Source organism: Lepisosteus platostomus, chromosome 13, assembly GCF_059453375.1.
Source record: "Lepisosteus platostomus isolate fLepPlt1 chromosome 13, fLepPlt1.hap1, whole genome shotgun sequence".
In the NCBI taxonomy this organism is placed as follows: domain Eukaryota; kingdom Metazoa; phylum Chordata; class Actinopteri; order Semionotiformes; family Lepisosteidae; genus Lepisosteus; species Lepisosteus platostomus.
In genome coordinates, this window is record NC_142623.1 from 25,123,225 (window position 1) to 25,267,403 (window position 144,179).

Here is a 144,179-nt window from a genome sequence, read left to right on the forward strand (position 1 = left end):
TACAATATTTTTTGCTGCTATGCAGGTTATGCAGGCTATGCATATTATTTAGGAAATAATTAACTTACAATTTTCACAAGCAATAAAAAGCACGATTTATTTTTAACCTTCTTGATGTGAGCATCAAATTCACAGAGACCTGCAAAGCTACATTTTAAAAAAGCTATAGTAAAAGTACAGTTGATGAGTAATAAAGCCAGTACAGTACCAATCAAAGCACTGTCATGTCAAGAAACAAAGACACATCTGTATTGTGTACAGCAGGGGTTTCAAGCTCAGATCAAGGAGGACTGCAATGACCTGGCATGTCATGTGACCTGCCAATAATATTCTAATATATAATATTAGAAGGGGAGTGGGGGTGATATGGTGGCACAGTGTATTTCAGTTCTGCCTCGCAGCTTTGTGGCCCAGAGTAGCCCTGGGGTGCTAACTGAGTTGATAATTCTTTGAATTTTTCAAACTCATGTATACAACTCATGTATAGAGGAGGCATGCCGATCGTGACAATGTCATACTTAAATAGTAAAAGGGGCTATAGACTGCCCTGTATAATACCACACTTTACTTAGTTACTTAGTTTACAATTACTTTCCATGATATTATGCAATAATCTTACCTTTTTAAAAAATCTTGCTTAAATCCTTTTTTAACAAAACAGCAAACATAAATTCATTTGAGAGTGTATTATTGGACTTTTCTAAATCCAGATTTAGAAAGGTATATTCCTATATTAGTTCCTCATCCACTTGTTTTTTCACTGCAATTGAGCTGAAAGTTGGATGAAGCGAGATTGTAGTGTACTGTATTTAATATCCATCTGCCTGCTTAATCCAAAAGCTAGTTGCAATGGACCCTGTGTGTTTGTGTCTTTCTGTTAAATTGCAAGAACTAAAAAATAATTTAGCAAGAACACAGCTACTCCAAACAAAATACTGTGTCTGGACCACATTCCCCAGAAGCCTTTGGGGAATGAGTTGTTGATGCCCTGCAACAGGGTAGCCTGCTGTTGTGTATAAAAATGTTAATTACTCCAAGGCCTTTCTTAATTACTCCTGTACCCTTCCTGTATGTTTATGTTAGTATAAATGAAACAAGTGTGAAAGGTATGTACCTCCCTTTTTACTCCAAATCACGGCAGTATTCCATAGTTGTTGGATTATGGTGTAATGTTTGACAAGATGGACACCAGTACCTTTTCTGTTTGTGAATTTGTAGGCATCCACATCGGCAGTGCTAAATGGCTGCTGACATTAAAGGGAAAGATTTCTAGTAGGTCACCAATAATTAACCAATATATGTGTATATTCTTTTTTCTAAATGTACTCAAAGCTTAATGTGAATTTGTAAAAGCTGTAGTTTCCCTGGACTTGTTTGCCATGCTCACGCCCCCAGAGCACCAGTTCACTGTCGCAAGTAATACAGCCAGTAGAGTACCAATCAAAGCACTGTCATGTCAAGTGTAGCGGTGAGGCTTATTAATAAGGCAGAATTAAGTGTTTCTGAGCTTTCCCAAATTAGGCCTAATTTCTCTGTTCATCTCTGTGGTGCAGCCACAGAGAAAGAATTCATGCAAGCTGATTTAAGATGTTTTCTTGTGATAAGAAACCAGCTCCCAAAGGGGGATGCACTTAGCTAAGCCTGGCTATCATGATCAATGGTCATCCATTGGCGCCTATCTGTCTAGGGAGTGCGAGTTGGACATCTGGATTGCATTCCTAAGTGTCAGGAGTAAGTGACTCATATCTCACCTTGATCAACCAATCAGGGACTGGTAGGGCCGAGTAACCCACGTGGGACTCTGATGCCCATGGAACTTTCAGCCAATCAATGAGCTGAAGTTCCTCCAGGTAAAAACAGGCAACACAGAGATTCAACAAGATTCAGAAGGGATTCTGGAGAGGATTCTGTGGACTGTTCTAAAGGGAATTCAAAGGAGAATTCCAGGGCAGGACGGCCCAGGAGCAGAAGGCTCCCAAGGGCAGGACATCCTCGCAGCGCGCCTCCTGACCATCCTGAGACTCAGCCCGGACAACCACGGAACGGCCAGTGTGTCCGAGTGCCAGAACTTTCCTTTGTTCTAAGAGTCTAGAGTGGAGGTTGCCAGAGAGTAACCAGCAGCAGGCCTCGTGAACAGGTCGGAACTGTGGACAGCTGAATCACTATTCAGAACTAGCTCTTCATCAGGAACGAACCGGTCCTCTTCCTGACTTGCTGGGACCCACAGTCATCTTTTCTCCTGTGCACAAACTTTGCTAGTTAAAGCCAACAGTGAACATCAGCAGCGCACCGTCGCAAGCCGCACAGCACAGCCTGGCACCGAGCCAGAGAGCGCGGATTGGACAGCAACAGCCTGCAACTGTTTCTTTGTGCCCGCAGGAGATCTGAATCCCCAAAGATTGGATGAGTATTCAACTTCAATGCATTACAGCTCAAGAATTCAATTGTTATCCCAACCAGTTGATATCAATTTAATTCCTAAGAGTTATGTACTTGTTTCGAGTATCTAATGTAGAAGTTATAACCAAGTTCATTTATGAAACGGTCTTAATGAATGATATACTGAACGTATGTCCTCTTGATATATGTAACACTTCGTAACTGATTGAATATATATCTTTTGTATTCTGATAACCCTCTCGATAAGATCTGTTAGTTTAAGGCATATTCTATGTATTAATAAATGTATCCTCGTGTATTAGTACCTGTGTGTGTGCGTTGTTTGAGTTATGTCGCATGGTTGGATTCTAAAGCCATCAAAAGAATCAACTTTGTGATTTACTGCTACAATTAATAATTGTCTCAGTAAATGCCCAAACCCTACAGAACTGGTGCCTTCAGAGAGCCAGTTTTCTTACATATTTGGCGTCCCTGAACGGCTATGAATCACTACACAAGAAACAAAGACACATTTGTATTGTGTCAGTTTGTCAACCTGCCCTGATCCTTGTCGTCTCCTCCCCGTTGTCCTTTTCCACTCCCTTCCGCATTATACCATCTGCATAGGGTCCTGAACTAAGCTTCATGGGAGCCTGGATTGGCTCCAGTTAAATGATCTTTGTGAATTTTGTTTTAAAGCTGGTAAGCAGCTCAGCTGCCTGGCAGGATAGATAGGACTGAAGTTCAGCTACTGTAGCAGTGCAAAGAAGAGCTAGGTTTGTTTTTTCTTTGTGGTGGCTTTTTTCCCTCCTCTGTATAAATAAAGAGCACTGTTTTAAATCTACCTTAAAGCTATGTCTTGTCACTGTGCTAGGAAGAATCATATGCCTACTTTTTTTGTTGCCTATTTTTTTTACAACTTTGATCAATTCCTGCACATGTAGAGCCTCAAAATACAACTAAATATTCTACAAGATTCACAGAGTGAGGAATTAGAAAAAGAGTTGACTCACATAGGTATTCCAGTAAAACACTGGTATCATAAATACAGTACACCAGTATAAAAGCAAAGTAGTTTAAGTAGGTAACTGCATCAGCATGCGTAGGCTGCAAAGGACCCAGTAAAGGTTTAATCCATGCTGAAATGAGAAGAAAAGAAGCACTACGTTTCAGATATGGAGCTTCTTCGGCTCTGTGTTTCCTTTCTTCTCTTTTTAGCATGGAAGAAATCTTTACTTGATCCGAAAAGTGAAGTAGCTGACAAGAAGGAAAGTAGTTTGTGTTGAGACACACTGTATATTGTATTTAAGGAGCAGTTGATAATTTCTTCATTTTTCTATATTAGAACAAGCACTAGCTAAATAGTAGCATGTTTTTTAGTAAGAAAAAAAAACTGCTGACTCAGTAAACAAATAAAATTTTAAATTTTTCAGTATGAGAAAATGCAGTCCCAAAAGAACAATAGCAACATTATTTTACCTGAAGAGAACACCCAGCTCAGATTTACAATGTGATTCAAAGACAGAACGTTCTCAGCCCCTAAGAGGGATCTAACCTTGTAACCAATGTCATGGATCCACAAGCCATGAAGTGAAAATTTAGTAATCTTTTAGAAATCAGTTTAGCTAATCTGCAAACCAGGAAGTCACTGTTGCAGTTAAGGCTGAGGGTTAGAACTGCAGTGTGGCACTATAGAGAAGTCTTTCATACAGATGAAACAGCTACAAAATTAACCTAGATCTGTGTAAGATTAAAGTAATAATTTTAAAACAAATATATTGAAAAGTAACAGAAGTAGTTGGGAAGTATAAATATGTTTAATGGACGTGTTTAAACAGCGGATACATTTTTTCTTGGTTCTTTGTGGTCATAGCTATATATTTAAGATTGTAACAGTTTAAATACTTTCAGTTTTCAGTCTGAAACTCTCCACCAACATTGTAATGAAAAAATACACTATAAAAGTACATTTTAATTATCATTTCTTATTATTTTCTTACACTTTTACCAGAACTAATTGAATTCTGACATCACACAATAAACTTACAATACTCAGAAATTTAGAGTCCAGTGGAAAAAAAACATTGTTGGACATTAATTAATGGTCAGTTTATATTAGGAAAAAATGTAGTAAAGCAGGTTTTCATCCCTTTGCTCAATCAATGTTTTCTCTCTTCATTTTTGTTTTTGTATGTCTTCAGAATTAGATGATTCAAACGTCTTGGAAAAAAGAAAACAAATGGGTACATTCACTTTTTTAGTCTTAGTCTTTTTAGCCTTTAAAAGTCACAATGTGCATTCAGAGTTATTGCAAAATGTGAATGGCTGTTCAAAGTGTTTAAATGCTATTTTTGCTAAATCACATCAAGTCACACATGTGCGATAGAAATGATGGTTTTGAATTAATACACTCTTCACTTCTCTTATTTACTAGAGCACTTTTCTTCCTTATGTGTTTTTAACACAGTTTGACAGCCTGCCAAACTCCATTCAAAAATTACAGTCAGGATTCCACGGGTCAGTTTTTTAGTGAGAAAACACGAAGCATGTAACTTTGGAATTAAGAGTTAAACTAAAAGATACAGAAGAAAACCTGTATCCTACTGTAAACCTACTATATGTAGAAAAGTATATTCTTATTTTTTACTAACAAAAATATATTTGGCTGTGTATAACACAATATTAATTGCACTATTACAATAAATACCAGGCTAGGATGGTAAACAGTTCTCCGTTTGCAACATTCATCAAAAACGTTTAGTTTTATTAACTATGTTTTACTTTTAAATATACCTTTATAACTATGTACCATTACAAGATTAAATAATAAACACATTTTCACTCACAGGTAAAGGTTTGCTAGCAATGGATGGAAGAAGATTGAAATGTACAGTAGGCAGCCGATTACTGACAATGTGCTCACCAGTAACAATACTTACAGTTACTTAGGGTTCCTATGGTTCAAGTGCAAGTACTGTGGCACCATACAGTTAATGCTGCAAATCTACAGTTAACTCACTGAGGGGATTCAAATGACAAAAATCCTAAAACTGTAAACAGAACAACTGATTTGAAACATTTGAATTTAAACTTAGAAGATTCTACTTTGATCTGAGGAAGAATCATATTTTTTATGACTTTTTAGTCCTCTAAATAACAATTTAGAAGCAACTGTAAGACAAAATTAACAACTAAACAATACCTACTGTAGCTGCATAATACAAACCTAATGGGCTACAGAAAATGAATTTATTTTGCCTTTTAGTGATGGGAACTCTCACACAATCTGAAACCACACAGGTTTGTATCAGGATGCTGATGAAGATAGTGTAATAGTTTATATTGAGATACTCAATAATCAACCTTACAATGAGAAGGGTGATTCATACAGTATGTAGTTCATATTACTCATATGTTCTCCTTGAAAATTTGCAGAACTGCTAAATTCGTCACCAAAAACCTTGACACTAAAAATAAATTAAACTATTTTAAAAGTATGCAAAATGCTTGTGCTATAGCAGTTGGTGGTACAATTTGCTGTATAATGATATTAATGTGCTCTTTGTATCTCAGTAATATAGTTTTGTGTCTTTTTTCTTCAGATCCTTCATATTCATGTTTCTAATTTTGTGTTAATCAGACGTAATTTACAAAAACTGATCTCTGGTTTTGCAGCAGGATTTGTCTAAACTTAAACCAGTTAATTTTAACACCCATCACGTTGTGTAGTGAGCAAAACACTGAAAACAGGTTGTGTGCATAAGTGCGATAAAAGTGTGGAGTGCATATTTTGGAATACAATTTTTACCATAGAAACATTTTGTGTGTACATTGAGGGCTCTGCAGACAGCAATGCTTTTTTTTTTGCGCCGACACATGGGAACCATTTCTTATATTCCTCTCTCACCTGTAAAAACAAACATAGATATTAGAAGACAGCTATTTTCCATTGTATTTTAGTGAGGGTCACATCGGGCTTAAACAAACACCTTTAAAGATATGTTCCCAAAACAGGAGATAGGACATTGTTAGGAAAAGTTTTTAGAAAATGTTGATGTTAGGTAATAATAATAATAATTGCTTACACTTATATAGCACTTTTCTGGACACTCCACTCAAAGCGCTTTACAGGTAATGGGGTCTCCCCTCCACCACCAATGTGCAGCACCACCTGGTTGATGCGACGGCAGCCATAGTGCGCCAGAACACTCACCACACATCAGCTATCAGTGGGGAGGAGAGCAGAGTAATGAAGCCAATTCATAGATGGGGATTATTAGGAGGCCATGATTGGTAAGGGCCAATGGGAAATTTGGTGCAACACCCCTACTCTTTTCAATAAACACCCTGGGATTTTTAATGACAACAGAGAGTCAAGATCTTGGTTTTACGTCTCATCCAAAGTACGGCACCTGTTTACAGTATAATGTCCCCATCACTATACTGGGGCATTAGGACCCACGTGGACCACAGGGTGAGCGCTCCCTGCTGGCCCCACTAACACCTCTTCCAGCAGCAACCTTAGTTTTTCCCAGGAGGTCTCCCATCCAGGTACTGACCAGGCTCACACCTGCTTAGCTTCAGTGGGTTGCCAGTTGTGAGTTGCAGGGTGATATGGCTGCTTATATATCACCCTGCAATTAAATAAGGAAATATTTAAATATTAAAAACTACAATTTACAAAAGTCCAGTCAGTCATATTTCATCTGACCCCCCTGAATGAGGGCAGTGATGATACCAATTACAATCTTCATACTGTATATCTTTTTAACAGCTGATACAAAATTTAAGAACACGTGAAATCAATTAGTTTTGATTAACACATTGGCTGGAGTAAACATTAGCAGACTCAGGGGACTCAAAGGACCAGGGCTGAGAACCAATGGCTCTGTGCTTTTTTGGCTACTGGCAATTTTTTATTGTAAGTGGGAGTATTCAGTTGGGTTAGTGTTTTGGAGGAAGGACTCAAACTTATATACTATTTTGTGAAATATATACCTTGCTCTCCAGTATTTATTTTTTTAATTGGTGACTCATTACTAGATGTATCTGTGCAGGGGTGGATATGGTTAGCTGGCATTAGTGTTAACAGGAAGTGGTGTCAGCTTCCTTACAAGCTTTCTCAAATATTAGTGAGTCTTTTCTTTCCTTGATGTTGTGTATATGGAGCTTTCCATTACACTGGTCCATGGGGCCATGGAGTTTGATCATTTCCTAGCATGAGGAGCTGACGCCATAGAAGATTTATAGATCGTTAAATACCTCTGTCTGAAAGTGTTTTTTGGATACTCTGTAGTTTGGGTTTCCCATCTGTGAAGGGATGTATAAGGAAGGTCAATAGGAGAAATAGTTGGTGAAGTCTGTAATGCTATAATTCTTGCTCTTGTGTCTTGTTGCTTCTCTTCTTCTTTCATATTCTTAATTAAAGATCTTATCCTTTCCGTCACTTTTGTAAGATGCTCCTCACCCAGCTGTGCTTCACCTTGGGGGCCAGCAGCCACACATCCATTCCACCCTGACTACTGTGGAAACAGTTAATGCAAAGCACCTGGTCGTATTTAGAACTGTCACTGCAGTGGGTGCTCTGAGGGTATTTTAACCCTGCGTTGCCTCTCCTCGGCAATCTGGCATTGACGATTCTTCATACCACTCCTGATCTACCGTTCAGCATCTGAGCATAGCCCTTCTTGTTCCTTGTTTTCAGTTTACTTGGGCTAGGTTAGGGTGCTCTACATGCAGCTGTGCTGTCAAAAGGATTCCAGTAGCTGAGAGGGGACTCAAGGATGGGTCTGAAACTAGGACTGATCTCAGCGGATATCTCTGTTGGCCTGGTCCAGATGGAACCTGAGAGATCTGGGAGATGGAGCCAGTTCTTCCCTGGAGGACTAACAGTGTAAGCCTAGTGTATTCTGAGGGGCATATATCTTGATTCAACCTGTTTCCTGATGTCCACCGGTCAGACCTTTCTGATTCAGAGTTTCTTGTTCAGAGTGGAAGGTTGGACCTCTCTGCCCTGTGATGCCTTCTGGACAGGTGGTTCATTTCCATCCTGCAACTGCTTTCCCTGCACTTCCCCCTCCTGTGATCCAGTCTTCCAGTCCACCTGTCTGCATCCTGGGCAACAACATTGGGCTGTCCTCCATTCAATTAGGGCCTCCCTTCCCCTGGGAACCTGGCTACAGAAATCTACTCCGAAGTATTGAGAGCAACACCCCAGCAGCTCTTTCTCCCAGACACCAGTCAGCACACTTCAGTGGATAGTTTCACCCCAGGCCGGTGCTGTGTTGTACCAGCCTCTTCTTTCCACCTAAGGTGTAGTTAGCCGGCCACTCTCCCTGAGCTGTCAGACTCAAGCTCCTGGGTATGTAACATTTACAGCACTGTTTTCACCCTCATAAGTATTCCAGCCATCTTGTCTCCATTCATTCACCATTGCTTGTACATGTACCTAATTAACTCAACACTGTACTTCAACATAACAATTTCTGTAATACCAGTGTCTGGGGGGAGGCATGACATTAAAGACACTCAGTAAATCCAGTAAGACACATACTCAGTTTATATTTGTCCGATGCCAATTTTAAAACACATTAAAAGAACAAATGTAACACATTTCTGTGTTAAACATACAAAAAAATGACTACACAAGATTTATTAGATCCACTAAAAGTAGCATCTTTGCATATTTTCCCCATAACTCCCATACTACCACACACCGTTCTATCTCTCAGTCCTGTGTGTACTGTTACAGCGAGACAATCAGTGAAGTAGTGATTGACAGTTATGACCATTTATGTGCTTTTGTTTTGGTTAATACCCTTTCAAAACAGTACAGCATCAAAACACAAGGCCCCAGAAAGTGGTAATGTTTAGAAGAAAAGTTGTGGGGGAAAACTTAATGTATCAGTGCACTCTATATTATTCCCTCCCCTCTCCAAACACATAACAAAATGCCTGCCCCTTGGATGTGTACCTAATACCCAATTATGCTGTAGTAAATATCCTCTGTCTTTTCACTGTCTTACCTATCCTTATAATCATGTTGTATTTGAAACCTAGAAGGTCAAAGAGAAAGAACTGTTACCTCTCTGTTAAGCAGACAGTGAACAATGAAGATGAAAGTACCCTGCTGTGAATTCAGCACAATAAACAGGTATGTTAGCAGAGTGGAACTTTGGAAGAAGCCCAGGATCCATCCACACCCCAGTACAACACACTGGGCAACAGATTTGAAAAGTATTATCCTGGAAGAGAAGTACAAAACATCAACGTCTGAGAAAAGTTGTTCCTTCCCCATCTTCACATTAATTTACATCTAAAAACTCTGTTACCTTTCTAAGTAAATGTAATATGGTATAGTACCAAAGTATACTAATTACTATTGTTGCAAATATGAATAGTTCAGGAAGCAACCTCATGGATATGCAAAATGTGCAAATAAATATGCAAAAAAACATATTTTTTTTTTATTCTGCAGCACAACTTGAGTAATAATCAGGCTCAATCTTAGACAACACAAAAGAGTATTAAAAGCAAATACTACAACTACAAAAGGGACAACAGTTACACTAAAGATAGGTATATACAGTACATTAAGTCATTTCTTATAGTCCTACTTACTATAGAAATAGAGAATCTAGAATTATGCCTATGTAATCTCAATACACATAAACCAACTTTAGAGTTGAAAAATGCATCACAAAAAGAGAATGTTTGGCCTAAAGATTCCACAATACAGGAAACCAGAATTTTTTAACATAAGTAACAAAGCTCAATTATGATAATGAAAAAAACTCCAGAACTTTTTAAGTTTAGTTTTCCAGAATCTGATTATAACAGTATTTAGAAAAAAGATCTGTTTCACAGCTCAAATTTGAAGAAGAGCAATATGTTGAATTCTATTCCTGTGTTTATCTATGGGTCCATTCTAGTGTTTACTTCCTTTAATTACCTCCAATGGAATGTCTCTCACTGCCGAAAGTCTATTCTTTAATATGCTAATCTACTACAATACACGATAAGGAGATGTAATTTTGCAAAACTTAATCTTGCCATTTTTAAGAAACTGGTGTGTTTCTTTCAGTTGCTCCATTATAAAATTTTTGGGGCTTGGGGTTTAGTGGAGTAGTCCTGACTTTATCACATCAAAATTAAGATTACCTAGACCCCTAACATTACTGACCTTCTTGCAATATAATATATCCCATATACAGTAGATTTCTATATTTTCATCAGTACATTAAAATAGAAATAAGATAAATATACTGTAGATAGAGTCAGATAGATAAACATAATCAAATGCCACAATCCCTTTCAATGATAAATTTAGTCATGAATCAACTAACGTAGAACAGTGTAGTTTTGTTTTTAATTAAATGACATTTATCATTAAAATCTTATGTTTGATAATATTGAATCTATAATATAGATTGCCTATGTTTAGCATGGATGTAACACCAAGTAGCATTGGGATCAACTTTGTCACACTAACATAATGGGCATTCCAGCCAGGGAAGGTGTACAGTATATGTAATTCAGGGAGTCCTAAATGAGGGAGATTATGACGAATATGGACATAAAAATACTGTTTACAAATTGGAACTTCGCACTATTGAAGCTTACCTTATCTGATTTATATGCTTCTTGTATTAAATTAAATTCAGATTCTATTAAATTTAAAGGGGGAATAACTGGATTTTTCAAAATATCAAAAACAATAATAAAGTAATTCTAACCACGGTATAGAGCACTGATTTCCACTCCCATTCCTGGATGATCAGTGCCTTCTGGTTGACTTAAATTGAATCAGTTATTCATCAGTCTGTGTTTTCACTGTTTCTAACCATTTACTTATTGAGGATTATAGATTTCATATTAAACAGGCTAGGCTGTATCCTGATTGTGGTATCCACTTCTGGTAGCCCTCCAGGACCAGAAGTGGATACCACTGGTATAATGAAGCACTTGAGCAACTCCTGACATTGCTGTAAAATGAAATAAGGGTGCCCAATGGTCTTTTTCCGGGGGATTAGGGATCAAAGCCTAAGAGGAAGAATTAAGAGCAACAATACGTTTTCTGTATGGTTTTGGGAAGTGGGATAAAACTAGTATACACTATGCAGTATGATAATAATACTACCTAAATATACAGTATAGAAACCTAGTTTCAAATGTCATTGAAATATGTCTTTCTTATCCTGATTATTAAAATGATGCTTATTATAACAGTCATTTTGGTTTCAGTATTATATTTGCATGCAAAAGTACATTAATGTATTATTAATATTGTATTATTACTGTATAAGATGCTTTATGCATATATAAGACATTTGCAATCTACAAATTAAAGATTTTCCCACTACTTTTACCTGGTGTCATTCACTTTGGAGATATCACTCTTCATATGAACCAGAGTCAATCTGAGATTCCAGACAATCACAGAAAACAGAAACAAGTTAAGCTGTAAAAAAAACCCACATTAAACAGACAATTAAACTCCATAAAAGTCATAGCTCAAAGAGATGCTTGGTTCTGATAATGAAATATTAGATCATAATGTTTTGCTTTAACTTGATGAACCATTAATGTACCTCTATCAGATTCACCATTAATTGATAATGGCATATAAAATGTTTATTATTTTATTAGCGATATTTCAGTTCTGTGAAAGCAATACAGAAAAGTGTGGTAAACTGTGTATTATATTTTTACTCATCAAGATAAAGACCACTACTGTACATACTGCGAGAATGCAGTACAGTGGGCCTAGAAATGTCCATCTGAAGCCTTTCTCACTTTTCAACCAGCATCTGAAACATAAACGCAGCAGATTTTCTTATGAATATAGAACAGAGTCACACATGAACTGTGAAAATCAATATGTTTACACACTATGAATTAGCTAATGAATTATGTTTGATTAAGGAAGTGCGTCAGTGTGCGTTAGGTCAAAGGAACAAGGAAAAGTTAATTCCATGCTGACAAATAGAAGAAAGAAATAACATTTTGCTGTTGATTCTTCTTCTGGTATGACAGAGAAAATAAAGAGAGAATAAAGTCATCAAGGACAAAGGACAGAGTAATTGAGAATGAGCAGAAAGATGAGAAATAGTGTCCACACAAAGGAATATGGGGGGAGGTATGAAAAGCTGAAATCTGTAAATGAATGAAGAGCATTTAAAAAAAAGGCAATTAGTCTGGCCAAATGGATTATACTAATTAATATTTGTCATCAATAGGGGTCTGTTGTTAAACTAATTAAACTAATACTAATTATGTGAATGATCAGCATTTGGAGCAATAATTTGGAGAATAGTTTTGCAACCAATTAAGAAAGATTTATTAAAATAAGTATTTTAAAGACCATTTGAGACCAAATTTTGAATACTCTTCAGTTCTCAAGAACTACATGTCTCACGATAAAACAGATTTCTCACTAAAAGTGACTTCAGAAAGTATTCCCCCATGGATTTTTTTCATAATTTAAGTTGGAAACCCAAATAGAATTACATTTATATGGGATTTTTAATAATGACATACACAGATTACTCTGTAGTGTCAAACTGTAATGAAAGCAATGAAAGGTTTGGACATTTATTACAACTACATGAAAATATTTTTTTTTATTCACCCTTATCTATGACACCCAAAATGCAACTCAGGTGCATCCACTTTCTTTGTGAGATCACTCTAAAGTTTGAATCTACTTGTGTCCACTTTGAATGCATTCTTGGTCAGTTCAATTGGTTGGCACAATATCAGAAGAATATACAGATGCAGTCACTCAGAACCACTCAGTATGATAGTACTCATTGCTGCATTAGAGATGCTACAGCACAGTGCGGTTTACTTTGCTGCAAAGACAATCGATAGGTAGTACTTGTGTTGCATTAGAAGACAGTGATATGACTGCTTCATTTAATCTGTTTCTCTACTCTGCTTCTTCGAATCCACTTACAGATGCAGCCATTCAAAATGGGTGAGGTATTTCGCGGCATACCGCGACACGCCCACCGGGGTATCACGCGGTTCACATGTGTCACGTGACTAACTATCCGGCGTCGCCTTGTAAAACCGCCAGGGGGAGCTTAACCTCTCATGTACAGCATTTGAGCCTTTAATTTTGAACTGTGTATTACAGCATGTTAATCATCAGTCATTAAAATGTTGGTATATTTTATGAAAGCAAGATTGCTCAGTTGGACAAAAGTACACAACCTACCTTTATCAGAAATATTTATGCATCAAAGCCTTTACTGAAGATATTACTAATAGTATTAATAATGGATGACTTTGGACAAGCTGTATACTCAAAGTATAATTTCTTTAGCACATTTGTACAAGCACTTGGAATCTGTCCAAGCCATACTTTGTCAGGCATTTTGTTTTACTTCAACGGGCATAAAAACTTCCTTGCTTTTAACAGGGCGTTTCATAATTTCTAACTACGAAACTGACTTTAAAATGCGACACCTATCATGAAAAGAAAAAAATACACACCAGTATTCCATTTCTCCCTAAACATTGTAAGCTTCGAAGTCTTTAACTAACGTGATACCGGAGTCAACAAGCATACTTTTAGAATTTGATTAATAGGGAATATAATATGGAATCGCGTATCTCAAGAATTTAATAACGGTATGATTATATCCGTGTACTGCGGCAGGGCTGTGTAGGGCTGTTTCGCCTGCCTGTTTATGCAAGCTGTCTTGTAGCCTACTGGTCTAGGTGCGTGACTACCAACCGGCAGGTTGTGTGTTCGAATCCAGCTGGTGCTGGACCTTTCAGTTTTATTTATTTATTTTTTAATCGCGTAACATAAACATATTACCGTATGCAAACTGTACTGTATACAATATGTATATGTATATTTAATGTCTTAACTGTGCCCGTTTAAGTATTGAATATTCATATCTAATTTTACCACTGAAGGGAAATCTTAACATAAACATACAGTATATGGCTGGTCTCGGTACTTTAAAGAAAAAAATACACACCAGTATTCCATTTCTCCCTAAACATTGTAAGCTTCGAATTAAACCACTAAATAAAGACATAAATATAGAAATCTTAAGATTTGTTTTATTTAATGTTGGTAGCAGGATGAACTGTCAGAGTGTATATTTTGTTGCAAAGTTGCTACAAGATGTTAACAGTGAAAAAGGTATTTAGAAATGAGTTATTTCAAGATGAAAAAGAAAACATACACGAAACATGGTTTCATTATGACCAGAATCGGTCTTGAGATATTTTTAACTTGATTTACAGTATTTGAGAGGTATGTCTTAACACCGATACTACAGTGCTTAAGTACTGCTCACGTATATGTTTCTAGGTTAATATTATGCATTTCATACGGTCAAATTACTTTTGAGCAACTAATAAGAAGCGCGAAACGGTATGCGTTTTAGTTTCGTTTTGTGCTGGAACCCGTGGATTGATTAGAGATATCAAGTACATACAAGTCATTTTTTAAATGTTGTAGTTCGTCTTGAAAAAATGTTACAAGTACATAATAATAATAATAATAATAATAATTGCTTACACTTATATAGCGCTTTTTCTGGACACTCCACTCAAAGCGCTTTACAGGTAATGGGGACTCCCCTCCGCCACCACCAATGTGCAGCATCCACCTGGATGATGCGACGGCAGCCATAGTGCGCCAGAACGCTCACCACACATCAGCTATCAGTGGGGAGGAGAGCAGAGTAATGAAGCCAATTCACAGAGGGGGATTGTTAGGAGGCCATGATTGATAACAGCCGATGGGGAAATTTGGCCAGGATGCCAAATTTCCAAGATGCCAAGATGATGCCAAACATCATCTATCAACAATACCACAGGTTCTGTTTCCATATTGCGGATCAAATCCAGTGGCGCTGTGTGTTACTTTACTGAGTCCCATGTCACATGGTCTGTGATTGAAACCTGTAAAACCGGTTTAATTCGTCACAGCCAGCACTCTTCAGGTGTGAGGGTCTTCTGCTCAGAACGAAACGCTAAAATGTTTGTGTATATTCTAATGGTAGTGGGGGCAGGGTGTGTGGGAACAGGTTTGGTTGAAATTGCATTGGAGATCTATGTTCTTCACACCTGAAACATTTTCTCTGAAAGCATTTTCTTCGCAGTTTAACCGATCTTGTTACAGCATGTTACAGTTTACTATTATTAACCATATTAATTTTAAGTGCTTAATGTAAAATCTTGTAAAAATATATTTTCATTGTTCAAATATACATTAAGTCTGACTATCATATAATAAGTTAAATACAAAACTAAAGAAAAAATAGGGTTAAATATAATTCAAAATATTTTGCTAACAATGTTAACTGTTTATGAATAATAAAATGTATTAACTAAGGAGTAGGATGGCACAGTTGTTAGTATGTTTTTTGTTTTGTTTCTTTTTCATAAATACAACAGTAGTACCTGATGTCTCAGTGGCTTTCAAAATTAAATTATGCATGCAAACCTGTGAACTAGAAAGATAACTAAGATTTTAATACTAATTAAATGACCGCGGGCACTTTCCACCCCCTCTACATTCTCAGAGTAGAACAGACTAACCTTCTAATGAAAGACGGTCCACCCCCCACGGACAGGAAAAGTGCCCACAGGCACTTAAACTTAATATGGTAAGTAACAGTAAACAGTAACATGGTCAGAAGGAGCACGTACAAACGTTTTCAAAATAACCACATGTAAGACTCTGATGCTTAAAATGTTTAGGGAGAAAGTGGAATACTGGTGTGTATTTTTTCTTTAAACTACCAATACCAGCCATATACAGTCTGTAACGTAGGGATTTCTATATGTCTTTATTTAGTGGTTACATTAGTGACAAAGGCTAAACTTTTAGCTTCAGTAACGTGTACATATCTCCCCTTTTTATAAAACGACTTGGTTGAAAACTGTTCCAGAGCCACTGTTGTTTCATCAGTGAAAAGTACATCATGAAATGCCTCTCCCTGTTCAATCCACTGGAAAAAAGAAAAGGAGCATAAAGCTTCTGATGGTCATAAACGATATTCATTTAGGAGCAGCATCAGAGGTATGTTTTTAACTGCACTGCATTGGAGAGAATACCATAGTGTGTTTTTTTTTTTACTCCCTGGCGGAAACTGGCTTCCAGAAGAATCAGTATGGCTCAGAGATTAAATAAAACTTCACAGACATTAACGAAGAGCATAACGCGTGTACTGTATACACTGCAAGTACAACCCCCCTCTCTGCAGGAGTGCTGGCTGTGACGAATTGAACCGGTTTCACGGGTATTTTCAAAGTAGGAGGCGAGATTTCCAGCGAAAGACACCCCCCCCCCCCTCAAAAACGCAGTAAATACAGTACTTACTAGTTAAAGGCTAGGCTCCCGACTACGGCGAAAGGAACCCTTCTTTCATTAGAAGACAATGAACATATTTTAGCCCTGAATGAATTAATAGCAAACATGGTTTACATAAAATACATTTTTCCAAGAAAGTTTAGCGTTTGTCACTAATGAAACCACTAAATAAAGACATAAATATAAAAATCTTAAGATTTTTAAAATACATGACTTTGCTAAAATTTATTTGAAAATAAAAACAATTACAACCGCCAGGGGAGAGAGAGAACAGGGGAGGGATGTTGGTTTTGCATACGGGGCGGGGCTATGGAAATTAGGTATGTTTGGGAATGTGTAGTTACATGTTCTGGCTGTTTGTGAATTATCGTTGTTGAGTATGGAGTGTTGAGGTATTGATTTTGTGTAATGCTTTATGTTGAAAATTGAGGTGGATTTTGTTTATGATAAACAGGATAAACTGGGATGGGAGGAAGGTTAGGTTTTGCATAAGGGGCGGGATTATGATAATTGGAGGACTTTGCGAGAGTAAAATGGTTTGATTATTTGATTTTGTATTGTGGTTGTTATCTATGTTTTTGGTTGGTATTATGTTTATATGGTTGTTTTTGTTGGTTGGTTGTTATTATTGTTATTAATAATACGATCTATAGTTGAAATCTGAGCCTAAATAAAAAGAAAAAGCAAGTGATTAGGTTTATGAGCAATCTAATTACTTATTCGTTTAAAAAGCTATATAAAATAAAGTTTATTATTAATTTGCTGGACAGAGCGGTGAACATTATTATGCATAAGACAAAGATAACGATCCTGATCAGTTTAGAAATCTGTGTACGCTGTAAGGTTTTTATTTCTTAAACTTTTAAAATACACGTTTTGAATAGAAAGAAATCCTCTTCCTGGTACAGTATGTATAGCAAACCAGCACGTCTTTTTTCTCCAATCAGAGGGGTGTCAGATGGTGTCAGCCAATCACCATTCTGCGTTGGGTAGCAACGGGTGACTGTTCTCAGGCGGAAGATGTAAACAGCTTAATGTTCGTGTTAAATAATTTTTTTAAATTAAAATTCATTCTATACAGCAATCGCATATTTGGGTACCGTTTCATAAAACTTTCATGCTTAAAATGTTTAGGGAGAAATGGAAGACTGGTGTGTATTTTTTCTTTAAACTACCAAGACCAGCCATACACAGTACAGTTTACATACATACAGTAATGTTTATGTTCCTAAATTAATATCGTTTATGACCTTCAGATGCGTTATGCTCCTCTTCTTTTTATGCTCAGCTACTAAAATTTCCCTTTAGTGGTAAAATCCATAAAAATATTCAAAACTAAGCGGATTAAAATCTGCACAGTAAAGACATTAAATGATTAAATCTTTGCACTACCAACCAATGCACCACGAGTGCCCCTGTCGGTCATTTTGGCCAGCCAATCACTTGCCCTGCGGTACCCTCCGGTGCCCCGCGGTGGCTTGTGGGTAGGTTACTGTACCGCGGGTTTTTACCGCGCAGTTTGAATGGCTGCATCTGTAATATGAAATTATGTAACTTAAGGGAAACTATGGTAGCTGAAAATAAAAATAAGAGAAGCATAACATTTCTGAATATAAATATATTATACATATTATATATAGATGGTGATGGAAGCTACAAATCAAACAATAAAGCACACAACAGTATTTCTACATCAAAGTCTTTAACTCGGTCATTTACTGTGGTAATTTTGAAAATGTTTTTGTTCATTCTATATCTATATATAAAATTTATAAACTTTATAAAATGCTAGAATGTTCTAGCCTTTTCTATGAATACTTGCTGTCGTTATTGTAAACATATTTTGTAGTACTTGTTTAAATCCACATAACCACTTCGAATCCTTCCAATCTGGTTTCCAAGATCTTCATAGCACAGAAACTGCCTTGGTTAATGTCACTAACGATCTTCTCATGGCTTCTGATTCTGGTTCTCTTTCTATCCTTATTCTTCTTGACCTCTTTTGACACTTTTAACCACATTAATTAATCACACTTTTAATTTATTTCCCAGTAGAATAGTTGGATCCATCATTAGAAAATGGAAAGGCTATAAAACAACCCAGACGTCTCCTAGAGAAGACCATCCTCCCAAACAGAGCAACTGGGCAAGAAAGATGTTGGAAAGAGAAGAAGGAGAAGATCCCATTGCCGAGAGAGAACTGGAGAACATGGAGAACTTATCTAGAGGACAACAGTCACTGTCGCACTACACAGGTTTAATCTCTGTGGTAGTGAGACAAAATGGAAGATACTCCTGAGAAAACACCACATTACAGTATGCTTAGGGTTTTCAAGAAGATATGAGACCATATGTAAAAAAGATTCTCTGATCATATAAACAAACACTGAAGCAAAACATCTTAGATTTGAGAGAAAATTCACATTCTAACAGAGCAATGACCCCATACAGCCAAAGTAATGCTACAGTGGTTTCAGAACAGGAAGGTGAATGTTTTTGAGTGGCCCAGTCAAAGAACAGACTTGAATCCCACTGAGAATCTATGGAAGGACACAAAGATTGTGGTTCACTGAGGCTCTCTAGTACTAGCATATGATTGGTCAGCACTTACTGTTTATCATCCCCGTAACCCTTAGGAAACAATCCTGCTGACACACCCACTACAACAGTAGGGATGCCGTAACCAATCAGTAGGAGGTAAGCAGAACGCAGTCCCTCTTTTTGGATTATCCTCACTTGTGCCAGGCTTCTCACCAGCAGGAAGAGCTGTATGGCCTCCAGTAACATCCACACAAAACTGGCCAGGAAGAGGAAGTGCAGGACCCCAGCTATGATTGAACAGGCAATCTAGAAATGGGAAAGGGGCGTCTGTTAATATAAAACATTTACACTTCTTTCTTGTCCCTCATTTGCCCCTCTTTGTTTAACAGACATTTTTCAGGATAAGTACAGTAGCTTATGCACTTTTGATGGAATTGAGTCAGCCAGGATCTATTTAGCTTTGTGTTCAACCAATATCTTCCCTGCTAAGCTCCTCTTTTTTTCTTACACTTGGCTATTGCTTTAGACAGAGACAGGTGGCTCTCTTGAACTTGGCATTGCTAGAGTTTACCTTTATTGCTCCTCTGCCTTTTCTACTGTATGTTCCTTGTTTGGATATCTTCTCATCATCTTCTCGTGTCCGTTGCTGTGCTTAGCATTGCCAGACTATACAATTCAAAGTTGGCAAGTACTGGAGTACCATTCCTATCACCTCAAACAAGTAGTCTTCCCCTTCAATCAGTCCAGGAACAGCAATTAGGTTGCTGCACACTTATGGTATCTTGTCTTTTTTGTAATTCTTCTGATGTCACCTCTTCTCGAAACTCCAGATCAACCACAGTCACTTCCTATTACACAATCTCCACTTGGTCCGCTTGCTCTCTCTCTTTCTATCAATTTCTGGTCAACCATCCAACCCACTGTACCTACAGCCCCAGCCTATCTGTGTTTTCTTTGTGTTTTCCCCTTCCCCAATCCTTTTTTCTTCTGCTTTTCTTGTTGAAACATTCCTGGTTGTAGGTGCTCACTCTGCTAGGTCTGGGCACATTGTTCACAGCTTTCTCCACCCACTGGCATCCAACTGGTACACCTGCGGCTCTGGTCATCCAGGCTTCCAGTACTCTGGTTTACTTGAGTGCTCCAGACTCCTGCTTGCCAACAGAGATTCCTGCCTGAGCCCCCTCAAGGTCAATGATGTTCTCTCCACTTCATGGATGTAAGTGTTCTACTACTATTATTAACATTATTTCTTCTTGCCTTTGGTTTCCTGTGATGCTGCTAGCCATAATGTTTACTCTCGTCTACAGAGGCAGGAGCTCAATGAAGAGGTTAGTTTTTTGTTTTGGTTTATGTATGTAGTTTTTCAAATTCATTACACTTTAAAAAAGACACTGTTTTTTTAACATTACAACTTTGTTTTGGTGTGTTTGTTAACCTGGACCAACCTATTTTAAAGATCTCATTTACCACGATTGTGCCAAAAGACCAAAATATTAAATCTGTGTAAAGTGTTTTTTTTCCTTCCACTTGAAATTTAAACTTAGAAACTGCAAGTGCTTATTGAGGTTCTGAACAAGGTACTAAAAGCAACGAGAAACTGAAACTGTTTTATGAGGTGCCGTTTAGGCCATTATTCAAACTTAACCTCTCATACCCACACAAAGTGCTCTCACATACACACAAAAAGCTCTCACGTTCACTAGTTTTACCTCTCACATACACACAAGAACACTCATCGCAGGTGTCATAGCCGATGACAATGAAGCTATTGCTTCTGGTGTGGCTGAGATGTTATTAATTAAAGCTACGGCTTGGCTTAGTGCTTGTTGTGGTTGAGGTTGATTTCTTTCCTCCATCTTGGAGCGAATGAGAAAGCTTGTTGATAAATTTTGTCAGCCAATCGCATTGTGCCATTTAGATGGACCGCCTACATTGGGCCATAATTCACCTCTCACATACACAGAAAATGCTCTCACACTCTTCATTTTTCCTCTCACGTACATACATAAAAAGCTTTCGGATTCGTTAGTTTTACATCTCACATACACATAAAATGCACTCACATTCACTAGTTTTGTCTCTCACGCTCACATTATGAAGGAGTGCTTTATGTGTATGTGTTATGTGTACGAGGTAAAACTAGTGCATGTAAGAACGTTTTGTGTGTATGTGCAAGGTAAAACTAGTGAATGTGAGAGCATTTTGTTTGCAATGTGCGAGGTAAAACGAGTGAATGTGAGAGCATTTTATGTGTATGCGAAAGATAAAATGGAGATTATGAGAGCATTTGAGAGGTCAAATGGAGAGTGTGAGAGTATTTTACATGAATGTAAGAGGTAAAATGGAGAGTGTGAGAGCATTTTATATGAATGTGAGATGTAAAATGGAGAGTGTGAGAGCATTTTATATGAATGTGAGATGTAAAATGGAGAGTGTGAGAGCATTTTGTGTGTATGTGAGAGCAATTTGTGTGTGTATGAGAGGTAAAGTTTGAATAATGGCCTAAACGGCACCTCATACTGTTTTGTAATGGTTGTAGCCAATCTACACCAGTACAGTATATCAAGCAGTTTGAAAATAATTTTCTCTACTCCTTTATAGGCTTCCTTTATAGGGAGTTGTTTTTGCCTTGTGCAGATAATTTTGAGGCATTGTTTCTATGAAGTAAATGACCATAGGAAAAAAAAAACTGCTACAGGGTGACAGACCAATGAGAAGTATTACTCATATCTGTAATCTAATTTATTTTTAATGTAAATAATGGGTGGCATTTTAGAGCAGTAGTCAGCTACTTGCAGTAGTTGCTGCCTTGCAGTGCTGGGGCTCTGGGCTCAATCATGTTCACATGGGTTTCATCTGGTAAATCTGGTTTCCTCCCACAGTCCAAAAACATAATGGTAGGTAAATTGGCTTCTGGAAAAATTTACCATAGGTGTGAGTGTGTGTCTGAGTGTCTGTTTCTTTGTGTGTGCCCTGCAATGGACTGTTGTCCCATCCAGGGTGTACCCTGACTTGCATATGTTGCTGCCAGGATAGGCTGAATTGGCAGAAGTGTTTCTGAAATAGATGTAAGGATTTAGATAATCAGGCACTTTGTTATTATGATCAGGGCCGTCTCAAGGGGTGGGCAGGGCCTGTGTCACCACCCGTGATCACCACTCGTGTCAGTTTCTTCTTCGCTCCTGGTTTTTACAACAAACCTTTCCAAAGACCCTGTAAATGCCACATTTGCATCCTCCCTCTTCTGCTTCCTTTTTCTTTTCTCACACTCACTGTAGTATTTTCTAAATTTGTCCCTATCTCTGCTTGTGCTCACCATTTTTCCACCAGCTAACTTTTTTTCCAAGCTAGTTTAATTATGTCTCAATACCTTTTAGCTTGCAACTGATGGCTTATGACGTAGTTAGCGCGGGACATGCCTCCAGTTCTTAATATAACCTGCTCTCCCACTAACTTTAGATTTCATCTTGAGTTAAGATAAGAGTTTTGAGAGTTGCTTTATTAAAATATTTAAACATGTATGTATTTATATTTTTATGTGTGTGAAGCGGGATTGGATATTGGGGTTGGGGGGGGAGCTGGCTGGTGTGGGGCCCTGGCAGCCGCCCCCTTCACCACCCCTTTGAGATGGCCCTGATTATGGTAATTGTAATTTTAAGTTTTTAGAACTTACAATAGTGTCGTTACTCCCAGGAAACCACCAAGAGATCAATATACAATTCCATTAGTACTTATGAGTTACATTGATCTCTTGTAAGATTAGAGAGTCCAACACTCTTCTCTTACCTTTATCTCTGTACGTGGTACCCCCACAAGAAAGAGCAGTTGAGCCAGGAAGAGGCAGACACAGAGGTTAAGGCGGGTGGTATTGTTGATTTTTGGATTCCAGCGGCAGAAAATGAAGGTCATGATTGCGAGGGCGAGAAAAACCAGGCCCAGTATTACTGCAACATTGTTAATGAAATCCAGAACAGGATTTTTCTGAAATGCAAACAAATTTTTCTGTAAGGTTTCTGAAATGTCTTTCAAGAAATGGAAGCTGTTTGGTTTTGGTCTTGGACATGGTTTTTATAATTAGTATTTGAGCAAATTTAATTGGAACTGGGTTTGAAACATTTAAAAGTAATCATTTGGGCAAATACAGGATACTCTGTTGTTCATTCTGTTTCATGAGTGGAGGCCACATTCATGACAATACATCATAGGCTCATACAGTATGGCTTAATTCTGTCACTTATTATCCTTCTGAACCACTTTATTCAATACAGGGTTGCAAGTGAGCTGCAGCCTATCCTGTCAAACAAAGGATACAAAGTTGGATACAACCTGGATGGGATGCTATTCCATTACAGGGGACATTCACACTAAATTTAGGGCCAGTTCCCCCAGAAGCCAATCTGGGTGGCCTAACCTACCAGTTAACCTAACCTACCAGTATGTCTTTGGACTGTGGGAGAAAACCAGAGCACCTGGAGAAAACCCACATGAACACAGAGAGATCATACAAACTCTATGCTGAGAGCTTCAAAGTCTGGAATTGAATCCAGGTGAGATGTGCATAAATGGTGTGTATTCCTATCATTTGCATCAATGTACACTGCTCTGGAAAGTAGTCTGCCACCAAACTTTTGTGAGCTATTGCAGGATTGGCCACTTTATGTAAAAAAACCCTAAAAATACATTTTATAGTTAAAATGTGTGAAGTATGCACAAAATATTTGTTGAACTACTGTATGTGTAAAACATTCAGTAGTAGCTTCCATTATCATGTTTTTTGACATTTTTGTTTTATTAATTTCATAGACATACAGACGAACAGAAACATCTTGAGTCTTATATGACATATGAGATATACAAAAAGCATTCTTACAGTTAAGAATTGAAGATGTAGGAAAGAAGGGTGAAGAGCATATTATTGTGTAAAGAATGCTTGTGGTGATTATGTCAATGTCTTTCCCAAGTTTAATATGCACGCATAAATTATAAAAAATCTACAATCTACTGGCAGATGTAGAGATATAGTTACAGAGTTCCAAATCTTTTGAAATTTTTGGGATTGGTTTTTATATGAGGCTGTAATCTTATTCAGTGAAATATACAGTAGTCTATTAAAAGATCTAAAATTGCAGTAACATTGTGTCTGTTTTTCCAGGTTAAACATGGATTTTTTAGGAATGGTTATGAAAACACGTATTGGTCTGGAATTTTTTATCTTGGAATCTAAAACTGAAAAATCACCCAATAAGCATAAAAATGGGTAAAGCAAAATACTGCAACTCGTGAAGAAAGACCTTTTTTCAATTACATCTTTCCAAAACTGCTGGAATGGAAGACAGATGCATGGAGATAATGGTCATAAGTATGTAATCTACTGTGTGTGCATGTGTCTGATGCAATGAAACAAATTTTAAACATTTTTTGTTGTGTGATATGTATTTTATGAATAATTATGTATTGAATGAATTGTCATGGAAAAATATTAATACAAATTTGATTCCAGAAATTTGTATCTGTGGAAATGGAAATATTTTTTTCCAAGTTTTTAATGCGGAGAGATATAATATCATTTGATGTATTAATTATTTTTTACAGTTTAGATAATATTTTAAAAGTGAGATTTTATTCATTTTTTAATAGTGGATGTGGTTGCAGAGGGTTACTAACAATACTCATATTGGTCTTGATTTCATTTCTCAGCTGCAGATATTGCACATCACATTTTTCTTCAATGTTAAAATTTGGATCAAATCTGTGAAACTAAGAAAAATATTACTTTCCAAAATGTGTTGTAGTTGTGAGATTCCTTTTTCCCCCGATATTTAAAAAATGTTATTCTTATTTATGTTTAAGTCTGGGTTGTGCCAAATTGGAGAATACTTACAAAGGAGTCACTTTAATATTATTGATTGCACTTATTTTCCACCAAGCCTTTAGGGTTGTAGAAATTACTGTGTTCTTGAAAAGAGTGTGATGTTTTATAGTTTTACCCAGGAAAGGTAAATCATGAATGTTGATTTGCTAGGAATTAGTTTTGGAAATTTGGTGCATTCAGTCCGCCAGATTTATATTCTTTTTGTTATATTTTCAATACATTGTGTTTTATTTTTCCAATAAAATTTAGAGATCATAGAATCTTATGTTGTGAACCATTTATTTGTAGGGGTGATAAGTATCATAGTGAATAGGTAATTTACTTTTGGTAAAATGCTTGTCTTGATAGCTGCTATTCATCCGGTAAAAGTAAAGTGGAATCTCCATCCGTCAATGTCCTATATTATTCAGAAGCATTATCAAAGATAAAGCGAAATAAGTCAAATAATTTAGCAGACATATTTATTGTTATGATTTGTGATTGGTATTTGAGATTACTGGATGTGATGGAAGCTGAGTCTAATTAACAGTGGCGTCTCCTCGGGCAGGTGGAACCGTGACAATGAATATTGCAAAATAGGGAAGGAGAGAGTGGCCATCCTTGTCTGGTGCTTCAATGCAAAGTGAAAGTTTGTGAAGTTGGGTCATTAGTGATAACTACTGCCATAGGCGATTTGTACAAGATCTTTAAATGATAAATGAATAACTGATTCTCTGAAACATAATTTGTCCGGTACTGTAAATAAGAAATCCCAATTAAGAATGTTTTTCTGCATCTCATGATACAATTATAAATCTTTTTTTGTTTCGCTGTGCAATATTTATTAAATTAAATAGATGGAACTTGTTAGAGGATCTTCATGCTTTGATAAAGCTTGTTTGGTCTGGCTGTGAATTCAGAGTTAACTGTAAAAAAATAAAAATGTTAAATTCTCTGGTATTTCCAGGTGAGGAGTATTATAAACTATTATTTGATGTTTCGTGCTTGAGTGTGGCATTTATAGCTGATATGCAAAGAAGTCTCTTCAGTGAACTAACTACTCATGCCCTCTGTAACGTTTTATGGAAGACCTGTTATATTTTGGAGTCATTTTGCTTCTGTGGTTTCTGGAACCCATTTAGAAGGTTCATGAAAGAGGAAATCATGAAATCCAACACATACCAGGATATACAGTATTGAACAGATACCTTTCCACCAACAAGCTCAAGCTGAAAATGGGAATTCCGGCATTACAATTCAAAGCATACAGTAAATCCAATTCAACAAAGGTTATCTGCACACAAAATGCATGGTCTTGACTTTTCATCTCCTCTTGAGTGCCAGCACTTCATAACTTATTACAAGAGGCATCTAGCTAGTTTAATTCATTCCAGTGCAAAATTAAAAGAAATTTTGATAAAGTGATCTTCATCATTTCCACTTATTATTTATGACAAATATGACTTTAAACGTGTGCCATAATATTTGCATTCTAAATGTTTAAGATTTTTAGATTTTTTTTATAAGGAGGAAACATTATACAATTTGAAAATCATTTATCTGACAATTTTGGTTTCTGTTTCATCATTATATAAATACGTTTGCAGGCACTGTTTAATCCCGAATTATTACTGATACAGTATATGTCTAAATTGGAATTGAGCTCTGAAGTTTCTTGTTATTAAAGGAGTTTCAGGATATTGCATTATGATTTCTATAGTATTCTTTACACACTGCAAATATTTTGAAAGGCTTGCTGACTGTACCTGAAAAAAAGTCTTATTAAATAACTAAAGTACTAAGAACTTACAATGCATCACAATATTGCTTGAAAGCAAGAACATAATAAAATACCTCACTATTGTTGCCCAGTTGCATTATCAGAGCAAAAGTAGAGAGATGGGTGCAGCTGCAGATTGTATAATTTTCATTTGAATATTTTGCCGTGCAGCCTTCCACAGACCAGAATTGCTTCTCTCCTGCATCTTTCCAATAAACACAGGTCATCACTCCATGTTCTGATGTTGGCTAACAAAGAACAGCAAAAAAGCTTTGTTTTACTGTATGCAAGAAGTCAGTTCAAGGCAGATACTCCATCATACTGTATATTGAATATGTGCAGTAAACAGTAATGACATTTCGCAAGATTGTTTTTTAAGAAAATCAAAAGCAAACCTTAAACTTGCATGCTTAATGGATATATAAAACATGTGCTTGTACCTTTGTGTGCTTCAGTGTAAAATTGACAGGCTCAGAGAGGTTTGTGTTAATTGTTTTAGCTAAGGTAGCTGATATAACATCCGAAAGCATCTCTGTCACATTTTCAGTCTTGAGGTAATCAGCACGCAAAAGATTTTCTATTCCAGTGTAGGATATGAAAACAACTGATGCAGAACCTGGTGTAATGACAAAATTACGTAATATTAAAACATCAGAACTACAACTAACAAAAATAACACCAGAAAGCAATTTAATCACCTTTCTGTGCTTACAGTGACAATAGCTAAGTCTTAAACTGAATCTTCAAACCATCTAGGAACTTTCTCTGTTATAGAATTTACTATATCAGCAACATTTAATGTTGTGGGAGAAATGTCTTGGGAAGTAATTGTAAATTCCAAAACAATTTAAAAACATTGTAAAGTTATTTCTTAATGCTTTTTCCTGCTTGCCTTAGATTTCTGTTCATTGATGTTGATGCTGACTCTTTAATTCTATCTGAAGGTTATGGAGTAGTGATGAGACTCCTAGCTTATCACTTACCTCTTGTTTCTAATATATATATATTCATTTTCAGTCTAATTTACAGCTGACCTGTTTAAATCTCACATATGGCCATCTTGGACTCTAAACCAAGGGAGAATGAGAAAATTGCAGAACTAGAAAAACTGTCATGAGTTCACTTGGCAGATTCAGTGAAGACAGCACTACACTCAACGAGATACAAGCCATTGCTGGGATGAAAACTGAGAATAGCTAGGTAGCAAAGTTACACTCAAGCCTGTGACAAATGCCAGCTGTGTTCTATGGTGAGAAATACTGATCACAGTCTGTAAATTATTCATTATTCCAAGACTCAAACTTGAAACTTATTGAACCACTATCCAGATCGAATCACTTTTGACATCACAACTTACCATTATTGTTCTTAGCAATGGCTGGAAGATTGACTTCCATTGTATTTTCTTTAACTGTGAGATGAGGAATTGTGCTTAGATTTAGCTTGGCTCCAAATGTATATATGCCAATCTCTGAAAGAAATATGAAAAAAAAAAATATATTTTGTATTTGTAAATGTGTGCATCTACAGGATGTCATAAACAATATGTGTAATAGAGCTCTTTAAGTTCCTCCCCTAAACCGATAAAGGCACGTGGGCAATTTAAAATGACTCAGGCATGCATAATGTAAGACAATTATTACAGACTAAGGCTCTAAGTATCTCAAAGTTTTGGTCTTACTCAAAATGACATAAGACAGATTGTAAACCTAGTTGTTTTTTTGCAGTTTAGTGTCTAAAATAATTTAAAATTACAATGTTAGTTCTTTTTGTTCTTGTAAATAACATATAGGCTGGGTCCCAACTATACGGGAAGTCTGTTCAAGACACTCACAGATCTTTGTATAAAACAGTATTTCCTGTTCACTGCCCTAAATTAATTTGCTATTAGTTTCCATTTGGGATCCTGTGTTTCATGTTTCTCAGATGAGTCCTGTGGGATGATCCTGTCTTAAACATTTAAATACATAGGTTAATCTACTCCTAGTCTTTGTTATAGAATGAAACAATGTAGAGTGAAACGTAATGAAATGCAATGCACTTAGTTCAGTTCAGTTTATTTGTCAAATGCACGTGCAATGAAACGTTTATTTGCATGTATGCAACAATACAAAGACATTCAAGGAATCACCAAAAACAAACAAAGAACAGCAGCAGCAACAACAACATTTTAAATAACATAAGTCATTTAAAATTTGTCTGTACCCGGAAATCACTTGATACAGCAAAACATTCTTGTTGAAGTCTTTGAACTCTCTCTGAGTCTATAAACTCCTTTCTATGGTAAGGTAGAATAGAACACAAAGTAGAACATAATATTCTTAAAGTGGACTTGCTAAAGCATTTGAAATCTTGATTTCAATTCTATACTTTTTGCTACATACCCAAGAAATCCGTTTGCTTTTTATTGCTGAGATCAATCAGTACACCTATCTGTTGTCAGTTTATTAATATGGCAGTCATCTCTCACTTGAAACCCAGATTAATTACACTGGTGCACTTTCTAATGTACAGTATTTGCAAAAAGACAAACAGCAGTGTCTCAATATCCTTAATTGTGGGAATGTGAGAAAAAACATGCCTGACCTTCCAATATTCTCTAGAGACACAGGCTTTTCCATGTTATGCTATGGAAATGAACATCACATTTGAAGTAAACTGTGGCAGAGGTACAATATATTATTTTGTTTTTTAAAAAAATATTTTACATAGCCTCAAATATGGACATGTCCCTAAACGCCCTGCAAAAGGTGAAATTGATTTTTCATACCTAAGGATTCCATTTTTACAGTTTTATTTGGTTCTGTAGTTTCCGGGTCAACCAAGGTAGATACAAGTACTTCTGAGGATTTCATATAAGAATTGAAAGCCTGGGACTTAAGTTTCTCATCTTGACTTGCCAGCATTTCAGTAGATCTCAAAGCTATGTCTAAATAATTCTTCACAGTCTACAGAAGAGAAATATTAGAGATAACTGGTTACCATTCTCAGTGTTGTTCAATACAAATATGCATACAGGTATTTATCATTTAAAGAAGTATTGTAACATTGCCAAAGCAGACTGAAAAATGATCTCATTCATACATGGCTTTGCTCAGATAGAAGAGAGAGAGATATCATTAATTTTGCTAACATAAGATGAGAACTTAACACTATGTACAAAATACAGTATGCCATATTGAAACAGGGGTGTATTATTTAAATTATGTTCTATATTTGTTGCAGTTTCAAATGCATGTTCAAGAATGCAAAACCTTTACTGACCCCTAATGGAAGAACTACATTTGGATCCTTTTTTATACGCTCCGTGAGAACCTCAAGGAGGCAAAAATCCTTTGGTTTAGTCTGTAAATAAAAAAACATACCCATGCTATTATATTTTGAAAAGGAAACATATACTGTATGAAACAACTGAATATATTAACTTCATAAAACATTGTTATAAAACTTGAAGAATTCAGTGGTCATCCTAATGTAAGTAGTGTTGTTAAAGCAGGTAGTGTCATTACCTGCTTTCACAAATATCATATTCAACTTTGTCCTCAAAAGGTAACATCAGAAGGTGTGATAATAACAATGATGATAATGGTAGTTTATTTGGCCCATCTTGCTTGGTTGCAAGTACCAACTCATCCTGCCTTTTATTGAAATATACTGTACAATGGAATACCCATGACTATGATTTTTTTCAGACATCTTTCACCATATGTGTAAAGAAATGCATGAAATAAGTATTTATTATTGTAAGAAAACCAACTTTTCCAGGTCCGACTGCCTCTTAAACATTTATAAATCATCTCATGTTCACAAATCACTTTTTGTTAATTAGAAAAATGGATATAGGTTTAGAAGTGGTATGCTGGTGCAGTGGAAAGCATTGCTGACTTTCAGCACTGTAGCCCTTAGTTTTAGAGCTGGGGTGCTTTCTGTGTGGAGAATGTATTTTCTCCCCATTTTTGCCAGGCCCAGTTTCCTCCCATAGTCCAAAGACATTCTGGTAGGTTAATTGGCTTCTGGAAAAAACTATCCCTGATGTGAGTGTGTGTGTGCCCTGTAATGGACCTGCATCCCATCCATGGTGTATCCTGCCTTGCACCCCTTGCTTTCTGGGGTAAGGCTCCAGTATTCTCCATGACCCTGTACTGGATAAAATGGTTAGAAAAAAAATCAATGGAACTGGACAGAAATTCAAGAAGATCTTGTTAGTGTGTGATTTTTTGGCTGTATTCAGCTACCATAGTTTCCTCTTTGTCTTTTAAATAGTTATTTTTTTCTTGTTCACTTGCCTTTAGGCAGCCTCCCATGTCTTTCTCTGCACCTGAAAAGAAAACAAAAAGCCGAAGAGGGTGTTCGTAACTACAGTGTATGTATTTATTATGATAGCATGAGGTTTTGGCAATTTTACAGAAATGTATTTACTTAGGCACCGTGTTTTTCCAAATTCCCATTCAAGTCCAGGTGAAGGAAGGTAGTCTTCTTTACACGAACAATCAAAGCCTCCATCTTTGTTGTAACACATTGTGTTTAAACCGCAGATTGAAGAGTTTTGAGCACATTCATCAATATCTAGGGGAAAGAAAGAACAAGAATTATGTACCATAAACTATAATAACTACATGATTAGTTTAGCATGTGAAAATATAATAAAGTATGTTTACTCATTTCAGCCATTTTGTGGAGATGAATATGGATTTGTTCAACATAAAGACCATGCTGTTTGTACTCTGTTATGAGAGTGTTGTTTGCTGCACATCAAAATACCCAATGACATTTTCAGACAAAACACGACTGTCACGGATGTCGGAAAGGACGAACTGTGGAATGGCAGGAGAGCGTAAAAGACCCTATGCGTAGCGGTGAGACTGGGGTTAGCCCGGGCTCAGCTGTTCAGGAAATGCCGTATAGAAACCTATGCTCTCAGGTAGCGGACGTGGGGTGACCTGGTGCTACTGTAGGTGGGTCTCAGGACATCCGAACGTCAATGCTGAGCCAAGGCAAATGAAAGACCCAGAAATATATACCCCCACGGAGAGAGAAACACCGGAAGGACAGCAAAGCACTGGAAACAACAGACAGGACAGAGTAGGAGCACCCTCTGGCTGCAGAGGGCGTGAGAACGACAAACACTACAAGGATGAGGCAGACAATGCTGAGTCTATCAGACAGGCCATAGAGAGGTACGAAAAACCAAAGCAGCATCCTTATTATTTCTATGTGAGTAAAAATCAAGCCACAGTACCAAGTTACACAATTACACAATGTGTTGCATAACATAAACGCTATTTACAGATGCAGATTATATAAAAGAGGCTTTTCTTCATTGTTGAGGTGTTTTAATGGTTTGCCCAACAAAGGCACATTCCTCTCTAGAAATAAGGACTTACCTGTGCCTTCTATATCAGTGGAGAGATGCATAAGTGAAATAGACAAACATGTTAGCAAACAACTGACATTTGCATTAGAAGATGTAAAAGTATTTAGTGATGTACTTGAGTGTGTGGATACAAATGACATACTACAATGACTGTGTTGCCTAAAACCCATACAGTATATGGCACAACTACAGGGTAAGATATAGCTTAGACATTTATTACTCATTTTGAGAAAAGAGGAATTGACATCAAGAAAATAATTTCTGTGACAACTGAAAATATTTACCTGCTTTACTGATTTCAAGAAAGCATTTGACTCAATTTGGCATGAAGGACTGTTTTATAAACTTCTCCAAAGTGGCATCACGGGTAAACTGTATGATGGAATTAAATCAATGTACTCAGAGAACAAATGTGCAGTGAAAAATGGAAAAAGGTCAGAATTCTTCATGGGGTGTGTTAGGGCTGCAGCCCAAAACTATTTAATATCTATATCAATGAGTTTGCAGAAATGTTGGAAGAGTCTGCAGTACTGTATGTGGTCTCACACTACATTACACAGAGAATACTGTGCTGATGACCTGTTCCTGCTGTTGCACACAGAACAGGGGCTGCAGCAGAGCCTGGCACTGGAGCAGTACTGTCAGACCTGGGTGCTGACAGTCAATCTGGACAAGACCAGAGTCATGGTTTTCCTGGAGAAAGCCAGATCTCAGGGAACTAGGTACACTTCACACCAAACAATAACACATTGGAACAAACATCCAGCTACCCATACCTTGGTCTGACTTGGCAGTGAAGGCACCCAGGGCTTTCTATGCAATAAGAAGGATACTTTCTAACATCAATCCTCCTACAATAATCTGGGTCCAAATATTTGAATGTGTAATCCAACACATTGAATTATAGAGCAGTGAAGTGTGGGGTCCATTCTCAGACCAGGATTAAATAAAATGAGATAAATACCCTATAGAAACTGTGTTCTGAAAAAAAAAAACATCCTCCATGTGTAAAATAAAAAACCCTGATATTGTATGCAGGGCTGAATTAGGCCAATACCCAATGCTTATCAGCATACAGAAGAGAGTAATAAAGTACTGGCTACATCTATAAAGCAAAAGCTCCTTCCACCACAAGGCCCTGCTGAGCCAAGAGCTGTGCCCAAAGAAGAGCCCTCTGAGACAGCTGGTCCAGAAGCTTACTGCACCAAGCCACACCGACACCAGCCAACCTCAGGACAGCACTGCTAGAGCACTTTAAATCAGAATCAACCACATCATAACACAGATCAAACAACAATAGTGGGACACGCAAACACAACCTAAACTGGAATGCTACAGAACCCTAATCAGAAAATAAACACTACTAAAATATTTGACCAAGGTAAGAAACAGCCCTGACAAAGTACAGGCTCAGTCATCACTATCTGGCCATAGAAACTGGGTAACACAGGAAGACCTGGCTGCCAAGAGAGGACAGGTTGTGCTCCAACTACCCGCAGGGAGAAAGAGAGACAGAGATGCACTTTCTGTTGCACTGTGATAAATATTCTGGGCTTAGAGAAAATAACAAATCTAATCCCAGAATTCCCACACATGCCAGAATCAGAATAGCTTTCAATCGTACTGGGACAGGAGAGAGGGAACTAAATTGAGCTGGCAGCCTGTATGTACTATATGTGCTCTCCTGTCACAACCCGAGGAACAGTGAGCCTGTCTCTCAATAAGGTTCTATGTGTTGTATGTTGCATGTAAACATCCATGATATGTTTGTATTGTACTGTAGATGTTGTGTTAATTGTACATGCTTTGACATCACTGTAATTCATCTGTCATGCCAACAAAGCTGTTTGAATTGACAAATTGACAACTGATGGTACCCCTGCTATGGTTGGAAAACAGAAGTAATTCGTAAAGATCATAGCAGATTACATTGGCCGCTCCATGGTAAATTTTCATTGTATTAATCATCAGGAAAATCTTTGTGTCAAGATTTAGAAATTTCAGTTAAATAATTTGATGACTACAGTGGTGAAAATAGTGAATTTGTCGAACTCTGCTTAAGGAGATGGACAGTGCATTTAAGGACATTCCACTTCACATTAGTGTTCATTGACTAAGCTATAGGAAAGTTTTAGCATGCTTTGTTGACTGTCTTGATGCAATTAAGATAAAACTACAACAAACAGCACAATGAAAAAATGTATTGCAAAACTGTTTCTAGCCACTATTCCCAATTACCAGTTGGAGGCGCAGATCAAACTGGTTTTGCATCTTTTCCAAATGTGGAAGACATTTCTTCCAAAACGTTTTGATACTTTAACTTTCCACTCTTTCTAATATCTTAAAAAACTTTCAAAAAATTGCACATCCATTTTTCTGTGTTTAGGGTGTACATTTGAGAACTGACATCAGAATTTCAGGATATCCAAAGTCTTGGATTAACATTGTCTGATTTAACCAGACAGCTCTCATACCAGCAACATGTTTTTTCAGTGTTTCAGTGAATGGGTATTGGGGATTTGGAAAGCAGCTAATTGAATTCCAGTGCTCAGACTTATGGAACTCATTACCCACACTTGAGGCTACTGAAAGCAAACACAGCATCTCAGTCATGATCTGTTGGAAGTCCCTGCAAATTAAATTTGACTGATGAAAGTTGCATTTTTACTGTTCTCACCAATGGAATCATTATACTTCTGTGAACAGATATTTTCACATTTTTTGTCCTTCCCATAGCCAGTTAACAACTGAACACCCTAGGCATGCTTTTTAAAGTGCTAAGATGTAGTTATACCTGAGATTGTAGAATAGATTGTGAGTAGAGCTATTATTAACATTAAAAAAGTATCAATGGCACAATAATCCCTAAAAACAAGTGCATAGACTAATTCTTGGCACTCCTGTACTGAAAGGTTGCTGACCCCTGCTCTAAATATTCTGTCTCTTTGCATTACTCTACTGACTGGATTTCTTAAACAAGGTGATGTTATTTTTTGCAAGGGACTGATTGGTTGGTGAGATGTGCTCTTAATACAATCTGGCGAGTTTGAATTAAGCTGCATGGAGCAGGTAAGGAATAGAGTATGTGCTGTTATAGTTACTTAATTTGATCATTTGTAAACCAGATAATAACCAGCAGCATATATATGATAAGATATCTTTTAAATTACATTCAAATTATCTCATGTAAATAGTATCTTTTATGCCACTTTTATGTAGCTAAAAGCAGAGCACAACAAAATTGCATTGCAAACAAAGTTAAACAGCTCTACTGTATGCTTATACATTTGACTTATTTATAATAAAGCTTGTACCAGCCTATATGTTTCACCGGTATTTGTTAAATTGCACTTTAACTAATGATAAATAAAAACCAAGAACATCTTCCATTTTACAGTACATGAGCTATATTATTAGCAAATATATAATGTAGTTACAAATGGGGGGCTGGGGGTTAAGAAAATCATGAAAATCAGGAATTGACCAAGAGTTTTAGTCAATAAGTGAAATCACAATAACCCCCAATTCGTAAGTTCTTTTTCCAGAATATACCTGAATGGCTGGTATAATTAGACGCACGTGAATTCTTTGTTCTCTTGCACAGCTTTGGTGAGAGGAGTAATAATCCAGGCACATTTGGTTAAAAAATATTTCTTACAATGACAAGACACAAACTACACTACACACAACAAAACATACAACTCACAAGTTACTCTATGTACAGTATTTAAAAACAAGGCATTTCAGAAGCTTAACCTTCTGGTCCTCTAAAAACACAGAGTAGCACGCTCTCTCTAGCAAGGTTCAAATACTTAGCTCCAGTCAGGTTTGGACGATTATGAAGTAGGGGCTCTCACCTGGCGCAAGCTACAAGTCCCAACTCTTCCAGATTCTTATCTCTCCTCTGTCTTATTCCCTGCTTCTTGTTTCTTTCCTGCTTTCTCTTAATGTGATCTTATATTGTGTGTTTTAATTGATAATCATTAATCCACAACTTACTTAGGTATACTAAGGTAAACTGTTTTTTACTGAAGGGACCTTCCAGACCTCAGTAAACATCACTGCAAACCCCTACATCCCCAAATTGGCTGCTCTTTCCATGTGCTGTTTCAAACTATGGCATCAGTTTTTGTTTTGGGGATGTATCAGATATTAAACTGAGAATATTAGTCTGAGGAAGAAAGGCAGGAGACAGTAATTAACTTCACCCCCTCCCTCCTGACAGACTGAGAAAGGAAACTGCGGGCATTATTAACCTATCCAGTGTGTGTAACTGGTTCAGCTGGTTATCATCAGCTATTTTGCAAGCTTTATTAGCATGACAGATGAATTAAAATGTCGCCAAAGTATATACAATCAACAGAACACACAAGACATTCACAAGACAAACACACCATCATTTAGAGACAGACTCACTGTTCTTCAGTCTGTGACAGGGGATCATGTACTGTGTTGCCAGCTCAATATCACCTTCAACTTTCTATTTCCATTTCCTAATTCACTCATTTGGCTACATATATTTTCCCATAATTACTCAGATAATTTTATCCAATAGATTATAACATGCTTTCCTGTGAGGTAATCCAAATTATTCACCAGTTTTGTGGAAGATGTGTGGCTATTTTGTATACTTAAGACACTGCCCAGCAGGACTGAACTTTGAAGAAAGTTGGGAAGAATTATTGTTTTTAAGTATATGCCCATATTAACTAGCTAAACAGAAAACACAAAACTCTGAAATTGTTGCATCATTATGAGAATGTTCCGTTTGTAACATTCTAGTCACATATTTGTGATAGTATGCTGCAGGGACCAGTCAACTCTGTTCAAATATGTGTGATTGTACACATCAAAATGTTAATATTTAAAATATGAAATACATATGAAACCAAAATAAATGAAATTGCCAATTACAAATTCTTCCTTAATATATGTTATCTTAACAACCATATATAATTTGATTAGCTGGATTACTTTCTGTCACATAGCCAATTGCTGTCTCAAATTAATACAAATAACAGTTTGCTATAAATAATACTGTATTTATGATTATTTCTAGTTTTTTAATTTATTTAAAGAAAGTGATGGGGACACTATACTGTAAACAGGTGCCGTCCTTTGGATGAGATGTAAAACCGAGGTCCTGACTCTCTGTGGTCATTAAAAATCCCAGGGTGCTTCTCGAAAAGAGTAGGGGTGTAACCCCGGTGTCCTGGCCAAATTTCCAATTGGCCCTTACCAATCATGGCCTCCTAATAATCCCCCTCTCTGAATTGGCTACATTACTCTGCTCTCCTCCCCACTGATAGCTGATGTGTGGTGAGTGTTCTGGCGCACTATGGCTGCCGTCGCATCATCCAGGTAGATGCTGCACATTGGTGGTGGTAGAGGGGAGTCCCCATTACCTGTAAAGTGCTTTGAGTGGAGTGTCCAGAAAAGCGCTATATAAGTGTAAGCAATTATTATTATTATTATGCTGTGTTTCTCTTGCAAAGTTTTTGATTTTTGAAATATCATGTCTCAAAAATAAATACACATATTCATGATAAAGTGATGGTTATGTTACACTCAACAAAATGCAATACGTTTGACATTTCAGGATGGTTTAATTAAAATGTTATTGAGGTTTCAAATCCCATGTTTTTGTGGCATATTCAAGTTACAGTCAATAGAGTGAATTATACTTATATAGGATTTCATTGTATTTGGTTAACAGTATGTTTTTTTTCTGAGATGCCTTACTTGCAAATGTTACTTGCATGTTTTACTGTATGTTGTGTTTTGTATGACTTGGTTTGAACAAATAACTCGGGTACCTCTTACAATACCAACCACTCATGTATATTCTTTGTATATATTTTACAGTTTGGGGGTTATGATTATTTAATTATTGATTAATTCTGCTTGGTATTTTGCATTTTTGTACAGGTAACTCCCTATTTGTAGCAAAGTGATTGACCAACATTGGGCACACACCCTTGTAGTGATTCATAGCCGTTCAGGGACGCCAAATATGTAATGTTAGTGGCTCTCTGAAGGCACCAGTTCTGTAGGGTTTGGGCATTTACTGAGACAATTATTAATTGTAGCAGTAAATCACAAAGTTGATTCTTTTGATGGCTTTAGAGTCCAACCATGCGACATAACTCAAACAACGCACACACACAGGTACTAATACACGAGGATACATTTATTAATACATAGAATATGCCTTAAACTAACAGATCTTATCGAGAGGGTTATCAGAATACAAAAGATATATATTCAATCAGTTATGAAGTGTTACATATATCAAGAGGACATACGTTCAGTATATCATTCATTAAGACCGTTTCATAAATGAACTTGGTTATAACTTCTACATTAGATACTCGAAACAAGTACATAACTCTTAGGAATTAAATTGATATCAACTGGTTGGGATAACAATTGAATTCTTGAGCTGTAATGCATTGAAGTTGAATACTCATCCAATCTTTGGGGATTCAGATCTCCTGCGGGCACAAAGAAACAGTTGCAGGCTGTTGCTGTCCAATCCGCGCTCTCTGGCTCGGTGCCAGGCTGTGCTGTGCGGCTTGCGACGGTGCGCTGCTGATGCTCACTGACCGGCTAGTTAGTGTTGGCTTTAACTAGCAAAGTTTGTGCACAGGAGAAAAGATGACTGTGGGTCCCAGCAAGTCAGGAAGAGGACCGGTTCGTTCCTAATGAAGAGCTAGTTCTGAATAGTGATTCAGCTGTCCACAGTTCCGACCTGTTCACGAGGCCTGCTGCTGGTTACTCTCTGGCAACCTCCACTCTAGACTCTTAGAACAAAGAAAAGTTCTGGCACTCGGACACACTGGCCGTTCCGTGGTTGTCCGGGCTGAGTCTCAGGATGGTCAGGAGGCGCGCTGCGAGGATGTCCTGCCCTTGGGAGCCTTCTGCTCCTGGGCCGTCCTGCCCTGGAATTCTCCTTTGAATTCCCTTTAGAACAGTCCACAGAATCCTCTCCAGAATCCCTTCTGAATCTTGTCTGAATCTCTGTGTTGCCTGTTTTTACCTGGAGGAACTTCAGCTCATTGATTGGCTGAAAGTTCCATGGGCATCAGAGTCCCACGTGGGTTACTCGGCCCTACCAGTCCCTGATTGGTTGATCAAGGTGAGATATGAGTCACTTACTCCTGACACTTAGGAATGCAATCCAGATGTCCAACTCGCACTCCCTAGACAGATAGGCGCCAATGGATGACCATTGATCATGATAGCCAGGCTTAGCTAAGTGCATCCCCCTTTGGGAGCTGGTTTCTTATCACAAGAAAACATCTTAAATCAGCTTGCATGAATTCTTTCTCTGTGGCTGCACCACAGAGATGAACAGAAAAATTAGGCCTAATTTGGGAAAGCTCAGAAACACTTAATTCTGCCTTATTAATAAGCCTCACCGCTACACCCTCGACCCAAAAAGTACCCTAAATACTTTGTCTCAGTCCTCTCAACTTGTCTGGAATTGCTATTAGACCTGCAGCACTTAGCTCCTGCAGCACCTTCACAAAACTACATAATCTAAATCAGGGGTTCCCAATCTTGGGCCTAGATGACCCCACATCCTCTGGTTATAGAGCAAGAGGTTCAGGGTAAGAACTGATCAGGAAAATTCTTTCCACTATATTTTCAGTGAACAGCTCACCAGGACAAAACCAGTGGTGGCCAGCATCCAACAGGTTTTGGGTGAAAGCATGAGCTCTGGGGTTGTTTTAGATGTTTAGATCCATGAACTTCCAGTATTTTCCATCACTGTCCATCCTGACAGAACCTTTTCTTTGAGAATTATGAAGTTGCCTGCATATTGATCTCTGGCTTCTGATTGTGCCAGTATCCCTGCCTACTGCTTATACCTTTTCTGCTAACAGCTGAGTTGTGTGATGTGCTGAGGTGTTTTCAGAACATCTTGCTGTTATGGCTGTTGAAAATAGAAATGTAAGCTTCAGGATCATTTCCTGAGTCCATATTGTGGATCTTCACTCTCATCCAACCTGGGTTCATGCTCCATTCTTAAGCAGTGAGTGATGTTCTTTGGAATACCAGAGCCCTTAGACTATCAATTTATCTCTGATGATGCTCGATGACGGCATGAAAGCCCAAAACTGCTGTTGCAAGATAGTTCAATTATGATCTCTCCTTCTAGCATGTTCTCCAGGTTCACTGCTTCCAATACATATACATGTTATATTCCAATACAACAGCCAAAAGCCGTGGAGAAGGCCCCAGTTTTACAGGCTGGTCAAGAAATAGAGCTGTGCACTGTCATGGAGTAGTATTCTTCTTCATTCTTTCAAAAAACATTTTAAAGTGTTCACTCAGTGAAAAAATCATCAGTCACTTTAAATAGAGTGGAAAGCAACTTTCAAGTATCATGATCATAAAGACTACCAGCTGCCACCTCTCAGATGACAATGCTGGCTTTCTGTTATTGTATTAAAGTGTGTTTGGGTAAAACTAATACTGATAGTGATTTCAAATACAGATGTGGCATTTTTCTGCTTAGTCATTGAAACTGTAATCTGACCAGAGGAATGGCAAGTGCAGCTTCCATTTGGTGCAACAAGATCAGGACCTTTTACAAGGACACTGACAGGGTGCGTGTTGTGTAAGAACGGTTTGAATGAGGTACGTACTGTGGGTTTGGGAGCCCTCTGGTGGCGGGATGCTGTTACTGTAACAATTTCAGGAGCTACTCTAGTATTGAGTGGTGCATTAAAAAGTTTAAAGATGTTTTAATAACTTGTTTGTTAAAGGAAACAATAGTCTGGGTATAATAACAACAACGCCATTACAACTCAATAAAAGACTCAGGTAAACCTGTTTTACCTTTGAAAAATGTGAAACACCTAATGTATTTAATGACTATTTTTAGAAAACATAAGAAGCAGTAATTAAAAATCAAGGAGTAATATTTACATGCAGAATCCAAAATATGCCATTTTTAATATGAACTGTAACCAATTTAAATGATTAAAAATTAGTTCAAGATCCTTGACTCAAATTAACAGACAAATTAATAGTCAATAGACAACTGGATGTGTATTTGACTACATATCAATTTTAATGTGTCAGAGTCTGTCATTTGTTAATCGTGGAATCAGCATCAATAGAAATGTCACTTATTTGGCTTGTAGAGGCTATTGTTCACCACAGCTTTGACAGATTTCACTGGCATCTTTAACATATCTGCAGAGGTACAAATACCAATTCAGACACTGAGATAGCTTTAACACTACTCACATTATGACTAGGCAACCTTATATTTTTGCTGCATAAAAACAGACATTACCTGGCAAGAGTAGACTGGGGTAAACAGTTTTATTTTGAACAGTGAAACACTGGTCATATCATGATCTCTGACCAATTTCAGATCACAAAACTTTCCATGATAGTCAGTAGATGCATTTTTAAAAGAGAGAGACAGATTCCCATTTCCATTTGGATAAAACGGATTTATAGGAAAGTAGATTTAGCTCTGCGTTGTATTCTGTTTTATTAAGGTTGCAGGTTTCTCTTTCGTGTTGGCCTGTTAAGTCTTATATGTATAGGATTTCTTACTATTTGGTTAGCAGTGGGGTTCTTGTGGTTGGTCAGGAAGAATGCATTTACAGTCAATAGATCAATTCATCAACTCAATTAAAACAGATCAATTAATCAACTTTTTCATACTGAGGGTGGATGTAGCAGCAACATGAGGACAGAGTAAGATTCATATACAGTATTGCATGGTGATTTGGTCCAGGACAAAAAATTCTTAAACAAGCAAAGGCTTGAGACTCTTTTTGAGGTTCTTTAACATCAGATTCTCCACAGAAAACAGTTAACTCTGCAATGCTGTCTGTTCTTTTCTTTTAGTTTTCACAGCTCAACCCTGCATCATATGCGTCTCTCATTCATTCCACACTGTCAGAATGTTCTCCTCAGTTGCTGTGAAACTTTGCTGCACACCAACCTGCTCTTAGCTGAGTCTGTGTATAAATATGCATTGCAGTGGATGTGGCATTTTAATTTATTGTAACAAAAACCAAACAATATATCTGTGAAATAATCTGCTATGATACGAAAGCTGATATAATAATGTCAAAGTTAAAATACATCTATTAAAACATGTTACGTTCTACCTTGCAGGTTTGATCAGTCTCATGTAATCATACCACACTTATCCTCAGATACAGTATAAGTAAATGTGCATTTATTATCATGAACTAAACATAGAAAAATAGGTCAAATAGGTCAAAAATAGATCAAATAGGCTTGAAAATTCTAATGTGAATAAATAAGTTTTATAGTCAAAGACCCAGTGATCAAATGTCCTTGATAACTTACACTTAAACCTCCCGCTGGTACTATAAGACACAGCTCCTTGTTGGTCTGTTCGTCTGTCTTTTGCTTTACTCCTGTAACCTTAACTTTTTATTAGCACAATAATTAAAAAAATAATGCTCATGCTTACCTTGGCATGGATTGTTATCATTGATCACTTTGGCTCCATCTTGGGCCTTATACCCATTCCAGCAGGAACAATTATAACTCCCATTGCTGTTGGTGCAGTTTGAGTTTGGACCACAAACCAAAGGTACTTGTGTACATTCATCTGTATCTGTTGAGAATAACATCCAGTATACTTAGATACATTATATTTAGCCATACTGTACCATGGAATAGATGTATTGGGTATTTAACACTGTTCTATAGTTTCAGTGTTTTTCTTCATTTATGCAGATAAAGAATTCAAAGTACCAGTTAATTCTCATAGTTCTAAATTTTGTAAAACAAAAGGAAACCTATTAGTTTTATGGATGTGTAGAGAGAAGTAATTATTGGATAAATAGAATCATTGATCAATGTTTTCATACTGAGGGTGGTGGTAGCAGCAGCATGAGATTCATATATTGGATGATGACACAACCCTCAAACCTGTGTACACACTGTAATTCAACCAGTATCAAGATTTGAAAAATTACCAAATTTTCATAATAAAAGTATACAGTACATCATCTTGTATACAACAAAATTAAGACCTCTTAAATCTTGGATCCAATGTATCCATGTGTACAGTAAAATACAAAATTTACCTATTATCATTTAACTGGAACTGCTTGTTTTATAGAATGACAATGATTCTATTATAAACTACTACAAATGCTGTGGTGATTGTTGTTCCTTTAATCACATGAAATCAACACACACCTCCCTATTCCATATTCAGTGTATTTATTTACTTTGGGCTCCAAAAATAATCTCTACATTTTTCATTCTTATCTGTGCCTACTACAAGGAAAATACTTTTACTGAATATTTTCAGGAAAATGTAAATATAATACCATTTGGACACAGGTGAAACAGCAAGCATACTAATCAGGGAATACAGCATCAGATCCACACCTTTCTAGGACTTGGCATTCTTTGTGGTGGCCCAGAAGTGCAAAAGACAAAAATATAAAACGTGTGCTGCAAATAAAAAAAATGTGGCTCAAACTGAAAAAGGGTAGGGCAAACTAAACAAAAACATGGCTATGCAAAATCAAAAAACGTTGTACAAAAAAGAATAGATGTCCAAATGAAAAATGTGGACATACAAATCATAAAATGCTTTTTATGCTTTGACGTCCTGTTTTAGCTAGGTCAGACATATGAGGTGAGCTTGTTTGTTCTGTAGCAAAACAAAATCAAAGTAGTAGCATACACTTTTTGATAATAATTATTCAATTAATATAACAACTTTGAAAACAAAATGATACGATGTAGATTGGTTCCCTCCTTTTGACAGTTTTGCAAGCTATTTGATTCATAGTGCATTTTAGATTGTTAAGAGCAGTTGGCAGTGTTAGTAGCACATAGATAATATGATGCATAGGAACAAGTAATAGGTTTATTTCATGCTGAAAAAAAGAAGAAAGATAACACAACTTTTGGCCGTGGAGCCTTCTTCAGGTGTGCTCACACCTGAAGAAGGCTCCACGGCCGAAACGTTGTGTTCTCTTTCTTCTTTTTTTCAGCATGGAATAAACCTATTACGTGTTCCTTTGCAGCCTACGCATGCTGACGCAGCTACCCACCTGAACTAGATAATATGATTGTTGATTGTATCTAGGAAAGATTGCTGCAGATTAATTCCCTGGTAGTAGTATTTCACAGCAACAGTATAGATTTTAGCAATTGACTTATTAAACACTGCAGCTGTCCATTTACATAGGTATTGCTTGCTTTTTTTGTCTATAAAATATTAAGTCAAAGGAGGTTTAACTAATTCAGAAATTTATCAAGTTATCCAGATAGACCCACTAACTAGGTTCAGGTTAACTCCATTTCCCAAAGGCAAAATGTTTAAGTTATCTGTTTAAAGCAACAGCTTTAAGTAATCTAACTCCACATTCATGCCGCACTTCAGTAGACAGCAAGAGTCCTTGGTCGAAGCCACCAAAACCATGCCAAAAAAATGTATGTCTTAATCCTGTGACCCTCAAATACTATATCTTGTAATTAATTATATAGTAATTACTATATATTGTAATTACCAAAGGAACTGGTGGTAGATTTCAGGAGGAAAAAGGTCAAACCTACTCCAGTCTACATCCATGGGAGTGGCGTGGAGATGGTGGACTTGTACAAGTACCTGGGAGTCCACATCGACGATAGACTGGAATGGTCTAAGAACATCGAGGCCATTTACAAGAAGGGTCAGAGCCGACTTTACTTCTTCAGGAGGCTCAGGTCCTTCAATGTATGTAGTAAGATGCTACATATGTTCTATCAGTCGGTGTTAGCGAACGCCTTTTTCTACGCAGTGGTATGCTGGGGCCCTGGGATTAGACTAGTGGATTCAAAAAGGCTGAACAAGCTCATCAGGAGAGCAAGCTCTGTCATTGGGTCTGACCTGGACCCCTTGGAGGTAGTGGCTGAGAGGAGAATGGTGTCCAAACTAGAGGCCATCATGGACAACATCTCCCATCCCCTCTATGACAGGCTTGTAGAAATAAGGAGCACATTCAGCAATAGACTGATTCATCCACGGTGCGACAGGGAACGCTACAGGAGGTCAGTCTTGCCTTCTGCCATAAGACTGTACAACGCATCCACCTTGCGTCTGGGCAGAGGCAACATTGACAGTGACCTGTTTCTGGACTAAACACATCTACACATCTACTGCTACATCTGCTCTCTTTCTTTTCACGTTCACAACCGTTTTTTGTGCAATATATGCCAGGGACCCGTGCAATACATTTATATTTATATCTATTTATATCTATATTACATCTATATTTATATTCATATGTGTTATACGATTTTTCTGCGTACTGTTCTGTTCTAGTTTGTTTGTCTTTTAGTGCACCCCTCACTGTACTGATTGTATTGTATGGATTGTACTATTATTATTATTGTATCATTCGTCACACTGTGGCTGTGTTGTCTGTGTAAAGCTGCTGTTGCACTGCAATTTCCCTCACTGGATCAATAAAGTATCTATCTACAAGATAGCCAGTTATCTTGTAATTACAAGATAGTTGATTAAACAAGATAAGAAACAGGTAAAGGTTTATTCATCCTGTTTTTATTCCTTATCCCTGCACTGGGTCCCATTCTGGTTTTTAATTGTGTCTTGTTTTCGTCTCATCTGGATTTCCCGGTTTTGGACTCTCTGTTTTCCCCCCTGGACTACCTTGGACTTGTTTGCCTTGGTCACGCTCTCCTGCTCACCGTCGTCATGCCCCCCTGTTTGTCAACCCGCCCTGATCCTCGTCCCCTCCCCGTTGTCCTTTTCCACTCCCTTCCAGATTCTGCCGTCTGCAAAGGTTCCTGATCTATGCTTCGTAACAGTATGTCTGTACACATTTTTCTGTTTTGCACATTGTCAGGAACATTAAATCCACAATTCAAGTAAAGCTATCGGCAGCTTGTAGGTACTGTTATAGCATAATATAACAGTTCCAGTTTCATGCAGGTTGTTTCAAACAGTGAAATGATCCCCGCAATTGACATTGTTTTTTGAAGAGGAAAGATTGGTCTGTTTTGGTCTGTGAGTTATGTTTTCTTAAACAACTCAACTACAGTACAGCATCCTCTGTAGAAATAGAGACCATGCAGTTTACATAAACTCCACTGTTATATTGAGTTTAAAGTATAAATATCACATTCTGTGATGTGTTTTTATTTTTAGTTTGTTCTGCAAGGATTTTGTAAGGAAATATATGTGCTGGTACACATAGAGAATGTACAGTACAGCATAGGTACTTAATTAGATTTTATTTTAGTTATACCTACCATCACGTTTCCAACCTGACAGGATTTTTTGTCCTTAGCATTTGTTACATTTACTGTACCTTGACAGGGATGTGATTTATTGACTTGTGAGACTCCAGGAGGGGAACTGTATCCACTGTGACAGGAACAGATATAACTCCCAGCAGTGTTGGTACAGTTGGCATGTGAACCACAAACTGAGGGGTCATCTTCACACTCATCAGTGTCTGCATTAAATTAGTTTCATTGTTACTATGTAGGTCTTAAATTACATTGAAGTATTACTGTTCATAATATTTTTTTAAATTATTATATTTACCTCCATTTTGTATCACACAGGTTTACTTTGGTGTATTTGTTAAGTTAAAACCCGAGACATATTGATTCCTCTAAATTCTTCCTCTCCTAATTCCAGAATGTTTTTGCATCTTCGATAAAACATTGTGCATCATAAATTCATATTTAACACTAATATATAATGCTAAGCAGCTTGCACCAGGTAAAAAAACACCATTACCATGTGCCCTGTGTTTAGTCCACTTAGTGTCTGTCATTAATGTGAAGTACAGTAACTATACAATTATAATTTATGTGAATTCATTATAAAATTACTTTTAATACTGTGGTTCATTTTTATTTACACAGTACATCAACATGGAAAATGAATTCTGGTAAACTAATGGATTAGAGGAAAATAATCGGTGTGATTATATTTTATAGATTACATTATATTCTCAGAAATGACTGCATCCAGTTTTATTTTTACATACTAAACACCTTAAGATCATAGAATAGTTGATGTTGAGAGATATGTCTTTTTTCTTTTCAATATTTACCTTGACATTGGTTTATACTGCTTATCGAAGTTCCAAGTTTGGATCTAAATCCAGTTTTGCAAGAGCATTTGTAACTCCCAGGAGTGTTGTTACACAATGAGTTTGGACCACAGATGGGGGGAGACTGTAGGCATTCATCAATGTCTGTGTTGAGTCAAGAACAAGAACACAATGAAAATAACCATTAGTGACTCAAACTAAAATAATAAATACATATTTTGTGGCGCTCTAATTTGAATCAAACAAATTTATAATCACTTATAGTTTTGATGTGCATTGTACTGTGTACATTTGTCTTATACTGTACTGTAAAAGGAGTTGTCTGCCTACAGTGGTGTAATTGATAGGCATTGATAGTTGCCAGAATGGATTTATCAGCATTCAATACACCTTCCTGCTGAAGTGAAAGCCAAATTCCAAATTGTTCATCGTGTCAAAGACAGTCAGTCAGCTAAATTCTGTAAAATTAGTTTTTACCTGCGCATGGAGTTGTATTATTTATCAGTGTAACACCAGCAGCAGGGCCGTATCCAAGATCACAGGAACAGTTGTAACTCCCAGCAGTGTTGGTACATTCTGCATTTGGACCACAGATAGATGGGTCCTCTGTGCACTCATTGATCTCTGCAGAAAATCAGTTTAAGTCATATTTACCTCTGATCCAAAAGGGTTTTGATTTTCATTTTCATTTCTGTGTTTGTGTTGTTGCTTCATTATCTTGTTCATCAGCGAGTAGTGTACAGTAAGTACAGTTGATAACTAATTTACAAAGCAATAAATATACTGTAGTTCTGCCTATCAGCCATAGCATTTCTTTTTGGATTTATGTTTGTTAGTTCTTATGCTTCTTGGGGATTGATATGTATATTAACAACTACTGGTCATGTTTATTGGAAGATTGAGTTGCTAAAGGTATTATCTTATTGTCATAGTAAAATAGATCATTATTTTACTGTACAAAACATTCAAAAAGGTTAATTCAGACCATATTTTAAAAACATTTCATTGATGTTTCATCTTAAATTTGACAAATTTGAAATGTTTCTTCTGAAGTTGCTTTGATTTTTTTTTGCATTTCCAAGTATTTAGAAAAGACATTAGAAATTGCTACATTTTTCTCAACATACCTTGACAAGGGTATATATTACTTGTCATTGTGACTCCATCTGGAGGTCGGTATCCTGTATTACAGGAGCAGTTGTACTTCCCAGGTGTGTTAATGCACTCTGCATATGGACCGCAGATTGAAGGATTTTTATCACACTCATCGATGTCTAGAAAATGTTAGGGTTGTATTAATCTGGTTGTTATTTCCCACACAGTAATAGTACTGAACTGAATAATTTAAATTTGGGTAGCCTAGATAATACCATAAATCCAATACTAGAAGAAAAACATAGTGAAGAAACAAGACTTTGATCAAGCCTAACTTTAGTGTTCAAGGAAAATAATTATAATTGAAAATTAAATCAAAGATCTGGTAAGGTCCTCTGAGTCAGCTCCTTAGGAATGTTTCTAAGATAAAACAGGGATATCCTGGCATTCCAATTGAAATGGTCTTCAAACCAGTTTAGTGAAATATGAGTCCTTCCTGACACCCCGGAACTGAATATAAACAAAAATTCAATCCATCAAATAACTATAATAAGTTAAAACCTAACAAAATATAAAATGCAATGCTTATAATGGAAACGTTATTTACTAAGTGTAAGCAAACCAAATCACGGGTTTTTGAAGTACTGTAAAACAATCTTACCCTGACATGGATGTGAGTTGTTTGTCACTTTGACTCCAGTGGGGATAATGAACCCAGTATCACAGGCACAGCTGTAACTCCCAACGCTGTTGGTACATTGAGCATTTGGACCACAGATTGGGGGCGATCGTGCACATTCATCAATATCTGTTGAGAACGGCACTCTTAATTACAGAAAAACCATGTGTCCCTTCATGCTGTTAAATCATGATCAGTAACAAACTGCCAGAAAATTCAAAGTCCTGTTATTTGTATTATATTTTAGTGCTATTTTACAAACCACAGCATTGTTTTCAAATATCTTCAGAATAAAAATGGGTTCTATAATTTGATCAAAAGTCAGAAACTGTTGTTATAGAAATTCAAAGGGAACATCTGATCACTTTAAAATTGTCTAATTTAAATTTAGTAGTCATCATAAAAAATTACTGCATATAAAAAAGTGTGGAAGCTAACAGTTTTTAAGGACTTAATCCTGATGCTTGTCAATGTTATAAAATATAAATTTATTTGCAAAAGAAATAATGTTAATGATGTCTACCAGGCAGCAGCATGGTGGTGCAGGGGCCCTGGGTTATATTCCAGACTTCGGGTTCTATCTGTATGGCGTTTGTATGTTTTCCCCATGTTCACATGGGTTTCTTCCAGGTGCTTCAGTTTCTTCCCACAGTCCATAGACATAGTTGTAGGTCAACTGGCTTCTGGGAAAATTAGCCCTGGTGTGTGTGTGTATGTTGGTGTCTGTGTGTGACCTGCAATGGACGGATCTTGCCAGATCACCCATGACCATGAATTGGATGAATTGGATGAAGCGGTTAGATTTCTGATTAATGTGTACGAGTAATAAGTTGAAATTAACATTTCACATGACATAGACTATGATAAGATGATCTTACCTTTACATGGCCATGATTGATTTGTCAGTGTGACTCCAGGAGGAGGAGTATACCCACTGTAACAAGAGCAGGTGTAACTCCCAGCATTGTTCGTACATTCAGCATTTGAACCACAGATTAAGGAGTTCTCTTTGCATTCATCGATATCTGAAGAAAAATATACAGTATTCAAATACTGACATCACACAGTAATACAATAATTTCTAATGTTTACTTACTGTACTGTGGACTAAGGTATTACATATATCAATTAATGTACTACATAGTACATTCAGTACCATATGTACAGTATCAATCTGTTCATTGTACCAATCTAATAACCAGAGTACCATTGCAATAGACAATTGAAATGTTTGAATAAAACATAAGCCATTATAACATTACTTATGTTTTAGCACTCCAAGGATTTAAATTTTAATGGTTCTGTATCTGTTAATGCATTAAAACAAAAGCTTCTTTGATTTGATTCTTTTTACTTTAGTTATATTTTATTATATTGTAAGATGACCAGGGGAAGAGTGATCCAGGACAGATATTTCAGGAACGATCTGCTCAATATTTGTTGTTGTTTTTTATTAATATACAAAAAGAACAAGTCACAACAAAATCAATCACATTACAGAACACAGTCCATCCTTATCCTAAATCAAAAAAGGTTTTCCACCGTTCCTTAGCAGCATGGTAGCCCCATTTGTTATACTCATATCTCTGCTGCCTGCGTAATTCGTACCTTACATGCCCACTGATCCCTTGCACTCCCCCCTCACATCCATACTTCACCAAGTGGTTCCTACTGTCCCATAAAATCAGTTTGATTAAACACACAATGAACCACAACAGAAAATTGATCCTTTCATCGCCCTTAATCGTTTTCCAGCCCCATAAAACCACAGCCTCTGTTAGCTGGAAACGCGGCCTTAACCCAGAAAATAAGACTCTATGTTTTATTTTGAGTTTGAGAAGAAACCTTTAACTGTGCCATCCTACAGCCCCAGAACACATGCGCAATCGATTCTACCACACCACATTCAGCCCTCGGGCACACAGACGACTTTGTCAGCTTATGTTTATGCATAACTTCCTGCACCGAGAGCCTCCCCCACCCACACAACCAATTCAGGTCTTTCATCCTATTAGGTAATCCTTTATAGTGCAGGAACCTCCAGCAATATTCCGGGACCATTATGCCTGGGTATTCTTTTTGCACGCACACCTCCCTCGCTCTTTCATACAAGGCTCTATGCCACACACACACACCTAATCCAGCTTCCCATTCGAATACTTTGTCAACCAGATTGTTGCTTGTTTATAAAACCACAGTGTCCTTACCACTTTGGGCGTGGTATTTGTCCACTTACACAGGCCGCACTGACCAGGAGAACTAAAGCCTTGCAAAATACTGGTACTCATGTTGTACCTCCTTATGCACAGCTTCACACACACCCGCAACAAATATAGCATTTAACTTTAAAGGTAGATCCGGTACATCCCTCCTACTTTGATGACATCCTTTGTACATATCCACCCTTCTCACATACTCGTACACCAGATAAATTGAAACACCAACCTTGTTCAGCTGTATTTTCCAGTTGTGTAGCCCTAGCACCCCAGATCCAAATTCTACTCCTAGTATCTTTATTGGCCCAAGTTCTGCCCTCAGGGCCTCTGACACCTTGGCCTTGTTTCTCCACGTTCCAAAGATCTTTATCACGCTTTTGTCCCTATTTACCTTAGAGCCTGTTGCCCGGCCAAACTTGTCTACAGTCTCCAGGGCATACTGCAGACTAAACTCCAAACTCAGTAACAAAGTTACATCATCCACATATGCAGCAAGCTTAACTTGCCTACCTCCACTTCCTGGCACACACAAACCATCTACCTTACTATTAGATCTAATCATGATAAGCAAAGGCTCCACATACAGAATATACAGCAAGGGTGACAAAGGGCATCCCTGTCTTACCCCTCTTCCTATCCGAACTTTTCCACCCATGTGCCTATTGATACACACCCTAAAACCAATGTTGACATAAAGTAACTTTAACCAATTAACGAACCTAGGACTCAGGCCAAACCTTTGCAGTACCAACCACAAAAAAAGTGTGATGAGCCTTTTTTTGATCCAGGCTCACTACAACCAAAGACATATTTCTGTCCTCTGCCCAGGCAATTGAGTCTCTTATAAGTTTTAAGTCCAAGGATATAGATCTACCCGCCACACCACACGACTGATTAGGGTGGATCAATATTGGCAAAACCTTCCGTAGTCGGCTATACAATACTTTAGCAAGGATCTTGTAATCTACACAGAGGAATTGGATTGGCCTCCAGTTACCCAAATCTAAGGAGTCGCCTTTTTTATAGAGTAGGGCAAGGACCCCCTACCTCATAGATTCACTCAAACCTCGGCCTTTTAAAATTTCCTCAAACACCTCTACCAAAACTGGTCCGAGTAGGTCCCAAAAGGTCAAATAAAATTCCACGGGCAGCCCATCAATGCCCGGGACCTTGCCTTTCCCCCGGCTGTGCATGGCCTTTTCCACTTCCAGCAGTTTAAATCCTATGTCCAGTCCCTCCATCTCCTGTGCCTCCGATCTATTTACCACCAGTCCAGCTATTTCTTCTATGTTTTCACTCTCTTCTTGAAAGCATACCCCAAAATATCGCGAGGCAGCCTCTACCATTCCTTCTGATGACCGAACCACCCTATCAGAGCTCACTCTAATACCCTCAGTTTCTCTTTACTTGTTTTGCCCTCACTGACCAAAAGAACTGGCCTGACACATCCTCTGATTGCTCCATTACACGGTCACCTAAACGAAACAAAAAGTCTCATGCCCTACTAACATGAATCTCCTTCAGCTGGACCTTCAACTCTTGGGATCTTTGAATATCAAAGACCAGATCACAATTCCCTTGCTCATAAATCTTTTGTAGTTCCTCCTGTAACCGCCACACCTCCATGTTTTTTCTACGTGCTCTCAGTGTGCAATACTGTTGAGAGATCCTTTTAAGCTGTCGTTTCACACCTTCCCACCATTCAATTAAAGCTGGCCGGCTGCTTTTCTGAGCTACCCATTATAAGAGTTTGTCTCTGATCAGCTGGATGTAATTGTGTTCCTGCAGAACAACTGTATTTAATTTCCAGAGTCCTCTTCCAAAACACGTGCAAGAGTCACCGATTTCCACCCGAATTATTACATGGTCCGAAAACCATGTCAGAGTCACTGTGACACATTGGATTGAAATGCCTGAGGATACAAACATATAATCCAATCTTTTCCCCATTCCCCTGGTATTTTGCCAGGTGACCGGAAAGTTTGAGAAGAAACCTTTAAAATTGTCTTTTAGTCACGCAACATCTGATTAATCTCGGTTGGCCCTGTTGTCCATGCCAAAATGTCTTCGTTAAAATCCCCCCCCAAAAAGACCAGCCTGTCTGTAGTGCACCAAGGCACTAGGTGAGCAAATATCAAACGGACTTTGGTGCCCGCCCACAATCACCCTTCCTGGACTTACCATCAAAATACTCTGTTTCCTCCGCCACCGTGCTCCCGAAAACAATTCCAACCCCTGCTGAATGCACTCCCCCCAAACTCCACTGTGACTTCAAATTACCCCAATCCTTCGCGAACCTGTGAATGTCATATTCCCCAGCTAAATGAACTTCTTGTAGGAAGCACACGTCAAACCTGTGCTTCCTCAAAGTTTCAAAAACAGTCCTCTTTATTCTGTCTTTCAGACCTCTTGCATTGACCGTACAGATATGGAGACTCATGGTGGTTCCAGCCCTGTCTCTTTCTCCATGCCATATGACTGGTCAGAGCTGGAATCCTCCGAAATATCCATCACAGGTGAGTACCCCCCAATAGAGGGATAGCGTGAACTATCCTCCCCGGACGTATCGATGATGTCCGGGGCAATCAACTGGGACCTCAGGTAAGTTTTCTCCCTCCTCTGGGCTGAAGCTGGAGATTCCTCCTCAACAGGGTCACCTGATTCTTCTGCTTTGACCTCCATTCCTGGCATTGGTTGATCCTCCATCTCCCCGTACTGGCCCTCTTCCACTGGTTCCTCCCTCACCTTCTTCTCCTCTTCCGCACCGGAATCGCCCTCATCCTCTTCCCTTTGTCTTTTAGCTATCACTTTCCCAGGTTCCTGCTCGCTTTCTGCCATTTCCAGAACTGTGGCATTTTCGTCATTCATATCCTGACCAGCTGGGCCTTGCCCTGCTTCCTGCTGAAGCTCAACCTCTTGTGTTCCCTCATTAACTGGAGCCACACCCACTTCCAGCCTAGCCCCCTCTTCCTCTTCCTCAGAGGCCTCCTCCTCCTCTCCGTCCACTCTAAGTATGCCTTGGTCATATTCCCGTGCCATTTGTGTTTCTCCACTTACAGATGTTGAACAAGTGTCCTTCCATGCCGCATAGAGTGCAAACCTTCTTTCGGCATTCCCTCGCAACATGCCCGGTCTCATCACATATCATACACACATTCTCCCTACACTTGGCCGCATGATGTCCGAAGTTATGACATTTCCTACAGAACTGGGGCTGATTTTGATAAAATAAATAGCCCCTGCTGGAACCCAAAGAAAAAGATGCTGGGGGGTGATGGAAGCCCCCTGCCCCATGTGCGTCAGATCAAAGTAGCACTCTATACTTCCTTTTCCCAGTCCAGATATTACGGCTATCCATAATTTTCTCTGGCTGACCCATGACTGAGACATGTCATAGGAGGAAAACCGTTACATCAGCATCCCCAAGAAAGGGGTCATATAAGTGCACTATCACCACACGAAAATTGTCATTGTAGCAACCCAACACCTCATAGTCTCTCAAAACAATTATCCTTTTTCTTGTCTGTAACTCTAGCAGACGCCCTCTTATATATCTCTTCATCTCTCAAAGAAACATCAATATACTTCAAGGGTCTATTCCCTTGCACACACCACACATCATTGGACGTAAGGCCCAAAACCTCAAACAAAACATAATCTTCAAACACACGCCGTCCAGGTGGTTCACCCTCACGCATCCAGCGAAACAGCAAAGTCCATTTCAGCCTGGGAGCCTCCCCAGGCCGGTCGTAGGAGTCAGACCCTTCCGCCATCCTGGAGGAGGCCTCCATGCCGACTCTCCGAAGGGTCCACTCCAATCCAAACGCACAAAGACTTCAAAGCAATCCCCAAAGTCCAAGCAATACAAAGCAAAGAGTAGTCCACAGGCAAAAACCCGATCCATTGGTCGTCGCTTCGGTAGCAATCCTCTTCCCGATCTTAGACCTCCGCCAAGAGAAACCAGCTGACCCGCAGATGGAAAGGGCTTACGAGGAAACAAAATATATATGCCCTGGAAACAGTGAACCAGCGCGGAAGCCAGTAGGTGAATGCGTTTGGAGGAGATAGTGGAATCAGGTTGGTCTTGGTAAGGATCGAAGAAAAACGGATTAACGAAAGGAATAAAGGATTATGGTTTACTGTTAATGGTTTGTGATTTGGATATGACGCGGATTTGTGGTACTTTACAGACTTTGGAACTTGGATTGAATAAGGATTGAGCGAACTGATTGCGGATTGGCTTGGAAGACAGACGGACTGGAGAAACAGAAAACTCCCCGGAAATAATAGAAGAGAAGCGTGGTGTGAGTACTTTGGTCTCAGTTACATAAACCTTTCCCCCGGAGACACCACAATATTATAACATGAAAGAAGCTTTATTTTCTGCCACTTAATTTTAGGTTTGTACCTTCAACATATCTGCTTCTTTTAATACAATTCAGCAGATATCTAAAGTGGCTGTGTACTGTATATTTGGTGTCATTATCACTTTTTCGTTCATAAAATGGTACCTGTAAATTTGTTAAAGATACTTTCAAGCATGTAAGGTGGAATTTATTGTTGCAGATGCATGTATGAATTATAAGCACTAGAATGTAGGTAGTGTGGGAGATTGGTGTGGTATCATAGAAAATATGAAATATGAGTGAAAGCACAGACACCACCCCAAATGTATTTATTGTACACAATTGGTAAGTTGTCAATTAAGGCAACAAAAACAAACAAGAACAGTAATTGAGTAAATTGACATTGGTAGTCCGTTCACCAACAGGTGGAGAACCTTCACCTGCCAGACTTACCTTCGCAGTAGTCTGAATTATTTGCTGGAGGGAATGTGTCAGGGAATTCGTATCCATTATTACAAGAACACCTCCCAGTATCTGTATCACATTGTGAGTTTGGGCCACAGGCTGATGGAGAACAAGTGCTGTGGACTAAAAATTACATACTGATATATTGTATGATGTGGTTGTTGGAATATGTACTGTATAGTTTAGAATAACCTTCCAATTACTCATCGGAATATAATTAAGACAATTGACCACAAACTTTGTTTTTTATATCCCCTTTTATATTTTTTTAAAACAAACAAATACTGTAACTCTTTAGTTTCAGTCTCAGCTTAATTTACATTACAGGAGCGGTGGCTCTGTGGCTAAGGATCTGCACCTGTAGCTGGAAGGCTGCTGGTTCATATCCTGTGGCCAGCAGAGGAATCCTATTCTGTTGGGCCCCTGAGCAAGGCCCTTAACTCCAACTGCTCCAGGGCTGCTGTATAAATAGCTGACCCTGTGCTCTGACCCCAAAAGCTTCTCTCTCTCCCTGCTTGTGTGTCTCATGGAGAGCAAAGCTGGAGTAAGTGAAAAGACAAATTCCTAATGCAAGAAATTGTATATGGCTAATAAAGTGATTTTAGGATTTTTGTTAGAAGTACTGTAGTAGTCTACAATTGCTATTCAGGAACAAGTAAGGGTTTATTCCATGCTGAAAAGAGAAGAAAAGAGACACAACGTTTTGGCTTTGGAGCCTTCTTCGAGTGTTTTGCTAATACTTGAACTACTGTAGTTGCTATTCTGTAAGGGGAGAACATAAAGAACTAATTTATTAATCCCAAATGCCTAAATTACAATTTATAGAAATAATTGTAGAGATTTTACAATTAAAGTTCTCACTTAAATTTCATCAATAAATACTTAAAATACTTTTAAATACTTTAGTGTAAAACACACTAATCTATGTAACATGTCAAACATTGGGGAAAATATTGTAAACAATTTCATACTGTATATGCAAAGCTGTTGAAATCATTTTCATTTATCTAGCTATAGCACATGCATATTCATACTGCTAAAACAATAGGGATCTTCTGCTGTACCTTCATAAGAACTGCGCATTGTAATGTATGCCTGTCCTTCATTACCTAGCTTTTAAAGCTTCCATTTCCATTTTGTTCAGTATCTTTCAGCAGAGATATACTGTAGGTTTCTCTCACTAAATTTAAACACACAAAGCAGCCTGTGTTCTCCTTCAGTGGTCTCATGTCCTTGTGTTCAAGGAAATTTAACTGCTTGATTTTTTAACTTGAAAATAGATTACTACTGAATTTATTTTTAGTACATGTATTCAATCTGAAATTCAGTAAATTAATATAATCCACATGAGTAATTTAGATTAAACAAAAGTAATAACACCAATTTGGTAAAGAGTATACTCACTTGAACAATAAGTTGAATAGGAATAGACTGGTCTAGGCAGACTGTACACATAGTATCCTCCTGGACAGGCCTTTACTTCCATATTTTGTCTCCAATAGCAGCAGACGGAACCATAATAAATGCAAGCTTCTGTTACTTGGCTTCCATTACCTTCTTGTGGGAGATTACCATTCATCCAGATGGGAGATAGTGCTCCACAATGATAACTAGTAATACAATTTGTAGGTAAGATGTCTCCAGCCAGTCCTTCAAAGCGATACCACTCACCATTCATAGGTTCTTGGATCCAGTGATTGGGAAAATATGTGAACCCGATGTTGCGCCATGACTCATTCAGTTTGATGTATGAGAAGCATGGATCCTGGGCTACAGGTCAGTTTCAGAAGAGAGAATAACAGAAGAGGTCATTAATTTAACTGACTTAAAAAAATGGATTTGATTATACAGTACATATGTTTTTTCAGAAATAAAGACATTCACAGGGTAAAGCCCACCACATTATGAGGTTAGTTTGATATTTTTAATGACTTTGTTAAAATTTAGGCACATGCCAATCATTAATTTCTCTGTTTGTTTTACAGATCAGCGAGACTTTAATCTCATGCAAATCACTTTTTGTTGGTTATTTTCCAGGAATGTTTCCCTGAAAGCTACTATACAGGGAAAAAATACAAATAAAGTAAAAGAGAATACATAATCTTTATGAGCTAGTCTTTGAAATAAGAACATACTGCAAGCAAAATATTTCTAGCTTTGAGCCTACTTGAATAATACCAAGATAAGACTGATAGTTTATAGGACTGGTGTCCTTGACAACTATCAACACATGACAAATACTAATTTGTCTTTTTTAAATTAAAGTTAGAACCAAGTATAGATGGTCACACAATGAGAATAACAGATGATAAAAATCTACTTTTTAAAATAATGCTGTTGATATATTGTAGTGTAGTGGTTAATATAATCAGACCTGGGTTGTAGTGTGCATGGAATTTATTTAGGCTTCCTGTGTTTGCATGAGTTTTCACAAGATGCTCTGGTTTCCTTCCACAGTCCGAAGACATACTGGTTAGGTAACTGGCATCTCAGAAAATTGGCCCTATGACCATTTCTATTGACAAATGTGTGTCTGCCCTGCAGTGCACTTGTGTCCTGTCTGGGATGTATCCTGCCTTGTGCTTATTGCTTGCCAGGATAGGCTCTGGATCCCCTTAGAGCCCAAAGTGGATGAAGCAGTTAGAAAATCGATGAATGATCACATACAATAAGAAACTATTCATCTGCGAGACATTAACAGTGCTGATTCGATCATCAAGTCAGCCAGTCAGGTACTGTAGATACAAATTGGCTTCAAGTTCAGTCATTTAGTAACTCCTAGCAGTTACTATAACTATGATCTCTCTTAGCGCCAATAGAACTGATCCTTCCGTTCTTGCAAGATTATTGAGTCATGGACAGAAATTCACCATAAATTTTGACATGTTTGGATGTGTGTCACTGACAATTAACAATTGACAATTAATTCTGTGTTTTAGCTTTCTATTGACAAAAGTCTATTCATATTTATTGAGTGCCTGAATAGAAAAATGCATAGAATCTCCTGTTCCGGTTCTTTAGCCATCCGAGCCGAAGCACAAACACTAAACTTAGTTGAACACAGTTGTTGTGGGCCACTTAGAAATAAGAAATTAACAAAATGAGGTATAAGACCAGGCAACTTTGCCATCAGATATTTTTGAATATCCATATTATCATCACTAACTTGTTGAAACACCAAAAAGCATAAAAATACAGCATAGAATGTAAAAGGGATCTGTTCTTTTTATATGTAGGTCATTTCTCTTTTATTTAGCATTTTAAAGACATGACTAAATTATGTCTATAACATATCTAATGTTAATATGACAAATTGACATAATAAATAAAGTTAATAATATACAGTTTGTATAGCTCAAATGGAGTTGGTCATCCAATATATTGCTATTGTATTTTACAAGTACTTTCTTGGTGCAGCAGGAGAACACTGTTTTTTATGACAATATCTTTTTTTTCTAATAACTATGCTTTAATGTTTAAACTACTTAGAAACTATACTTTTGTACTGATATACTCCTATCCAATGATATACTATATAGTCTTATGTATTATATAGTATAGTATGTAGTACTGTATATGCTGCTTGTAAAGTCAAGGGCAATAAAGCTGCTTGGTGAGCCTAAAACAGTCTCTTCCCACACTACCTACACAGGACTTGTTTTGCTGCAGTATGTTTAGGTTAAGAATGGGTTAAATGGGATAGAAAACCAAATTAAACTAAAGGCTAAATACTCAAATTGGCATGACACAATGACCAAAAAACCGACAGGGATCTTGTATTAGGACCATGAGTGTCCTAATATATATCAATGGTCTAGACAGTAGACCATTGATATACTAACAAGTATGTGGAAAAAATCAAATTACAGTAGGTGGATTGATAAACACTGAAGAAGTATGTAAAATAATGTAAAAATGATTAGTGATACAGAAGAAAAATGGAAACTACAGGGAAGTGCTCTTAAATATGAGAATAGGATGTACTTTTTAAGCAAAGAAACAAACTACAGTATGCAGTCGTATTGAAGCTGATGCTCTTCTTTCAGGCATCTTTCATAACACGGATCAACAAGATTCTCCATCCAAATGAGTTACATGGATGAATGGCTTCTTTTTCTTCCTGTTATGCATTATGGTCTTCTGGGTTTAAATTTCCACTGTTACTTACCAGATGATAAAACACTACTATTGGCATTTTCACTTGAAAAGAAAAGCAGTGAACCTGCAGAGGAAGAAATAAAACAATAAGTCACTGGGAATTTGCCAGTATGATATACTGTATATGACACTAGCATGACATTAGCAGCCTAGTATACAGTGGTACTTATTATTTATTTGAATTTAGCAGAACAGAGTCCAGTGGCAAATCCACGGTTACAGTGGTGCTAGAAAGTTTGTGAACCTTTTAAAATTTTCTGAATTTCTGCATAGATTTGACCTAAATTGTGATCAGATCTTCATCTAAGTCATAAAAGTAGATACAGAGAACCCAATTAAACAAACACACAAAAGGATATACTTTTTAATTCATTTAATGATCAAAATGATCCAACATTAAATGTAAAGAAGCTACATGTGAATGAAAAAAGTAAATTAAATGATGAATATTCAGTTTTGGTGTGCTCTCCACTGTAACTGCATTTACTGCTTAACAACATTTAAGGACATTTGGAACTACAGATAAACTTACCCAGCTAAACTTACCTTATGTAGTTTCTCTACACACAGTATCTTATCAAAAACATTGCTCTAATTTAAAGTGATTCATATTCAATTTATATTAGAACCAGAATGTATTAAATCAAATGTTAAGTCTAGATATGCGGTACATGCATTATGCACAGACATTGTAACTCAAACTCAAATCTTTCTTTCTGGTGAATCAAAATTTACCAACTTACCAGTATTCAAGATGTATTTTGATCACAATCTCAATGGAGACACCAAATCCTAAAACTTTTCAGTATGGTTTTAGATAAGATCACTTTATTAGCCATATACAATTTCTTGCATTACAATTTTTTTTTCACATACCCCAGCTTGCTCTCCATGAGACACACAGCGGCAGGGAGAGAAGCTTGGGGTCAGAGTGCAAGGTCAGCCATTTATACAGCACCCCTGGAGGAGCTTGGGTTCAGGGCCTTGCTCAGGGGCCCAACAGGGTGGAGTTCTTCTACCAGCCACAGGATCTGATCAGGTACAGATTAAGATCCTTCGCCACAGTGCCAACACTCCACCCAGCCTCTTGTAGCGGCAATGCTTGTTAATAAGACAGAATTAAGTGTTGCTGTGCTTTCCCAAATGAGGCCCCATCTGCCTCTTAATCTCTGTGGTGCAGCCACAGAGAAGCTATTCATGCAGGCTGATTTAAAGATGTTTTCTTTTGATAAGGGACAGCTCCCAAATGGGGATGCACTTAGCTAAGCCTGGCTATCATGATCAATGGTCATCCATTGGCGCCTATCTGTCTAGGGAGTCCCAGATGGACATCTGGACTGCATTCCTAAGTGTCAGGAGTAAGTGACTCATATCTCACCTTGATCAACCAATCAGGGACTGGTAGGGCCGAGTAACCCACGTGGGACTCTGATGCCCATGGAACTTTCAGCCAATCAATGAGCTGAAGTTCCTCCAGGTAAAAACAGGCAACACAGAGGGCCTGTGAGATTCAGTAAGATTCAGTAGGATTCAGTAGAGAATTCTGTGGACAATTCTAAAGGGAATTCAAAGGAGAATTCCAGGGCAGGACGGCCCAGGAGCAGAAGGCTCCCAAGGGCAGGACATTCTCACAGAGCGCCTCCTGTCCATCCTGAGACTCAGCCCGGACAACCACGGAACGGCCAGTGTGTCCGAGTGCCAGAACTTTCCTTTGTTCTAAGAGTCGAGAGCGGAGGTTGCCAGAGAGTAACCAGAGGATCCACCCGAGGTTAGCATCAGCAGCAAGCCTCGTGAACAGGTCGAAACTGTGGACAGCTGAATCACTATTCAGAACTAGCGCTTCATCAGGAACGAACCGGTCCTCTTCCTGACTTGCTGGAACCCACAGTCATCTTTTCTCCTGTGCACAAACTTTGCTAGTTAAAGCCAACACTAACTAGTCGGTCAGCAGCATCAGCAGCGCACCATCGCAAGCCGCACAGCACAGCCTGGCACGGAGCCAGAGAGCACGGATTGGACAGCTTAGAAGCCTGCAACTGTTTCTTTGTGCCCACAGGAGATCTGAATCCCCAGAGATTGGATGAGTATTCAACTTCAATGCATTACAGCTCGAGAATTCAATTGCTATCCAAACCAGTTGATATCAATTTAATTCCTAAGAGTTATGTACTTGTTTTGAGTATCTAATGTAGAAGTTATAACCAAGTTCATTTATGAAATGGTCTTAAATGAATGATATACTGAACATATGTCCTCTTGATATATGTAACTCTTTGTAACTGATTGAATATATACCTTTTGTATTCTGATAACCCTCTCGATAAGATCTGTTAGGTTTACATGCATATTCTATGTATTAATAAATGTATCCTCGTGTATTAGTACCTGTGTGTGTGCTTTGTTTGAGTTATATCGCATGGTTGGATTCTAAAGCCATCAAAAGAATCATTTTGTGATTTACGGCTACAATTATTAATTGTCCCCGTAAATGCCCAAACCCTACAGAACTGGTGCCTTCAGAGAGCACACTACACTCTGAATGAATGTTTTTCATTTTTTAGACACATCCATCTCACCTTTGAAATAGTTTGATAGATAATTTGTTGCCATTACTAATTTTATGTCCCTTTCTTCATGTGTATCCAAATATCCATTTTAGGACCTGTTCTGTTTTTATTCTATTTACTCCCAATAGGCAAAAATATTATAATAATTGCTTACACTTATATAGCGCTTTCTGGACATGAGAAGAGGGCTTTACAGGTAATGGGGACTCCCCTCCACCTGGATGATGCGACGGCAGCTATAGTGCGCCAGAACACTCACCACACATCAGCTATCAGTGGGGAGAGCCAATTCATAGAGGGGGATTATTAGGAGGCCATGATTGGTAAGGGCCAATTGGAAATTTTGGCCAGGACACCGGGGTTAGACCCCTACTCTTTTCGAGAAGCGCCCTGGGATTTTTTAATGACCACAGACAGTCAGGACCTCGGTTTAACGCCTCATCCGAAGGACAGCGCCTGTTTAGAGTATAGTGTCCCCATCACTATACTGGGGCATTAGGACCCACATGGACCGCAGGATGAGCGTCCCCTGCTGGCCCCACTAACACCTCTTCCAGCAGCAACCTTAGTTTTTCCCAGGAGGTCTCACATCCAGGTACTGACCAGGCTCACACCTGCTTAGCTTCAGTGGGTTGCCAGTTGTGAGTTGCAGGGTGATATGGCTGCTGGTAAAAAAAATGATGTTTGCGTTCATTGTAACCCTGACTACATTCAGCTTTACATCTCTATCTAATGTGTCTATGTCTCTAGTCTGTAAAACTGTGTGAAGAAAATTCAGACCTGATTGAGCTCAAATTTCTTCCATTTAATATGACAAAAACTGAGGTGATGTGCATAAATCCCAGGGAAGACACACCCAATTTATTACATTTTCTACAATGTGGAAACAGTAGCCTCCAATTATGCCCTGCTATGAGAAATCTGGGGCTCTTGTTTGATCCTCAGAACTATCTTAATGCCCAAATAAAGCAATTTATAAACTCTCTTACTTTTCACTTCAGAAATACATGCTTTTGGTCTTTTCTTGATTACAGTGTTGCAGAAATCCGGATTCATGCCTTTATCACATCTCAACTAGATTACTGTAATACTTCATAATGGTCTCCCTTCCCGCTCCTTAAACAAACTTGAAATGGTCCAAAACTTAGTTTCTTGACTTCTAATGCATTCAAGGCTCAATAACTTTACTCCAGCATTACTCCAACTCTGACATGTCTTCAATGGCTCACCATTATTAAGAGCATTCAGTTCAAAATTTTACTTTTAAAGCCCAAAACTCCAGTTCTCCACAGTACATCACATCTCTCATTACTCCTTATGTACTAAGTACCTTCTTATAGGTAGATGTGTCTCAAGGCATTTGCTTTCAGCTACCTTACTCAGGAACTCACTCCCTCCTAATTTGAGAAATGTTATTTGTACTCTGTTTAGTCAGAATCTCCTTTTTCCACAATAAGCTCTATCTTTAGTTGAGTTTTTTTTTCTTCTTTCTCCTTTTTATTTGTTTTGTTTTATCCTGTGAAGTGCTCCAAACACTGCTGGTGTACATGGGCACTTAAATAAATCCATATAATGTTTACATAAATCCATATGATATGTTTAGTTCATTCCAAAGGTATTGTTCAAAGCTAGAGATTTAATAGTTTTGTGATTCAAAAACTACCTAGAACTAAACTGAAATTTTTCTAAAGGTCATATTTTTTGTTTTAAGATTCCAGCCCTAAGAGATTACACATCAATGGGAAAAAAATTAGTGAATAAACAGGACATTTAATAAATGTCTTACAACTGGATAGTTTAAATCACTTTGATGAATAGCACGGATATCTGAAGTTGTCCATTAGTTTTACTGACACATTGTGACACAAAACAGAAAAGGTAAACTACATGAACTAAATCATATGAAAGAATGAATTTGGTACAATTCTGTTTCCTTATAAAATGACTGGTAAACAATTGTCAGCTTTTTTTACATTCTGTATGACAACACATATGTTTAAGGTTCCTTTTCCTATAGTATAAACATAGAGGGAGAATATAAAAAAATCTCCTTGTAGGTGTTAGATAAAACAGCAATGTTTCTTGATGACAATTTGTATCCCAAAGCTCTGTGGAATATACTGTATGGAATGAGGTAAAGACATGAAGGATTACTTATTCATTGTTGCTTTTAGATCTTTCTAAGTTCTGAAGTATTAAAATAAAAAATATATTTCACAAATGTATTTTATATACTGATGGAAAAATGAAATGCATCATTTTCTGGAATGAGAACACCATAATTATAGCTTATGTACTTTCACAAAAAGTTGTCAATTTGTTTTGAGCCCTCTGACCAGCAATATAGCTTGTGTATTGCCAATCACACAAAAGCTTGTAAGGTGCACTTTTACCCAATTGATCAATGCCTGATCAGGTCACCTTTAAAAAAGGCCGAACTTAGTTTTCTGTGCATTCCATAATGCCTTGAAAGTCCCTAGAAGCAAGGGAGAGGGCCGTTAGTATGCTGCAGGCAGGCATGTCATGTGCTAGCGTTGCCAGACACTATGGAGTAAGCTGCTCCACTGTATCCCGACAGCAGAGAAGGTTTCAGCAGACTGCTACTGAAACTGCTGGCAGACAATGCCCGCATCAGTTACAGGACAGTGAGGCTCCATGCTGCTGGCCTAAGAGCAAGGTAACCTGTCAGAGGCCCGCTGCTCACACCTCCTAGAAGTCACACCTGACTGGCTTGGGCCAGACAGAGGCTCCATACTGGGCCCCTTGCTCTTCAGCATTTACATGTTTCCACTTGGTCAGCTTTTAAGATCACATGGCCTCAGCTATCATTTCTACGCTGATGATACTCAAATATACATCCATACCAAACCTGACACTGATGTGGCTGTCTCTATTCTATCTAACTGCATCTCTGACATAAAAACTTAAAAATTTCTTTAATCTTAACTATGACAAGACTGAAGTCATGCTTATTGGCACCCCCATCAACTTCGTAAAGCCAATTCTGTAATCCTATCTGTAGATGGTTCTGAACTTGAGCTTCAGTCTAAATTGAAAAAACCTTGGGGTGATGTTCGATTCTGGCTTAACATTCGACCCACATGTGCAACATATTGTCAAAACATCTTTTTTTCACCTCAGAAATATCGCTAGACTATGCCCTATGCTATCACTTACTGTGGCTGAAAAGCTGATCAACACATTTGTGTTCTCTCAAATTGACTACTGTAATGCTCTACTTACTGGGGTATCTAAATCTACTTTGAACAAACTGCAGTATGTCCAAAATTCAGCAGTCAGGATCCTGACCAGGTCTAGTGCAAGTGATCACATTACGCCTATCCTGGAGTCCTTGCACTGGCTCACCTATAAGGTTCTTTATGGCTTGGCACCTCAGTACTAATTTTACAGTTCTAATTCTGGTCTCCTTACTGTCCCCCAAGCCTGTCTACGTTGTATGGGTGACAGGGCCTTCTCCTGTTATACCCCCAAGCTCTGGAACTCTCTGCCCAAGGATATCAGAGAGCCACCTTCTCTAAACTTCTTCAAATCCAGACTCCAAACCTTCTTTAGAAGAGCCTTTACTTAACTGGTTCCATTCTTCACCCTTGTGCTTTTCCTAGTACCACCATCCACGGTCTTCTTTTTATATTGTGTATTCTTTTTATTTATTGTTGTTTTCCATACTGTAAAGCGCTTTGAGAAGCCACCTTTAAAGGCACTATATAAAATAAAGTTTATTATTATTATTACTACTGTACTTACATAACTGTCATTGAAACATACTGTACTGTTTCACATTAGACATGAATGTGCTTATGTTTAAAGTGGAAGTGAGTCGAAGACCCCTAAAAAGAACAAATGATATGAAGCATCTCTAAGCATAGAAATAAAGATATTAATATAGAGTAAAGATGTTTAAACATAAAATAAATGCTGTTTGTTTGCTTGAGTTCTGTCAATGTTGCAATGTCATGTGTTTTAATGGAAACATGGCGTTAAGCCATGTAAATCTAAGAAGCAGTTCAGAAGCAGTTCAGAAAAGACTCCTGGTGCTCAATGCATTCTGCACTCTACTGTAATCATACATATTATTTCCAATTTGCTGAAGCACGAAAAGTGATGGAATATTACCTCTAGTTTAGCTCAATTTTTCAATTGGTGCCTGAGGAAAAGTAAAAACCAACAGATTATATGAAATCATAATAGATATTCAGCTATACATTTTTTGGGGGGCTTTGTTATCCAATGCTCCAATGGTATTTCCAATGCTCACACTCATGACTAAACAAGATGTATTGTAAATGTACGTGTAGGAGTATCACAACAAATGATTACTGTTCAGGACACTAACTCTATGTCTGGTTTGCTCAGAAATATACATGGGTTATAGATGGCTCTGCACTCTATTCCCTATCATGGCTTGGTTGAGCAGTTTATTCTGACCCTTGAATTATGCTGTGTAAGTTCGTATTGGAAAGTTGTAAAGACTGGAGTATTTTTCTTTTCTATCTATCATTTTTATGATCAAGAAGCACTTCAACATTCAAATGGATTTTCACCCCTTGAACTGTTGTACAATGTGCTTCTAAACACCTAAGATTACATTTTGCATATGAGAGACCAGCTTGCATGTTACTCAGAATTGGCTTGGCAGAATCTTCAGGAATCTCAATGCAACCAGAAGACATTGTGCAACCAGCAGAGGAGTTCTAGAGAACTGTAAGACTGCTTGGGCAGAGAGCGTTGTAACTCATTCTGAATTTAGAGAACAAACTTTTGAGTCTGTGGCAGGGGCCTTATGAAGTTCTCAGGAAGACAGAACCAGTGATGAACTCCACATTTCAGAAAGCAAATTTTCATACACTATTAATATATATGTATATGTACATATATTATACATTATAATATATACATTATATTTCCTGCTTAAACCCCAGGATGCACCTGCTCTGATCAAACCATCAATGTTTGTGCATTGCACCGTGCAGTATGAAGAACCAGAAAAAATCATGTGATGTAACAGCAGCCACTCTGTGCCTGAGATCAATTGTCTGAAGGTTACCCGGAAACATGCATCTGTCATCACATATCACATCTAGTTGAAATAAATACAAATACAAATCACGAGCTCTCTTAAACGGATCTTTTTATTATTGTTTTTTTTTCATTCTTTTCTTATTGTTACTGTTCTTAGTCCTCAGTTTCCCTCTCCCCAATGTTCACGTACATAACTGATCTACAAACACATTTAGACATCAGATCAGCAGGACTATCACTCAGTCTGCATCAGCCCACATGGACTTCTCCAGCAAGGCCTGGAAACCACAGTATCACCTGAACAAGGTAACCAAGCCAGGAATTGTCGCAAACAATGTGGGCGAAAATGGAAACGTGGTAAGCGAGCTGGGCTACAAACAAGACTAAAGACTGAACACAACAAACATCCTCTACCAACCATTTTACTCGCCAATGTCCGATCCCTCGACAACAAATTCGATTATCTCAGACTGAGACTCTCCACACAACGAAAAAATTAAAGAATGCTGTGCTTTTGTTTTCACCAAAAAATGGCTAACAGACCATCACTGGGGTTGCTCTCTCATCCATCCGTATTATGGACTGTTATTATGTTATTATGGACCTAAACGGTTTTTCTGCCTTCTGCATGGACAGAACTACAGAGTCCAGTAAAACCAGGGGTGGGGGAGTGTGCATTTTGATTAACAACATGTAGTACAACAATGTATCTACCATCACGAAACACTGCTCACCCGCTCTGGAATTTTTAATGATCAAGTGCCGCCCCTTCTATCTGCCGAGGGAATTTACAACTGTTATTTCACCGCCGTCTACATCCCCCCTGACACTAATGGCAAAGAAGCGCTAGAGATACTGTACACTGTCATAAACAAACAGGAATCTGCACATCTCGACGCAACCTTTATCCTCATGGGTGACTTTAATCAAACAAATCTCAACTCCGTTCTCCCAAAATACCATCAGCATGTCTCCTTCCCAACGAGAGGAGAAAACACTCTGGACCACGTTTATACCAAGATTCAGAATGCTTACAAGGCCATACCCCTCCCCATCTGTGGAAACTCAGACCACATCACTCTGTTTCTCCTCACGGCATACAGACAGCTGCATAGGCGAGTGAAACCAGTGGTCAGAACGGTGAAAGTGTGCCCTGAAAGAGCTGAATCCGTCCTGCAGGTCTGTTTTGAATGCACTGACTGGGATGTCTTTAAAGAGGCAGCCACACAGGGATCATACACCGACATACAGGAATATGCATCATCAGTCACTAGCTACATCAGGAAATGTGCTGATGATGTTACACTCACAATAGAAATAAGAACTTTTCCTAACCAGAAACCATGGATGAACAGTGAGGTCTGCATCCTAATCAAAGCAAGGGATGCAGCATTCAAATCGGGCAATAAATCAGAACTAAGGTCAGCCAGGATCAATCTAAACAATGGTATTAAACATGCAAAAAACACACTCAAACGGGAATTAGAGGAACACTTCACCACCAATGACCCAAGGCGCATGTGGCAAGGTATACAGGCCATCACAGACTACAAGAGGAAGAACATCTGTGCATCTGCCCATGATGCCTCCCTGCCTAACGAACTCAACACCTTCTATGCTTGGTTTGAAGCCAGAAACACAGAACCAGTCAACAGAGCTCTACCCTCCGCAGCTGACCAGGTCCTCTCACTATCTGCAGATGAGGTGAGGAGATCTCTGCTAAGAGTGAACACACGCAAGGCTGAAGGACCTGACAGCATACCCGGTTGTGTCCTCAGAGCCTATGCCAATCAATTGGTGGGTGTATTCACAGACATTTTCAACATGTCTCTGGCCCAAGCCATAGTCCCCCCCTACTTCAAGACAACCACCACCATCCCAATAACGAAGAAAACCACAGTGACATGTCTTAATGACTACCGACCGGTGGCACTAACACCTGTCATCATAAAGTGCTTCGAGAGGCTGGTCATGAGGCACATTAAGGACACCATTCCAAACATACTGGACCCGTACCAATTTGCCTATCAGCCCAATAGATCCACAGATGACACAATCTCCATTGCCATACACACTACCCTATACCATCTGGATAAAAAGAACACATACACAAGACTACTATTCATCGACTTCAGCTCAGCTTTTAACACTATCATTCCAGAGAAACTAGTCAAGAAACTCAGTACACTGGGTCTCAACACCACTCTCTGCAACTGGATTCAGGACTTTCTGACAGGCAGACCTCAGGCTATCAGGCTTGGAAACCACACCTCCCTCAAACTAACTCTGAACACTGGGGTCCCCCAGGGTTGTGTGCTTAGTCCATTGCTCTACTCCCTCTACACCCACGACTGTAAGGCCAAACACAACACCAACTCCATCATCAAGTTTTCCGATGACACCACAGTTGTAGGTCTGATCACAGACAATGATGAGAGGGCCTACAGGGAGGAGGTTAATCTCCTTACAATGTGGTGTGAAGATAACAACCTCACCCTCAATGTCAGCAAAACCAAGGAGCTGATTGTTGATTTCAGAAAACTGCAAAATGGACATGCCCCTATCCACATCAATGGAACTGGAGTGGAAAGGGTCAGTAACTTCAAATTCCTTGGCGTCCATATCACCAAGGACCTCATATGGTCTCTCAACGCCACCTGTCTGATTAAGAATGTGCAACAGCGCCTATACTTCCTAAGACAGTTGAAGAAGGCTAAGATATGTCCCCAGATCCTCACTAACTTTTACAGATGCACTATAGAAAGCACACTGACAGGTTGCATCACAGTGTGGTATGGCAACTGCAGTACTGCTGACCGCAAAGCCCTACAGCGGGTGGTGAAAACTGCCCAGTCCATCACTGGGGTTGCTCTCTCATCTATCCAGGACATTTATGACAGACGGTGCTTGAGGAAAGCTCTAAGAATCATCAAAGACCCAACAAACCCCAGCTACAGACTGTTTGACCATCTGGAAAATGGTACTGGAGCATTCGGGCCCGAACTACCAGAGTCAGAGACAGTTTTTTACCCCTGCACTATCAAACTATTAAACTCCCAGCCTCTCTCACCTACGATCTGAACCTCACAGTGCCTTCTCTCTTACCAAAACTCAAACACACATTGAAATCTCCCTCCACCTCACATGTCATAAGCTCACTCCCCATAATTTTCTATCCTTTATTTCATTCTGTTGATGTATGATTTTGCACATCTGATGTTGTTTTGCACATTACCTGTTACCTGTTGTTGTTTTGCACATTGCCTGTTGTCTCTGTCTTTATTTTCTTATACAATTGTATTGTTGTTGTTTTTTTTGTACTTACCATCTGAGAGCTAGCTAAATAGCATTTCGTTATACCATATACCTGTATATTAGTATGATGACAATAAACTTGAACTTGAACGTGAAACATATTAAAGACATATACAGATGCAGCCATTCAAAGTGCGCGGTACAGACACGTACCGGATGTAATTGGCTACGGCGTCGTGCATCGTGACGCGCGATGACGCAAAATACCGCGGTACGTGATTGGTTGACCGACAGGGGCACTCGTGGTCCATTGGTCTGTCGTAGAAAGACTTACTGTAAACGTCTTTACTGTGCCCGTTGTAGATATTGAATTTTACCACTCAAGGGAAATCTTAGTAGCTGAGCATAAAAAGAATAGGAGCATACTGTAACGCGTGTGAAAGCCATAAACGATATTAATTTTGGAACATAAACATACAGTATATAGCTGGTCTTGGTACTTTATAGAAAAAATGCACACCAGTATTCCATTTCTCCCTAAACATTGTAAGCTTCGAAGTCTTTAACTAACGTGATACCGGAGTCAACAAGCATACTTTTAGAATTTCATTAAAAGGGAATATAATATGGAATCGCGTATCTCAAGAAATTAATAACGGTATGATTACATCCGTGTGCTGCGACAGGGCTGTGTAGGGCTGTTTCGCCTGCCTGTTCATGCGAGCTGTCTTGTAGCCTACTGGTAGGCTGGGCAAACGATTTTAAAATTTTTTAAAAAATAAATAATGAGATATAATGATGTGTTCCTGCTTAACTTAGACATTGCACGACTTTAAAACATATAAAAACAGGTTTCGAGAGTTAAAAACCACTTTTTATGCGCGAAAAATGGGTGATTTTTCTTCCTCGTGATCAGCTCAGAATCTTTGTGTACGCTGTAAGGTTTTTACTTCTTAATTAAACCTTTAAAATACACGAATTTCATAAAGACAACACACGTTTCGAAGAGAAAAAATCCCATTCTTTTCTCTTCCTGGTGTGTGAAACTGATCAGCAGGTCTTTTTTTCCCCCAATCAGAGGCTCTGAAAATAGCGTACCGCCCACTGCGCTCCGTCAGAGAGGGGCGCGGCACCGAGAGAGGGAGGAGGCGCGGAGCTCAGCAGTACAGAACCAATGTTCTACTGCCTGGAGCGCTTATGGCAGCGATCGCGTCTGCATTTGTAACTTAGTTTTTAAAATTAATCAAGCAATATGAACCATCTCTTTTTACTTTTAAGTCACTTAATTATCATTAAGCACAGCTTTCTCACCACTTAGACTACTTTTTGATACCATCCTTAGACAAAGCAGAAACTTCTTGTTCTGTCTAATGACATTACAAGTGGAAAGATTACAGATTTTAATCGTCTTTAATTTTGTTACATTATACATTTTAGAAACGTTTCATCCATACAAACACCACAAAACTATTCTCGATTGTATTTCTGAATGGTATGTTACACTTAGTTCACTGTTTTAAATACATCTAATTTAGAAAGTTAGGTGTTAGCATAAACTATTAGCAATCAATATTAAATTTAGCACTGTAATAATTTGTTGCACTTTCCCCCGCATCTTGTAAAAATATATTTTCATTGTTCAAATATACATTAAATCTGACTATCATATAATAAGTTAAATACAAAACTAAAGAAAAAATAGGGTTAAATATAATTCAAAATATTTTGCTAACAATGTTAACTGTTTATAAATAATAAATTGTATTAACTAAAGAGTAGGATGGCACAGTTGTTAGTATGCTTTTTGTTTTGTTTCTTTTTCATAAATACAACAGTAGTACCTGATGTCTCAGTGGCTTTCAAAATTAAATTTTGCATGCAAACCTGTGAACTAGAAAGATAACTAAGATATCCATCCATTTATAATGGTGGCAAAGTGGTTAGCATTGCTATCTTGGAGCACTGGGGTCCCAGGTCCCATCCTGTGTGTGTGGGGTTTGCATGTTCTCTCTGGGTTACATGGTTTTTCTCCATATGTGTGATATGACTCCCTCTCGCACTCTAAAACATACTGGTAAGTTAATTGGTTTATGGGAAAACTGGCCCTGGTGTGTGTGTGTTTGTGTCTGTCTGTCCTGTGATGGACTGGCGCTATGTCCAGGGTGTATTCTGCCTTGTGTCCGTTGCTTACTGGGATAGGCTCCAAATCCTCTGTACTGGATAAAGAGATTAGAAATGGATGGAAGTAAAGGCACTGTGTGGATTGAACTATACACAGTGTTAGAAACCCACTATGAAATGGCAGCATCTCACTGAGAATAAAATATTTTATAGTGCTGGCTTAAGTAAACAGCCTTTCCACCTCTCTTGCACATCAGTATCCATACCTAGTTATTTAAACAAATTGCCTCTAATTATAAACATCTTAATATGCTGGCTCTGTGGATCCGCATCAGCGATGTTTGCCCATTCCTTCAATTCATGTGCATCCAACACACAGTTCAATGCTAGCAACTACACAAAATCTAAAATACAATCCTCATTTCAGTATCTATGTAAACATACAGTCTGTTAACTTCATCATCTTCATCAAAAGTATGCCTAACCCCATTAGGAAGTGTTCTTGTTATCAGTGTATTCCTCAGCTATCCCAAAATTATCTTCTTACCAACATCTCTAGTTTTTTATCCTGCAATAACTCAGCCAACACTTAAATCTCGAAAAGCTGCTTGTGTTCATTTCTTTAAATCACAAATATCATGTGTAAATACTGTCCATGTAATACTCTGCATTGTGGAATAATAGTTTATTTTAAAGGGAACTAGAGAAACTAAGAACTAGAGAAATCAAGAAAGGCTTTTTTTTCTAGAATTAATAAATGCACATCCTGTTCACTGGGGAAATTAAATCCACACTGAGCAATCTTCAATATGTTCAGAATATGACAGCGAGAATCCTATCAGGGATGCATTACACCTGTTTTCAAGTCCTTGCATTGGTTACCTATCAGGTTTCGAGTCAACTTCAAAATCCTCATCCTCATTCAGTACCTACAGTATATGGCTTATTATCTGTCTACTCCCCACCTTTGTCCGTCTGACTCTGGTCTTCTAGCTGTCCTCAAGAACATCTACATTCTGTGGGTGACAGGGTCTTCTCTAGCTGCACCCCAGAGCTCTCAATTTGTATTCCCAGTGATATCAGTCACGTACCCTGAGTGCATTTAAATCTAACCTCAGAACCTTTCTTTTCAGAAGACTTAGTGTCTGTATCTGCTTCATTTTCTAATTTTGGTAGCACCTCTAACTGCTTGTCTTTCTTATATGTATTTACTTTGTAATCTGTGGTCCTTTTATCTGTTTTTATATCTACTGTATTGCTTTGAGATGCCACTTTTAAAGGTGATATATAAAATAAAGTTTTTTATTATTGTTATAGAGAAACATGATCAGTTTTCCCTGGTCCAGATAAAAAGATCTAAAGCATACTAGTTTGTCACTCTTCTCATTCCCTTTGCTAAATAACTTTTCATACTAATCTGATCAATCTAACTGCCTGTTTTCTGTGCTTTCTCTATCCTGCTAGATTTGCAATTATTCTGAACATTTTCTTCTTGAAATAACTAATTTCTAAATACCTTTTTTCACTGTTAACATCTTGCAGCAACGCTGCGACAAAATATACACTTAGCACAGTTCATCCTGCTACCAACATTGAATAACAAAATCTTACGATTTCTATATTTATGTCTTTATTTAGTGGTTTCATTAGTGACAAAGGCTATACTTTCTTGGAAAAATGTATTTTATGTGTTGCAGAAAAAACTGACTTGCTTTAACAAAGTATGTTTACAAATCCTTTCACCTGGCAATCTACCTGAATGCCCAACTATCTGAGAAGCCCTCCATGAAACCATGGTTGCTATTAATTCATTTAGGGCTTATTGACAGAATTGCTGTTTTTTATGCATGCTAATTTTCTGATTCCTCACTCTGTTTCATGTTTATAGATAAGACTTTATTGATCGTGAAGGGAAATTGATGTACATGATGAACATGTTTGCATGTTCTTTTGTAACATACACCTTTTTGTGATTTTTTTTGTATATCTAAGCAAGTGTTCCTGCATCCCTCTTCTGCACTTTAGTCATGGCTTTTTTTCTGTTTGCTTATTTCAAAGCAACACCTGCTCCATTTCTAAAACATTTTACTCATGTGCATTTTTGTATTTTTTACACCTCTAGCACTTTAACATCCTGAATTTTCATTTGCCTTAATTTGTAGAATGAACTTGAGTTTTAGCCTAAAGAAGTTTTCATTATCTTTTGTTTCTTGTCCTACAACTGTTATTATTGATCACCGAATTATTGTTCTTGACATGACTTCATTCAGCCTTTCCTGAACGTCTATGACAGGCAGAGAGAGTGCTGTTTCTGGTGCGATCTTTTGGAGCTGACATTTCACTGTTTTAAACGAACAAGAAATTAGATTGCTCATAGATCACTTATCCTATATAAACACAGCGTAATTGCCCTCCGAAAATCCTCTTTTTCTCGTTCGTTTTAGAGACCTTGATCGAAACAGATTTTAGATGTCAGAAAGGATTTCTTTTCTCTGTATTTCCTACATTGCTTTGTCGAGATTTTAACTTTATATCTAACTTTATATCTAGGCTCAGATTTCAACTATAAATCGTACAGTAATTAATAGCAGTAAATACTGATGTTTTGCGCCCTCTTACCACAAAAATATATATGTTTTGTAGCTGGGATGAACTTTATTTCATACGCGTAGCTACTGCGATTCGGACACGGACGGTTAAACATGGCGGCAAATCAGACACCCAGAGAGGGGGGGGGGGGGGCGTCTTCTCGCCTCCATAACTAAAATGCCAAATAGGAGTGGCTTAAGCTACATACACAGTCGTGTAACTGACAGTTTGAGGTAGCCTATCGTGTAAATTTCGCTTTGTTGCTGTAACGCTGCTCTGTAGAGGTGAAAAGGATCCGATGCAGATGCAGGAGTCGCAGGGAGGTAAGTAAACGTACCGAGCAAATCCAGGAGCTGAGTCGTAGTCCGAAGGCGAAGGTAAGTCGAGATCCGGTAAAGGCACTGGTGGCGAACAATCCAAAACGTGAGACAGAATCGTAGTCGAAAAGAGAGCTACAGGGTCAAATCCAAAACAGGCAATGAAAGCAAACAATCCAAGGGGCGAGACGAGATCCGAAGTCCGAAGGCAAAAGGTGCAGGCAGAATTCCAGGAAGGCAAAAGAGGGGTAAGAACGCTAGGCTGAGCAACAAGTAGAGAACTCAATACCGAGCAATGGGAATCAGGTACGAATGGTATAAATAACCCGGCGTGCCGCATGGTAGAGCAATTGCAGGTGTGTTAACTCGTGCGGCGGCGCTTGTTAGTAGTAATCCGCTGCTGGTGCTGATTACGTGTTGATCTCACCTGGCTGGTGGTCGTGACAGTTGCTGATAGGTTAAGCTTTCGAAACTCTGCCCCAAAGTCATGTGACTGATTTTTCGCCCTGTTTCGTTGGTTAAACGCAATGATCACAAGCACCACCATGGTAACTGGGATGTGTAGTTTTTAATTCCGTTTGAATTATAACTGTACGTACTGTCTTCGTATTTGGCCAGGGCTTTAAAGAGAGGGCGCGCCAAAAATTTTCGGTGCAGTCGTCTCCGCTTTAAAGGTATCCCCGTCGCGGAAGAATTCGATCTCGGGACGTTTGTCCAGCGTACTACTGGTCTAGGTGCGTGACTACCAACTGGCAGGTTGTGTGTTCAAATCCAGCTGGTGCTGGACTTCTCATTTTTATTTATTTATTTTTTAATCGCGTAACATAAACATATTACCGTATGCAAACTGTACTGTATACAGTATGTATATGTATATTTAATGTCTTAACTGTGCCCGTTTAATTGAATTTAAAAAAATTATTTAACACGAACATTAAGCTGTTTACATCTTCCGCCTGAGAACAGTCACCCGTTGCTACCCAACGCAGAATGATGATTGGCTGACACCATCTGACACCCCTCTGATTGGAGAAAAAAGACGTGCTGGTTTGCTATACATACTGTACCAGGAAGAGGATTTCTGTCTATTCAAAACGTGTATTTTAAAAGTTTAAGAAGTAAAAACCTTACAGCGTACACAGATTTCTAAACTGATCAGGATCGTTATCTTTGTCTTATGCATAATAATGTTCACCGCTCTGTCCAGCAAATTAATAATAAACTTTATTTTATATAGCGTTTTAAACGAATAAGTAATTAGATTGCTCATAAACCTAATCACTTGCTTTTTCTTTTTATTTAGGCTCAGATTTCAACTATAGATCGTATTATTAATAACCATAATAACAACCAACCAACAAAAACAACCATATAAACATAATACCAACCAAAAACATAGATAACAACCACAATACAAAATCAAATATATCAAACCATTTTACTATCATAAACAAAATCCACCTCAATTTTCAACATAAAGCATTACACAAAATCAATACCTCAACACTCCATACTCAACAACAATAATTCACAAACAGCCAGAACATGTAACTACACATTCCCAAACAGACCTAATTTCCATAGCCCCGCCCCTTATGCAAAACCAACATCCCTCCCCTGTTCTCTCTCTCCCCTGGCGGTTGTAATTGGTTTTATTTTCAAATAAATTTTAGCAAAGTCATGTATTTTAAAAATCTTAAGATTTTTATATTTATGTCTTTATTTAGTGGTTTCATTAGTGACAAAGGCTAAACTTTCTTGGAAAAATGTCTTTTATGTAAACCATGTTTGCTATTAATTCATTCAGGGCTAAAATATGTTCATTGTCTTCTAATGAAAGAAGGGTTCCTTTCGCCGTAGTCGGGAGCCTAGCCTTTAACTAGTAAGTACTGTACTTACTGGGTTTTTGAGGGGGGGGAGGTGTCTTTCGCTGGAAATCTCGCCTCCTACTTTGAAAATACCCGTGAAACCAGTTCAATTCGTCACAGCCAGCACTCCTGCAGAGAGGGGGGTTGTACTTGCAGTGTATACAGTACACGCGTTATGCTCTTCGTTAATGTCTAACCCGGAACATATCATTATATCTCATTTTGTATTTCTTAAAAAAAATCGTTTTCCCAGCCTAACAGTATTGTTTTTAACCTGTAAAGCGCTTTGAGGAGCCACCTTTAAAGGCGCCATATACAATAAAGTTAATTATTATTACTATTGTAAATTTGCTGGACAGAGAGGTGAACATTATTACACAGAAGACAAAGATAGCGATTTACGTTGCATTGTGTATCGTACTGCTTTAATACAGTTTTAAATAATTGAAAGTCTAAACAGTATCAGCTTTATTTATGGGTTTTAAATAAAGGTGATTTAAACGCGATTTAAATCAATATAAATGTTTATATTGTAACGCATAGGTGACTATTCATTGTTATTAAAATGACTTAAATTCGATCATGTTGTGATATTTAGAAATATACATTTGTTTGGTGCGAGTGAAGTTTTATTTGATCTCTGAGCCATACTGATTCTTCTGGAAGCCAGTTTCCGCCAGGGAGTAAAAAAAAAAACACACTATGGTATTCTCTCCAATGCAGTGCAGTTAAAAACATACCTCTGATGCTGCTCCTAAATGAATATCGTTTATGACCATCAGAAGCTTTATGCTCCTTTTCTTTTTTCCAGTGGATTGAACAGGGAGAGGCATTTCATGATGTACTTTTCACTGATGAAACAACAGTGGCTCTGGAACAGTTTTCAACCATGTCGTTTTATAAAAAGGGGAGATATGTACACGTTACTGAAGCTAAAAGTTTAGCCTTTGTCACTAATGTAACCACTAAATAAAGACATATAGAAATCCCTACGTTACAGACTGTATATGGCTGGTATTGGTAGTTTAAAGAAAAAACACACACCAGTATTCCACTTTCTCCCTAAACATTTTAAGCATCAGAGTCTTACATGTGGTTATTTATTGCATAATTTAATTTTGAAAGCCACTGAGACATCAGGTACTACTGTTGTATTTATGAAAAAGAAACAAAACAAAAAACATACTAACAACTGTGCCATCCTACTCCTTAGTTAATACATTTTATTATTCATAAACAGTTAACATTGTAAGCAAAATATTTTGAATTATATTTAACCCTATTTTTTCTTTAGTTTTGTATTTAACTTATTATATGATAGTCAGACTTAATGTATATTTGAACAATGAAAATATATTTTTACAAGATTTTACATTAAGCACTTAAAATTAATATGGTTAATAGTAGTAAACTGTAACATGCTGTAACAAGATCGGTTAAACTGCGAAGAAAATGCTTTCAGAGAAAATGTTTCAGGTGTGAAGAACATAGATCTCCAATGCAATTTCAACCAAACCTGTTCCCACACACGCTGCCCCCACTACCATTAGAATATACACAAACATTTTAGCGTTTCATTCTGAGCAGAAGACCCTCACACCTGAAGAGTGCTGGCTGTGACGAATTAAACCGGTTTTACAGGTTTCAATCACAGACCATGTGACATGGGACTCAGTAAACTAACAGCGCCACTGGATTTGATAATACCTAACCAAAATCCGCAATATGGAAACAGAACCTGTGTGATTGTTGATAGATGATGTACTCGTAACATTTTTTCAAGACGAACTACAACATTTAAAAAATGACTTGTATGTACTTGATATCTCTAATCAATCCACGGGTCCCAGCACAAAACGAAAGTAAAACGCATACCGTTTCGCGCTTCTTATTAGTTGCTCAAAAGTAATTTGACCGTATGAAATGCATAATATAAACCTAGAAACATATACGTGAGCAGTACTTAAGCACTGTAGTATCGGTGTTAAGACATACCTCTCAAATACTGTAAATCAAGTTAAAAATATCTCAAGACCGATTCTGGTCGTAATGAAACCATGTTTCGTGTATGTTTTCTTTTTCATCTTGAAATAACTCATTTCTAAATACCTTTTTCACTGTTAACATCTTGCAGCAACTTTGGGACAAAATATACACTCTGACAGTTCATCCTGCTACCAACATTAAATACAACAAATCTTAAGATTTCTATATTTATGTCTTTATTTAGTGGTTTCATTAGTGACAAAGGCTAAACTTTCTTGGAAAAATGTATTTTATGTGTTGCAGAAAAAACTGACTTGCTTTAACAAAATATGTTTACAAATCCTTTCACCTGGCATTTTCATAGTTAGAAATTATGGAACGCTCTGTTAAAAGCAAGGGAGTTTTTATGTCCGTTGCAGTTCTTTTGCAACATGAATATAATTATATCGTTATTAATTTCTTGAGATACGCGATTCCATATTATATTCCCTTTTAATCAAATTCTAAAAGTATGCTTGTTGACTCCGGTATCACGTTAGTTAAAGACTTCGAAGCTTACAATGTTTAGGGAGAAATGGAATACTGGTGTGTATTTTTTTCTTTAAAGTACCGAGACCAGCCATATACTGTATGTTTATGTTAAGATTTCCCTTCAGTGGTAAAATTAGATATGAATATTCAATACTTAAACGGGCACAGTTAAGACATTAAATATACATATACATATTGTATACAGTACAGTTTGCATACGGTAATATGTTTATTTTACGCGATTAAAAAATAAATAAATACAACTGGAAGGTCCAGCACCAGCTGGATTCAAACACACAACCTACCAGTTGGTAGTCAAAGCACCTAGACCAGTAGGCTACAAGACAGCTCGCATGAGCAGGCAGGCGAAACAGCCCTACATAGCCCTGCCGCAGTACACGGATATAATCATACCGTTATTAAATTCTTGAGATACGCGATTCCATATTATATTCCCTTTTAATCAAATTCTAAAAGTATGCTTGTTGACTCTGGTATCACGTTAGTTAAATACTTCGAAGGTTACTATGTTTAGGGAGAAATGGAATACCGGTGTGTATTTTTCCTTGTGATATTTTAAGCTCTAGTTGAATGATAGGTGTCGCATTTTAAATCATTTTCGTAGTTAGAAATTATGAAACGCCCTGGTAAAAGCAAGGAAGTTTTTATGCCCGTTGAAGTAAAACAAAATGCCTGACAAAGTATGGCTTGGACAGATTCCAAGTGCTTGTACAAATGTGCTAAAGAAATTATACTTTGAGTATACAGCTTGTCCAAAGTCATCCATTATTAATACTATTAGTAATATCTTCAGTAAAGGCTTTGATGCATAAATATTTCTGATTAAGGTAGGTTGTGTACTTTTGTCCAACTGAGCAATATTGCTTTCATAAAATATACCAACATTTTAATGACTGATGATTAACATGCTGTAATACACAGTTCAAAATTAAAGGCTCAAATGCTGTACATGAGAGGTTAAGCTCCCCCTGGCGGTTTTACAAGGCGACGCCGGATAGTTAGTCACGTGACACACGGTATGCCGTGAAATACCTCACCCATTTTGAATGGCTGCATCTGTATAAACCCCATTTGTTAGCATACTGTACGAGTCCATAAGAGATGGTGGCTAACCTAAAAGAACAAATTAACATCATGTTCATTCTTAAGGTTGCTAAGCTCTGGAGTAGTCGGGTCCTGCTGGTACCAGAAAAGGGTGGAAAGGTGTGGACTTTTGAACAGTGAACAGCAGAACCACTTTAGATTTGTTCTTTGATTGTATCTACTATCTCTTAGATCAAATTGAAAAAAATGCCTAATTTACAACTTTCAGATCTTAGGAAAGGACTCTCACCCCAGTGTCTTGAGAACTGACAACTTTCAGGACACCCTTTAGCTTGTTCTGTCCCATGAAGCCCTAGCAATAACCAAACACAGTATGTATCCTATTTTTTAAGGACTACATGAATTGTGAAGCCGAGAGAGCTCTAAACATTGACAGCTGAAAACTCTGACTACACTGATGGTTCTGACATTGATTTTTATATTTTGATTTTGTATATTTTGATTATACAAAATGCATTTTTAAAATGTATTACCCAACAAATTGTGTATTTTTTATATAATCTTCCCAAGTAAATAAAACAGGCAAAAACAAATATTGCATTAAAATTGGAAATTGTTGAGATGTAGCAGAATCATGTTTATTAAAATGGTAGTTCAACATTGAATGCATTTGTAACTCCAGATTTTCAAAACCAGCTTTCAAACACACAATGAAATTATCATATGAAACACAATTCATCACTTAACACTTACACTTAACTTAACACTTAATTAAATTTAAAGATGTATTGCTTTAGTCAATCTAGCAAAAAGTTGTTGAAAGCAGTGTTGCTTTTCTGACATAAAAACACAAAACAATAAAATTAAGATTAAAAATTTCTCCAAGCCTATTGTTCTCATTTCACCTCTGACAGCCATGAGCACACTAATCTCTCCATCTGTGTTCTCAAAGATGGTTTTCCTAACTCCCACATCAGAAAAACTACCGAAACTAAAATTATCCTGCAGCTAGGAAGTGGAAACAGTCACCAGCTTTAGGTTTTTGGGAATTCACATCTCTAAAGATCTAACCTGGACTGTGAACACTGACTCTAACATGAAGAAGGCTCAGCAGCGCCTTTATTTCTTGAGGTGCCTCAAGCGATGGGGGATGCCAATACATGTGTTGGTGAACTTCTACCGCTGCACCATCGAGAGCATCCTCACCAACGGGATCACCGTGTGGTATGGCAGCACCTCTTCGCGAGAAAGAAAGGCACTGCAGAGAATGGTCAATGTGGCCCAGAAGATCATCGGCTGCGGTCTCACCGAGATTAAACAGCTCTATGAGGACCGCTGCCGTGGTAGAATTCTGGCCATCACAGAGGACAGTCACAACCCCGGGCATGAGCTCTTCACCCCACTGCCCTCAGGTAAGAGATATAAGAGCATACGGACACTTACCACTAGATTCTTCAATAGCTTCCATCTACAAGCAGTGAGATTGGCGAACACATTTAGCCATCCTCCTCGGACCACACCTACACCATCACCATCTACCTCTTTATGATTTCTTATCTATTGCACATCTCCAGTCATTGTTTACATGTCTGTATTGTTTACATTCAATCTGTCTACATGTTTACTTGCACATTGTCTACTGTTTGTTTGTATATTGTCTTGATGCACTGTTTGCACTTTTTGTTTTTTGTTTTTTACACTTGTTTTACAATCGAGAGACTTTCTGTAAGTAAGAATTCCATTGTACCAGTACCGGTTACATATGGCAATAAAGTTCAAGTTCAAGTTCACACACGTCTGCTGTCACATACAACTGCCTACAGCACGGTTTGTGCTGTTGAATGTAGTGTTTGTGCTGCTCTCGTTTCTGAGATATAGCACCTTGTTTTTTGGTTGATCACGTGACCACAATGCACAATAACTTTGACCTCTAGTGACCCCTTCTGCCGAGTTCAAGCGCTCTGTTACTGGTGCGAGAGTAACAATTAGCAAGCAACTGCATGTTTTTACAAAGAGGCTTTAACTAGCCTGTGTCTTTCGTACCTGTGTCCTTTTTAAAAATTTGAAGAAGTAATCGGGTGACCCAGGTAGTTTATAACATAGCTGCAAAACATTGGGAATCGTCTTGCACATGCAGACCGTGGAAATATTGGAAAATATTTTTATTTTCAATTTTTATTTTATTTAAAATAATCGAATAGATATATCTAAGGTCTTAAAAGTCAGTCACTATCCATATATATCAGAAATCAGTTCATCTCTAAACGCTGGGATCAACTTATCATAGATCACAATTGAAAGATCTAATGGTCGTGATTTTTCTGTATTTGCATCATACTCCAGAAAAGGGAAGCACTATATTGAAATGCAAAGCATCCACCCCAACGGACTCAGATTGCTCAAAATGCAAACCTGTTGTTTTCAACACATCAAGGAATTAAAAGTACCTGTGTGTTTTGCGGTTGTGCTTTTTATGGCTACATCCGCAACTGTTCTGATTAGGGTATGATATTGGTGACAATTTTAATTTTCCTGTTCACACAAATGCACCGAAAATACTGTTATTAAAAGCAAAATCAACTTGCAAAATGAAAATACACGTCTTAGTGCAGCAAAAAATAGAGGTGGGTTAGACCTACCTAATTTTTACAATTATTACTTGGCATTTGGCTCAGTTCAAGCAAAGGAGTGGTTTAAAGCATAAATAGAAAAGGATTGGGTACAAATTGAGCATGATACAGCATTGGATCTAGGTATCTCCTTAGAAAGTTTGTATTATAGCAAGGCATGTCCTAAATCTTTAATTGAAACACCAATTGGTTTTTCTTTAAAGATATTGAAAAGCTGCAATAAAATGTTATTTTATCACACTTCACTATCTGTACATCAACCATTATTTATATCGCCAATACTAACTATACTGTCAAGACCAATTAATTGGTCAGTATGGATTCTAGTAGATGTTAGTAAATTGGGTCATATGATTAGAGATAACAAATTGTTGTCCTTTTTCCGAATTATCTCATCAAACATCTCTTCCAGCAAAATAATTTTTAAATGACTAAAAACTTAAATGTTTACTGTCTAAAACCTTTCCATTAAGTGAATTAAAACAAGAACTGGATAATTACACCAATGAACTATTGCAGACTAATATACAAGTGAAGGCTCGGACATTTTAAAACCTTCTAAATGCAAGGTCAGACAAGTCTTTTGATAGTTGTGCATCTCAGTGGACAGCTGATCTCTGTGTAGGTCAGAGGACACAGACTGGGATACTGTGTGGCATAATGTTAGTCATCCATTTAGAGCTATACATAACAAACTGCTTCAGTACAAACTTGTAAACAGACTCTATTATACCCCAGAAAAATCGAAAAAGATGAAGTGGCATAATACAAGAATGTGTTCCAAATGTAACACAAAGATCACTATTGCACTTATTATGGTATTGTCAGCACATACAGTGATTCTGGACTTCTACAGTGGGGAAAGCTCTCAGGCACCTAAATATCTCAATTCCACTTACTCCCATTACATGTATCCTTGGTGATTTATCAAAGGTTAAAGTAGCAATTCAATATAAAAATACTTTTTTGAGTCTCTGTATTATTGCTAAAAAAAATAAATGCAAAATCAACCGCCGCCCCCCCACCCGGGCAAACAGAGAAACACAATTGCAGAATTGTTACTCTCGCACCAGTAACAGAGCGCTTGACAGGGTTACTGGAAGTCAAAGTAATTGTGCATGGTCACGTGATCACCCGAAAAAGACGACGTTATATCTAAGGAATGAAAGCAGCTGGGAAGTTACATTCAACGGCACAAACGTAGCACTAACGAATGAGATCGGTCCGGTTCACCTACGATGTTGTAGGGGGGCTGAGTGACGTCATGACCCCGGAAAAACAAGGCGTCATATCTTGGTAACGAAAGTGGCACAAACGCTACTTTCAACGGCACAAACCGGCACAAGTGTAGCACTAACGAATGAGGTGGGTTTCATCGTTTGTGTTGTCTGTAGGGGGGCCAACTTAATGGAGCTAAAATAATCAATGTTAAGTGTGGCAATAATATGTTTTTAATTCAAAATGAGCATAAAATGATTTTAAACAATTTTCCAGCTGTTGTTCATCCATGCCATTTAATGCTAGTAAGAATTAGCACTGCCCTTCTGAGAAATTTTGGCTGTAGATTTAATGCCCTGTCATGCCATCCTGGTATCAACCATAGCCATGGTATACTCTTATGTTTTCCCTTTACTGATCTTTATGTTTGAGGCTCTTCGATTCCCAGGGTTTGTTGTTTCGAAATACTTTAAAACGTCTGGTAGAATTATTTATTCTACACAGAAAAAAATATGTATTTACAACATCACTGGTGAATATTTTGTAAACTAGGAAAATTTCTGTTAAAAAACTTTCACTATGCAAATGGACGTTGTAATAAAAGAAAATAAGGAAATGAGAGACTATTCCTGATATACAGACAACCTAATCTTTTCAGGACTACCCAATATTGAGGACTTCATGTGCAAACAGCTGAAGCTACTAACATAAATTTTACAATAAATAACATTTCACTGGGTATAACATGAAACAAAATCACCCCAGACTTATTATTGCTAAGTTTGAACATTATAAACACACAGAACTTGTAAAAAGCAAGGTAAGAAGCTGAGAGGAACAAACTATGGTCTCAATGACAAATTTCCATGTGAAATACAACAGAGATGCCAAAACCTGTTCCAAATGGTAAAATAATTACTGAAAAAGGGAAAGTGGTGATGGATAAACTTTATTTTGATGGACAGCTCAGCTTTACCATGACAGAGAAGTCACTCCTTGGTTATCATAAGTGCTGGTGTACAAATGAAGAGGAAAAAGCAGTCTAAAATGATGTAAAAAGGAGTCAAATATACTGCACCTTGTAGCTCAAACTATACAGTACCTTACCTTAACTACAGTAAACCTTAATCAAAGCCTCGTTCCTGTTTCTTATATATTGTATCTGTCTCTCGACTCACTGCATTCTCACACAGAAACACACCCGCACTAATTACACCCCAGCCCTGAGCACTTCTGCCAAACGACACCGCCCCTGCAAATCAGTCAACCACGACACTTTCTCAATCAACGCACCTTCTTCTTTACACAGTACTTAAACCCCTCTGAATCCGCCACTCTTTGTCTGGTATTGGTTGCTCTTTAGAAAACCTGCCTTGCTGCCTACCACAGAACTTTACCTATGACTTCGCCTACTGTCTCACTCCTTGGATCTGGAAACTCTCTTGTTGCTCTCCTCCTTTGGACCTTTGGATCAGCCTTCTCGACTTCTGCCTCGCCCTTCTCTGGTTAGGAGACCTTCGCTCTTGTCTTTAGCCTCTCGGACCTTGGATCTGTTATCGGACTTCGCCTCTTGTTTAACTCCTAAGGTACCGCATAGGGTCCATCCTCCCGTTTGCTAGCGGGTTATCCCTGACAGTATCTTGTATACTGTATATGTCCCAGTGCTTCATGTATTTGTGTAACATTAACTTGGATTTGTTTGTTGTGTTCTATGTTTCTATATATGATGTTTATTTACTATACTTTATGAAATTTTCTTCATATTGAGGAAGAAATGCTATTAAGAGTGAAACTGGATGCTTGTGATATTAAGTGTGGTTGGATGTCTTTGACTGGAATAGCTATGGTGAGGCTGATTTGCAATGTTAAAACTTAGTTATGATGACAATATGACATCGACCATCTTGATGTACACACTCATACATAACAGTTTTTTTATTTAAACAAAAAGGCATCTCTATTTTAATAAATAAAATAACACTAATCCATAAAACGACCATTGCTGAGCCTAATGGTTGGTACAATATAATTACATTACAATTACAAATATTTAAGGCCCAAATATTGATGACTCTTTTTTTCATAATTTTTTTTTTGTGATGAACTGTTTTCAAATTCAACAATTTTAATAGAAAGCCACTTTAATACTGTTATCAGCCTAGCAATGGACATATCAAATACCTCAGTTAACTCAAGAAATTGCCACTCCAATGAAACTCTAAAACAGTAAATAAATGACTTTGGTTTTGGTGATAGTTGGCAATTGAAGAGCACATTATCAAGTGAATATTCTTACTTCTACTCCCTTTTTCAGTCATTTTTCCTGTATTGATTTTTTTTCTTACTAGTAACTCAATTATACAGTATATGCCATTCAGATACCAAAATTTATCCCATTACAATTAGTGATCATGCCCCTGTTTCCTTTAAGTAGCAAAGAATCTAAACAACCCACTACCAGATGGTGCTTTAATACATTGCTACTAAAAGATGAGGACTTCATCATAAAAAAAGACTTTAAAAAGGGGTATTTTTCATGGAAATAAATGGTTCTCCATTTCACCTGCTGTACATTGTGAAACCGGCAAAGTAGTACAAAGTGGAAAAATATTATATTCATTTCATAAGGAAAAAAATAACTTGAAAACAATTTGAAAGAAAAAATCCAAGAACTGAATAATGTTTGTTAACCATCGATCTGAACAATTTCAAAATTAAGAAAATCTAAACATACATAAAACATATCCAGCAAGGAATACCATGTAAACATCACAAGACATAAGTAACACACACATCAGATCATAAACTGAATCACACAAATATTGACTTTTTTCTGAATAATTTAGACTTTCCAAAACTAATGAAAGAACAAAAAGATGCACTGGATATACCATTAACATCATATTAATTTTATAAAGCAGTCAATCAGATGTCAAACAACAAAGCTCCAGGAACTGGTCTTCCCTGCTGAATTCTATTTAAACATTTTTGGCAAACAATTTCAGCATTGTTTGTCAGAGTGATTCTTGAAATAAAACACAACTCAAAAATACAATTAGAAATGGATACAGCCACTATCTTAGTACTCATGACGCCTGATTAGAGACCCAACCCTACTTTCTAGTTATCACTTTTCTAGATTTGGAAAAGTAAATTGGAATTTCCTATTTATAACATAACAGAAATTGTTTTTTGGAGAATCATGTGTTTTCTGGATAATAGTATAATACAACATATGCTTATGGCCAACTTCTACACTGGAGAAGGGGAGACAGATGTCGTATACAGTGCCCTGCTTCACTCATTTTCCATTCTATCTTCCTGTCCCCCAAGTGCCTGTCTATTTATCTGCAGTGATGTGTGCATGATTGTGACGCTGCCTGCTACAGCCTGTAGGAGATCAAGGTTCAGGGATCCTCTGAATGTCAGGCAGAAAGAAAGCAGGCAGACGAACACACTGAATATCCCCTACACTGCCTTCTTCCACTGTGACTACTCGCTTGTGCCTTCCTAATATTGAATTGCACCTCTTTTTGCCCTCAGCACAGCCTCAAATCATTGGGGCATGGACTCAAGATGTTAAAAGCTTTCCATAGGGATGCTGGCCCATGCTGACACCAGTGTTTCCTGCAGTTGTGTTGAGTTGGCTGGTAGTGGATCTCTATTCTAAGTAGCTCGTTCCATCTCATCTCACAGATGTTCAATTGAATTGAGATGTGGTGACTGGGCAGGCCACATGATGGAAACATGGACTCATGTGGTTTTCTCCATACCCAAGTCTTCCCATCAGCATGAAACAGCAGGAACAGTGCAATGTATCAGACCTGGCAATCTTTTTCCAATCCTCCAATGTTTTGGAAGTGTCCAATGTTTTCATTGCAACCACAATTTCTTGTGGAACTCTGTAGGGTCATCGGCCGCCTTACCCCATTGTGTCAAGGTGGGATGAGTTGTGCATTCTTTTATGGGTCTTTGGTACCAATGTTATACTGGACTGTGAGTTGGCCAACTGTAGACCGTCAGATCTTCACAATTTGTGTCAACCTCCTTTCACCTCTTTCATCAATGAGCCATTTTCTACCACTGGCCTGCCGTTGGCGGGATACGTTTTGGATGGTGGACCATTCCAGATACACACAGGACACTGATGAGCTTGAAAAACCCAGGAGTGTTGCAGTTCTTGACACATTCAAACTGGCACACCTGGCCCCTACTATCATACCCCTTTTAAAGGAACTTAAATCTTTTTTTTTTTGCCCATTGTCCCTCACACAATCATGTCTCAGTTGTCTCAAACCTTAAAAATTAATAAATCCTACGTGTCTTCTCCCCTTCATCTACACTGATTTAAGTGGCTTTCACCTGCATTCACATGGCCAGTCTATTTCAAGGAAAGAGCAGGCATCCCTAATGTTTTGTACACTCAGTGTATGTCACTTCAGATGGACAAAGATAGAAAATCAAGGTGCCCTGTCCTTATTGCCATCTTATACCAAAAGGCAACTGCAGGATTCTCAAAGCCAGCTGCTGCCCTGTAATCTGGAGGTCCAGTGTCTGTCCAAGGGCTATTGTATTGTGCACTACAGATAATCACTTTGACCTCTCCACCTACCGAACTTTCTCTGTACAGCCTTTGGCAGTTGCCAGGAAGAAATCCTGCACCCAGATTCTCCATATCTTAGTTTGTGTCATCTTCAGGTTAACCATGACAAGCTGTGAGTCCCATGCCTTTGTGGTGAGGGAGACCTCATTCTGCCTGGCTGAGGTGAAGACCCTGGTCAGATGCAGCAGTCTTAGATATGGAATCATCACCAGGGATACACTATCAGGACGGCTATTTGGGTGCTGCTCTTTGAATGCTGCCCTAATCTTCTGGACTAAGGCCACACTTCCACTTTGCACATCCATTCCCAGCTGCACATATTCAATTACGTTGCAGTTCCTGGACTGCATTACAAGCGCCGCCTCACGTGTTAACTCATTACCACACGCCCTACCGTGTGGCAGGCAGCAGTATTTAAACCATTCAAACCTGCTTCTTCCTGCTTGGTATTGAGTCTACTCCCACAGAGCTCTACCTAGAGCTTATTCTGAACCTCGCATTCTTCTGGATACTGGACTCCCCTTTTGCCTCTCGACCTTGGACTTGCCTTTCGATTCGGATTGTTCGCCTCTATTATTACTGCCTGAATTTTGAACAACCTTTCTCCTTTTCGACCACGATCTTGCCTGATGTTCTGGATTGTTCTGCCTCGACACCTACCTACTCCACATATCTCTTCATTTGGGATTCCTTACAGATTCAGGATTCTAGTGACCGAGTCCTTAAATGAATGCACAAGGATAATTTGTCTAGGAAAGATGACTCATACTGCCCCATAGAGGGAGGGAGGTGTTGCCTGCCAGAGGCCCTGAGAGATTCTGGATATCATAAGAAAGTTTGGTAAACAGTGTATCTAGGGGTTGGGACAGATTGCTCATTAATAAAAAAAGGTATTCTTTGCATATTTCAAACCTATTGTTGACTTTACCAAGTATTTTCCAACCATTAACAGTGACAGACAGAACACAGCAATAGCAAAGCTAGTACCTTATTAAGGTTCATTGTATCATTGCCAACCATCCTGCACTTGTATTAAGCAATCAAAAAATGTAAATAAAAAATACAAGGGACAAAGATGAGCCACAGGCATAAAAGATAGCTCCCATGATATGGTAGGATGTACAGTACATTATTCATTTTAAATTATATACATTCACAGTACATTAAACACAGATTTCTTTGCTTCATTCAATATTGTCACAACCATGGCATCCTTGATATCATTTTGGACTACCTTCTTATTAATAAGGACCTATACTTTATTCCAGAGCATTGTGGTATAGTGTTAGTTCCTGTCAACAATGTTTAAAATTATTAGTGGGAAAAACTACTGTTTTTTTCATCACCAGGTGGTGGTAGAGTTTCACATTCCTCTCAAACTGAGACTTTTGTGGAATGGAACTGAATTATCATTGACATTACTTGTTTGAAATGATTTTCAAAATGTTCAGTCCAACAGACATTGAATTCCCTTTCCTAGATCAGGTCTTCTCTCCTTACAGATGCAGCCATTCAAAATGGGTGAGGTATTTCGCGGCATACCGCGACACGCCCACCGGGGTATCACGCAGTTCACGTGTGTCACTTGACTAACTATCCGGCGTCGCCTTGTAAAACCGCCAGGGGGAGCTTAACCTCTCATATACAGCATTTGAGCCTTTAATTTTGAACTGTGTATTACAGCATGTTAATCATCAGTCATTAAAATGTTGGTATATTTTATGAAAGCAAGATTGCTCAGTTGGACAAAAGTACACAACCTACCTTTATCAGAAATATTTATGCATCAAAGCCTTTACTGAAGATATTACTAATAGTATTAATAATGGATGACTTTGGACAAGCTGTATACTCAAAGTATAATTTCTTTAGCACATTTGTACAAGCACTTGGAATCTGTCCAAGCCATACTTTGTCAGGCATTTTGTTTTACTTAAACGAGCATAAAAACGTCCTTGCTTTTAACAGGGCGTTTCATAATTTCTAACTACGAAAATGATTTAAAATGCGACACCTATCATTCAACTAGAGCTTAAAATATCACAAGGATCCTCAAGAGCACAGCAAAGAGTGTATTAAAAGACACTTGTATTTATCAACGCTTTCTTTTCCGTATACCAGATTTTATGGAACCACTTCAGAGGGGTATTCCAGGAATCGGCACTTTAAAGAAAAAAATACACACCAGTATTCCATTTCTCCCTAAACATTGTAAGCTTCGAAGTCTTTAACTAACGTGATACCGGAGTCAACAAGCATACTTTTAGAATTTGATTAAAAGGGAATATAATATGGAATCACGTCTCTCAAGAAATTAATAACGATATAATTATATTCATGTTGCAAAAGAACTGCAACAGACATAAAAACTCCCTTGCTTTTAACAGAGCGTTCCATAATTTCTAACTACGAAAATGCCAGGTGAAAGGATTTGTAAACATATTTTGTTAAAGCAAGTCAGTTTTTTCCGCAACACATAAAAGACATTTTTCCAAGAAAGTTTAGCCTTTGTCACTAATGAAACCACTAAATAAAGACATAAATATAGAAATCTTAAGATTTGTTTTATTTAATGTTGGTAGCAGGATGAACTGTCAGAGTGTATATTTTGTTGCAGAGTTGCTGCAAGATGTTAACAGTGAAAAAGGTATTTAGAAATGAGTTATTTCAAGATGAAAAAGAAAACATACACGAAACATGGTTTCATTATGACCAGAATCTGTCTTGAGATATTTTTAACTTGATTTACAGTATTTGAGAGGTATGTCTTAACACCGATACTACAGTGCTTAAGTACTGCTCACCTATATGTTTCTAGGTTTATATTATGCATTTCATACGGTCAAATTACTTTTGAGCAACTAATAAGAAGCGGGAAACGGTATGCGTTTTAGTTTCGTTTTGTGCTTGATTAGAGATATCAAGTACATACAAGTCATTTTTTAAATGTTGTAGTTCGTCTTGAAAAAATGTTGCGAGTACATCATCTATCAACAATTACACAGGTTCTGTTTCCATATTGCGGATTTTGGTTGTGTGTTACTGTAGTTTCCTGACTCCCATGTCACATGGTCTGTGATTGATACCTGTAAAACCGGTTTAATTCGTCACAGCCAGCACTCTTCAGGTGTGAGGGTCTTCTGCTCAGAATGAAACGCTAAAATGTTTGTGTATATTCTAATGGTAGTGGGGGCAGGGTGTGTGGGAACAGGTTTGGTTGAAATTGCATTGGAGATCTATGTTCTTCACACCTGAAACATTTTCTCTGAAAGCATTTTCTTCGCAGTTTAACCGATCTTGTTACAGCATGTTACAGTTTACTATTATTAACCATATTACTTTTAAGTGCTTAATGTAAAATCTAGTAAAAATATATTTTCATTGTTCAAATATACATTAAGTCTGACTATCATATAATAAGTTAAATACAAAACTAAAGAAAAAATATGGTTAAATATAATTCAAAATATTTTGCTAACAATGTTAACTGTTTATGAATAATAAAATGTATTAACTAAGGAGTAGGATGGCACAGTTGTTAGTATGTTTTTTGTTTTGTTTCTTTTTCATAAATACAACAGTAGTACCTGATGTCTCAGTGGCTTTCAAAATTAAATTATGCATGCAAACCTGTGAACTAGAAAGAAAACTAAGATATCCATCCATTATATTCCATAATATCCATGAAATATATGGCGCTGAAATATGTGTGACGCAGTGGTGGCCTGACACGGTGAGGTGCCCTGGCAGCTGTATGATGCAGTGGTGGCCTGGCACGGTGAGGTGCGCTTGCAGCTATGTGACGCAGTGGTGGCCTGGCACGGTGAGGTGCGCTGGCAGCTGTGTGATGCAGTGGTGGTCGGGTATGTAGAGGTGCCCTGGCAGCTGTGTGTTGTGATGCAGTGGTGGCCTGGCACGGTGAGGTGCGCTGGCAGCTGTGTGATGCAGTGGTGGCCTGGCACGGTGAGGTGCGCTGACAGCTGTGTGGTGTGGCGCAGTTGTGGCCTGGCACGGTGAAGTGCGCTGGCAGCTGTGTGATGCAGTGGTGGCCGGGCACGGTGAGGTGCGCTGGCAGGTGGGTGATGCAGTGGTGGCCTGGCACCGTGAGGTGCGCTGGCAGCTGTGTGGTGTGACGCAGTGGTGGCCTGGCACGGTGAAGTGCGCTGGCAGCTGTGTGGTGTGACGCAGTGGTGGCCTGGCACGGTGAAGTGCGCTGGCAGCTGTGTGGTGTGACGCAGTGGTGGCCTGGTACGGTGAGGTGCGCTGGCAGCTGTGTGGTGTGACGCAGTGGTGGCCTGGCACGGTTACATGCGCTGGCGTCTGTGTGGTGTGACGCAGTGGTGGCCTTGCATGGTGAAGTGCGCTGGCAGCTGTGTGGTGTGACGCAGTGGTGGCCTGGCACGGTGAGGTGCGCTGGCAGCTGTGTGGTGTGACGCTGTGGTGGCCTGGCACGGTGAGGTGCGCTGGCAGCTGTGTGATGCAGTGGTGGCCTGGTACGGTGAGTGGGTTTCTAACACCGTGTATAGTTCCATCCGCACAGTGCCTTTACTTCCATTTCTAATCTCTTTATCCAGTACAGAGGATTTGGAGCCTATCCCAGTAAGCAACGGACACAAGGCAGAATACACCCTGGACATAGCGCCAGTCCATCACAGGACAGACAGACACAAACACACACACACCAGGGCCAGCTTTCCCATAAACCAATTAACTTACCAGTATGTTTTGGAGTGCGAGAGGGAGTCATATCACACATATGGAGAAAAACCATGTAACCCAGAGAGAACATGTAAACCCCACACACACAGGATGGCAGGAATTGAACCTAGGACCCCAGTGCTGCAAGATAGCAATGCTAACCACTTTGCCACCATTATAAATGGATGGATATCTTAGTTATCTTTCTAGTTCACAGGTTTGCATGCATAATTTAATTTTGAAAGCCACTGAGACATCAGGTACTACTGTTGTATTTATGAAAAAGAAACAAAACAAAAAACATTCTAACAACTGTGCCATCCTACTCCTTAGTTAATACATTTTATTATTCATAAACAGTTAACATTGTTAGCAAAATATTTTGAATTATATTTAACCCTATTTTTTCTTTAGTTTTGTATTTAACTTATTATATGATAGTCAGATTTAATGTATATTTGAACAATGAAAACATATTTTTTCAAGATTTTACATTAAGCACTTAAGATTAATATGGTTAATAATAGTAAACTGTAACATGCTGTAACAAGATCGGTTAAACTGCGAAGAAAATGCTTTCAGAGAAAATGTTTCAGGTGTGAAGAACATAGATCTCCAATGCAATTTCAACCAAACCTGTTCCCACACACCCTGCCCCCACTACCATTAGAATATACACAAACATTTTAGTGTTTCATTCTGAGCAGAAGACCCTCACACCTGAAGAGTGCTGGCTGTGACGAATTAAACCGGTTTTACAGGTATCAATCACAGACCATGTGACATGGGAGTCAGGAAACTACAGTAACACACAACCAAAATCCGCAATATGGAAACAGAACCTGTGTAATTGTTGATAGATGATGTACTCGTAACATTTTTTCAAGACGAACTACAACATTTAAAAAATGACTTGTATGTACTTGATATCTCTAATCAAGCACAAAACGAAACTAAAACGCATACCGTTTCCCGCTTCTTATTAGTTGCTCAAAAGTAATTTGACCGTATGAAATGCATAATATAAACCTAGAAACATATAGGTGAGCAGTACTTAAGCACTGTAGTATCGGTGTTAAGACATACCTCTCAAATACTGTAAATCAAGTTAAAAATATCTCAAGACAGATTCTGGTCATAATGAAACCATGTTTCGTGTATGTTTTCTTTTTCATCTTGAAATAACTCATTTCTAAATACCTTTTTCACTGTTAACATCTTGCAGCAACTCTGCAACAAAATATACACTCTGACAGTTCATCCTGCTACCAACATTAAATAAAACAAATCTTAAGATTTCTATATTTATGTCTTTATTTAGTGGTTTCATTAGTGACAAAGGCTAAACTTTCTTGGAAAAATGTCTTTTATGTGTTGCGGAAAAAACTGACTTGCTTTAACAAAATATGTTTACAAATCCTTTCACCTGGCATTTTCGTAGTTAGAAATTATGGAACGCTCTGTTAAAAGCAAGGGAGTTTTTATGTCTGTTGCAGTTCTTTTGCAACATGAATATAATTATATCGTTATTAATTTCTTGAGATACGCGATTCCATATTATATTCCCTTTTAATCAAATTCTAAATGTATGCTTGTTGACTCCGGTATCACGTTAGTTAAAGACTTCGAAGCTTACAATGTTTAGGGAGAAATGGAATACTGGTGTATTTTTTTCTTTAAAGTTCCGAGACCAGCCATATACTGTATGTTTTTGTTCCAAAATTAATATCGTTTATGGCCTTCACACGCGTTACAGTATGCTCCTCTTCTTTTTATGCTCAACTACTAAGATTTCCCTTCAGTGGTAAAATTAGATATGAATATTCAATACTTAAACGGGCACAGTTAAGACATTAAATATACATATACATACTGTATACAGTACAGTTTGCATACGGTAATATGTTTATGTTACGCGATTAAAAAATAAATAAATAAAAATGAAAAGTCCAGCACCAGCTGGATTCGAACACACAACCTGCCAGTTGGTAGTCACGCACCTAGACCAGTAGGCTACAAGACAGCTCGCATGAACAGGTAGGCGAAACAGCCCTACACAGCCCTGTCGCAGTACACGGATATAATCATACCGTTATTAAATTCTTGAGATACGCGATTCCATATTATATTCCCTTTTAATCAAATTCTAAAAGTATGCTTGTTGACTCCGGTATCACGTTAGTTAAAGACTTCGAAGCTTACAATGTTTAGGGAGAAATGGAATACTGGTGTGTATTTTTTTCTTTAAAGTACCGAGACCAGCTATATACTGTATGTTTATGTTCCAAAATTAATATCGTTTAAGGCCTTCACACGCGTTACAATATGCTCCTATTCTTTTTATGCTCAGCTACTAAGATTTCCCTTCAGTGGTAAAATTCAATATCTACAACGGGCACAGTAAAGACGTTTACAGTAAGTCTTTCTACGACAGACCAACGGACCACGAGTGCCCCTGTCGGTCAACCAATCACGCGGTATTTTGCGTCATCGCGCGTCACGATGCACGACGCCGTAGCCAATTACCTCCGGTACGTGTCTGTACCGCGCACTTTGAATGGCTGCATCTGTACATATTAAAACATTTTTATCTGCAAGGTGTTGGATATTTTGGCCTTCTTAGTCCACCATGTGAAGAAACCATCAAATATATTGTTATTATCTTGGAAATGTTGAATTTCTTCTCTGTCCATCATGACATGACCTTTGTCTTTGCTAGTTTGTAGGCCAGTTTCTTGTGCTTGATATTTGAATCTTGATCATCTGGTTATTTTCAGAAAACAAGTCCAGGTGTTTGTTTGCATGAACTCTCATTGTCTTTTTTCACTATGATATTTGTCTTGATCTTTTAGCAAATGGTTTAAACATTTCCTTTCTTGATTGAAACTTGTGAACTTTGCCATAATTCATTTTTGGTAACATCTTCAAGTTGGGTCTTTTAGTAGTTCAGCATTGATTTTCCATGGACATAGACATAATTGAACCAATAAGACAGTGATCAGACAAGCCTTTAAGAGTTCCTGTTATTGCTCTGGAGAAAAACATCATTGTGATGGTTTACACACGGTATGAACACTTCAATCAGCTGATAGTATTCATATTCAAGATGTTTTGTGTCTGTTTTCTGGTAAAACAAAGTATTGCTGATGACAAGTTCATGGTCTCTGCATTTGTTTAGAAGAAGAATAGTGTTGGAGTTGATATTTTCATACCATAGTTCCCATTCTCGAGACATTTTATCCAACTGAAACTAAATAGTTGAATTTTCCAAATAGAAAAAAATCTGCCATCCTTTAAAATTAAATATTCCACAAAGAAGCTTGTCATAGAAATCTTTCTTAGTTTGGTGAATTTTAAGTAGAGTCATATACAGAAATCACAGGTATACCCATTCACTAATTGACAAAAAGCCATGAGAAAAGAATCAGAGATTCAAAAATAGAGCTCATGAAGATGTTTGATAATTTTATTAATGATGGCAAATCAGATTCCTTGAATTCAATATTCCTTCATTCAGTTTTGAATCAGGATGGTGTTGGTGATGTTTATGTCATTTCCGGGGTTCATGGGGAATGCAGGGTGCTATTCTGGATAACATTAGCATAGTTTTTTTACTGTAGAAAGGTTTCAAAGAGCACAGGAACTCTCTTGTCCATTGATTGCCATATTGATCACATGAAGAGACAAAAAGGCCACTAGAAATATTGTACCACCAGTGAGTATTATCAGCAACTTAAAATGCTTTGTTGTTTTTCTCTCTTTTTTTACTTACTCTGTGAATTACTTGTTACCTCTGAATGTCTGAGCCATCTTTAGTTTATAAATTAAAGAGCACTATGACTCTCCTTGACTACCAACCTGTTCTGTGCTCAGGCTGGTTGGTATCAAGCAAATACAGAGTACTAGTTCAACAGTACTTGACTTGTCAAGGCACAGAGATATGGGAATTATGTGCAGTTGTCTATGTCAGGTCAGTGTCGACGCTCAATAAATACTGAACATCCTATCAACTTAGGGCACTTCCTAATGCTGGCTTGCTGGGTCTATGTGGGAGAGTGAGCCTGTCTGTGAGAACCTGTGAATAATCATATCAATCAATGCTTAAATTTCTACATAATGCTTGATGAACGTCTTATGCTAGTTTTTCACAACCATCTTGAAAGCAATCCCTCCTATCAAACATCAGCAATGATGAACCTCCACTTACAAATACCAGAGCACAGAAGTTGTCTTATTGAAAATACCCTTGATGTTTCAGCTAAGTGACCCCCTGTTGTAATCTGTCTTGCACAGTTTAGCTCTGTTTGAAGCTCTTACTGTTGTCCCAGGTATATCCTAAATGAATCTTTATTACATTAAACATTAAGTGTTTCTGTGGCCTATAATGGACATTACCAATGGCACAGTTTAAACCAAGACACCCTGGTGAGAGTGAAAATTGGGACTTTTCATTCTCACCAGGGTGAGTGTGAATCCATATGTCAACATAATCTTACAAAACTTTCAATGCAACAGGATAAATCTTGTGACAGGTGAACCAAATGGAAATTTTCCTTTACAGATGGTCTTTTTGTTGACAAGCCTGAATATCAGAGTATAACATTCACCAGAAGTATTAAATACCAGAGCAAATACAGTTTCTCCCTGTTTTCTGTCTCTTTTGCAGTCTGGACCTGAGTCAGACCTCATGAATAAACTGTTAGAAAGCTCAGCACAATGTGAGAAATTCTTTCTATGAGAGCCACTTTCAGTGCAAAGCCAAAGGCTCTTTTTTCTCTTTGATGATGCTTAGAGGACCGCCTTTTGTGCAGACAAAGCTTAAGACTGGACTCATTAAGCATTAAGAAACCCAGCTCTGTCTCTCGGAAGGATTTTCAAAACTCTTACAATAACTGACTTGGCCAGCATGTTGTTTGGATGAGTATACATTTAATGTTCAAATTAACAATTTTGAGAACTAAATTTATTACAAACACATTTGTTAGGTTTTGTTCATGACAGAAACTTAATATTTACTTGTTTTAGGGATGTGATAGTTGCTTAAGTGTTTGACAACTTACAAATTTGACAATACCAATTGTCATTGTATTGTATATCTATAATGTTATTAAATATTTTTGCAATCCTCAAATTAATGATAAAGCATTTGTAAACTAGCAGATTAATTTACATATGCTATAACTCTTGTTGGTTTACTGTGCACTTTTTGATGTAATGAGAACATTGTATATTACAGTATATATTCAGATCTGCTGATATTGTTTTTTATATTGTCTGATTGATTCCTGGTAGTTTTACTGTCTTTTACTGTTCTAATTTCTAATTCTTCCAGTTATTCAACAATTACATTTGACAATTGATTCTCACAAGAGCAATGAACTGTTCCTGTGGAAACATACCTGCTGCATATGCACCTACTTCCCTTTTGAGTTCCACCTGCTTAGTACACATTTTGTTTCATGTTTAGCTCTGCCTGTGTCTGTCATACACACCTTCTTCTTCCACAAACTTCCTTACTTAACGAAAAGGTAAACAATGCTCTTTCAGACATCCCCCCACTTTCACCAGATTAACACATTCTAAAACTTTCACAGTATTCAAATGTCTTGTGCAAATGATATGCAGTACATTTGCAATTATTTTACTTTTCACAACACATGGAGTATCATTATTCACTTTGGTCACAGATGTAGTAATCTTGTGAATGAGAATTTATAAATGATGAAAGCCTATCAAAATGTCAATAAGTACCTCATTAAAAATTTTTTTTTGGTATTTTGTAATATTAATATATTTTACTTACAACCCTTATGCACCAGCAGTTCCCCTCACCCCCAATAACATAACATATTAGTAACACTACTGTAGATCAATGTCAGAATTGTATGTGTCTACACTTTTTATACAGTAGGTTTGTTCATGTTAAAGTATTTTCGGAATTATATATTGCATTAAGCTAAAATGCCAGTAAAATACCAGAATACAACGCAATATGTGCCAGGGATTTAATGTATAAAGATCAAAAGCTCAATAATACAAGGATACAAGAAACAACAAAACATCATAACAAAGAAACAAGACAGACAGAAAAATAATTATTAAAAAAAAAAATTAGTCAGTTGTTTTAATGGTCTGTATTAAACCCTATACCAACATCCAAGGGTGAATCAAAACCAAAATGTTCTGTAAAGAGAAAATATTACCAATACTCATCAAAAATTCCACAGTAACAGAAAAAGTAACTGAAAAAGAAGACACTGAAGACGGTGAAATCTTATACTATGAGAAATGTTTTTGTCTGTGAATTCCACCTTATTTTTTATTTTATTTTTAAAATTAGAAGTGCAACTATTTTTGTCTTAACTCTTCTGCAATAATAACAATAATAGGGGAATTATTTCTCACAATGTCATTTTTCTCCCATCGTAAATACCTTGACAGGGAGAGTATCAGAAATGAAACAGCTTTATGTAAAGAAAAGGCTTAAAAATAAATAAATTTATTAGTCTTTAATCAGATAGTTTGTACCTTTATGCTAATGGAAAATGTCTGTGAAATAAAAAGTATACATATATAAAACAAATCATACAGTGAGGTATTGGCATTTTTCAAATGCAAACAATGAGCAGCAAACATTCCTCTCCAATCTGTAATTTCTCTGATATTTTTACAAACCTAAATTTCTTATTTAGCACAGTCTTTTGTGGTTGTTTTAAAAACATTAGTTTGTACAGGGGAATGAAGAGTTCTTTGCAATTGCACACCACTTACCCAGAAACATGAGGAAATGACTGTTCATCTTGACTTTCATCTTGACCAATCCTTTCTTAGTACAGCCATTAAATGTCTGAGCTGTGTCGTTTACTGCAAGTGGAAATCTAAAGTAACAATGAGATTTTGCTTTTGCTTATATATTTACATTTACCATGCAAATATGTCCTGCATTGTATTTCTTTATCAGCCACAGTGGCCACATTCACTAACTCTCATCTAAAAAAACTCTGAGTGTGTTTTCTGCTGTTTTGCATTACTTTGTTTAAAAAAGAATCAGAGGTAAATCAATTTCAAAATGATCTTCATTTAAACATGCAGCAGTGCACATTGAATTTATGCTATAAACATTCTTACTGTGTGGATATGTTGAGTCTTTTTTTTCTAGTAGGATCATTTAGGTTAAATCACTGTGTAATGAGGGTAATGTGTGAGACAAAAGTGCACATTACCCCAATTTTCATTTTAGTTTTTTGCCCAAATCTGAATTAATACAACATAGAGATTAAATCTATTACGATTTTGAAAAATATTGAAAGTGTGACTCACCTGACTGAGGGCGAGGCAGTCTACCTGTGAGGATAAGGCTGGAACAGACTGGAATTGCTCAAATGGCCAGAAGGCAGAAATGGTATACAGATGCAGCCATTCAAAGTGCGCGGTACAGACACGTACCGCAGGTAATTGGCTGCGGTATCGCGTATCATGACGCAATATGACGTGCGTGATTGGTTGACCGACAGGGGCACTCGTGGTCCGTTGGTCTGTCGTAGAAAGACTTACTGTAAACGTCTTTACTGTGCCCGTTGTAGATATTGAATTTTACCACTGAAGGGAAATCTTAGTAGCTGAGCATAAAAAGAATAGGAGCATATTGTAACGCGTGTGAAGGCCTTAAACGATATTAATTTTGGAACATAAACATACAGTATATAGCTGGTCTCGGTACTTTAAAGAAAAAAATACACACCAGTATTCCATTTCTCCCTAAACATTTTAAGCTTCACAGTCTTTAACTAACGTGATACCGGAGTCAACAAGCATACTTTTAGAATTTGATTAAAAGGGAATATAATATGGAATCACGTATCTAAAGAATTTAAAAACGGTATGATTATATTCGTGTACTGCGGCAGGGCTGTGTAAGGCTGTTTCGCCTCCCTGTTCATGCGAGTTGTCTTGTAGCCTACTGGTCTAGGTGCGTGACTAACAATGCACAGGTTGCGTGTTTGAATCTAGGTGGTGCTGGCCTTTTCTTTTAACAAACATTTCTTCGAAAAAATAGAATAGCGATATTATGGACAATCAATTGACTTTTATATTTCAAAATATCGCAACATGATCGATATTTGCGATATTTTGAACATATCTTCCCTTCTGACAGCGGTTCCTGCTTCTATTGTGTGTGTGCAACAGAGTAAATTTTTATAGAGAAATGGAGGCTGGACAGTATGCGTGTTCTGATTTAAATCGCAAATGCGTGTTTAATTATGTGTTTTTTAATCATAATCAGGCTAATGCATTTCTACATTTTCTGTAGAAACCAGCTTAGAGGTTCATACAGAAAGACAGCTTGTGTTTAAATTGAGTGTAAGGTAATTTATGCTTCTAAAGTCATGGTCAGCATGTATTATTGTACTGTGCTGTAAACTTTTTCTGTGCCGTCACATTATTTTATAGCGTTTTTATTGCGTTATTAAATCCGGTGGCGCTGTGTGTTAGTTTCCTGACTCCCATGTCACATGGTCTGTGATTGAATCCCATGGAACTATGACTTTATTTTTTAACAAACATTTCTTTGAAAAAATGAAACGTTTCCCTTGGTCAGAGATTAAATAAAACCTCACTCGCACCAAACAAATTTATATTTCTAAATATCACGACATGATCGAATTTAAGTCTTTTTAATAACAATGAATAGTCACCTATGCGTTACAAAATATACATTTATATTGATTTGTATCGCGTTTTGATTTAAATCATAAACGCGTGTTTAAATATATGTGTTTAAAGGCGATATACTGTATAAAAGCGCTGATTCCTATGGAGTGTGTTCCGCCGGGGATTCAAAAAAATTATTTTAAATAGGCTGATAAAGCTTAGACTACTGTAACTGTATTCTAGCCTGTATTACAACAGAACATTGGACAATGCAACGTAAATTGCAAAAATGCACTTGGAATCTGTCCAAGCCCTCCTACAAAAATTATTTAAACTGCGACACTGATCATTCATCTCTAAATAAACTTTATTTTATAGAGCATTTTAAGCGAATAGGTAATTAGATTGCTCATAAACCTAATCGCTTTTTCTACATAAACACAGCGTGATTGCTCTCTGAAAATGCTTTTCCTTTATTTTTACAGTAGGCTCAGATTTCAACTATAGATCGTATTATTATAAACTTTCTTGGAAAAATGTATTTTATGTAAACCATGTTTGCTATTAATTCATTTAGGGCTAAAATACGTTCATTGTCTTCCAATCGAGTCGAGTTGACATTGGAAGCCTGCCACACCCGGACTGTTAAACCAACGCATTAGCACGTCAAAGCCCATTGAGGGTATTGAGCCAGTATTGGCTTTAGTATTCCCCCCCTCTCCCCTCAATTCAATTCAATTCAAGGTGTTTTATTTGCATGACAGATGGGTACAAGCAGTGTTGGGTATGTATATTGTAACGCTTACGGCAGACAGGCACTGTGTAAGAGCCGGCGCACCAGAGCAGCGCACCGAGGGAGCGTCTGCATTTATAACTTAGTTTTTAAAATTAGTCAAGCAATATGAAGCATCTCCTTTTACTTTTAAGTCCCTTAAATACATTGAGCACAGCTTTCTCACCACTTAAGATTGCTTTTGATACCATCCTTACACAAAGCAGAAGGGAAATCTTAGTGCCTGAGCATAAAAAGAATAGGAGCATACTGCAACGCGTGTGAAGTCCATAAACGATATTAATTTTGGAACTTAAACATACAGTATATGGCTGGTCTCGGTACTTTAAAGAAAACATACACACCAGTATTCCATTTCTCCCTAAACATTTTAAGCATCGAAGTCTTTAACTAACGCGATACCGGAGTCAACAAGCATACTTTTAGAATTTGATTAAAAGGGAATATAATATGGAATCGCGTATCTCAAGAAATTAATAACGATATAATTATATTCATGTTGCAAAAGAACTGCAACGGACATAAAAACTCCCTTGCTTTTAACAGAGCGTTCCATAATTTCTAACTACGAAAATGCCAGGTGAAAGGATTTGTAAACATATTTTGTTAAAGCAAGTCAGTTTTTTCCACAACACATAAAAGACATTTTTCCAAGAAAGTCTAGTCTTTGTCACTAATGAAACCACTAAATAAAGACATAAATATAGAAATCTTAAAATTTGTTTTATTTAATGTTGGTAGCAGGATGAACTGTCAGGTTGAGCTGAGTGTATATTTTGTCGCAGAGTTGCTGCAAGATGTTAACAGTGAAAAAGGTATTTAGAAATGAGTTATTTCAAGACGAAAATTTTCAGAATAATTGCAAATCTAGCAGGATAGAGAAAGCACAGAAAACTGGCAGTTAGATTGATCAGATTAGTATGAAAAGTCATTTAGCAAAGGGAATGAGAAGAGTGACAAACTAGTATACTTTAGATCTTTTTTTCTGAACCAGGGAAAATCTGATCATGTTTCCCTATAACAATAATAAAAAACTTTATTTGATATATCACCATTAAAGGTGGCATCTCAAAGCAATACAGTAGATGTAAAAACAGATAAAAGGACCACAGATTACAAAGTAAATGCATATAAGAAAGACAAGCAGTTAGAGGTGCTACCAAAATTAGAAAATGAAGCAGATACAGACACTAAGTCTTCTGAAAAGAAAGGTTCTGAGGTTAGATTTAAACTGGCCCTGGTGTGTGTGTGTTTGTGTCTGTCTGTTCTGTGATGGACTGGCGCTATGTCCAGGGTGTATTCTGCCTTGTGTCCGTCGCTTACTGGGATAGGCTCCAAATCCTCTGTACTGGATAAAGAGATTAGAAATGGATGGAAGTAAAGGCACTGTGTGGATGGAACTATACACAGTGTTAGAAACCCACTATGAAATGGCAGCATCTCACTGAGAATAAAACATTATATAGTGCTGGCTTAAGGAAACAGCCTTTCCACCTCTCTTGCACATCAGTATCCATACCTAGTTATTTAAACAAATTGCCTCTAATTATAAACATCTTAATATGCTGGCTCTGTGGGTCCGCATCAGCTATGTTTGCCCATTCCTTCAATTCATGTGCATCCAACACACAGTTCAACGCTAGCAACTACACAAAATCTAACATATGAGCTCTACTTGCCACTTACAATACCAACAGTACCAGCTAACTTTAGTAGTGACATTTTCATGGATCTTTTTAACAATAAAATTTACAACATCAGACTTCAGACACAATTAAACAGGCCTAAAAAAAGTCTGGTAAAAACATTTTCAGCATGGAATAAACCTTTACTTTAATGGTATAAACCTTAAATGGATTCATATTCTCAATAAGATTTGGTGCTCAGTAACATGACTTAGAAAATGACAGAAGACATACGTATCATGCTTATCCTTCTATTTTTCATAATCGTAAACTCCTTAAGGCAGTTACATTTTCTCTGTTCTGACCTGGAGTTACAGAGAAATTTAAATTCTAATAAGAGATTTGTAATGAGGAAAGTCATACCAATCACTCATACCAGGATTTGCAATTACAATACAAATACTTTCTTTCTGTATGTGTTTATTTTGCAGTTTGAGTCTATGGCATTCCTTTGGGGGTCTATACTCCAAGGCATGACTTTTTTATGGGAAAATGACATTTTTTTAAAGTCTTTTAATGCAAGCTTCATATAAACCCTTAGCAGTGGTTACTGTCTGGAGTAGGTACTTGAATGGCACAGATTCATTGAAATGATTCAATTTCTTTTGAAAATATTTGGGATAATACATATTCCAGAAATCACAGCCGTTGAATTATCCAGAAATTAATTTCTCTCAGGGTGTATTTAACCCCTCATGGATGGCATTGTATGAAATGAGTTTGTAGTTCCCCATTTGCCTCTATTATGAGATGCTGTGGACACTATTTTATACATTTTAGGAGTGTCCATAGGAAGGTATGTTCTAGAAAGAGTGAACTTCTGTTTTGCCATTATTTTTAATAGGGACGTTACATGTTTACACTTGGTGCTCCTACTAGAGGAGAGGATATGATTAATCTAGGCTTATCGCAGAAACTGAAACACATCTGGTTGGTGAGTCTACTGTGGGTAAAATGTTACTGGTACCGCATGTTGTAAAGCTCAGTATTTTCTCTCTTGGCCTGACTTTTTTAATGTCTGAGTGTTAGAATCCATGTTGTTGCTGGTAAGGGAACGGTAGGTGCTGTGATTGACACAGTCAAAGCCTTGTACAGAGATACCATTGTAGCTGTTTGACAGTATTTTAGATGTCCTTAGTTAAAAGCATGGGAGGAAGTACTGCCAAGGGGAGGGGGGGGGGGAGCAAGGATTTTTTCTTTGAGTTTGTGAGGTTATTGTTTGTTATATTGTGTTTCAGAAAGCAATAAATAAAATTTACTGTATGATAAAAAGAGAAAGAGCTGGAGTAGATCCTCAGATCAGTTTGCTACCAGCAATCAAACAAAAAAAATGGAAAGAATTGTCTCCTCCTGATTGGAACCTTTCTTACTGTCTTATAATTTATCAGGCTACCTTTTAATTTCCACTGAGAGAAGGAAGTCACTTGTCATGCAGCTATTTTATTCTTCATTGCACAATATGCTCTAAGTTAGCAAATGAAACATGAACACTTATTGAAATAAATCAAGAATACGATTAACATGAATGTATAAACATCCAAACTATACTTTATCACATTTAATTATTGGGTTAGCTTTTTATTGAGCCAAAATGTTATAAATGTGTGAACGTCTGTAAAATGGAAATATTTATATTTTTCTCTTTTCTGTTACCTGCCTGACACCATTTTGTATGCCATTCTGTATATTACTGGAAAATATTAGACCCAACCTAAAGAATTCATGGGGGTAGTGGGACACAGTACTGCAAAGAGTCTCCTAAAGGGACAGAGCTATTAGTACTTATGTGTTTGAATCTGGAGAATATAGTAAACTCTAAACATTAAGGGAATGCATGGAATCGGAAAATATAAATTGCATAGTACACAAGACTTAACTGGTTTTATTCTAGGAAAGCAGACAAGACTGAGTCATGGGACTCAGAGGATCCAAGGCTAGACTGAGTATAATAGGCTTCGAGCTTCTATTGTGACATCTACTGTAAATTACAGAAATGTTAAAAGTAAACAAAATAAAGTAACTAAAATGTGGTCTGAAATCACCCCTTTAGACACCCCTTTTACTTCACTGGTGTCAGATATGAAAGGCAATAGTCTCCCGTTCTGTCTGCTGTGTGTTGCAGCAGAGGGACTCCCTGCAGCTGAAAGGGGCAGAGTAACTTGCATGCCCTCTAGTACAGTTTACACATGCACGACTTTAAAAGCTAGCAAGACAGGTTTCGATTCACATTAGCTATAAAAACTAATGATAATGTAACATGCCACTGTTTGTTCATGAACAAAGTTTTACTGAGATTTCCTTAGATACGCGATTAAAAAATAAATAAATAAAAATTTGAATCTCCTGCGGAACACATTCCATAAGAATCAGCGGTTTAACAGTCTTTAAAGTTGGCTTCTCAAAACGCTTTACGGGATAAAAACAACCAGAACAGCAGCAACAACAATATTGTATTTCATTGCACTTTGAAAACCAAGTAATAACTTAACTATACAGTACGTGCAAACGTTTCGTATGTTGCTGTCGTGAATGCCTGCGTACCCATAAGTATCTTATTTGCCTTGAGTCCTGTCTACAGTACAGTATCTCTGTCCCCCTACCCCCCTCTCTCCCTCAATTCAATTCAATTCAATTCAAGGTGTTTTATTTGCATGACAGATGGGTACAATTCTTGTTGGGAATGTATACTTTGATATTTACACCCGGCGCGGCACCGAGGGAGCGTCTGCATTTATAACTTAGTTTTTAAAATTAGTCAAGCAATATGAAGCATCTCCTTTTACTTTTAAGTCCCTTAAATACATTGAGCACAGCTTTCTCACCATCCTTACACAAAGCAGAAACTTTCCGATGACTCACAGTACAAGTGGAAAGATTACAGATTTTAATCGTCTTTAACTTTGTCTTTAATTTTGCCTGTGGAGTGTATCTTATTAAGCTCTAAATTGCATTTTGAGCGCGGTTTTTGACTTTTTTTAAATTGCATTTTGGGCGCAGACAGCACATACAAGGGTTAATGAACTGCGCCAAGAAATTTAAAATAGTATTCTTTAGGTGTGAGGGTAGGAGTGGACCGCAGCAGGCATAATCAGCAAACCAGGAAAACAAAGAACAGGACAGGTGAGATGTGTATCCAGAAAGCGAGTGATCAGAAAAAGGAAATGGAAAACACAGAAAAAGGAAACGCTTTACAGGATAAAAACAATAACAACAGTAGTGGCTGGGCAAACGATTTTTTTTATCGAAATACAAAATGAGATACTGTATAATGATGTGCATGAACAAAGGTATACTGCAATTTTCCTTAGATACGCGATTAATGCTTCGTAGGAGGAGGCGGTCTTTTCCTCTAGTCTAACAGTCTGTCCACAAACAAAACATTCCTGTTAGACAAGAGGAATTGAAAAAAAACAATTTTGTCATTGAAAACCGGTGTGTGTGTCTCTCTCTGCTGGATGTCCCTCTCACAAACTGCTGAATGAATAAAATAATTTTATTGAAAACGCGTTTGCGATTGTCTGGTATTTAATTTGGTCCCTTTTAACTGTTTTTCGATCTACTGTATTGCTTTGAGATGCCACTTTTAAAGGCGATATGTGAAATAAAGTTTTTTATTATTGTTATAGAGAAACATGATCAGATTTTCCCTGGTTCAGAAAAAAGATCTAAAGTGCTACACATAACTTTCTTAATTCGATGTATTTAAAGCAGTGAACTACTGTAGGTGTCACATAACATTCAGAAATACAATCACGTATTTGACAAATAAAAACGATTATAATCTAATCCTTCCACGTTTGATCCCCAAATCCCAAGAAATATAAATCTTGATGGGTAGAAAGCTATGCTGAAAGTTTATTAAGATACTTAGAAGACAAAGATACTGTATCAATTTATGTTGCATTAGCCTGATTATGATTAAAAAACACATATAATTAAACACGCGTTTGCGATTTAAATCAGAACACGATTTAAATCAATATAAATGTTTATATTGTAACGCATACTGTCCAGCCTCCATTTCTCTATACAAATTTATTCTGTTGCACACACACACACAATAGAAGCAGGAACCAGACGCAGGGACCGTTGTCAAAAATGACTTAGAATCGATCATGTTACGATATTTTGAAATATAAAAGTCAATTGATTGTCCATAATATCGCTATTCTATTTTTTCGAAGAAATGTTTGTTAAAAGAAAAGTCCAGCACCAGCTGGATTCGAACACACAACCTGCTAGTTGGTAGTCACACACGTAGACCAGTAGGCTACAAGACAGCTCGCATGAACAGGGAGGCGAAACAGCCCTACACAACCCTGTCGCAGCACACGAATATAATCATACCGTTATTAAATTCTTTAGATACGCAATTCCATATTATATTAGCAGAAAAGCTTAAAACTACCACTTTTTCACACGCTATTTCACATGCTAGTTAAATACTTCTATGCTTAAAATCGTTAGGGAGAAATGGAATACCGGTGTGTATTTTTCCTTTAAAGTGCCGATTCCTGGAATCTGACTGGCTGACACCCCTCTGAAGTGGTTCCATAAAATCTGGTATACGGAAAAATTGATAAATACAAGTGTCTTTTAATACACTCTTTACTGTGCTCTTGAGGATCCTTGTGATATTTTAAGCTCTAGTTGAATGATAAGTGTCGCATTTTAAATCATTTTCGTAGTTAGAAATGATGAAACGCCATGTTAAAAGCAAGGAAGTTTTTATGCCCGTTGAAGTAAAACAAAATGCCTGACAAAGTATGGCTTGGACAGATTCCAAGTGCTTGTACAAATGTGCTAAAGAAATTATACTTTGAGTATACAGCTTGTCCAAAGTCATCCATTATTAATACTATTAGTAATATCTTCAGTAAAGGCTTTGATGCATAAATATTTCTGATAAAGGTAGGATGTGTACTTTTGTGCAACTGAGCAATCTTGCTTTCATAAAATATACCAACATTTTAATGACTGATGATTAACATGCTGTAATACACAGTTCAAAAGTAAAGGCTCAAATGCTGTACATGAGAGGTTAAGCTCCCCCTGGCGGTTTTACAAGGCGACGCCGGATAGTTTCTGGCAGAGCGTCAAATGGCGCGCAATTAACTGCGTGATACCACGTGATACCGCGACACGCCCACCGGGGTATGCCGCGAAATACCTCACCCATTTTGAATGGCTGCATCTGTAGTAACCAGTAGAGAGTCCCCCCTTGCTGATGATTGTCACTGAAAGGATGAAATCATTGATTTAGAGAAGTAAAGAGAGCAAAGGAAGTGAAAGATCTGTAGTCCTTATATGCCTGGAACACTGAACATAAGAGCACAGGCCAGTCTGGACTGTATACTATTGCTACAAATAGGGGTTTATGAAAATGGTAAATAACAGGAACTGAAGTGACTTAGTCAATAAGTAAACCTAGACATATTTCTCCAAGAATATACCTGAGCAGTTGGTATAGTTAGAAGCATGTGAATTATTTGTTCTCTGACACAGCTTTGGAAAAAAGTGTAGTAACTTAGACACACTTAGTTAAACAAATTTATTAACAATGACAGTGACACACTGCCATTTAAGGCAGAACCCCACCAGAAATAATGTCTTGCTTTTTGTCTACAGGGCAGACGGGTATTTTTTTTTACAGAGGTCAGATTTTGTCTGGTTGTTTTCATTCAAAATCCCTTCAATAAACAACTACTGTACCTGATCCACTTGACTCCAGACAAAATGGGCCTTCAATTCAGGCAATTTACTGCATCATTAATGCTCTGCCATACAGTGCCTTGCGAAAGTATTCGGCCCCCTTGAACTTTTCAACCTTTTGCCACATTTCAGGCTTCAAACATAAAGATATAAATTTTTTATTTTATGTGAAGAATCACCAACAAGTGGGACACAATTGTGAAGTGGAACGAAATCTATTGGATTTTTGAAACTTTTTTAACTAATAAAAAAATGAAAAGTGGGGCGTGCAAAATTATTCGGCCCCCTTGCGTTAATACTTTGTAGAGCCACCTTTTGCTGCGATTACAGCTGCAAGTCGCTTGGGGTATGTCTCTATCAGTTTTGCACATCGAGGGACTGAAATCTTGCCCATTCTTCCTTGCAAAACAGCTCGAGCTCAGTGAGTTTGGATGGAGAGCGTTTGTGAACAGCAGTTTTCAGCTCTTTCCACAGATTCTCGATTGGATTCAGGTCTGGACTTTGACTTGGCCATTCAAACACCTGGATACGTTTATTTGTGAACCATTCCTTTGTAGATTTTGCTGTATGTTTGGGATCATTGTCTTGTTGGAAGATAAATCTCCGTCCCAGTTTCAGGTCTTTTGCAGACTCCAACAGGTTTTCATCCAGAATGGTCCTGTATTTGGCTGCATCCATCTTTCCCTCAATTTTAACCATCTTCCCTGTCCCTGCTGAAGAAAAGCAGGCCCAAACCATGATGCTGCCACCACCATGTTTGACAGTGGGGATGGTGTGTTGAGGGTGATGAGCTGTGTTGCTTTTACGCCAAACATATCGTTTTGCATTGTGGCCAAAAAGTTCAATTTTGGTTTCATCTGACCAGAGCACCTTCTTCCACATGTTTGGGGTGTCTCCCAGGTGGCTTGTGGCAAACTTTAGACGAGACTTTTTATGGATATCTTTGAGAAATGGCTTTCTTCTTGCCACTCTTCCATAAAGGCCAGATTTGTGCAGTGTAAGACTGATTGTTGTCCTATGGACAGACTCTCCCACCTCAGCTGTAGTTCTCTGCAGTTCATCCAGAGTGATCATGGGCCTCTTGGCTGCATCTCTGATCAGTCTTCTCCTTGTCTGAGCTGAAAGTTTAGAGGGACGGCCAGGTCTTGGTAGATTTGCAGTGGTCTGATACTCCTTCCATTTCAAGATGATCGCTTGCACAGTGCTCCTTGGGATGTTTGAAGCTTGGGAAATCTTTTTGTATCCAAATCCGGCTTTAAACTTCTCCACAACAGTATTACGGACCTGCCTGGTGTGTTCCTTGGTCTTCATGATGCTCTCTGCGCTTTCAACAGAACCTTGAGACTATCACAGAGCAGGTGCATTTATACAGAGACTTGATTACACACAGGTTGATTCTATTTATCACCATCAGTCATTTAGGACAACATTGGATCATTCAGAGATCCTCGCTGAACTTCTGGAGTGAGTTTGCTGCACTGAAAGTAAAGGGGCCGAATAATTTTGCACGCCCCACTTTTCATTTTTTTATTAGTTAAAAAAGTTTCAAAAATCCAATAGATTTCGTTCCACTTCACAATTGTGTCCCACTTGTTGGTGATTCTTCACATAAAATAAAAAATTTATATCTTTATGTTTGAAGCCTGAAATGTGGCAAAAGGTTGAAAAGTTCAAGGGGGCCGAATACTTTCGCAAGGCACTGTAGCTTCTCTCCAGGTGACTATTTTGAATTGTGCTCAGCAATAACATGATTTTGAGGCATCCAGGTTCTAAACCTTTCAGAACCTTTATTGCCAAACCTATCCCAAGACCAGTTGGCTTTGAGGACAGAGGACCTTGAGCCCATCACAATGCTTACATTAATGACAACTTCACTTCCAAGCAAGTATGTTACAGACAGATGTGGCGACCATTCTTAGTTGTGACTGATGTGCCTTTTTCCTAACTGATCACTGTGTTGTTATGGAATGCCCTATCATTTGTTGCACTGGCAATTTCCTTCACAGGGTACTTTCCACTTGACAAGCTACAGAGTTTGGCTTCAATCTCTCCTTTGTAAAATATGGCTTTGATGTTTCTGTCATACACATTATGTCTATTCAAAATTATTAGAAAGCCCAGAAGCATTGGTACTGTCATGTAGCAGTTCTTTCTGGGCCCTATGCAGACAACACGATCCGGTTGGTGAAGACACAGTAGGAATAATTTCATGCAGGAGAAGGGAAGGAGACAAGGGGGCATGTCCAAGGAGTGCAGGTGTCCAGGGGAAGTGAGTACAGGGCAAACAATCCATATAGGAAATCCAAACGGGTAATCAGAAACAAAGGCAGAAGTCCATGGCCAGGCAATCCATCCGGTGTGGGGAGAACAGGAACCATGTCAGAACAGGTGAGGGGAATCAGGAACAGAAAGTTAAAAGCATAACGGAGCCAGACGCAGCAGGACCCCGGGCTCTCATGAAACGGGATTCAATGAGGAACCTCGGGTGACGCCTGGTTTTTAAAGTGGAACTAAAGAGGGTCTGGAATAAGGGACAGGTGTGGGGAATGAGGTAGAACGAAGAAGGGCTGGAGCGCCCTTAAGAGGAGGAGTAGCGATCGTGACAGGTACTGTATGTTTCCAAGAAAAAATTAAGTTGTTGTAATTAGATGCATTAGGTTAGAATATGGTCAGGTGTTGTTTTTTAGAACTTTTATATTGGGGGTTAACAACTATTGGTACTACTTGGACTACTTCTATTTAAGCTTGGTCTTCCTTCTTTTAGAAACAGAAATATGTGTAGATTACTTCAAAAAGTCAGTGTTGTTAGATTTGGATCAAAGGCTATGACTCCAGTACCAAATGAATTAGGAAATACAGACAAGCTAATTTAACATGCCCACCTGTTACGGCTGTTACTTTAGAACTGTTGCAAGTTCCTCAGTGCCTTACAAGAGAATTTGCAATAACTGGGGGAGCAGTGCATCACCTATTGATGTTTCTGCATAATTGTAGACATCTACCAAATTACAGGACTTTTTTGCCAAACAGCAAAGACATTCCTGTGGAATAAATACTTCTCCTTCCCCTGTGCATCTCTACTTATTTAGCAGTGTTTTTTCTAGTTTAATCTTATGTGTGAGAAAATGTTATTTTTACTTTCGTGAACCAGAAGACAAAACAACAATAATATAAAAACGTTCCACACCCATCACAAACTTCTAAACAATTTTCTTCAGAGGTACTCACCACCAGTTTTCTACTTAAGTAGCCATAAAATATGGTGAAGCAGCTACTGTGTGACCCCCATGTAACAGGGCTTTGACTGCGTCACTCCAAGACCACCACTGTCCCATTGATACCATGGATCCTTACAGCTAAAGGTTCCATGTAAATAAAATCTAGCAAGGAGCTGTTGAGTCTGACAAATGCAAATACATTTTATGCTGCAATCAGATCAGTCAGCAAGAACAATTTCTGCCATTTCTCTGAGAGGTCCAGATTAGTCATCGGTCAGCAAAAATACATTTTTTTCTATCAGAATTTGTATTATCCTAAATACCATCCCAGGAAATGTCATTTTCTTAAACATTCAAGTCCCATGTTAAATAACAATAACTGGTATGACCTTATATGAGGCCTATAATAAACAGCTTTTCACCAAGAAAATACCACAAGCATACCATTCATAATGGAAATGTAAGTGCAGAGAGACGCAAACACCCACAATCTCATATTGCTTTTGCGGGATCTGAATTGTGTGAAAAGCATCCTCAATAGAATACAGTATATCTGTAAAATACATGTGAATTATTTTGTCACTTTTATCAATGTGAAAAAAGAAGAACTATAAAAATGGGAACGATTCTGTCAATTCTATAATTTTTTGTTCTTATAATTTTTAATTTTAATCTTTCTACTGAATGCCTAATCTTGTAAACATGTAATTATGGAACAAAAAAGGACTAAATACCAATTCAGAGATTTCTAAATGTAAATCAGAAATCAGAAGTCTATGTGACGAGACCAGATATTCTTTAAGCAGATGCCAAGATACAAGAGTATTAGTGATCAACCTAAATGCAAAACAGAAGACTTGAAATAATTTAAAATATTTGGCAAAGCTAAACTTCTTCTAGATAGCAGAGTCTATGAGTACAAATTCTGAAAATCTAGAATGCAATCTATCCCTAGAGGAGGAGGGGTGTAAAAGGGTAAACACATTAATTTTTGGTTGGTATTTTTTTTATACTCAAGCTCAAGTGCTTTAAATTTAAGAAAACACAACTCAGCTGCATTTATATTATTTTAGGAACTTTTGCTGGTTGTTGCTAACCTGAGAAGTAGTACAATTTAGACATGGTTAAGGCTTTTTTTGGCGCTGAGAAGCCATTGCAGCCCTGACTGCTCCCAGAACCTACAGTGTCTCGCAAGAGTCTTCAGACCCTGTGTCCCATTTCCTGAAATTATAAAGTGACACAGACATTTTTTATTCCAAACCTTAATGCTTATGCCAAAGACCTCCAAGGGTAAGTTACAATAAATGTTGTCAAAATTTAAATTGAAAAAATATAAGAACAGAATTTGTTGATTGAATATTTGAGGAGAGTAATGTTGGCAGTAATTGTAGCCACAAGTGTTTTTTGTGTAAGTCTTTACTAACTTTGCACACCAATATGGTGCATTTATAGCCCATTATAAGCAGATTTACTCAATAGTGTTTGGGGTCACTTCTGAACAGTAGTTTTCAAATCTTTCCACAAATTCTCAATATTCTTAAACCATACAGTACCAGTGTAGCTTTGGCCTTTTGCCTAGGATCATTGGTCTGCTCAAAGGTGACTTTTTGTCCTGTTTTAGGTCTGAAACAGGCTTTCAAATGTTTTCTTTGCTCCATTTCTATTCCTGTCAGTCTTGACAAGCTTCCCTGTTCTTTCTGATAAGATTAAGAAATATAACATACTGCCAGATTGCTTCAACAAAGGGTTTAAATACCTATAGTACTGGATTGTGATATGTTCAATTTTCTTTCATATTATTTACTTCTTTTGCTTTGAATATATGGAGGAAGTCACATGTATAATAATAATTGCTACTTTAAAGCATCATGATTGCAGTTTTAAAAGCAAAAATATGTAACCTGCAAGGATCTAAATTTTGCAGTACAGTTTATTTTTGCTGATGTAATGATTGCTACAGAAATAAAAAAGCAAAAAAAAAATGCAGGGGGTAAATACAGAATAAAAATTGAGGAAGTGGTAGATGATGTGATCTTTAATTTTTTATCAAACTTTGTAATACTGTGCTTAAAGTATAGGCAAAGAGAAATACAATGTTCTGCTGGTCTGTAAGCTGGTAATAAACCTGCAATTTCACTTAGGTGCTTTGCTTTTGTTTAGAAACGTGCACTCACTTGTTGACTTTTTGAGCTTCCTTTCCTGTAGAAAGCTGGAGGTTTGTTTACATCTTGTTTATTTAGACATAGGGATGAGGAAAAAAAGTGAGTAACAAATGCAAAGCCAAAAGGTGACTAATTTTACTAACCTAAAAGATGTAGTGGTGGTTTTTAACATTTACCATTATGGCATATGAATCTAAACCACCATATACTGTATATTTCCATTCGAGGCAATCAAAAGCCTAATATGCATCCAATTAAATAACATTTCAGTCTATGGTTTGATGCCTATTTACCATTTCTCTGTTGTATTCTATTGCTCAAGTGGAACTAGCAGTAGATATACAGTATAAGATGTATGATGAACTCACACACTGGATAACATTAAAAAAAGATGTCTTTGCTTCTTTTCTTTTCACACCGTGACTAGAAAAACTGTTGCATGCACATCCAGAAGCTGAGGAGTGCTGTATGCACACAGGGGCTGGCCTGAGCATGCGGCGTGTACACAGGGAGAAAAGCTGCAAGAATCATGCTGACAGGAGGGTAAGCTTAGCACGCAGGCAGAGTGATGGTGTAGCAGGCAGGAATGCAGTTAATGTTCATGGTCATGCAGGCAGGTGTCAAAGCTGGTGAATGATACACAAACACAGCTGGAAGAACAAAGGGGAATCTCAGAGGCACAGTCAGAGTGAAGTGAAGGTCAGTTCTAGAGAACCTGGTGAAAAACAATTTTGTAGCACAGAAAAAATCAAGAAGGCATAATCACTAGCAACAGAGTCCAAAACCAAGTACTGTATAGGCAAAAGAATAACAAGCCAAGTGGTGAAAGCTTGAATTTGAAAACAAAAGTCCACTGTTTTTCTTTTATATCCCATGATGGTCTTTTTTCTTCATACTCACTTCTGTCTATCTATACAGCCACACCAGTTTGCATCCAACATTCCCAGCATCTGAAGCCACCTTCAATTCAATTCAATACAATTTATTTTTATATAGCACCTTTCACAACAAGGTTGCCCCAAGGCACTTAACAATACAATTGACAATACATTTTGTCAATACAGAACAGTAGACCAGAAGACAACGGAAGAGAGGAACCAAAAACTCCTTAGTAAGGAGAGAAAAAACCTCTAGGGGTCCGAGGTCAACTGGTTGCCTAACCCCTTTGGGCATGCTAACATTATATAATTTCAAAAAAAGGAAACAATTAATCCATCCATCCATTATGTCTTCTGTGTGTTAGTACTCCATGCAGATCTCTGTAGATCTCTGTAGATTCCTCCTAAACGATAGCTATATCCATGATATCCCTCTTGGATTCATGGCAGTGATGCAGCATCCAATTCAGATGGTACCCAGCCTGGGCACCATCCGGACATGTGGGGAGGAGAATAGGATAGTTTGGTCAGAACATATGTATCTACCTGGTGGACCAACATAGAGACACACAATAGCACGTACAGCCGCACCAGCAGCCATGGATGCAGCAGGCTATAATGTAAAGTGTGAGTAGGCTAGGCTGAAGTACAGTAATAGGTCTTCACTCTGGATTTGAATATTGAGATTGACTCGGCATCCAGAATATGGGGTGGGATACTGTTCCATAAGCTAGGGGCCCTGTAACTAAAGGCTTTACTGCCAACTGTTATTTTATTAATTTGTGGAATATGAAGAAGACCTGCATTCTGTGATCTAAGCAGGTGACTTGGATGGTAAATATTAATAAGTTTCATTAGATATACAGGTGCCTGACCTCTGAGAGCCTTGTAAGTAAGTAGAAGGATTTTGAAGTCCGCCCTGTACCTGACAGGAAGCCAATGAAGAGAGCTAAGTATGGGGGTTATTTGTCGTACTTTCTGCTCCTAGTAACAATTCTAGCTGCTGCATTCTGAATTAGCTGTAAGGTGTTGAAAGAGTGTCGGGTGCTCCCTGATAATAGGGCATCACATTAGTCAAACCTGCAGTAAACAAGAGTTAATTTCTCTGTGTCTTGAGTGGAGAGACTCTACCGTAGTTTTGCAATATTTCTTAACTGTAGGAAGCATGTTTAAGATACTGTTTTAACATGAGAGTTAAATGAGAGCCTTGTGTCTAATAGGTTATGTGCTGAGTCTTTGAGGAAAATTTTTAAATCCCCTGAGTTAAGTGCTGAAGTTATAGTGGTCCTATCAGTATCGTTTCCTCCAAACAACAGAACCTGAATTTTATTAGAGTTAAGTAACAACAAGTTTTCACACATCCAAGTCTTTACTTCATTAATGCAATTAACTAAAGTGATAATAGAAGAGTTGTCGTTTGGTGTAAACTAAATGTATATTTGTGTGTCATCGGCATATGAATGAAAGTTAATATTATGTTTTCGTATTATCCTACCTAGTGGCAGCATGTAAAGAGAGAACAAGAGACACACCTTTAGTCCTGTGTCTCTATTCCAATGTAGCCATGACAATCCTTCTACCATGCTCTTTGGCAATAACTTGCTTGCCATGTTGTCCTCTTTCTCCTTTGGCTCATTTCTTAATAATAATAATAATAATAATAATAATAATAATAATAATAATAATAATAATAAAAAACCCAAATAACTATGTTATTCATAGTGATTAAATAAAACCCCCCATAAAAGTACAATAAAAAGTAAATATGAAAAATGGACAAGGGTATAAAGGTTTTTAAAGATGTAGGGCAATCAGACATAGACCTCTGTAACGTTTTGAGTTTGAGTTTGAATTTGAAGAGAGTCAAATAAGTTGTCTCTTGTAGAGTCACCAAAAGTGATTTAGTCCTGGCTACAGTAAGCAGAGGACCAGCCTTAACTGGAGCCTACAGGAGGGAGTATAAACATAGAATAGGTCATATTAAGAGCCTTGAAAGACAGTAATAAGATCTTATATTGAATAGGAACGGGTAATAGGTTTATTCCATGCTGAAAAAAAAGAAGAAAGAAAGAAAACACAACATTGCGGCCGTGGAGCCTTCTTCAGGTGTCAGAAAGACAAGGCAGTAAGTAAAGGTAATGTAGTGGGAGAACAAAGGCTGGGAGAGAGGAGGAGTGAGAGGTAGGAGCAGGGGACAGAAAGAGAGGCCAATCAAGAGGTGTGAAGTCAGAATAGGTGTAGAGAGGTGTGAAATGAAACTTGCAATGAATGGAGAAAATTTAGAAGAAGAGTAGTCTGTCGTTAAGAGAAGGGGGAAGGTGTAATCCTAGCTGTGGGATAATTTTGGTTTCGGTAGTCTTTCTGATGTATGAGTTCGGAATTCAGGTGGGTAGCTGCGTCAGCATGCGTAGGCTGCAAAGGAACAAGTAATAGGTTTATTCCATGCTGAAAAAAAAAAGAAGAAAGAAAGAAAACACAATGTAGACTACCGAAACCAAAATTATCCTGCAGCTAGGATCACACCTTCCCCTCTCTCCTAGCCTTTGTTCTCCCACTACATTACCTTTGCTTACTGCCTTGTCTTTCTCACACCTGAAGAAGGCTCCACAGCCGAATCGTTGTGTTTTCTTTCTTTCTTTCTTCTTTTTTTCAGCATGGAATAAACCTATTACTTGTTCCTTTGCAGCCTACGCATACTGACACAGCTATCCACCTGAACTTATATTGAATATGTGACTAATAGGTAATGTAGAGACTTAAGCCTGGAGTGATATGCTGCCAGGGTCTGGTGTGAGTAAGTAGTCTATTTGCAGAGTTTTCTTCATATTTCAATTTGTTAAGAAGAGAGTTAGGGAATTAAGAATTGGAAAAATCAAGCCTTGATGTTATAAATGCATGAATCAGGCACTCAGCACATTGATAGAATTTGCCTAACGCAGGCAGTATTTGTAAGGAGAAAGAAAGATGTCTTAATCAAATTTTACACACAAGTCTCAAAAGACAGGAGAGGATGCAGTGTGACTCCCATATTCTTAACTACGGCTGACATGGGAAAAAACAAAATTGTTTCACCATATTTTTGTTTTGTCACTACTTCGGAGAATTTGATGTCAACCAGAGTTTGATGTCATGCAAACAAGAGATAAGTGACTGAAGGGGGAGACCAGAGGGAGAAAACGTTCTAACATAAGTCTGAGTATCATCTGAATAGCAGTGAAACTGAAAATCATATTCCGATGTTTAATGTAAAAACAAAATTTCATTAGACTATTTTAGATTCAAAGGACCTGTTACTGGTAATTGTAAAAATAACCCTTCTTCCTTCCTTTGTTTAACTTAAAGAATTCCGTGAAGAAATCCTTAATCATGAAACCATCACATATAATAATTCATCCAGATACACACACTCACACCGGAGTCAATTTGCCAGAAACAATCTCCCAGAGTAAGTCTTTGGACTGCGCAGTACTGTACAGTACAATATATGATTTAAAGTTTTAAATTTAAAGTTAAATTGTTTGCTGATTACTGGATGCTGAAATTTGGATTAAGACAAAATATAGATTTTCTCAATTTTGGATGTAAACCTGAAAGAGATACATCGTGTTCACGACAAGCTATAATAGTGGACTATGTTTTTATGGGCTTTGAACCACCTTGCACTACTGGCACTACCTGGCACTACTGGAGGGTGATATGGCTGGCAGCCATATCAACCTGCAACTCACAACTGGCAACCCACTGAAGCTAAGCAGGTGTGAGCCTGGTCAGTACCTGGATGGGAGACCTCCCGGGAAAAACTAAGGTTGCTGCTGGAAGAGGTGTTAGTGGGGCCAGCAGGGGGCGCTCACCCTGCGGCTCATGTGGGTCCTAATGCCCCAGTGTAGTGACGGGGACACTATACTGTAAACAGGCGCCGTCCTTCGGATGAGACGTAAAACCGAGGTCCTGACTCTCTGTGGTCATTAAAAATCCCAGGGTGTTTCTCCAAAAGAGTAGGGGTGTAACCCCGGCATCCTGGCCAAATTTCCCCATCGGCTGTTATCAATCATGGCCTCCTAACAATCCCCCTCTGTGAATTGGCTTCATTACTCTGCTCTCCTCCCCACTGATAGCTGATGTGTGGTGAGCGTTCTGGCGCACTATGGCTGCCGTCGCATCATCCAGGTGGATGCTGCACATTGGTGGTGGCGGAGGGGAGTCCCCATTACCTGTAAAGCGCTTTGAGTGGAGTGTCCAGAAAAAGCGCTATATAAGTGTATGCAATTATTATTATTATTATTATTACATTACACTCTATTGCCCATTACCACTATAAGGACAATAAAGTTAAAAAAAAGACTTTCAAAATGTTTCCAAAACGTCCACTTGTTACATTTTAGCTGCTTAGTTACAGTACATGATTCCATATTAATCAAGTGGTATTAAATCATTACAACTTTTTTTTTACAAAAACAGCAAGTGGTGTTCTTACTACGTATTCTTAAAAAAGGAAAATATGTTATAACATTTTATGAAGTACAGTATATAAACTTTATAATGTTAGAACCTAAACCCACTTGTAAGTCACCAATTTAAAGACTTTGATGCATAAAATATTTATGAAAAAGGCGGAATACGGTCGTTTACTTTTGTCCAACTGAGCAATCTTGCTTTTATAAAATATACCTACTTTTTAATCAGTTTAATGTTTAACATGCTGTCATACATAGTTTAAAATTATTAAAAGTTTATACAACTTAAATTCTGTAATTGGAAAAGATTTGTTCCTCAGCATTGACCGGGATTCCAAACCAGGCGTTTTCTGGCAACAGCCCAAATTTTTCACATGCCATGTTAAGCTTTCACTGCTCCACCTGGCGGTTTAACAAATTAGTGCAGCCCTATTTCAAAACCCTTCGGTACCCTGCATCCCATGCACTTCAAATTACTGCAGTATCTCCTACGCGTTTTGTATGGCTGGATTTGTATATAGGGTTCTCTTTATTTTTATTTTACAAGATACTCATCTAAATATATTGAACTTAAGTTTGTATTTATATTTAAAAACACACAAATGACAATTATGAAACAAGATCTGTTAAGTTAATATCTTGATTGTTATTTGTAATCATCACATACAGTAGTTGATGATCTGCTTGACATTTCATTGTTCCAATAACCCAAGTTAAACTGCAGTGCATTTTGATGCCTCTTTTGTCTTTCCAGAAAATATCAAATACTGTTCGCAGCTATAAAATCTATAGACACATAATGTCTGTAATATTTAATTTTCATGTCTTTCATGAAAATATAGTATGCTGGAAATTGTATTTCTTTGTTCAATTATCATGTTTTTAATGCTGGCTGCAACATTTTAAGAACTGCAATTGTTACATGTACAGATGCAGCCATTCAAAATGCGCGGGCAATACCGCATTATTTTGCGGTGCGCTTTACGCGGTCTACCGCGAGTTACCGTAAATTCTCCAATAATACCGCAATTAAAATAATAGTATCCGGAATTTCCGCAAGGTGGAGCTAATAAAGCTCAACCTCTCATGTTTGAGCTGTCGCCATCAAAGTCTTTAACGAAGATATTACTAATAGTATTAATAATGAATGACCTTGGACAAGCTGTAAACTCAAAGTATTGCCCTGGTCCACATTCTTTTTTTCATTGACCGTCTTTGTAAAAGTAACACCACAGCATTTCGCAATCACGCATTTGTTTCCAAACATGCAAAGTACAGTAATTTTTGAGAATCGATTCACCATGCCTTTCACATGCTCATAAAAGAGATTGATTTAGGAACATAAACATATTACTGTATGCAAACTGTACTGTATACAGTATGTATATGTATATTTAATGTCTTAACTGTGCCCGTTTAAGTATTGAATATTTATATGGAATTTTACCACTGAAGGGAAATCTTAGTACCTGAGCATAAAAAGAATAGGAGCATACTGTAACGCGTGTGAAAGCCATAAACGATATTAATTTTGGAACTTAAACATACAGTATATGGCTGGTCTCGTTACTTTAAAGAAAACATACACACCAGTATTCCATTTCTCCCTAAACATTTTAAGCATCGAAGTCTTTAACTAACGTGATACCGGAGTCAACAAGCATAATTTTAGAATTTGATTAAAAGGGAATATAATATGGAATTGCGTATATAAAGAAATTAATAAAAATATAATTATATTCATGTACCGCAACACAAGAATAGTACACACTGTACATTGTCTGTTGCAACGTAAATTGCAAAAATGCACTTGGAATCTGTCCAAGCCCTACTTTGTCAGGCATTTTCTTTTACTGCAACGGACATAAAAACTCCCTTGCTTTTAACAGAGCGTTTCATAATTTCTAACTACGAAAATTATTTAAACTGCGACACTTATCATTCAACCAGAGCTCGAAATATCACAAGGATCCTCTAGAGCACAGCAAAGACTGTATTAGAAGAATAGCGTATCTAAAAAAATTAATAAGATATAATTATATTCGTGTAGTGCGACAAGGCTGTGTAGGGCTGTTTCACCTCTGTCTTCATGTGACTCTATTCAAAAGCCATTTAGCAAAGAGGGGATGAGAAGAGTGACAAACTAGTATACTTTAGATCTTTTTTTCTGAACCGGGGAAAATCATCATGTTTCTCTATAACAATAATAAAAAACATCATTTTACATATCACCTTTGAAAGTGGCATCTCAAAGCAATACAGTAGATGGAAAAACAGTTAAAAGGACCAAAGTAAATACCAGACAAACGCAAATGCGTTTTTAATAAAATGCTTTTATTCATTCAGCAGAGAGTGAGAGGGTCATCCAGCAGAGAGAGACACACATAATGGTTTTCATTGACAAAAAGTAATTGTTTTTTTACATTCCTCTTGTCTAACAGGAATGTTTTGTTTGTGGACAGACTGTTAGACTAGAGGAAAAGAGCGCTTCCTTCTACGAAGCATTTCGTTGATCCGATCACAAATTATTTTCCAGTCGCACGAAGTTAGGGTTGAGAATCTCCGATTCACCATGCTACTAATGGTTTCCCGGAGATTGCAAGGCAAGGCACTTTTGCCTCTGGACCCATCGAAATTTACAGACGTGGTCCACCCCCAGTAAATTTCAAAAGTTACAAGATTTCGAAACACGGGGGCGGCGTAGCAGTCGGTTCTTGCTTTCCCGTCCAATGAAAGGCAGGTTCCTTTTGCCGAAGTCGGGAGACATTAGAGGCTTGCCAAACCCGGACTGTTAAACCAACGCATTAGCATGTCAAACCCCATTGAGGAGCCAGGCGCAATAATTGTTTTGTCCCTTGATTTACTGATCTGCATTAATTACAGAAATCGAGTTCCTGCTTTGCAGACGACCTGGTCCTGCTGTTGCCCACAGAACAGAGGCTCCGGCAGAACCTGGCGCTGCTGGAGCAGCACTGTCAGACCTGGGCGCTGACAGTCAATCTGGACAAGACCAGAGTTATGGTTTTCCAGAAAAAAAGCCAGACCCCCATTAGTCTTCCTGAGATCGTCGGATTATGAACGAATAAAAGCATCTTATTAAAAACGCATTAGCGTTTGTCTGGGTATTTACTTTGTAATCTGTGGTTTACATCTACTGTATTGTTTTGAGATGCCACTTTTAAAGGTGATATGTAAAATAAAGTTTTTTATTATTGTTATAGAGAAACATGATCAGATTTTCCCTGGTTATGAAAAAAGATGATTAAAGTCTGTAATCTTTCCACTTGTATGTCATCGGAAAATACAAGAAGTTTCTGCTTTGTGCTAAGACATTAACGAGTACAACCCCCCTCTCTGCGGGAGTGCTGGCTGTGACGAATTAACCCGGTTTCACAGGTATTTTATGTAATTAATGCAGATCAGTAAATCAAGGGACAAAACATCAAAACAACAAAAAATAAGGGGTTATTCCGCCCGGCTCCTCAATGGGCTTTGACGTGCTAATGCGTTGGTTTAACAGTCCGGGTGTGGCAATGTTTTTTATTATTGTTATAGAGAAACATGATCAGATTTTCCCCGGTTCAGAAAAAAATATCTAAAGTACTGTACTGTATACTAGTTTGTCACTCTTCTCATCCCCTCTTTGCTAAATGGCTTTTGAATAGAGTCACATGAAGACAGAGGTGAAACAGCCCTACACAGCCCTGTCGCAGTACATGAATATAATTATATCTTATTAATTTCTTGAGATACGCGATTCTTTTAATACAGTCTTTGCTGTGCTCTGGAGGATCCTTGTGATATTTCGAGCTCTGGTTGAATGATAAGTGTCGCAGTTTAAATAATTTTCGTAGTTAGAAATTATGGAACGCTCTGTTAAAAGCAAGGGAGTTTTTATGTCCGTTGCAGTTTTTTTGCAACATGAATATAATTATATCGTTATTAATTTCTTTAGATATGCGATTCCATATTATATTCCCTTTTAATCAAATTCTAAAAGTATGCTTGTTGACTCCGGTATCACGTTAGTTAAAGACTTCGATGCTTAAAATGTTTAGGGAGAAATGGAATACTGGTGTGTATGTTTTCTTTAAAGTAACGAGACCAGCCATATACTGTATGTTTAAGTTCCAAAATTAATATCGTTTATGGCCTTCACACGCGTTACAGTATGCTCCTATTCTTTTTATGCTCAGGTAGTAAGATTTCCCTTCAGTGGTAAAATTCCATATAAATATTCAATACTTAAACGGGCACAGTTAAGACATTAAATATACATATACATACTGTATACAGTACAGTTTGCATACGGTAATATGTTTATGTTCCTAAATCAATCTCTTTTATGAGCATGTGAAAGGCATGCTGAATCGATTCTCAAAAATTACTGTACTTTGCATGATTGGAAACAAATGCGTGATTGCGAAATGCTGTGGTGTTACTTTTACAAAGACGGTCAATGAAAAAAAGAATGTGGACCAGGGCAATACTTTGAGTTTACAGCTTGTCCAAGGTCATTCATTATTAATACTATTAGTAATATCTTCGTTAAAGACTTTGATGGCGACAGCCCAAACATGAGAGGTTGAGCTTAATTAGCTCCACCTTGCGGAAATTCCGGATACTATTATTTTGCTTGCGGTATTATAGGAGAATTTACGGTAACTAGCGGTATTTACCGGTAACTCTGCGTACTTAGCGGTAGACTGCGTACAGCGCACCGGAAAATAATGCGGTATCGCCCGCGCATTTTGAATGGCTGCATCTGTACAGTTTGTAACGTAGGGATTTCTATATGTCTTTATTTAGTGGTTACATTAGTGACAAAGGCTAAACTTTTAGCTTCAGTAACGCGTACATATCTCCCCTTTTTATAAAACGACATGGTTGAAAACTGTTCCAGAGCCACTGTTGTTTCATCAGTGAAAAGTACATCATGAAATGCCTCTCCCTGTTCAATCCACTGGAAAAAAGAAAAGGAGCATAAAGCGTCTGATGGTCATAAACGATATTCATTTAGGAACAGCATCAGAGATATGTTTTTAACTGCACTGCATCGGAGAGAATACCATAGTGTGTTTTGTTTTACTCCCTGGCGGAAACTGGCTTCCATAAGAATCAGTATGGCTCAGAGATTAAATGAAACTTCACTCGCACCAAACGAATGTATATTTCTAAATATCACAACATGATCGAATTTAAGTCATTTTAATAACAATGAATAGTCACCTAGGCGTTACAATATAAACATTTATATTGATTTAAATCGCGTTTTGATTTAAATCGCAAAAGCGGGTTTAAATATGTGTTTTTTGATTCACAATCAGACAAATGCGAAATAAATTGATATCTTTGTCTTCTAAGTATCTTAATAAACTTTCAGCATAGCTTTCTCCCAGTTTAGGACAGACACAAGAACTCAGACTTGCGTAGTTAAAGCAAGTTAAAGCCTTGATTTTATACAGTGGTGTGAAAAGTGTTTGCCCCCTTCCTGATTTCTTATTTTTTTGCATGTTTGTCACACTGAAATGTTTCAGATCATCAAACAAATTGAAATATTAGACAAAGATAACACAAGTAAACACAAAATGCAGTTTTTAAATGAAGGTTTTTATTATTAAGGGGAAAAAAATCCAAACCTATATGGCCCTGTGTGAAAAAGTGATTGCCCCCTAAACCTTATAACTGGTTGGGCCACCCTTAGCAGCAACAACTGCAATCAAGCGTTTGCGATAACTGGCAATACATTTTTTACAGCGCTGTGGAGGAAGTTTGGCCCACTCATCTTCGGAGAATTGTTGTAATTCAGCCACATTGGAGGGTTTTCGAGCCTTAACCGCTTTTTTAAGGTCATGCCACAACATCTAGATCAAATTCAGGTCAGGACTTTGACTAGGCCACTCCAAAGTCTTCATTTTGTTTTTCTTACGCCATTCAGAGGTGGACTTGCTGGTGTGTTTTGGATCATTAGTTAAATCAGAGTTAAAAAACAGTTTTTATGCGAGAAAAATGGGTGATTTTTCTTCCTCGTGATCAGCTCAGAATCTTTGTGTACGCTGTAAGGTTTTTACTTCTTAATTAAACGTTTAAAATACACGAATTTCATAAAGACAACACACGTTTCGAAGAGAAAAAATCCCATTATTTTCTCTTCCGGTTGTTTGAAACTGATCGGCAGGTCTTTTTTTCCCAATCAGAGGCTCTGAAAATAGCGTACCGCCCACTGCGCTCCGTCAGAGAGGGGCGCGGCACCGAGAGAGGGAGGAGTCGCGGAGCTCAGCAGCACAGAACGAATGTTCTGCTGCCTGGAGCGCTTATGGCAGTAATCGCGTCTGCATTTATAACTTAGTTTTTAAAATTAATCAAGCAATATGAAGCATCTCTTTTTACTTTTAAGTCACTTAATTATCATTAAGCACAGCTTTCTCACCACTTAGACTACTTTTTGATACCATCCTTAGACAAAGCAGAAACTTCTTGTTCTGTCTAATGACATTACGAGTGGAAAGATTACAGATTTTAATCGTCTTTAATTTTGTTACGTTATACATTTTAGAAACGTTTCATCCATACAAACACCACAAAACTATTCTCGATTGTATTTCTGAATGGTATTTTACACTTAGTTCACTGTTTTAAATACATCTAATTAAGAAAGTAAGGTGTTAGCATAAACTATTAGCAATCAATAATATTAAATTTAGCACTGTAATAAGTTGTTGCACTTTCCCCCGCATCTTGTAAAAATATATTTTCATTGTTCAAATATATATTAAGTCTGACTATCGTATAAAAAGTTAAATACAAAACTAAAGAAAAAATAGGGTTAAATATAATTCAAAATATTTTGCTAACAATGTTAACTGTTTATGAATAATAAAATGTATTAACTAAAGAGTAGGATGGCACAGTTGTTAGTATGTTTTTTTGTTTTGTTTCTTTTTCATAAATACAACAGTAGTACCTGATGTCTCAGTGGCTTTCAAAATTATTATTATGCATGCAAACCTGTGAACTAGAAAGATAACTAAGATATCCATCCATTTAGAATGGTGGCAAAGTGGTTAGCATTGTTATCTTGCAGCACTGGGTCCTAGGTTCAATTCCTACCATCCTGTGTGTGTGGGGTTTACATGTTCTCTCTGGGTTACATGGTTTTTCTCCATTTGTGTGATATGACTCCCTCTCGCACTCCAAAACATACTGGTAAGTTAATTGGTTTATGGGAAAACTGGCCCTGGTGCGTGTGTGTTTGTGTCTGTCTCTCCTGTGATGGACTGGCGCTATGTCCAGGGTGTATTCTGCCTTGTGTCCGTTGCTTACTGGGATAGGCTCCAAATCCTCTGTACTGGATAAAGAGATTAGAAATGGATGGAAGTAAAGGCACTGTGTGGATGGAACTATACACAGTGTTAGAAACCCACTATGAAATGGCAGCATCTCACTGAGAATAACATTTTTATAGTGCTGGCTTAAGGAAACAGCCTTTCCACCTCTCTTGCACATCAGTATCCATACCTAGTTATTTAAACAAATTGCCTCTAATTATAAACATCTTAATATGCTGGCTCTGTGGGTCCGCATCAGCTATGTTTGCCCATTCCTTCAATTCATGTGCATCCAACACACAGTTCAATGCCAGCAACTACACAAAATCTAAAATACACTCCTCATTTCAGTATCTATGTAAACATACAATCTGTTAACTTCATCATCTTCATCAAAAGTATGCCTAACCCCATTAGGAAGTGTTCTTGTTATCAGTTATTCCTCAGCTTTCCCCAAATTATCTTCTTCTTACCAGCATCTCTAGTCTTTTATCCTGCAATAACTCAGCCAACACTTAAATCTCCAAAAGCTGCTTGTGTTAATTTCTTTAAATCACAAATATAATGTGTAAATACTGGCCATGTAATACTCTGCATTGTGGAATAATAGTTTATTTTAAAGGGAACTAGAGAAACTAAGAACTAGAGAAATCAAGAAAGGCTTTTTTTTCTAGAATTAATAAATGCACATCCTGTTCACTGGGGAAATTAAATCCACACTGAGCAATCTTCAATATGTTGAGAATATGACAGCGAGAATCCTATCAGGGATGCATTGCACCTGTTTTCAAGTCCTTGCACTGGTTACCTATCAGGTTTCGAGTCAACTTCAAAATCCTTATCCTCATTCAGTACCTACAGTATATGGCTTATTATCTGTCTACTCCCCACCTTTGTCCGTCTGACTCTGGTCTTATAGCTGTCCTCAAGAACATCTATATTCTGTGGGTGACAGGGTCTTCTCTAGCTGCACACCAGAGCTCTCAATTTGTATTCCCAGTGATATCAGTCACGTACCCTGAGTGCATTTAAATCTAACCTCAGAACCTTTCTTTTCAGAAGACTTAGTGTCTGTATCTGCTTCATTTTCTAATTTTGTTAGCACCTCTAACTGCTTGTCTTTCTTATATGTATTTACTTTGTAATCTGTGGTCCTTTTATCTGTTTTTACATCTACTGTATTGCTTTGAGATGCTACTTTTAAAGGTGATATATAAAATAAAGTTTTTTATTATTGTTATAGAGAAACATGATCAGATTTTCCCTGGTTCAGAAAAAAAAGATCTAAAGTATACTAGTTTGTCACTCTTCTCATTCCCTTTGCTAAATGACTTTTCATACTAATCTGATCAATCTAACTGCCTGTTTTCTGTGCTTTCTCTATCCTGCTAGATTTGCAATTATTCTGAAAATTTTCTTCTTGAAATAACTCATTTCTAAATACCTTTTTTCACTGTTAACATCTTGCAGAAACTCTGCGACAAAATATACACTTAGCTCAACCTGACAGTTCATCCTGCTACCAACATTGAATAAAAAAAATCTTAAGATTTCTATATTTATGTCTTTATTTAGTGGTTTCATTAGTGACAAAGGCTAAACTTTCTTGGAAAAATGTATTTTATGTGTTGCGGAAAAAACTGACTTGCTTTAACAAAATATGTATATAAATCCTTTCACCTGCCAATCTACCTGAATGCCCAACTATCTGAGAAGCCCTCCATGAAACCATGGTTGCTATTAATTCCTTTAGGGCTCACCGACAGAATTGCTGTTTTTTATGCATGATAATTTTCTGATTCCTCACTCTGTTTCATGTTTATAGATAAGACTTTATTGATCACGAAGGGAAATTGATGTACATGTTCATGTATATGATGAACATGTTTGCATGTTCTTTTGTAACATACACCTTTTTGTGATTTTTTTGTATATCTAAGCAAGTGTTCCTGCATCCCTCTTCTGCACTATAGTCATGGCTTTTTTTCTGTTTGCTTATTTCAAAGCAACACCTGCTCCATTTCTAAAACTTTTTCCCCACGTGCATTTTTGCACACCTCTAGCACTTTAACGTCCTGAATTTTCATTTGCATTAATTTGTAGAATGAATTTGAGTTTTAGCCATAAAAAGCTTAAGTTTTCACTATCTTTTGTTTCTTGTCCTACAACTGTTATTTTTGATCACCGAATTATTGTACTTGACATCATTCAGCCTTTCCTGAACGTCTATGACAGGCAGAGAGAGTGCTGTTTCTGGTGCGATCTTTTGCAGCTGACATTTCACTGTTTTAAACGAACAAGAAATTAGATTGCTCATAAATCAGTTATTCTATATAAACACAGCGTAACTGCCCTCCGAAAATCCTCTTTTTCTTGTTCGTTTTAGAGAACTTGATCGAAACTGATTTTAGAATTAATAGCAGTAAATACTGATGTTTTGCGCCCTCTTACCACAAAAATATATGTTTTGTAGCTGGGATTAACTTTATTTCGTACGCGTAGCTACTGTGATTCGGACACGGAACAGTTAAAGATGGCGGCAAATCAGACACCCAGAGAGGGGGGGGGGGCGTCTTCTCGCCTCCATAACTAAAATGCCAAATAGGAGTGGCTTAAGCGACATACACAGTCGTGTAACTGACAGTTTGAGGTAGCCTATCGTGTAAATTTCACTTTGTTGCTGATGGGTTAAGCTTTCAAAACTCTGCCCCAAAGTCATGTGACTGATTTTTCGCCCTGTTTCGTTGGTTAAACGCAATGAGCACAAGCACCACCATGGTAACTGGGATGTGTAGTTTTTAATTCCGTTTGAATTATAACTCTACGTACTGTCTTCATATTTGGCCAGGGCTTTAAAGAGAAGGCGCGCCAAAACATTTTGGTGCCGTCGTCTCCGCTTTAAAGGTACCCCCGTGCTGGAAGAATTTGACCTAGGAACGTTTGCCCAGTGTATTAAAAGTATACTAGTGACAACATATAATGATGTGTTCCGGCTTAACGAGTACAACCCCCCTCTCTGCGGGAGTGCTGGCTGTGACGAATTAAACCGGTTTCACAGGTATTTTCAAAGTAGAAGGGGGCGAGATTTCCAGCGAAAGACACCTCCCCCCTCCAAAACCAAGGAAGTACAGTACTTACTAGTTAAGAAAGCTAGGCTCCTCAATGAAATCGCTTTAACATGCTAATGCGTTGGTGTAACAGTCCGGGCGTGGCAAGCTTCTAATGTCAACTCGACTCGATTGGAAGACAATGAACATATTCTAGCCCTAAATGAATCAATAGCAAACATGGTTTACATAAAATACATTTTTCCAGGAAAGTTTATAATAATATGATCTATAGTTTAAATCTGAGCCTAAATAAAAAGAAAAAGCATTTTCAGAGAGCAATTACGCTGTGTTTATGTAGAATAAGTGATTAGGTTTATGAGCAATCGAATTACTTATTCGTTTAAAACACCATATAAAATAAAGTTTATTATTAATTTGCTGGACAGAGCGGTGAACATTATTATGCATAAGACAAAGATAATGATCCTGATCCTGAAATCTGTGTACGCTGTAAGGTTTTCACTTCTTAAACTTTTAAAATACACGTTTCGAATAGAAAGAAATCCTCTTCCTGGTACAGTATGTACGTATTGCAAACCAGCACGTCTTTTTTCTCCAATCAGAGGGGTGTCAGATGGTGTCAGCCAATCACCATTCTGAAGCCCTACCATAATCTCTGGTATGGGGAGACCCCAGAATTCTGTCCCATAGTTTAGACAGATGATAGATACTTTTATTGATCCCGTGAGGGAAATAAAGTAAATCATTTTCATTTTAGGAAATTATTAAACGCTCGGTTAAAAGCAAAGGAGATTGTCTGTTATAGTGGACATAAAAACAAGAGTTCGCTGGCATTATATCCTAGAAGACACAGACCGGCGCCAGACCGGGAGAATGCCCGCAGCGTAAAAGAAAATGCCTGATGAACTAGGGATTGGACAGTTTCCAAGTGCTTGTACAATCGATGGAAATGTTCAAATAAATGTGCAAAAGAAATAAACAAAATAATCATTTATTTATTTATCATATTGGCTAGCTAATGTCCTCTCTTTGCTAGTTAGTGGCTGTGTTTCTGCGTTGGGTAGCAACGGGTGACTGTTCTCAGGCGGAAGATGTAAACAGCTTAATTTTCGTGTTAAATATTTTTTTTAAATTAAAATTCATTCTATACAGCAATCGCATATTTGGGTACCGTTTCATAAAACTTTCATGCTTAAAATGTTTAGGGAGAAATGGAAGACCGGTGTGTATTTTTTCTTTAAACTACCAAGACCAGCCATACACAGTACAGTTTACATACAGTAATGTTTATGTTCCTAAATTAATATCGTTTATGACCTTCAGATGCGTTATGCTCCTCTTCTTTTTATTCTCAGCTACTAAAATTTCCCTTTAGTGGTAAAATTCCATATAAATATTCAAAACTAAGCGGATTAAAATGTGCACAGTAAAGAGATTAAATGATTAAATCTTTTCACTACCAACCAATGCACCACGAGTGCCCCTGTCTGCCATTTTGGCCAGCCAATCACTTACTTGTGGTAAGTGGCTTGTGGGTATGTTACCGTACCGCGGGTTTGCACCGCGCATTTTGAATTGCTGCATCTGTATGATTTATAAAAAAGTAAATCTTAAATACAGGTGGTGTTGCATACCTTGTTTTTATATAGGAAACAGAGGTCAACTAAAGAACAGAAATTATGGTTTGAAGAAGTGTGTTACATAAAAATGATAACGTACTTATACATAAGGTGCTTATCTCAAATATGAAATCACTTATAAAACATATCAATCTGAATGATCAATGATATGAACCTCTTGTGCTGTGTAACAGATCTAAGCAAAATAATCTGTTTTGACACCAAAAGCTGACAAAATTTCAACACCAAATACACCACAAGTATAAGGATAAAAGATTTATATTAAATTGCTGTTACAGCCATAGAGTTTATCTGTTAGAATGAAAAATATAGGACTTCAGCACTATTGAGAGTTTAAAATAAAAGCACAGAAAGTGGTTAATTTTTAAATTCCCTGTGTTACGACACAATGTGTTGATGGAGAAAGCCACATCTTACTGACTAGAGTCCAAGAGCAGATACCCAGAGAAGGCTTGTGGAGAGAGACAAAGGCAGATGGAGATAGCCTAAAGTAAGTTGGCGAAAAGGAGACTGGCAGAGAATACCAAGGCAAGTGGAAACAAACGGTGATTATTGAATCTAGATGGAAAATAATAGTTGATAAAACAGGGGGCGAGCACACATATCAGAGCTCAATCAGACAGTGTGGCTGCACCACCACATAGAATCAAAGATAGTTTGTAACCATGTCACTGGTCCTGTGTTTGCAAAAGCAACAGACGAAGTTGAGGAGGAACAGAGAATCTTTCAGACAGAATAACCTTCTGAGATGCAGGTTAGTGTTGCTGAGTGAACTATCTAGGTCAGAAGTTAATGATATAGTACTAGATCAGCGGCAGATGAAGGTTTATATTGTCAGGACCTGATTAAATTATTTTATTATTACTTATTTATTGGAGGGAGGAGCCTGGGACAATCTGCCCAAGTGACTATAAACAGCTCTGGTTGGAATGCAACTCCACTTGGGAATGTGCACGGTGTTTGAGGATATCAAGGGCTGCAAACTCTGACTGGCCCAGGCACAACATCATGGCTTTGGGGAGTTATCCCAATCACTCTTGCGGTTCTCAAAATAAATATTGAGAGTTTTGCTGGAACTACTTAGTGAAGGAAAGATAAAGTGCCAGACTTCATTTTATACTTTTTTCATTCACTTTTTTAGTTTGAAGTGAAATAATGTTAGTCTTCATTTCACTTCATTTAATTTCTCTTAACACCATCCAGTATATGTCCAGTATGTTGACTCTCAAATTACAGAACAAAGTTTGGAATTCACCATCCATCTTGATTAAAAGGCAACAAAACAATATAGATGGTAGATGGACTACATTACTTATTTTTAACTAAAAAATATCCAATACGTCTACTTCACATTTTCAACAGCTTGTTTAGAGCTGAGCTGTAAACCATGTATACTGTAATTCCATTCATTAAGACATACTCAACCATCAGTGTGCTTTCAAACTAATGCTGTGTGCAGATATTAGATGTTATACAAACACAAGGCAGCATCTTGATTTGAACAATTTCATAACTTTATGTTAGCATTATTTTGTTGACACTTTAATCATAAAGCAGTTCACATGCATTACAATTAGCAAAGTAAAATTAGTACATTCTTAATACAAAAATATGAAATCACAAGTCTAATTATTTCAACATTTTTAAATGTAATTTTCATAATTAATGTAGTGCAATACAATAATTGATACAATGTGCAGAAAATTGAAACTTAAGTTAATGTAAAATTCAATATAATATAGATGTGAAGGGAAGAGGACAGAACAGTGCTGATGCAATAATATTTGTACAATAATAAGTCGCATAATTAAAATTGTAGGTGTTTTTAATAAAGATTTGAAGTAACATTTACTTTTTTGTTTTACAGCAATAATAATAACCAAGATAATATTGATGATTTTATTAATTTTAATTAATTTTATTTGGAATCTAGAATTGTAAATACTTTCAGTGAACTGCTGAAACATCTAAATACACCTGGAAGAAAAAATTACATTTCTGTGACATGTCTCAGCAGAACACGTTACAGAATCTTAATCTCTGATACACTGTAAGCACTATGGAACTTTAAGGAGAGTGTATTTTGAAGGATATATTTATATATCATATAAATATATATATAGCTAGCAACCATATCACCCTGCAGCTCTCAACTGGCTACCCACTGAAGCTAATCAGGGTTGAGCCTCGTCAGTGCCTGGATAAGAGACCTCCTGGGGAGCTATAGATGCTGCTGGAATTGGATTTAGCGGGACCAGTGGGTGGCCCCCACCCTGCGGTCTTTGTGGATCCTAATGCCCTGGTATAGTGGCGGGGACATTATACTGTAGTGGGTGCCATCTTTCGGATGAGACGGTAAACCGAGGTCCTGACTCTCAGTGGTCATTAAAGATTCCAGAGCATTTCTCACTAAGAGTAGGGAGTTATCCCAATGTCCGGGCCAAATTTCCCCCCTCGGCCTTTACCGTGGCCTTCAAATTGTCCCCATGTATGATTGGCTTGCACTTGCCCTCCGATGGACTGCCTCCCTGTCCAGGGTGTACCTGCCTTGCGCTCGTTGCTTTCCAGATAGGCTCCAACTTCCCGTGACACAGTATGGTATAAAGCGGTTTGGCAAATGACATGACATAAATATATATTATATATTTCTAAACAGCATGTATCCAGCAGGTCCCAGAAGATACTTGCTCAAGACAAAAAAAAAGTAGATTCTCTTAAGCCTTTCTGCTGTGATCCACTTGCTCATGACCAGGTGTGTATTGGCACTTTGCAGGATATGGTCATATCTGGGTAATGGCATAGCTCAAGCTTAATTCAGCAATGCCTACAACATATGGTTCTGTGTCACCATAAAAAAATGACTTTACTTTTTGAGCCACTCACTTGTTTAGAAAAGGTTACTTATTAGCAGTTGGCGATAGTGAGAGACAGTAGAGCCTTGATTTTCATGGGCGGCTGTTTTTTTTATTAAAACAAAAAGGTCAAGAATGGTGAAGTTGTTGATGATGAAGAGTATGGTGATTGTAATCGGTAAAAAGGAGTGGGTATGTTGAAAACTTTTATAGGACGAGACGAGCAACCGCTATACAAAGTAAATGAAGTAATGAAAGAGAAGCAATGCAACATAAAACATCAGAAGCAGTTTTGGATGCTTAAGGAAAGCAGAAAGATGAAGAACACCATCTGTCTGTCTAGCGATAATTGCAGTAGTCTGTTCTAAACAAAATTAGGGACTGGACTAAAAACTGTGTAGAATTTATACTGTGCAAAGCTCAGAGAGGGCCAATCATGGAATATTCTGTGAGAAAGATAAAGAGCTGTTTGGGAAAAGGTTGTCCAAGGGATTCAGAGATAAAAGGGTTCAAGTAAACCAGATGCCAGTTCTGTGTGGGAGGGACCAAGGGAGTTGATTTTGTAAATAAGGGGGGTGCACGATCTTGTTGAGTCCAGAAAGGAAACAGCTAGAGAGAACTGAGGGATTTAAGACAGAGGATATTAAAGCATGTGGAAAAAAGTCAAGACACTAAACTTTTGTCTTAAGACTAAACTCATTATCTTATAATTTGAAAGAATTAAAAGTAAATAGTTTAATAAAGCAACAAATTACATCTGTGAACAACTTTCATTACTGATGGATAGTGCAGGTCTGAATTTAAATACATATTTGCAATCGTATCATTCATTTTAAGAAGACTGTTCCAATCCTTTTGCACACTTCTTTGGCTTCATCTTATTCACTGCTGTGGGTCTCAGTGCTCCTTACAGGATCTGACATTTTACTAAACGAAAGAAAAAAAGAAGACAAATAACATTACTGGAAGTTTTTTAAGCAAACATAATTAAAATTTAAAATGTACAATTTGGCTCTTTGTGAAAAAATAAACACATTGAAAGGTAGCCTTTAATTATGAGGAATTTGTTAGAGAGTGCTTCAGGTTACCAATAGTCAGTTCATAAACTGAAAATTATGATCACTTTATTAGCCATATACAATTTCTTGTATTAGGAATTTGTCTTTTCACATACCCCAGCTTTCTCTCCATGAGACACAGACAGGGAGAGAAGCTTAGGGTCAGAGTGCAGGGTCAGCCATTGTACAGCTCCCCTGGAGCAATTGGGGTTAAGGGCCTTGCCCAGGGGCCCAACAGAGTAGAATTCCTCTGCCAGCCGCAGGATTTGAACCAGCAACTTCACAGCCACAGGCGCAGATCCTTAGCCACAGTGCCACCGCTCCGCAGTTACGTACGGTATGTTGAAAATATGAAATATTGCAAAAACAAAAGCAAGCTTTTATATATATAAAAGGGTTTGCTTTAAAATTTGTTTAACTTTATCTAGATGTTTCTATACAGTAGGTCCAGCACATAAGAAAAAAAGAAATTCCTCCAACAGTCACAAGTCATGTCTTCTGCACAACAGGCATTAAGCACAAAAGAAGTGAATCTGATAAGTGGCCAATAGACACTTGGGTTGCTGATGTATAACAAGAATATGGTATCCTGATTGGTTTCATAATTCCATCACTGTTTGGCCAGCTCAACAAAGAACATTCAAATAAATCTTTGCACATGACCTAGCCTGCTTTCCAGTGGTATAATGTAATGAAGCAGAAATACTTCGCCACACTACTTAAGAACCTTTTTTTGAGAGCTACTGTATACTTAAATACTTTAATTTTGGGGTTCTTTTAACCCCAATATGTTTTTTTAGAAAAGACAGTATACCCACTCCCTATGTGAATTTTCCATTTTTCAATTATTACCTCACTCAAAGTGTTTTTTTGGGACCTTAGGTTTTGTGAGTCTACCTTGGTTAGAAACATCTTAGGGTGCTTAGGCTGCATTTTTTAGCATAGAGAGATAGGCTCCCATTTATTTTGTGGCATTAAGGGTTCAGCAAGAGAGAGATTTAACTGCGAGTTGTATCACATTTATTTAGAAGGTAGCTAATCTCTTATTTGGCCTCTGAGGCATTAATGAAAAGTTCCTTACTTAATAGAAGTGATTTTTATGGGTGATTAGAATGTTAGGCTTCTGAAATGCCTTGTTTGTAAATACTGTACATAAAGTAACTTGTGTGTTGTGTGTTTTGTTGTGTGTAGTGTAGATTGTGTCTGGTCATAGTAATAAATATTTGTTTAACCAAGTGTGCCTGGATTATTACTCGTTTCACCAAAGCTGTGTCAGAGAACAAAGAATTTGCATGCCTCTAATTATACCAACCACTCGGGTATATTCTGGAGAAATCACTTACAAGATGGAGGTTATGAATAATTATTTTACGTATTGATTAAGTTGCTCTGTCAAAACCTGATTTTACCATTTTCATAACCCCCCATTTGTAACAATATAGAGAATTACCATTCATGATATTAGAGTAAACCTCCCTTATTTTCCTTAACTGTGTCAGTGCAGAATGAGGGATAGTAGAGTGGAATTGCAGTCTCACCAGGGTTTATATCACCAGTTCTGTAGGGTTTGGGCATTTACTGGGACAATTATTAATTGTAGCAGTAAATCACAAAATTGATTCTTTTGATGGCCTTAGAATCCAACCATGCGATATAACTCAAACAACGCACACACACAGGTACTAATACATTTATTAATACATAGAATATGCATATAAACCTAACCGATCTTTTCGAGAGGGTTATCAGAATACAAAAGGTATATATATTCAGTCAGTTACGAAGTGTTACATACTGTATATCAAGAGGACATACGTTCAGTATATCATTCATTTAGATCGTTTCGTAATTGAACTTGGTTACAACTTCTACATTAGATACTCGAAACAAGTACATAACTCTTAGGAATTAAATTGATATCAACTGGTTGGGATAACAATTGAATTCTCGAGCTGTAATGCATTGAAGTTGAATACTCATCCAATCTCTGGGGATTCAGATCTCCTGCGGGCACAAAGAAACAGTTGCAGGCTGTTGCTGTCCAATCCGCGCTCTCTGGCTGCGTGCCAGGCTGTGCTGTGCGGCTTGCGACGTTGCGCTGCTGATGCTCACTGACCGGCTAGTTAGTGTTGGCTTTAACTAGCAAAGTTTGTGCACAGGAGAAAAGATGACTGTGGGTCCAAGCAAGTCAGGAAGAGGACCGGTTCGTTCCTGATGAAGCGCTAGTTCTGAATAGTGATTCAGCTGTCCACAGTTCCTACCTGTTCACGAGGCTTGCTGCTGATGCTAACCTCGGATGGATCCTCTGGTTACTCTCTGGCAACCTCCGCTCTAGACTCTTAGAACAGAGGAAAGTTCTGGCACTCGGACACACTGGCCATTCCGTGGTTGTCCGGGCTGAGTCTCAGGATGGTCAGGAGGCGCGCTGCGCGAATGTCCTGCCCTTGGGAGCCTTCTGCTCCTGGGCCGTCCTGCCCTGGAATTCTCCTTAGAATTCCCTTTAGAATTGTCCGAAAAAGTTCACAGAATTCTCTCAGGCCCTCTGTGTTGCCTGTTTTTACCTGGAGGAACTTCAGCTCGTTCATTGGCTGAAAGTTCCATGGGCATCAGAGTCCCACGTGGGTTACTCGGCACTACCAGTCCCTGATTGGTTGATCAAGGTGAGATATGAGTCACTTACTCCTGACACTTAGGAATGCAGTCCAGATGTCCATCTGGCACTCCCTAGACAGATAGGCGCCAATGGATGACCATTGATCATGATAGCCAGGCTTAGCTAAGTGCATCCCCATTTGGGAGCTGTCCCTTATCAAAAGAAAACATCTTTAAATCAGCCTGCATGAATAGCTTCTCTGTGGCTGCACCACAGAGATGAAGAGAGAGATGAGGCCTCATTTGGGGAAGCACAGCAACACTTAATTCTGTCTTATTAACAAACATTGCCGCTGTAAGGTGCTTGTGCACCTGTGTTGAACACATCACAGAAGGGGATAGAGAACAAGAGATAACTTAGCTGCAGCTAGAAGTCCATGATTTAGAGAAAGGAACATTTTTCCCTTTATATAGGGAGAGAAAAATGAAATAATGAATGTATTAAAAACTTGAATGAATAAATCATTAAAAACATTACATTAAACACCACATAATGCATAGTAGAAACATAAGAATGCAGTTTTGTAAATAAATTAAACACCAGAGAGAACATTAACTTTGTGCCACTAAAAGAGAAACTAAATGTAAAAAAGAGCCTTGGTGGATACTTTGGTATATACTACTTGATATAGTTAAAAGAAGCATTTCCATTTCTCATTCTTTCGTCATATTGAAACCACCCATTGACTAGGGAAAGCAGAGCTGTAAATTCTACAGTAAGTGTCTGCTTGCTTTGGTGATGTACATTACCATATTTACCAAATATGGTACCCATAAGCTGCATCCAGAAATTTGGAATGTGAAAAAGAACTTGACAAAGCACAAGTTACCTTTATGAATAGAAAAGCTTGAAATGAAGAATGTTCTCTGATTTAAAATAACTAAAGTAAAACAGAGGATTTGAAAGTAGGGGGAATGGATTCTGATCACAAGGATTTTTGGAAAAAATTGATTAAAGCAAACTGACAATCTTGCTTAGCCTAAAGCAAACACAAGGGCTGAATGCAAAAGTGTACTGAGATCTCTTGTTCATTTTGGAAAACTAAAAATGAATATAAAAGTTTATTTTATCACTTGATCGCAACAACATGCCAGGAACAAGCCATACTGTTCAACACTATTATGCACTCTTGTGATAAATATGCCAACAACCAGATCAGCTTCTGATTTGTTTTACTTGTACTCAAATATAAGTCACACGCCAATTGTACTACCTTGAAATTTGGAAAAGAAGTGCAGCTTACAGTATATCCGGAGAAATGCTGTACTATTCTCATGTCCAGACAGAGACTGGTATAGTTTTTAAAATATTTTTTAAGTCAATCAATTTTAAAAGTAAAAAACTATCATCAAACACAAAGATACCACTGAAAAGAAAGACAAAAGTACTAAATCAGTATACAGTAAGTCTAATAAGTAATGAATATAGGGCTAATATTGTATGATAATTGGCAGTTGTTGGAGTGTGCTGTTTTTCTCATTTTCTTTCTGTTCCTCAGTTTCAGTTCTTACTCACACTTCACAGTCATTATTCCTGACCGTATGTCAACTGATGAGCACCAAGGCAAAAAATGTGGACTGCTACTGATGTACTAATCACATTTCCAGGGGTTGTGCATGCTCCACTCCTCAGACTTGACTGTGTAGAAATTGACAAATGCCTAGGCAACTCATGTATGATTACCTGTAGAGACTGCCACAGTGCAAATTAAAGATATGCAGATTGAAGGAAGATATCTTTTTGTTGCCCGTTTACTGAGGTAAGCCATTTGCTAATGTTAAAGATTACATCATGAATCAGTTTCGCACTCTACAAAGTGCTCTCTGTGTAAGTCTGTTTTCATGATTGAGTTAGTTTGATCTAGTTTTGTTTTTGTGTGAATTAGTTCAGTGCATGTTTATTACAGTTGTTTATCATGTAATTCCTGTTAATTGTGACCAAATATTTGTACACCTGCACTTTGACTATTGAAAATAAACTTTTGTGGGATTAAATTCTGTTATATTTATTGTACCCAGTTCATCCATAGTCTTATCTCAAAGGTAATCTAATTTGTTTACCTTAATAAAATTAAATGAATCCCCGTGTGCCTTAAAATGCCTTCTTTGCTTACCAAAGACATTAGAAGTGTGAGTCTACAGTACAACAGTTTTACTGTTTGAGTATTACTGTTTGATTTAATTTCTATAGCTAGTTACATGCAAATTATTTGTCCGAGTTAATGTTTTATAGCTAAATAGCTAACTGCGATGATCTGGCTCTTATCAAAACAAATAATTTATTTCTGGAAATACTTCACAATTGTGCTCTTACCTTGTGGTGTGGTTGGATGTGCACTCTGTGGAAGTAATCTCTGTTGGGATTTTTTTTAAATTGCACATGTGCTTGGGATTGGTTTAGTAAAGGTTTATTGCTTGGACCATATTGTAATATACTGTATAGCGTGGAATATGCATTTTTGTGTTTCTGTTATGTCTAATGTCTTTTTGGGCATTTTTCGGTTGTTGTCCTTTTCTTTTTGTTGTGCATGTTGTGCTAACTATTCTAGCTGTTGCTGTGGTACCATAGCCCCACCATATGGGATACTTTGGTATCTCCCACATGAGGGAAAAGAGATTTAAACCCCTATTTGCAAACATTTGGAGGAATGATATGTGGGAATACTTGGAGAACTTCCTCAAATTCTCTAGAAACTGAAAACTCACACCAAGATGTCTGAGAACATTTCTGATTTAACTTCATTTCTTCATCCACATTTTTAGATATTATTTCTTAAATACTGTATATTTTTTAATATTAAAAATATTACTTACAAATTTGTGGGAAATCCAGCTCTGCTATAGGTACAAGGGCATTTTTTTTTCAGTGAGACTGTCCCCTTCAATCACTACTGGGGCACAAAACCCTTACACTGACACTACTAGTGTTATGCCTCATCCACGCAGGAATTGCCATTCCTGTGTGGGCTCAATGATCTAATCATCTATGCCCTCTCCATCAGCTTACTAATACCTGCCGAGCCCATCTGTCCTCGCTAAGTATTTGGTTTTCCCCTCGTCAGACCTCCTTCGTTCTCTGTGGCAGTACTCAAACTCTCTGTTTTGTCTCCTGGCAATCGACCCTGTTTGCTCCGACCTTACCTCCTGCTTACTGTCTTGTGGACCAGCTTGCCTACTCGGACTACACCTTTGTCTATGCTCTCGGAACCT

The 144,179-nt window shown here is 37.7% G+C and overlaps 1 protein-coding gene across 1 annotated transcript; it reads right to left on the reverse strand.

Annotated features, from left to right (window-relative positions):
* Positions 1–4,209: 4,209 nt before the first annotated feature.
* LOC148650237 (uncharacterized) lies at positions 4,210–102,215 on the reverse strand. Its single transcript, XM_088604924.1, has 27 exons — positions 102,135–102,215; positions 101,586–101,692; positions 60,337–60,390; positions 57,573–57,938; positions 56,157–56,291; positions 50,020–50,166; positions 49,124–49,270; positions 48,495–48,641; positions 47,845–47,991; positions 47,368–47,511; positions 46,612–46,758; positions 42,744–42,890; positions 31,315–31,461; positions 31,118–31,213; positions 30,653–30,672; positions 30,160–30,306; positions 29,666–29,843; positions 28,253–28,366; positions 27,336–27,511; positions 26,970–27,143; positions 23,051–23,245; positions 19,335–19,570; positions 12,122–12,188; positions 11,748–11,839; positions 9,464–9,623; positions 6,188–6,286; positions 4,210–4,599 (listed from the first exon to the last, which is right to left on the reverse strand). The coding sequence occupies exons 2-27, from the start codon at positions 101,623–101,625 to the stop codon at positions 4,555–4,557; spliced, it is 3,567 nt and encodes a 1,188-aa protein (XP_088461050.1). The 5' UTR covers positions 101,626–101,692; positions 102,135–102,215; the 3' UTR covers positions 4,210–4,554.
* Between the last annotated feature and the right edge of the window lie 41,964 nt (positions 102,216–144,179).

What these genes read in the sequence shown, in the direction of transcription:
- LOC148650237 (XM_088604924.1), bottom strand. Translation starts at nt 101,625, where the DNA reads ATGAAAGTCAAGATGAACAGTCATTTCCTCATGTTTCTGG. An exon ending in CTATTCAACTTATTGTTCAA is followed by an intron (nt 56,292 to 57,572) that starts GTGAGTATACTC and finishes TGTAATTTTTAG; the next exon opens with TCCACAGCACTTGTTCTCCA. An exon ending in TGATAACAATCCATGCCAAG is followed by an intron (nt 31,462 to 42,743) that starts GTAAGCATGAGC and finishes TCTTTCCCCTAG; the next exon opens with ATATTGATGAATGTGCTCAA.